We start from the raw sequence: 121896 nt of genomic DNA, 5'->3' as shown, positions 1-121896 counted from the left end.
AAAACTTCTATTTTGGTCTCATCTGTCCACAAAACATTTTTCCAATAGCCTTCTGGCTTGTCCACATGATCTTTAGCAAACTGGAGATGAGCAGCAATGTTCTTTTTGGAGAACAGTGGCTTTCTCCTTGCAACCCTGCCATGCACACCATTGTTGTTCAGTGTTCTCCTGATGGTGGACTCATGAACATTAACATTAGCCAATGTGAGAGAGGCCTTCAGTTGCTTAGACGTTAACCTGGGGTCCTTTGTGACCTCGCCGACTATTACATGCCTTGCTCTTGGAGTGATCTTTGTTGGTCGACCACTCCTGGGGAGGGTAACAATGGTCTTGAATTTCGTTCATTTGTACACAATCTGTCTGACTGTGGATTGGTGGAGTCCAAACTCTTTAGAGATGGTTTTGTAACCTTTTCCAGCCTGATGAGCATCAGCAACACTTTTTTCTTAAGTCCTCAGAAATCTCCTTTGTTTGTGCCATGATACACTTCCACAAACGTGTGCTGTGAAAATCAGACTTTGATAGATCCCTGTTCTTTAAATAAAACAGGGTGCCCACTCACACCTGATTGTCATCCCATTGATTGAAAACACCTGACTCTAATTTCACCTTCAAATTAACTGCTAATCCTCGAGGTTCACATACTTTTGCCACTCACAGATATGTAATATTGGATCATTTTCCTCAATAAATAAATGACCAAGTATAATATTTTTGTCTCATTTGTTTAACTTGGTTCTCTTTATCTACTTTTAGGACTTGTGTGAAAATCTAATGATGTTTTAGGTCATATTTATGCAGAAATATAGAAAATTCTAAAAGGTTCACAAACATTCAAGCACCACTGTATTTATTTTGTCCCATTCTTCCTGCAAACACGTCTTAAGGTGTACAACAGTATGGGGCCATTGTTGTCATATTTTTCATTTCAAAATTCTCCACACATTCTCTATTGGGGACAGAGGGGACAGGCACCCTCTTCTTCCATAGCCATGCCTTTGTAACGTGTGCAGAATGTGGTTTCATATTGTCTTGTTGAAATATCCATGGAAAAGATGTCGTCTTGAAGGTTGCTCCAAAATCTCAATCTACTTTTCCTGACAATATACACCTGATTGTCATCCCATTGATTGAAAACACCTGACTCTAATTTCACCTTCAAATGAACTGCTAATCCTAGAGGTTCACATACTTTTGCCACTCAAAGATATGCAATAATGGAGGGCTGTGAGGGCTGGTTCAGCACTGATGATGTTTGTTCAACACTGCAGATTACCCTGTAGGTGTTAATACAGTACTGTGGGTGTTAATTTAATGCTGTTGGTGCTGTGTGTAGAGTTATTAATTCTGTGTGTCCTGTTTAGAATAAAAGTAGTAGTTTAGAAAAATAGTAGTGCTAAGATCAATAGTTCCCTGTAAGAGCTGGATACATACGACATCAACAGACTGCATTAGTGGAAAAATGTTAAACCTATTAGCCTTAGAGGTTTTCAGGGGGGTCACAGCAAGAAGGTCCTGGGTTCGAGCCCCGGGGCCGGCGAGGGCCTTTCTGTGCGGAGTTTGCATGTTCTCCCCGTGTCCGCGTGGGTTTCCTCCGGGTGCTCTGGTTTCCCCCACAGTCCAAAGACATGCAGGTTAGGTTAACTGGTGACCCTAAATTGACCGTAGGTGTGATAGTGAGTGTGAATGGTTGTCTGTGTCTATGTGCCAGCCCTGCGATAACCCGGCGACTTGTCCAGGGTGTACCCCGCCTTTCGCCTGTAGTCAGCTGGGATAGGCTCCAGCTTGCCTGCGACCCTGCACAGGATAAGCAGTTACAGATAATGGACAGATGGTTTTCAGGGGGACATTTAAATTTGCTCATATACCTCATACTTTTAGTAATTAAAAAGAACCCTTATAACTAGGTTTAAAGGTCTTGTTTCAAGACCTGTCTATGGTAGCACTGGGATTTGAACTCATAATCTTCTACTTGTAGCCCATCACTTAACCACTGATCCACTATGCTTAAGTAGAACACTGGGAGAGAGGTTTTCCTTTTTAACAATGGTTCCACTGAGCCTCCCTTTAGGATGTTTGTCCTCAAACAGTGAAAAAAATCTTTGGAAAGGTAAGGCAAGGACAAAACGCATATAGCACCGTCTATCAGTTCAAAAATAGCCCGAAAGCAAGTCCTTCCTTTTCTTACTGATGTACTTCTATAGACATGCCACTAGGTGGCGAAGTACGCACACAAGATTTTATGGTGACTGACTGCTTCACTTAACCCTGGTTTAAAATCAGCCTGTTTGACAATAAGGACTTGCCCTTATGAGTTCTTTACTGGTTTGTCCTGAAGGGGAAACTCTTAAACATGATGTACAGTGTCTTGCAAATGTATTCATCCCCCTTGGTGTTTGTCCTGTTTTGTCACATTACAAGCTGGAATTAAAATGAATTTTTGGAGGGTTAGCACCATTTGATTTACACAACATGCCTACCACTTTAAAGGTGCAAACTTGTTTTATTGTGACACGAACAATAATTAAGATGAAAAAAACAGAAATCTGGAGTGTGCATAGGCATTCAACCCCCAAAGTCAATACTTTGTAGAGCCACCTTTTGCTGCAATTCCAGCTGAAAGTCTCTTGGGTATGTCTCTTGGGGTATAGCTTAGCACATCTAGCCACTGGGATTTTTGCCCATTCCTCAAGGCAAAACTGCTCCAACTCCTTCAAGTTAGATGGGTTGTGTTGGTGTCCAGCAATCTTCAAGTTATGCCACAGATTCTCAAGTGGATTGAGGTCTGGGCTTTGACTAGGCCATTCCAAGACATTTAAATGTTTCCCTTTAAACCATTCTAGTGTAGCTTTAGCAGTATGTTTAGGGTCATTGTCCTGCTGGAATGTGAACCTTTGTCCCAGTCTTAAACCTCTGGCTGACTCAAATAGGTTTTCCTCCAGAATTGCCCTGTATTTCATGCCATCCATCTTTCCTTCAGTCCTGACCAGCTTTTCTGTCCCTGCAGATGAAAAATATCCCCACAGCATGATGCTGCCACCACCATGCTTCACTGTAGGAATGGTGTTCTCAGGGTGTTGGGTTTGTACCACATGTGGCATTTCCCATGATGGTCAAAAAGTTCAATTTTAGTCTCATTTGACCAGAGAATCTTCTTCCATGTGTTTGGGGAGTCTGCCACATGCTGTTGGGCAAACTCCAAACATGTTTTCTTAAGCAATGACTTTTTTTCTGGCCACTCTTCCATAAAGCCCTACTCTGTGGAGTGTACGGCTTAAAATGGTCCTATGGACAGATAGTACTCCCATCTCTGCTGTGGATCTTTGCAGCTCCTTCAATGTTATCTTTGGTGTCTTTGTTGCATCTCTGATTAATGCCCTCCTTGCCCGGTCTGTGAGTTTTGGTGGGCGGCCTTCTCTTGTCAGGTTTGTAGTCATGCCATATTCTTTCCATTTTGCTATAATGGATTTAATGGTGCTCCATGGGATATTCAAAGTTTGGGATATTTTTTATAAACCAACCCTGATCTATAGTTCTCCACAACTTTGTCTCTGACCTGTTTGGAGGTTCCTTGGTTTTCATGTTGCTTGCTTAGTAGTGTTGCAGAGTCAGGGTCCTTCCAGAACAGGTTGATTTATACAGACATAATGTGACAGATCTTGTGACACTTTGATTGCACATAGTTGGATCCTAATCAACTAATTACGTGAGTTATGAAGTGAATTGGTTGGACCAGCTCTGATTTAGGGGTTTCATATGAAAAGGGGTGAATACCTATGCACACTCCAGATTTCTGTTTTTTTCATCTTAATTATTGTTTGTGTCACAATAAAATAACAATGTGCACCTTTAAAGTGGTAGGCATGTTGTGTAAAGCAAATGGTGCTGACCCTCCAAAAATTAATTTTAATCCCAGCTTCTAATGCGACAAAACAGGACAAACACCAAGGGGTATGAATACTTTTGCAAGACACTGTACAGGTTGACCATATAGCGGGGTTAGGTATAGCAGGGTTAGGTATACAGTAGATGGAGTTTATTCATTTATTTAGAACTAAGTTATGTATAGCCTGATTATGTATAGCTGACTTAAGTATAGATGGGTCATATATATATAAAATCTTCTTCATGTAGCCCTGTGATGACCTGGCGACTTGTCCAGGGTGTACCCCGCCTTTCGGCCGTCGTCAGCTTGGATAGGCTTCAGCTTGCCTGCGACCCTGTAGAAGGATGAAGCGGCTAGAGATAATGAGATGAGATGAATCTTCTTCATGTATGGCTGGGTTATGAATGGTGTGATCATGTATGGCTGAGTTATGTGTAGGTGCGTTATTTGTAGCTGGGTTGTATATGGCTGGGTTATGTATAGCTGGGTTATGTGTGGCTGGGTTATATATGGCTGGGTTATGTATAGTTGGGTTATATATGGCTGGGTTATGTATACCTGGGTTATGTATAGCTGGGTTATGTATGGCTGGGTTATGTATAGTTGGGTTATGTCTGGCTGGGTTATGTCTGTATAGTTGGGTTATATATGGCTGGGTTATGTATAGTTGGGTTATATACGGCTGGGTTATGTACGGCTGGGTTATGTATAGTTGGGTTATGTATAGTTGGGTTATGTATGGCTGGGTTATGTATGGCTGGGTTATGTATAGTTGGGTTATGTATGGCTGGGTTATGTATAGTTGGGTTATGTATAGTTGGGTTATGTACGGCTGGGTTATGTATAGTTGGGTTATGTATGGCTGGGTTATGTATGGCTGGGTTATGTATAGTTGGGTTATGTACGGCTGGGTTATGTATAGTTGGGTTATGTATGGCTGGGTTGCGTATGGCTGGGTTATGTATGGCTGGGTTATGTATAGTTGGGTTATGTACGGCTGGGTTATGTATAGTTGGGTTATGTATGGCTGGGTTATGTATGGCTGGGTTATGTATAGTTGGGTTATGTATAGTTGGGTTATGTACGGCTGGGTTATGTATAGTTGGGTTATGTATGGCTGGGTTATGTATAGTTGGGTTATGTATGGCTGGGTTATGTATGGCTGGGTTATGTATAGTTGGGTTATGTATGGCTGGGTTATGTATGGCTGGGTTATGTATAGTTGGGTTATGTATAGTTGGGTTATGTACGGCTGGGTTATGTATAGTTGGGTTATGTATGGCTGGGTTATGTATGGCTGGGTTATGTATAGTTGGGTTATGTACGGCTGGGTTATGTATAGTTGGGTTATGTATGGCTGGGTTGCGTATGGCTGGGTTATGTATGGCTGGGTTATGTATAGTTGGGTTATGTACGGCTGGGTTATGTATAGTTGAGTTATGTATGGCTGGGTTGCGTATGGCTGGGTTATGTACGGCTGGGTTATGTATAGTTGGGTTATGTATGGCTGGGTTATGTATAGTTGGGTTATGTACGGCTGGGTTATGTATAGTTGGGTTATGTATGGCTGGGTTATGTATAGTTGGGTTATGTATAGTTGGGTTATGTATGGCTGGGTTATGTATAGTTGGGTTATGTATAGTTGGGTTATGTATGGCTGGGTTATGTACGGCTGGGTTATGTATAGTTGGGTTATGTATAGTTGGGTTATATGTGGCTGGGTTATGTACGGCTGGGTTATGTATAGTTGAGTTATGTATGGCTGGGTTATGTATGGCTGGGTTATGTATAGTTGGGTTATGTATAGCTGGGTTATGTATGGCTGGGTTATGTCTGGCTGGGTTATGTATAGTTGGGTTATGTATGGCTGGGTTATGTACAGCTGGGTTATGTATAGTTGGGTTATGTACGTCTGGGTTATGTATAGTTGGGTTATGTATAGCTGGGTTATGTATGGCTGGGTTATGTATAGTTGGGTTATGTATAGTTGGGTTATGTATGGCTGGATTATGTACGGCTGGGTAATGTATAGTTGGGTTATGTATGGCTGGGTTATGTATGGCTGGGTTATGTATAGTTGGGTTATGTACGGCTGGGTTATGTATAGTTGGGTTATGTATGGCTGGGTTATGTATAGTTGGGTTATGTACGGCTGGGTTATGCATAGTTGGGTTATGTATGGCTGGGTTATGTATGGCTGGGTTATGTCTGGCTGGGTTATGTATAGTTGGGTTATGTATGGCTGGGTTATGTACGGCTGGGTTATGTATAGTTGGGTTATGTACGTCTGGGTTATGTATGGCTGGGTTATGTATAGTTGGGTTATGTATAGTTGGGTTATGTATGGCTGGATTATGTACGGCTGGGTTATGTATGGCTGGGTTATGTATGGCTGGGTTATGTATGGCTGGGTTATGTATGGCTGGGTTATGTATAGTTGGGTTATGTATAGTTGGGTTATGTATACCTGGGTTATGTATGGCTGGGTTATGTATAGTTGGGTTATGTATAGTTGGGTTATGTATGGCTGGGTTATGTATAGTTGGGTTATGTATAGTTGGGTTATGTATGGCTGGGTTATGTACGGCTGGGTTATGTATAGTTGGGTTATGTATAGTTGGGTTATATGTGGCTGGGTTATGTACGGCTGGGTTATGTATAGTTGAGTTATGTATGGCTGGGTTATGTATGGCTGGGTTATGTATAGTTGGGTTATGTATGGCTGGGTTATGTACGGCTGGGTTATGTATAGTTGGGTTATGTATGGCTGGGTTATGTATAGTTGGGTTATGTATAGTTGGGTTATGTATGGCTGGGTTATGTACGGCTGGGTTATGTATAGTTGGGTTATGTATAGTTGGGTTATATGTGGCTGGGTTATGTACGGCTGGGTTATGTATAGTTGAGTTATGTACGGCTGGGTTATGTATAGTTGGGTTATGTATAGTTGGGTTATGTATGGCTGGGTTATGTACGGCTGGGTTATGTATAGTTGGGTTATGTATAGTTGGGTTATGTATGGCTGGGTTATGTATAGTTGGGTTATGTATAGTTGGGTTATGTATGGCTGGGTTATGTATGGCTGGGTTATGTACGGCTGGGTTATGTATAGTTGGGTTATGTATAGTTGGGTTATGTATGGCTGGGTTATGTACGGCTGGGTTATGTATAGTTGGGTTATGTATAGTTGGGTTATGTATGGCTGGGTTATGTATGGCTGGGTTATGTATGGCTGGGTTATGTATGGCTGGGTTATGTATAGCTGGGTTATGTATAGTTGGGTTATGTATAGCTGGGTTATGTATGGCTGGGTTATGTATAGTTGGGTTATGTATAGTTGGGTTATGTATGGCTGGGTTATGTATAGTTGGGTTATGTATAGTTGGGTTATGTATGGCTGGGTTATGTACGGCTGGGTTATGTACAGTTGGGTTATGTATAGTTGGGTTATATGTGGCTGGGTTATGTACGGCTGGGTTATGTATAGTTGAGTTATGTATGGCTGGGTTATGTATGGCTGGGTTATGTATAGTTGGGTTATGTATGGCTGGGTTATGTACGGCTGGGTTATGTATAGTTGGGTTATGTATAGTTGGGTTATGTATGGCTGGGTTATGTATAGTTGGGTTATGTATAGTTGGGTTATGTATGGCTGGGTTATGTACGGCTGGGTTATGTATAGTTGGGTTATGTATAGTTGGTTTATATGTGGCTGGGTTATGTACGGCTGGGTTATGTATAGTTGAGTTATGTATGGCTGGGTTATGTACGGCTGGGTTATGTATAGTTGGGTTATGTATAGTTGGGTTATGTATGGCTGGGTTATGTATAGTTGGGTTATGTATAGTTGGGTTATGTATGGCTGGGTTATGTACGGCTGGGTTATGTATAGTTGGGTTATGTATAGTTGGGTTATATGTGGCTGGGTTATGTACGGCTGGGTTATGTATAGTTGAGTTATGTATGGCTGGGTTATGTACGGCTGGGTTATGTATAGTTGGGTTATGTATAGTTGGGTTATGTATGGCTGGGTTATGTACGGCTGGGTTATGTATAGTTGGGTTATGTATAGTTGGGTTATGTATGGCTGGGTTATGTACGGCTGGGTTATGTATAGTTGGGTTATGTATAGTTGGGTTATGTATGGCTGGGTTATGTACGGCTGGGTTATGTATAGTTGGGTTATGTATGGCTGGGTTATGTATAGTTGGGTTATATAAAGATGGATCAAGGATTGCTCGATCAGCTGCATCATGGTTTCTTATCCTACAGCATCCACTGTTTTGAAACAGAATGAGAATAAATGTCTCTCCTCCGAAACCCTTTCCACCTCCACGAGAGGGCGGTAAAGCTGAATCTCTCTTTTCATCACCTGGGCGGATGAAAATAGCCTGAAAATCCATCCACCCTGAAGTCCTCACACCCCGACAAAAGGGGACAGGACAAACTGGACAAGGCAATGAGGAGTGCTGGACACGGACTCATCTCATTTCGGCTGTGTTGTGTTGAGATCGTGAGGAGGATCTGATCAGGCTGCTGTGTCAGTGCAGCACAGCCTACTGAGGAGACACAGAGGAGACCGAGGAGCACATTGATGTCGTAGCGCGTTTCCATAAAGGAAACAGAAGAACCCGCATCAGTAAAGCCACAGTCACACGCGGACAGGACCTGGGCACGATTTTCTGACATTGTCGAGTAAGTCTGTTTTATTTTTTTTAATTATTATTTCCTTTGCGTGTGCACATCCTGTCTTTGGCCCTTCTAGCGAGTTTCCTTCCTGATGCCACACCTGCACACAGCGCTTTCTCCTCTCATCCCTGATGCCTTCCAGCTGTGGCAGCTCGCGCGCGTGTTAATGCAGGTTATCTGATAGTTATTAATGTGGGGGGATAAAAACCCACAACAGCTGTCTTATTTGAACGCATCAGTGGTTAGGATTGTCCAGGCTGAAAAAAGAGCGTCCAGATGCGGTCATGCAGATGCGCACACACATTACACGCAGCTACAGGGCCTCATAATAATAATAAAAAAAGAAAACAAAACAAAAAAGAAAGGTTTTTATTCTATAAAATGTGTTATATATTGGCCTTCTGGATTAAAATGCACGCATGCATGTTCTCCTAAATGTTGTGCATCCTACACAAACATGGCCTATAGGACATACTGACCAAATGCGGCATTGTTATTTTTTACCAGCATTATTTTTTGCGGTGCATTAATGTGTAGGCTGGAATAACGGTGCACGAGCCTTAATGTATGCAATCCACACATGCGCATGTCTGAACGAGTATGCTGGGGAATGAACAGGTTTCAGGATGCAAGGTGTCTCATCATGATCATCCATCCATCCATCCATCCATCCATGCATGCATCCATGAGTCTGATCTCTATACTGTGTTGTTGACTGTTAACATGCAGATTTTACTGTGTACAATTCTGCCTTGTCTGCACCAGGATTAACTTGATATTGGTGAATTTATACAACGTAATGGAGTGTTTTGTTGATGAAACTTACGGCGTGCTGCACAGACTGACAGTGTCTTATGAATAGTCCATAGACTGAACATCCATAAAGAGAAACGCAACATGCATTTCACAACCTGCACATGATCTGTGTGGTCTATTGTTGGCTGAATAACTGTGACCCTCCAGATAAGTAGCCGGGATATCAGACAGAACATTGAATGTTCCCATTGCTAATGGCGAGGCATGTGCTATCTGATATGGGCAGGGCTTTTTGCTCAGATTCCTGAAGCAACTGTTTGAGGGTGAAGGGGTTGAAGTGCTTGGCCTTTTACACAGAGAGACACTCCCTCGGTCTCTCATCGACGATATTAGTCTCGTTTTCTCTTCAGGCTTCTGCAGTCTCACCAAGGGACCATGTACATTACCAGTCAAAAGTTTGGGCATACATTCAAATTCAGTGATTTTTCTTTATTTTTATAAATTAAAAGTCACTTCATGTCTTAAAAGTAATGATGGATGTTGTTTCTTTTTACTTAATTGAGTGGTTCTTGACATAATATGGATTATTACAGTGGTGGAATAGGGCTATTTACTGTATTATTATTATTATTATTATTATTATTATTATTTACTATTTACTGTTTGATCTCAAACACATTAAGAAGGCAAGAAATCCCACTAATTAACTTTTGATGAGGCACACCTGTTAATTGAAAAGCTTTCCAGGTGACGACCTCATGAAGCTGGTTAAGATAACACCGGTAGACCTCCTCGGCTCCACTGTAGTGCTGTGGTCATGTAGTGTGAAAGGGGTGAACAAACGCCTACACGCCTCATATGTTTGTATGGATTATCTGTATTCATGAACTACAAAATCTGAGATATAACTCAATGGTACATTGTTGCGCAGCTTATGGCTGCAATAACAATTCAACTGATATTAGTCCATCATCCTGTGATGACCTGGCGACTTGTCCAGGGTGTACCCCGCCTTTCACCCGTAGTCAGCTGGGATAGGCTCCAGCTTGCCTGCGACCCTGTAGAACAGGATAAAGCGGCTAGAGATAATGAGATGAGATGAGTAGTCCATCATCCTGTGATGACCTGGCGACTTGTCCAGGGTGTACCCTGCCTTTTGCCCGTAGTCAGCTGGGATAGGCTCCAGCTTGCCTGCGACCCTGTAGAACAGGATAAAGCGGCTAGAGATAATGAGATGAGATGAGTAGTCCATCATTTCATTATTTTCTGAGAGATAAAAGACTTCAGGAGGCAGTGTTGTAGTTGAGTCACTAAACCTCGAGTCCGAGTCCAGTCTCGAGTCTCCAGTGTTCAAGTCCGAGTCAAGTCCAAGTTATTAAAAAAATTTCAAGTCGAGTCCGAGTCAAGCCCAAGAACAAGACTCCAACCGCACCATTTGACGGTGGCTGTTTTAGCATCATTAACATTAGTTTGTTCCTGAACATGATGTATGAACAGGTGAATTTCCATTCTCTTTGTCAGGGAATGTAAAGTATTCTGTCAGAGATGGTTGGGAGATGGATGTAAGTGCAGAAGGTGTGTTTATTAATACAAGTGAAGACAGGTAAACAATCCAGAATGGCAGGCAAAATCGTGAAACAGTGAAACGGGCAGTAGGTCCAGCAAACAGGTTATCGTAGACTTGGCAGAATCAAAGACGAGAAACAGGAAATCAGGGATCAGGAAACCAAACAAGGAAATAAGGCTCAGTAATGTATTGGCAACGTAACTCAATACTTCGCAAAGTAAGTGTGTTTTCACAGTTTTTATATAGTCATGCGGCGGCACGGTGGTGTAGTGGTTAGCGCTGTCACCTCACAGCAAGAAGGTCCGGGTTTGAGCCCCGTGGCCGGCGAGGGCCTTTCTGTGCGGAGTTTGCATGTTCTCCCCGTGTCCGCGTGGGTTTTCTCCGGGTGCTCCGGTTTCCCCCACAGTCCAAAGACATGCAGGTTAGGTTAACTGGTGGCTCTAAATTGACCGTAGGTGTGAATGTGAGTGTGAATGGTTGTCTGTGTCTATGTGTCAGCCCTGTGATGACCTGGTGACTTGTCCAGGGTGTACCCCGCCTTTCGCCCGTAGTCAGCTGGGATAGGCTCCAGCTTGCCTGCGACCCTGTAGAACAGGATAAAGCGGCTAGAGATAATGAGATGAGATGAGAGATATAGTCATGCTGATTGCGCCTTAATCCTGTGCAGGTGCAAGTTGTTTACGGCAAGCATGCGAGAGTTTGCTTGGCTTGCGTGCTGTCCGAAGTGCGCCCGAGAGTCTATCTGATGCATGCGCCAAGGCGCACAGGTGTAACACTCTTGCATGAAATTACTACAAAATTCATGTAGATATAAATATCTTCTGCCAAATTATTATGGCATGTTACAAAAAATAAAGAAAAAATCAGAGTCCTCGTCTCCAATTTATGAGTCCGAATGCAGTTAATGCACGAGTCCGAGCCATCAGTGCTCAAGTCCAAGTCAAGTCATGAGTCCTTAAAATTAGGGCACAAGTTGGACTCAAGTACTACAAGCCTGTCAGGAGGTAACAAATTATTAAATTTACGAATGAATTTGCATTGTTTGGTAGTTGTGTGCGCTGTAGCATTGAAACCTTCATTTACCACACTTTGAAAGATGATTTGCGATAGTAATGGTGGACAATTTTGTCATTTTATCAAGTCTTTTGTCCAAATTGTATCACTGGCAGCACTAGTAGAGCTATTAGCGCCCGCCATTTTGAATTTGTGTTTCCCCATTTCACATCATGTGATCTTGAGTCCAAGGAGGTCTATAGTGTGCAAAGTGGCATCAAGGTCAATGGTGGCTACTTTGAAGAATCTAAAATATGAAAGTTTTTAACCTTCTTTTTGTTTAACACTCAATTCCATATATGTTCCAGATGTTATTTCATAGTTTTGATGTCTTCAGTATTGTTCTACAATGTAGAAAATAGTCACAATACAGAAAAACCCTATGAAAGAGTCCAAACCTTTGACTGGTACTGCCATCTGTTTGAATAACTGAGCCCTTACCTCATACTGTCCTCTTCAAGGAATCTCCTTGAGGGAGAGAACGGTTCCTTCTGAACATGTGCGTGGTTTGAAAAACCTGACTAATACGTTGATCATAGATCATATAAGTTGATTAGCCGGCATGAGTCGTTGATTGCCTTCTGTAATTCACTAAGTGCTGTTAAATATAGCTTAGTCTGATTCTCATTGATTTTGCTTTGAAACTTCAGGACACTGTAGTCTCTTCTATAGAAAGCCTCTTCTATTCTACTCAGGAATACTTCTGACTTCTGACCGTCATATGCTTTTCACATGTGAACAAAATGATTAGACCCTTATCAAAAAGAAGTATACTTCAAGTTCATTTTATTAAGTATACTTAAGTAAAGTTAAAGTATATTTCCTTAAGTATACTTTTGTGTATCAAGTATACTGATATCAATGTACTTACAGTATACTTGTAAGTAAACTAATCTAATACTTCTTGGGACTAAATTGGCCCACTTTTAGTTTATAAAAAGTATACTTTAAGTCTAAGAGAAGTAAACTTTGAGTATACAACTAGTATTTTTTATTTTGTACTGCAAGTATACCACAAGTAAACTTATATACTAATAGTTTATTAGTTCTATACTTGTCGTCCACTCTTTAGTTTACAAAAGCATACGTCATAGTGTACTGGAAATATACTATGAGTTTACTTGTTTTATACTTCTAGTCTACTTTTTAGTTTACTGAAGTATACTTTACTTTGTAGTATACTGGAAATATACTATTGGTTTACTCGTTACACACTTCTAGTCCACTTTTTAGTTTATAAAAGTATACTTTATAGCATATTAGAAATATACTATTAGTTACTGGTTATATACATCCAATCCACTTTTTAGTTTTGAAGTATACTGCAATTACCCTTCTGGGTATACTATTAGTTTTCTAGCCCAAACCCTTACCTCATGCACACTACCAGTAGACAACTTAAGTGTTTTGTACCTTAAGTTACAATGAAGTTATAAAGGTAAGAATTCACAAAATAACAACAGATACTCAGGATTAAGAACATATTCATTTTCTTTAAAAATCTAAATTTACTACAGGGTGAGTACACTTAAACATAAGGCACAAATATTTTAACACTTTATTACACTTTTGTTAAGTATACCTTGATCAAAAGGTTGAAGTATAAGTTTAAAATACTTAGACTTTTCTATATACTTTTCAGTATAAGCCAAGTATACTTATGTATAACTTTATTAAGTATATCTCTGATAAGTAAATAAAAAGTCAACTGAAAGCATAGCATACTCTCGTATTTTTAGTTTAAAAGAAGTATACTAGAAGCACACTTGAATAAACTTCTTTTTTGTAAGGGGGTGCAAGACTGCTTGGTTAAGTATGGAGATACATTAAATGTGTATCACATTAAGTCTTTGTTTGTTGCACTTGTTCAAGAAGAGCTTCAAGAGAACATCGGACTTGCATATAACTGAACAGCCAAGACCCTGGAGCGATGTGTCTGATAGGACTAATAATGGAAGCTAATAGCTAGCAAACTGCAAACTACTAAGCAGGCTGCATGCCAAAATCATCCTTTTAAAAGACCAGAGCATCAGAAAACATTGATAAGTTTCTTTAACAACAGCTTGAAGCAAGCCTGATTGCAATATCCTAATATGCACTTATCCTACTATTACTTCTGATATGTTTGCCTTGGAGCAACACAATGTGAAGACATGTTTCCAGTCCGATTGTATTTTTTTTTCAAATAGAAATTTGTGTAATGTGTATTTTTTCTCCTCGGAGTCATTCTTTTTAATGGTATGATTTGAAGTAATGATTTTAAGTTTTAAACTATAGCCATTTTCTTTCTCATTTTGATTATGGTTGTCTTATTGTAATGCTGTGTGCCCCTGCTCGTGCTGCGGGACTCGGTTTTTGGACAGTTCGTGGGTGAGGTCTCCATAGAAACTCTCAGCATTCTTCCACTTCAGTGGGCAGTTTTGTGACAAATGCCTTTCAAAGGGCACTTAACTGAACAGCAGCACAAAAAGATGTCAAGTTCAGCATGCGCTTTACATAGGAATATTTGTGCTTAGCAAACGCTCACAACGACATGGTCACATGTGAAAAATTAAATACGAACACTCAGTAGAGTACAAAATAGCTTTCGGTGTTGCTACTGAAAAAAAAAAAGCCCCACTCTGTTGGTTAAACATGTAACTCGTATTTGAGTTTCACTTGATAGTGAAATTATTGAAGTGTAATACTTATCTTAGGAAATTGTATACATTCTTATCACTTATAACTATGTTAAACTACCACTGAAGATATCCACTTATCCACTTTTACATGTTGCGTGGTCTTTCTTCAATCTCCAACGACCTGGTTTTGAGCCGGTCCCAACTGTAACGTCAGATTCTTGTGGTCGTCTGCTGTTGTAGCCCATCCGTCTCAAGGTTCGACACGTTGTGTGTTCTGAGATACTTTTCTGCTTAACACGGTTGCAAAGAGTGATTATTTGAGATACCATAGACTTCCTGTCAGCTCAAACCAGACTGGCTTTTATCCTCAGACCTCTCTCTTCAATAATTGCACGAATAAGCAAGCAAGCGCACAGGTTTTGAAAAACGCTGCAACCTTGAAAACACATTATTGCACAAAAAAACTTGCAATTCCACTGATGGATATTTTATATTTCAATAGCTTCAGTATGTAAGCTATGGATTTTACAAAGGAATAATACTGTTTTTATTCTATCCACATTCATTGGATATGAGCAATCACACACTCTGACTGGCTACTTTACTACTAGGCTATCAGCTCGTATACTGTGAGTAGAGAAAAACAAAATGGCGGAGCGTGTTGCTGAACCAACCAAGGACGAAATAAAAACTATGTGAAAACAAAACCCCCAAAAATACCAAAAAAAGCAACAAAATATGGAGTGAAAGTTTTCGATAGGAAGAACGTATCTTTTTTATCTTTCAATAATAATAATAATAATAATAATTGCATTTTTCACAAATTGCTCCTGTCATTTCGCTGGTTTGTTTACATTCTAAGCGGAAATTATTTTGTTGGATGTTTTGTATAAAGTTTTTATTTATTGAATTTGCAAAAAATAAAAATGCTCTGTTTCTCAAAATCCAGTGAATGTTGATATAATAAAACAGTTATTCCACTCAGTCTCGTCGTACATGGCTTATAGCTGACTCAGTGCTACGCGCCTCGTCAGCTATCGGCTCATATACGATTTTATTTCGTAGAATAACTGTTCAATATAAAATATTGGTTAAAATTATGAACATTTTGGAGCTAATTGTACACAAACTTTTTGCTTCACTGCAAAACCCGATAAGGTCACTGAGCTCAAAAATTTTATTGAAACCGATTACGTAAAATTTTTTGAGGTAAGTAACTTAAATTTTTTAAGGTAAGATTTCTTAAAAATTACAATTAAGTGTAACTATAGTGTAATTTTTAAGAAATCTTACCTTAAAAAATTTAAGTTACTTACCTCAAAAAATTTTACATAATCGGTTTCAATAAAATTTTTGAGCTCAGTGACCTTATCGGGTTTTGCAGTGTTGTTATGGTTTGATATATCACACTAGCAGCCATGTTTCACCTCTCACAAATGCCCCTTTTCCACCAAATCAGTTCCAGGGCTGGTTCGGGGCCAGTGCTTAGTTTGGAACCGGGTTTTCTGTTTCCACTGACAAAGAACTGGCTCTGGGGCCAGAAAAACCGGTTCCAGGCTAGCACCAACTCTCTGCTGGGCCAGACGAAAGAACCGCTTACGTCAGCGGGGGGCGGAGTTGTTAAGACCAACAACAATAACAAGACCGCGAAAGATCGCCATTTTTAAGTGACGAGAAGCAGCAGCTGTACAAACGCGAAGTTGCCATTTATTATTATTATTGTTGTTGCTGCTGCTGCTTCTTCCGTGTTGTTTTTGCTTCGATATTCGCGCCAAGGTTTATGCAAACGTAGCGATGTAACTGACGTATACAGCGACGTAACTGACGTATACAGCGACGTAATGACGTGGCTTCCCTTAGCACTGCGAGCTATGGAAAAGCAAACTGGTTCTCAGCTGGCTCGCAAGTTGAACGAGTTGTGAACCAGCACCAGCACTGGCTCTGAACCAGCCCTGGAACTGATTTGGTGGAAAAGGGGTAAAAGACAGCATGGATTTTCATGGTCCAGTTTCTTAGTTAGAGGCCGAATATATGACTGTGTTTGGCCTTTGCTTTACTTTGTGTGCCTGGACACAGGGTCACGTTGTAATGTGGAGCCGAAGAGCATATGCAGTCTTTAACGGGGGTATAAATCAGTGGGTGGGGTGTCTGTTAGCTGATGCCCCGGGGTTAGTTTGTTATTGCCTTTGCAGTAAGAATTACTCAGAAATGCTGGATGTGATATTACCCACAAGTCTTAGAAACAGTGAAGCTTTTATGACACTGTGTGATGTTGTTAAGGTTCCGTTGTTGCACGTAAATGGAAAATTATCACTGAAACCCACTGAAGAAATAGAAAATAGTTCTTGCATAGTGCTTTTAACACATGCATGCACTGAGTCAGATGACCCATTGGCTTCTCTGGAAACTGGTAACTAATGATCCGGGATGCAGCTCATGTGATACAGCCTTTGGCTTCATCTTGCATTCAGAAGTAAACAGTTATCCAGTTGGGTAGGCAGTGGTGACACTGAGCATAGTCTTTATTCTGTTATGGCTCTTAATTTTGTAAATCATGACAATGAAGACACACTGAATTATACTGTAAGGCTAGTGACTGCAAAGACATAAACAGAAGGACCGAATACAGACTTTTTAAAATGATACTAGAATTATATCGACTCCGACTCTGACCTAACTGAACAGGTTAATTAGACACCCAATAAATGCACCAGTTTCGTCCAAATACTGCTGAAATTACAATGAAGTTATCTAATGAAACCATAAACAACCAGTGCTGCATATTGTCTGGGCTCGCCCCATTTCACATTAGCCTTATTAGTGCTATTATTAATTTTTCATGTGAGCTTAATTGTCCAATCTTGTGTCCTAGTTAACGTGATTACAGTTAATATCAGGAGCAGGTGACCAGAGATTAAAAGGGACACATGGATTTTAAAAGATGGATTTGAAAACACTAACTACAGCATCTGAAGCATAGCAACTGAACACAACAAAACATAAGTAACCATATCATAATATACACTTTATCACCAAAAGTATATGGACACCTGACCATCACAACTATATGTGGGTCTTGTTCACACTGCTGCTACAAAATTGGAAGCACAAAACTGTCTAGAATATCTTTGTACACAATAACGTTAAGATTTCCCTTAGCTGGAGCTAAGGGGCCAACCCAAACCTGTTGCAGCAAGACAATGCCCCTGTGCAAAATAAATAAATAAATAAATAAATATAAGTGGGGTTCTTAAAGGCATGGCTTGCCAAGGCTGGTGTGGCAGAACTCAAATGGCCTGCACAGAGCCTTGACCTCAATCCCACTGAACACCAAGTACATGCCAGGCCTTCTCCCATTACATCAATGCCCAATCTCACAAATGCTCTTGTCGATCTTTGGGGAACAGAGATTGCCAATGTTAGCCAGCTGTAATGACAACACTGTTCAGTAAAAAACACGACATGAGATAAAACCGTGTATGTCACTTCTTTGAGTATTGCTACCATACCAACACTTTTGTATGTAAGAATAATTTACACCACAAGAGCATATTTAAATAAATTTCACTTACATAGACAAGTGAAAAGAAAGTCAAGGGGTTTAAAGTTTAACTTGGACACCCAGACTGAAAAAAAAAAAAAGTTTGTTGAATTTGCTTAATTTATATGTGTACATTGGGTTCACGTGAATGAACTGAGCCACATTAATACAATTTGTTCACACAGAATGGTGCGAAAAACAAAAAACACTGAGTGAGTGAGCAGCAGTTCTGTGAATGGAAACAAACGCCTTGTTGATAAGAGAGGTCAGAGGAAAATGACCAGATTGGTTCGAGCTGCCAGGAAGGATATAGCAACTCATATAATCACTCTTTACAAACGTAGTGAGCAGAAAAGCATCTCAGCATGCAACAGCTGAAGAACACATTGGGTTCTGCTCCTGCAGCCAAGAACAGGAATCTTAGAATCAAGAACAAGTTCCTATTAAAGTGGCCGGTGAGTGATTCCAAAAGCCCTGGAATAAAATTATACACTGTGCACTCACCAAAACTCAGAATGAAACCAAGGTCCATGTTTTTGGGAGGCAGCACCATTCCCCACTGTGTTATCAGGCCACGTATAAGTTAATCATGCTAATTTAATACTATAGTAATTTCTTCATATTAGTGCCAACATCAATTCAATAGCAAGATTTCATAACATAAACGGATTATGTTATCCTACGTGACTTGATCACATTCATGCTGGTAGATTAGATACTTAGCACCCGACTTATGCCGACTGGCATGTAGGGCAGCAATGAAAGTCCTCCACTCCTGTCTGTTCTGGGCCAACATCTGAATGTAGGGTACCCATGTGTGCTGCCAAGTCTTCATCATCTTGCGGTGACTCTGCAAGCCCATCGCACCCAGTAGTCTCATCTCATCTCATTATCTCTCGCCGCTTTATCCTGTTCTACAGGGTCGCAGGCAAGCTGGAGTCCATCCCAGCTGACTACGGGCGAAAGGCGGGGTACACCCTGGACAAGTCGCCAGGTCATCACAGGGCTGACACATAGACACAGACAACCATTCACACTCACATTCACACCTACGGTCAATTTAGAGTCACCAGTTAACCTAACCTGCATGTCTTTGGACTGTGGGGGAAACCGGAGCACCCGGAGGAAACCCACGCGGACACGGGGAGAACATGCAAACTCCACACAGAAAGGCCCTCGCCGGCCACGGGGCTCGAACCCGGACCTTCTTGCTGTGAGGTGACAGCGCTAACCACTACACCACCGTGCCGTCCACACCCAGTAGTATTTGTTGGCATTTCTATACCTCATCTCATTATCTCTAGCCGCTTTATCCTGTTCTACAGGGTTGCAGGCAAGCTGGAGCCTATCCCAGCTGACTACGGGCGAAAGGCGGGGTACACCCTGGACAAGTCGCCAGGCCATCACAGGGCTGACACATAGACACAGACAACCATTCACACTCACATTCACACCTACGGTCAATTTAGAGTCACCAGTTAACCTAACCTGCATGTCTTTGGACTGTGGGGGAAACCGGAGCACCCGGAGGAAACCCACGCGGACACGGGGAGAACATGCAAACTCCGCACAGAAAGGCCCTTGCCGGCCATGGGGCCCGAACCCGGACCTTCTTGCTGTGAGGTGACAGCGCTAACCACTACACCACCGTGCCGCCCACACCCAGTAGTATTTGTTGGTATTTCTATTGTTGTTTCCATAACAATAGAATTTTTATGGGATGAGGTTGTTAGCCCTATGCCCAACCCCCAACCTGGAGGACCAGGGATCATCTTAGTCTGGTCTCTACCCCTTGACCTGTCCGATATGACTGAATCTATGGCATAGCTCTCAGGGTCATTGAGACATGCAAGCCCCCATACCAGAGGTGGACAGTAACAAAGTACATTTACTTGAGTACTGTACTTAAGTACACTTTTTGAGTATCTGTACTTTACTTGAGTATTATTTTTATTTGGAAACTTATGACTTTAACTTCACTACATTTGAAAGACAAATATCGTACTTTTTACTCCACTACATTTCTATCAAGGTCCTCGTTACTCGTTACTATGAAGCAGCTTTGAAAGTGGATGTTTTTTTCTCTTCTTTTCTAAAATGTGATTGTTTTTTTCTCAGGTGATACTGAGAGCCGATCAGTAATCACTAGGGTCACATCATGTCCATAGACTGTATACAATCATGTTCACTTATTTCTCAGCAGCATCACTTAACACGATCAGTTGACGGCAGAATGGAAAGAGGCGGTTCTTCTGTGGAATGCATGCACCCGTGGCTTTACCTAAAACCCATGTTTCACTTTTCTGAAAGAAATAAAGATTCATTTCATTTTAAATGTTTGCTTTGTTTGCCGAAAATGAACCACATCATGGCCTACAAAAACTCGCTATCCAACCTGCAGAAGCATATTGAGGTATATAAATGTTTTATTCCAAGAGAAAGCTTGCAACGAAGGTGTCTGTGCTTTTAGAACTCGTGATATCGTTGCAATAGCTATGCAGTCTGGTTAGTCAAATGACTTTCTATGGATTTGTCCACCAAGTTGCCATCGCCTCGTCCACGGCTAATGTTAACACATAGCTAGTTAACTTGGACGCTGTTAGTTAGCATGTAAAAACGGAGTTACGCTAACATGAATAATGTTATCTGAAGTGCTTTCAGAAGCATGTTTTAGCATAATCTTGCCAAATAAACAGAATGTAGAAATCTTTCTCTTCTAGTAGCATTAGCTACCCAATATGGTTTTGAGTTTTGAAAAGAGTTTGCTAGCATGTCAGGTGGAGCTTCACTGACTAGCTAGCTTAACGTTAAACCACCATGATGGCACAGCATGCGTTCATTTTGTGAATTCACATTTCTGTCTTTGGTAACAGCATTCTGCATTGTAAGCGTTGTGGGAATAATACAACGATGCATTGACAGAAAATATACTTTGACTACTTAAGTATTTTTAAAAGCAAGTACTTCAGTACTTATCTTAAGTAAAAATTTGACTCTACACAGCAAACTCCTCAGTGTTGAATTAACACTTTCAGAGTTAATTTGTGTCCAATTGGACATATATAAACACAGTAGGGTGTTAAATCAACACTCTGGTTGTTAATTCAACACTGGGGATTTTGCTGTATACAACTTTCACTTGTATCGGAGTAACATTTGACCAGTGGAATCTGTACTTTGACTTAAGTGATGAAGTTGGGTACTTTGTCCACCAGAGCCCTATACCACGACAAGGTGATGATCCGGTGGAGGAGATTAGATACTCCATCCATCCATCCATCCATCCATCCATCCATCCATCCATTATTTGTAGCTGCTTATCCTATGCAGGGTCACGGGCGAGCTGGAGTCTATCCCAGCTGACTATGGGCGAGAGGCGGGGTACACCCTGGACAAGTCGCCAGGTCATCGCAGGGATTAGACACTCATCTCATCTCATTATCTCTAGCCGCTTTATCCTGTTCTACAGGGTCGCAGGCAAGCTGGAGCCTATCCCAGCTGACTACGGGCGAAAGGCGGGGTACACCCTGGACAAGTCGCCAGGTCATCACAGGGATTAGACACTCTACTTGCCTAAATTAAATTTAGCATAAGCAGTGAAAGCACATTTTGATGAGAAATATATCTCTTTATGTAAAATATACATAGTATTTTCTCTTAAATCTGACTGACCACACATTCCCTTTTTTCAGTGCAGAAAATGCAGCAGTTTCACCCAAATACTGATGTTGTGGAGGCTCAACTCCCTCCCTGTTCTGCCCCTCCTCCCCCTCTGCCCCCTGCCACAGATTCTGCTCGCACCCCCCCCCCCCCCCAGCATCTGACATGTCATCCTCACAGTCCCCCCCCCCAACACACACACACACACACACACACACACACACACATCTCATCGTTCATTAACACACTGAACTCAGGGACTGCACATCTCACTTTACCGCACATCTCACTTTACCTCGCTCATTTGCACTATTCCGCACTACCTCATCTTAACAGCTGCTAGTTTGTTTTATACTGCTTATTTCATGTTTTATGTTTATCTGCTATACCTCAAGTGACCTTGACTGTTTGGTTATTTGAACCAATTTATGTGTGTATATATATATATATATATATATATCTCATCTCATCTCATTATCTCTAGCCGCTTTATCCTGTTCTACAGGGTCGCAGGCGAGCTGGAGCCTATCCCAGCTGACTACGGGCGAAAGGCGGGGTACACCCTGGACAAGTCGCCAGATCATCACAGGGCCGACACATAGACACAGACAACCATTCACACTCACATTCACACCTACGGTCAATTTAGAGTCACCAGTTAACCTAACCTGCATGTCTTTGGACTGTGGGGGAAACCGGAGCACCCGGAGGAAAACCACGCGGACACGGGGAGAACATGCAAACTCCACACAGAAAGGCCCTCGCCGGCCCCGGGGCTCGAACCCGGACCTTCTTGCTGTGAGGCGACAGCGCTAACCACTACACCACCGTGCCGCGCTATATATATATATATATATATATATATATGAGTGTTTAGTCTACGTCTAGTTCATATCTAGAGTGTTTATACTGTTTATATTGTCTGTTTGAGTGTTTAGTCTGTGTGTAGTTCTTATCTAGTGTTTACACTGTTTATATTGTCTGAGTGTTTAGTCTATGTCTTGTTCTTATCTAGTGTTTATACTGTTTATTTATACTGTTTATATTGTTTGAGTGTTTAGTCTATGTCTAGTTCCTATCTAGAGTGTTTATACTGTTTATATTGTTTGTTTTTTTCAATTATTCTATTTTTATTTATTGCATTGCCTGTTTGCACCGTGGGTCAGAGAGGACTGATATTTCATCTGTGCTGTATGTCGAGCATGTATAGCATATTTGACAATAAAGTTGACTTGACTTGTGTAAAACAAATGCTTATATTTTATGCATCACGTAGATGAATGAAGGCCTTACGGCTATAAAAATACCGCTGTCTATTTATCACCTTCTTTTGGCACTGCACAGTAAGAATGAGGAATGAAGCGAACAGCAGATATGGCTACAGAGCTTGCCAGGAAGAAGAAGAAGGTAAACTGCTTTGCCATGTTGCTGTGGAAGGACCAAAAGTGGGTAGAATAGTCCACTGAGAGAGTGCATTTACTGTTTTGGAACACAGATTATAGGAGCTGGCAGCAGGCATGAGCCAAATGAAAGAAGTGTTCACAGAATTGCAATAACACATTGAAGTACAGAGCTGAAGGGAGGATAGTATAGCTGCCTCGCATACAGAGATGGACTCTGACGTGCTTTCAGTGGCTGCATCTCATTCTCTGAACTTGAGGCCCATTTTGGCAGATAATGCTGCTGATATCAAACAGACTGAAGACTGAAGCAGCTGCACTGAATGCATGAGAGGCTGGTATTAAGGATGATTTGGCACATATTGGATCCTCCGCACAATGCTAGTTCTGGTGGTCCTCCACTCAGTTGTACAATCTCATCTCATCTCATTATCTCTAGCCGCTTTATCCTGCTCTACAGGGTCGCAGGCAAGCTGGAGCCTATCCCAGCTGACTACGGGCGAAAGGCGGGGTACACCCTGGACAAGTCGCCAGGTCATCACAGGGCTGACACATAGACACAGACAACCATTCACACTCACATTCACACCTACGGTCAATTTAGAGTCACCAGTTAACCTAACCTGCATGTCTTTGGACTGTGGGGGAAACCGGAGCACCCGGAGGAAACCCACGCGGACACGGGGAGAACATGCAAACTCCACACAGAAAGGCCCTCACCGGCCACGGCGCTCAAACCTGGACCTTCTTGCTGTGAGGCGACAGCGCTAACCACTACACCACCGTGCCGCCCCAGTTGTACAATCATAAAGCTAATTTTGGAGGAGTTATTAAAACAAACAAAAGGCTATATCGGTGACATTTTCGTCAGCCTCACAATTATTACTAGATGCAAACTTGTGTCGGCAGGCAAACACAGTTTAAGTGCCCTAGCTGGTTAGCTAACTAAGTAACATTAACTACAAAGTAAGTTACTTAGCTCTAATTTCTTAGGTAACCAGCTAAATAAAAACAAATAATATATCTTACCTATTTGGTGAAAAAAAACCCCTTCTTTTCGTTGTGGCTCTGTCAGTCTTCCTTGTTGCTGGCTCTCTAGATGTCCACTATTTTTGGCTTTACCATTGAGAAGAGAAGATTTTATTTGCCACACGTACACTCAAGGGGCTGCACGGTGGTGTAGTGATTAGCGTTGTTGCCTCACAGCAAGAAGGTCCGGGTTCGAGCCCCGTGGCCGGCGAGGGCCTTTCTGTGTGGAGTTTGCATGTTCTCCCCGTGTCCGTGTGGGTTTCCTCCGGGTACTCCGGTTTCCCCCACAGTCCAAAGACATGCAGGTTAGGTTAACTGGTGACTCTAAATTGAGCGTAGGTGTGAATGTGAGTGTGAATGGTTGTCTGTGTCTATGTGTCAGCCCTGTGATGACCTGGCGACTTGTCCAGGGTGTACCCCGCCTTTCGCCCGTAGTCAGCTGGGATAGGCTCCAGCTTGCCTGCGACCCTGTAGAAGGATAAAGCGGCTAGAGATAATGAGATGAGATGAGACGTACACTCAAGCGCAGTGAAATTCCTCCTCTGCATTTAACCCATCTGAAGCAGTGAACACACACATGCACACACAAGTGAGCAATGAGAGCACACACATATACACACATACCCAGAGCAGTGGACAGCTATGCTACAGTGCAGTGGTGAACTGCTACTATTAGAGCTGGGACTTGAGCTCAGCTAAAACTTAGCCAGATACACCAAAAAAGCAATAGGGCAAAGGATTTTGCAAGGGATTAGCGGCAGGCTGCCAGGTCACTCTGGTGTGTATAGTTGTTGATGTTGATTTTAAAAGTAACTAAGTAAATTACACAGGTAAATGAATATTTAAGTCTGAGTGAAAAATACTGTCGCGAGCGTGCAAGAAGAGTCTGGAGAGAGAAACATTAGTTTCTCAGCCGTTAGCCTGTGCTACTTGCTCTCGATAGCACTGGCTTGACTGCTTTATTAGCATTCGCTAACACTACTGATGAACGCTACACTGGCTGGAAGGTGACTTCACTGCTGTGCTGACAGTGCCGAGTTGTGGTTAAGTTCGCGTTGGGCTTCGTGAAGGTCTAGGGCGATACATTTTTGGTCCCTCTCACTATAAATCAAAATCTGATTGGGTAATTCATCTGTCACTTCCTACATAAACATACACTGCCATGGCCTTCTGTCCCGGCAATGAAGTCCTAACCAATGAGTGAGCAGCTCTAAACTCTTCTCAGCCTAGAGACAACAAACAAAAAAAATCTCATTGGATAACTTAATTTTAATGTTTTCAGGACAGTAAGTCTTTCATTTCTGAAGCAAAACTGATAGAAAATCAGGCCAAATTAGAATTCGAAGAGAATAATGATAATGAAATTATGAAAGAGTTAAAGAAATTAATTATAATATTTGAAATGCTGGGCGGCACGGTGGTGTAGTGGTTAGCGCTGTCGCCTCACAGCAAGAAGGTCCTGGGTTCGAGCCCCGTGGCCGGCGAGGGCCTTTCTGTGTGGAGTTTGCATGTTCTCCCCGTGTCCGCGTGGGTTTCCTCCGGGTGCTCCGGTTTCCCCCACAGTCCAAAGACATGCAGGTTAGGTTAACTGGTGACTCTAAATTGAGCGTAGGTGTGAATGTGAGTGTGAATGGTTGTCTGTGTCTATGCGTCAGCCCTGTGATGACCTGGCGACTTGTCCAGGGTGTACCCCACCTTTCGCCCGTAGTCAGCTGGGATAGGCTCCAGCTTGCCTGCGACTGTAGAACAGGATAAAGTGGCTAGAGATAATGAGATGAGATTTGAAATGCTGATATGTTTGGGTCATCTCTGAAGGCCTTGAAGGCCCTGATGGTTCCCCTCTGCTACAGCGCCTGGGGAGCAGTTGGGGGTTAGTTGCCTTGCTCAAGGGCACTTCAGCTATGATATAGAGGGAGGGAAAATGCTGTTTATTCACTCAACTCTCCTCACATTTTTCCTGCCAGTCTCAGGAATCAAACTGGTAACCCTTTAGGCCCAAGGCCACTTTGCTAACCTTCAGGCCATGGCTGTCCCCACTCAGTGCGTTTACATGCACATTAGAGAAAATCAAATTTCTGCCGTTGCTCGACTGAAATCGAAGTTCTAAATGGCATGTAAACACCTTAGCTCGGCTGAAATTGAACCGAACTTGATTTCTCGCAATCGAGCTACGTGACCTAGATTATGCGATTTCTGCCGAGCTACTTAGTGCATGTAAACCCTATTGAGCTACGTAGTCGATCTACGTACTTCAGCACTGCCCCTTCCGGAAGTGACGAGTGACGAGACCACAAGCGGGAAACACAACAGCCTCGGTCGGCATGACACTTCACCTTAGCCGCCCACTTTATTAGGAACACTTCTGTTCGTACATACAAACTACAAACACTCTTCTTAGAGTTTAGAGTTTATTTTATTTTTAAAAGGGACAGTGCACAAATTAAACATTATCCTTGTGGTAAGGACAGATGTCTGTACCAGGTTATAGCAGTACATGCTAATTTCCGCCTGTAGTCCCTTTGTTTATACTCTTGAATAGCTCTTCTTCATGACGACAACCGGAAGTGTACCAACACGATGGGGCGTGTAGCGCCACCTGTGGCTCGGGTGCACAATGCACCTCACTCAATAGCTCGATTTCACAGTATGCATGTAGGATTGGATTTCTCTGGCACCCCTGCTGGGACCCTTTGCTCGATTACAGACAGCAGCTCGATTTGGATGCGCATGTAAACGTACTGACTGATGACATTATGTAGGGTTTTGTTTTGGCTTCCATGTCCAACCAAATCTCTGACTCTGGTGTCACTGGTTTTAGGCTTTTTTTCTGGCTTTACAACATCATCATGGATGGCACGTGCCAAATTTTGCATGACATTTCTGACTTAAAATTAATATTTTAAGTTATCCCGCACCTGTGATGACCTGGTGACTTGTCCAGGGTGTACCCTGCCTCTCGCCCATAGTCAGCTGGGATAGGCTCCAGCTTGCCCGTGACCCTGCACAGGATAAGCAGTTAGGGATAATGGATGGATGGATGGATGGATGGATGGATGGAGGAACATCACTGTTTTTTGATCATGCAATGCAAGTGCGTTCCAGTTCTGCAGCTCTGGACTCCAGAATAGTTTGGTGATTTTCCTGCTGATCAACACCTATAATCCTGGTGAACAATATGTGACTTGAAGTAAGTTTTTTAAGCATGGCAATCAGCAAACAGTGCTTGATACTGACCCTGTAACACAGGCTGCTGTAACACCCGTGTCATTTTCCACTTCTCTCAAATCAGCTGCTGTTTGAGAGGAATCCTATTCTTACGGAAGGACCTTTTTTAAAATATAGTGGATACACTCGAGGCCATATTTTAAAGCCCGCACACAACAGGGAAATGAGATGGGTGGTGCTTCACGTCCTTGCACTATGTTGCTGTTATTGGGGCTGTTTTAAGAGCTGCAACAGTTTTTGTAAAACATAAAGGCAAAAACACTCACATTAACTGTGTGACAGTCTGTCCCATGATTTAACTCAGAAATATCGATCTTGTTCCTTGCATTCGGTGGTTAACACGGACAAGATGAGGACATATTCACACATCTGATAGTAATCATGTCAGATTATCAGTCAGTCTTGTGATTGAGATTTGACACAACTTCTTAATTAGAGATAGCACCAGGAATTGTGGAGTTTTCAAAGCCAGACATTGTTACTCAACATTTTTTGTCATCTTCCCTCAGGCGAGTCGTCTCAGTGAAATCTGCTCCAGGCTGAATAAAAAAGGCAGGGAAGAAATAAAAAGGCTGTGCTCAGATTGGCTGGCGAGCGCAAGTAATTCTCAATGCAGTGTAAAAACATCTGTTTTAACTCAGCTGCGTTTTTATTCATTTCTAAAGAGGAGAGAAATACCTTGCATTCCTGCATTTCCTGCTTTTGACAGGGACAAAACAGAGCAACAATGGAAACTTAATTGGTGTCAGATGTGAAGGAAATTACATGGAAGAACATTGGAAATAATTCTCATTGAACTATGTTGCTGTTGTTGCTGTTTGTTCGATGGATGGATAGTCCCAGGTGGATAGATGTACCTCAAAGCCTCTGTCGTCATTCTGTTGGCTAGCCCTTGAAACATGGTCAACCATCCACAAATCCACAAATAGATGAGCTAATTCCACTGCAGGAGTTCCGAATGTCTGTTAAACTTTGAGCTTGCACTATGAGCAGTATGGTATGAGACCTATACAGTACCAGTAGGCCTATAAGCCCACACATAAAAATAAACTAGTCACATTGAATTCCTCCGACAAACAGTGACTGGTTAAAAGTGTGTTATGAGAGAATACCACCAACTTTAAAAAAGCTCATAATAGTTTGTTCATTAAGCTCTAAATGAATGCAGCCTCGATCTATTGAACTGCTGACAAATTCCTAACGATGTGCCATGGGGGTAAGCCATGGCCTAAAGGTTAGATAGGCAACTTTGAGACCAAAATTTCGCTGGTTTGATTCCCTGGACCAGCAGGAATGGTTGAAGTGCCCTTGAGCAAGGCACTGAACCCCCAACTGCTCCCCAGGCTGCTCTGGGTATGTTGTACATTGCTCTGGATAAGAGCGTCTGTTAAATGTCATTCATGTAATGTAATGTAATGTAGTGTAATGCAATGTAACTAGTCATGTTTGTAGACGTGAAGCTGCTGTAACTGATAATGGTGAATTTGCTAACTTCTGTGAAACTTGGTCACCCAAAGAGTCCTGATTTCATTCCAAATATCTGCGAAGACTTTGGAAATTGGCTTGGAAAACCATGTATTGCGCCATTACAATGAGTCTGTTTTTTATTATTATTATTATTTACAAGTAGCAACTTGTGTCGAGAATTTCCTGAAGTCATGATCTGTTGGGCTTCATACCGCATTCGCTTATAATGAGTGCAGAATTGTCATGGTGGTTTATTAGTCTTATGTGCTGACTAGTGCTTTATTACCCATGAGAATCGTTTTATCGTCCTGATCATCTGAAACTCACTGACATTGTTTGTGCAACTGGAGGAGATAATGATCGAATGTTTTCTGTTTGAATTTGGAGTTATTTAGAGCTAATCTCTGCTTTTAAAAAGCAGAAGGTTCTGGCATCAGGGGGCATCTTCTGTGGAACGCACTGTCACTTGTGCTCACAACTCATATCTTGTACATGGTGTACAGATTGCAATGTGTAGAATGGAAAGAGTGAGAGGTGATCCTAACATATCAGACTTAATTGGTACCCAGTGTATGCCTGCAATCTGTAATTGTATCTGTTTAGTGCTCCAAATATCCATGTCTGTATGTGTATTCAGAGTTCAGGCCATAGTGGGTGGCTCTGACAGTTCCTCAAACTCAGCTGCATCATTACATACTCAGAACAGAAACTCAGCTACATAACCATTAGGCCATGGGATGCCATGGTCTAATGGTTAGAGAAGCAGCTTTGGGACCAAAAGGTCACTGGTTTGATTCCTTGACCAACAGGAATGGCTGAAGTGCTCTTGAGCAAGGCACCTAACCCCCAACTGCTCCTGAGGATTCTCTAGGTATGTTGTAAGTTGCATACCCAGATTCTTTCAAATTTTGTTGTTTTTATTTCCCAAAATATATACAAACTAGTCATTTCAGAGTCCTTCCTGTGCCAGCACCTAGTCTTCCCAGACAATCTCCCATCCAAGTACTAACCAGTCCCTTAAGGCACATCAGGCAGCGCCAATCTCGATTTCAGTAGCCCTTGGCCTCTTGCCTATTACATAGTTAGGGTTAGAGCGGGGGCTAGTCCTCTGGTAACTGCTAGAGTTTGGCTCCCCACTCACGTCTGTATTGCAGAATGCCTTACCAGATGACAGTAGGCACTATTTTTATGATGGGTTTTGGTATGACCCAATTGTGAGTAGAACTTGTGATCTCCCGATCGAGAGACGGACATGCTAACCACTAGGCCAACTCACAATCAGACAAACTAGTAGCCTAATTGAAACCATTGCAACCCTAACAAGGCAGATACTAAGGATCCCTTACAAAAAAGTAGTTTATTCAAGTGTGCTTCTAGTATACTTCTTTTAAACTAAAAATACAAGAGTATGCTTTCAGTTGACTTTTTATTTACTTATTAGAGATATACTTAATAAAGTTATACATAAGTATACTTGGCTTATACTGAAAAGTATATAGAAAAGTCTAAATATATTAAGCTTATACTTAAACTTTTGATCAATATATACTTAACAAAAGTGTAATAAAGTGTTAAAATATTTGTACCTTTTGTTTAAGTGTACTCACCCTGTAGTTGTGCTTCAGCATTGTTGACTCTTAGGTATGTCTGTGGTTCCATATAAGTTTTTTTTTTTTTTAAATTTCTCTCAGTGGGATAATTACTTTTTTATTTTATTTCTTTTTCTTTCGAGCTTGGATGTTAATTTCAGTTGTCATTGCCATGTTTTTATACTTTGGCATTTAATACAATGTTGCTTTAAATTTAGATTTTTAAAGACAATGAATATGTTCTTAATCCTGAGTATCTGTTGTTATTTTGTGAATTCTTACCTTTATAACTTCATTGTAACTTAAGGTACACAACACTTAAGTTGTCTACTGGTAGTGTGCATGAGGTAAGGGTTAGGGCTAGAAAACTAATAGTATACCCAGAAGGGTAATTGCAGTATACTTCAAAACTAAAAAGTGGACTAGATGTATATAACCAGTAACTAATAGTATATTTCTAATATGCTATAAAGTATACTTTTATAAACTAAAAAGTGGACTAGAAGTGTGCAACGAGTAAACCAATAGTATATTTCCAGTATACTACAAAGTAAAGTATACTTTAGTAAACTAAAAAGTAGACTAGAAGTATAAAACAAGTAAACTCATAGTATATTTCCAGTACACTATGAAGTATGCTTTTGTAAACTAAAAAGTGGACTAGAAGTGTGCAACGAGTAAACCAATAGTATATTTCCAGTATACTACAAAGTATACTTTAGTAAACTAAAAAGTAGACTAGAAGTATAAAACAAGTAAACTCATAGTATATTTCCAGTACACTATGAAGTATGCTTTTGTAAACTAAAGAATGGACGACAAGTAGAGAACTAGTAAACTATTAGTATGTAAAGTTTACTTGTGGTATACTTGCAGTACAAAATAAAAAATACTAGTTGTATACTCAGAGTTTACTTCTCTTAGACTTAAAGTATACTTTTTATAAACTAAAAGTGGGCCAATTTAGTCCCAAGAAGTATTAGATTAGTTTACTTACAAGTATACTGTAAGTACATTGATATCAGTATACTTGGTACACAAAAGTATACTTAAGGAAATATACTTTAACTTTACTTAAGTATACTTAATAAAATGAATTTGAAGTAAACTTCTTTTTGATAAGGGATGTTGTAAATACATCTCATATCACTGCACGTTCATGTTAAGGAGAATAGCCTTTCTTTGTCCAACTTTTTTTCTTTTTGCATCTTGCAGTATCCTCTAGCTCTAGACTAAAGATGTCCTCTGAACATTTCTAAATCAGAACAAACAAATAAAAAATAAATAGTGCACCTCTTATTTGTTTCTGTATCTTATTTGTATCCATTTCGATAATTCTGTAAAATATATTCATATTTGTCAGTTCATTTGTATGGTTGGTTTGTGCCGTTTGCTGAGTGTTGTTACTTGAACAGAATATTACACTAAGTGTTATTCTCATCTCATCTCATCTCATCTCATCTCATCTCATCTCATCTCATCTCATTATCTGTAGCCGCTTTATCCTGTTCTACAGGGTCGCAGGCAAGCTGGAGCCTATCCCAGCTGACTACGGGCGAAAGGCGGGGTACACCCTGGACAAGTCGCCAGGTCATCACAGGGCTACTAAGTGTTATTCTGTCACTTATTCAGTTGGCACTAGAACTTTCTTGTCTAGAAGTTCAGCACTTCGTGTACCTGACTTTTGCACTTGTACATTGCTCTGGATAAGAGCATCTGCTAAATACCATGTAATGTAATATTTAGCTGCATCCTTAATGTCTTAGAAAGTAGTTCATGTATAAATAGACACAATTAAAAAAAAACATTTCAGGAAACACGGAAAACTCTTAATCTCATTCGATTGCAATGATGGAATGACCAAAAGACCAGTCAAACCATTTTGGCGTTTCTGCTAGCTGTAGCTATTAAGCATGTTAAAAGCATGGGAATTTGCATTTGATCGCTGATAGACATATGATCTTCACGTCTCTGAATGATCCTGAAACTGCAGCTGTTTGTCTTTTACAGTGGTGCTTGAAAGTTTGTGAACCCTTTAGAATTTTCTATATTTCTGCATAAATATGACCTAAAACAACATCAGATTTTCACACAAGTCCTAAAAGTAGATAAAGAGAACCCAGATAAACAAATGAGACAAAAATATTATACTCGGTCATTTATTTATTGAGGAGAATGATCCAATATTACATATCTGTGAGTGGCAAAAGTATGTGAACCTCTAGGATTAGCAGTTAATTTGAAGGTGAAATTAGAGTCAGGTGTTTTCAATCAATGGGATGACAATCAGGTGTGAGTGGGCACCCTGTTTTATTTAAAGAACAGGGATCTATCAAAGTCTGATCTTCACAACACATGTTTGTGGAAGTGTATCATGGCACAAACAAAGGAGATTTCTGAGGACCTCAGAAAAAGCGTTGTCGATGCTCATCAGGCTGGAAAAGGTTACAAAACCATCTCTAAAGCGTTTGGACTCCACCAATCCACAGTCAGACAGATTGTGTACAAATGGAGAAAATTCAAGACCATTGTTACCCTCCCCAGGAGTGGTCGACCAACAAAGATCACTCCAAGAGCAAGGCGTGTAATAGTCGGCGAGGTCACAATGGACCCCAGGGTAACTTCTAAGCAACTGAAGGCCTCTCTCACATTGGCTAATGTTAATGTTCATGAGTCCACCATCAGGAGAACACTGAACAACAATGGTGTGCATGGCAGGGTTGCAAGGAGAAAGCCACTGCTCTCCAAAAAGAACATTGCTGCTCATCTGCAGTTTGCTAAAGATCACATGGACAAGCCAGAAGGTTATTGGAAAAATGTTTTGTGGATGGATGAGACCAAAATAGAAGTTTTTGGTTTAAATGAGAAGTGTTATGTTTAGAGAAAGGAAAACACTGCTTTCCAGCATAAGAACCTTATCCCATCTGTGAAACATGGTGATAGTAGTATCATGGTTTGGGCCTGTTTTGCTGCATATGGGCCAGGACGGCTTGCCAACATTGATGGAACAATGAATTCTGAATTATACCAGTTAATTCTAAAGGAAAATGTCAGGACATCTGTCCATGAACTGAATCTCAAGAGAAGGTGGGTCATGCAGCAAGACAACGACCCTAAGCGCACAAGTCGTCCTCCCAAAGAATGGTTAAAGAAGAATAAAGTTAATGTTTTGGAATGGCCAAGTCAAAGTCCTGACCTTAATCCAATTGAAATGTTGTGGAAGGACCTGAAGCGAGCAGTTCGTGTGAGGAAACCCACCAACATCCCAGAGTTGAAGCTGTTCTGTACGGAGGAATGGGCTAAAATTCCTCCAAGCCGGTGTGCAGGACTGATCAACAGTTACCGCAAAGGTTTAGTTGCAGTTATTGCTGCACAAGGGGGTCACACCAGATACTGAAAGCAAAGGTTCACATCCTTTTGCCACTCACAGATATGTAATATTGGATCATTTTCCTCAATAAATAAATGAGCAAGTATAATATTTTTGTCTCATTTGTTTAACTGGGTTCTCTTTATCTACTTTTAGGACTTGTGTGAAAATCTGATGACGTTTTAGGTCATATTTATGCAGAAATATAGAAAATTCTAAAGGGTTCACAAACTTTCAAGCCCCACTGTAAATCTGTCCAAGATGCTGAGTATACCCATGACGTTATGCAATACTCATACAATAACTTTGACCCACTAACCCTGAATGTATCGGTTCAGAAATTGAGACACACCACGTTTCTGGTGTGCTTCAGGTTTTGAGTGTGTTACATTATTATTATTTTTTATAAATAGGCGCATGCTTTTACTGCAGTAGCCGTGTGTATTATTTAGCTGCAGTGTTTTGTGCTGCATCCTGTCATGTCCTGCTGGCTGGAGCGGGAAGTGAAAGGTGCTGAGTATGCACAAGCTTATGCACCAGAACCTACAAACATGAGCTCAGCTTAACATAATGCTGCTAGTTAACACCTTATTAAACCTGAATCAGGGGCCATTTGATTGCTGGAAGCTGAGATTCCTGCTTTTAAATAGGAGGACATGCTCACAGCATACCGAGAATAGCATTGTGATGCCTCAATCCTATCCAAACTCAATCACTTCTTTCTCCTGTTTGTACAAGTGGTATGTGTTATATGTTAGGGGATTGAGGGAGTCTGTATGGGGGGGTTGTTCTGATGGGAAACACATGTTAGACTGCAGGGTGTCGTAGACTGGGGCATCCACACATTCTTCTATTCCCTCATGACCCTCATAAGGTCTCCATTCTCCTCTTCTTTCAAACGCTCTTTCTCCATTGGCGTGTCCAACAACAGAGTGACTCTGGAGGCATTTTAGAAAATACACGGTGCAGATTTAAAGAGGTGGTCGGGACGTATGTTGTTGCAGAATTGCAGGGTGTGAAATAAATAATGAGATCTGATGTCTGAAATTCAGCCCCTGAAGAACAACCCCTTAGTGCAATATCTCATTAGCTCCAAAAATATTCTGGACTTTGATGTTAATCTCATTGATTCGAAGTTCATTTCAGTGAGCTCCAAACCCAAACAACGCTGTCTCACAGATGTGTCTGACTCTCATCCAAGCCTTATCAGAATAACTTGAATAACGTCTTCGAAACAGTCATGTCTCATTTTAGTGTTCTTATACAAAGACACGTCCTTATATATCTGAATATGAACTCCTTGGGCTCAAAGGAGCCATTAAAGGAAACGTCTCGGAAATGTTTTAAAAAATCTATCAGTGTAGAACGAGACATTACACTGTTCTCATTTGTCCATAGAACAGCTCGGCACACTCAAGTGCACTTTTGGGGGGGGGGTCAAAACATTCTTAAGGATTCTTTGTAGGATTAATGCTTCTAGTTTTCGAAAGGGCTCTTCAGGGGACCAAAGTGAAAACCCCAATAGGGTGTTTAAAAAAAAAAAGTACTTACGTTACTCTCCCTATTTCTGTTAAGTTGTATTTAGGAGTAAGAATCTGGAAAGATGGGGTGTGCTGTGATACTAGTTACAATTACCAACCTGAAGTTGATTATTTTCCCCTAAAAGCACACCCAGAGGAAATACAGTGGTGCTTGAAAGTTTGTGAACCCTTTAGAATTTTCTATATTTCTGCATAAATATGACCTAAAACATCATCAGATTTTCACACAAGTCCTAAAAGTAGATAAAGAGAACCCGGTTAAACAAATGAGACAAAAATATTATACTTGGTCATTTATTTATTGAGGAAAATGATCCAATATTACATATCTGTGAGTGGCAAAAGTATGTGACCCTCTAGGATTAGCAGTTAATTTGAAGGTGAAATTAGAGTCAGGTGTTTTCAGTCAATGGGATGACAATCAGGTGAGAGTGGGCACCCTGTTTTATTTAAAGAACAGGGATCTATCAAAGTCTGATCTTCACAACACATGTTTGTGGAAGTGTATCATGGCACGAACAAAGGAGATTTCTGAGGACCTCAGAAAAAGCACTGTTGATGCTCATCAGGCTGGAAAAGGTTACAAAACCATCTCTAAAGAGTTTGGACTCCATCAATCCACAGTCAGACAGATTGTGTACAAATGAACGAAATTCAAGACCATTGTTACCCTCCCCAGGAGTGGTTGACCAACAAAGATCCTCCAAGAGCAAGGCATGTAATAGTCGGCGAGGTCACAAAGGACCCCAAGGGAACTTCTAAGCAACTGAAGGCCTCTCTCACATTGGCTAATGTTAATGTTCATGAGTCCACCATCAGGAGAACACTGAACAACAATGGTGTGCATGGCAGGGTTGCAAGGAGAAAGCCACTGCTCTCCAAAAAGAACATTGCTGCTCATCTGCAGTTTGCTAAAGATCACGTGGACAAGCCAGAAGGCTATTGGGAAAATGTTTTGTGGACGGATGAGACCAAAATAGAACTTTTTGGTTTAAATGAGAAACGTTATGTTTGGAGAAAGGAAAACACTGCATTCCAGCATAAGAACCTTATCCCATCTGTGAAACATGGTGGTGGTAGTATCATGGTTTGGGCCTGTTTTGCTGCATCTGGGCCAGGACGGCTTGCCATCATTGATGGAACAATGAATTCTGAATTATACCAGCAAATTCTAAAGGAAAATGTCAGGACATCTGTCCATGAACTGAATCTCAAGAGAAGGTGGGTCATGCAGCAAGACAGCGACCCTAAGCGCACAAGTCGTTCTACCAAAGAATGGTTAAAGAAGAATAAAGTTAATGTTTTGGAATGGCCAAGTCAAAGTCCTGACCTTAATCCAATGGAAATGTTGTGGAAGGACCTGAAGCGAGCAGTTCATGTGAGGAAACCCACCAACATCCCAGAGTTGAAGCTGTTCTGTACGGAGGAACGGGCTAAAATTCCTCCAAACCGGTGTGCAGGACTGATCAACAGTTACCGCAAACGTTTAGTTGCAGTTATTGCTGCACAAGGGGGTCACACCAGATACTGAAAGCAAAGGTTCACATCCTTTTGCCACTCACAGATATGTAATATTGGATCATTTTCCTCAATAAATAAATGACCAAGTATAATATCTTTGTCTCATTTGTTTAACTGGGTTCTCTTTATCTACTTTTAGGACTTGTGTGAAAATCTGATATTGTTTTAGATCACATTTATGCAGAAATATAGAAAATTCTAAAGGGTTCACAAACTTTCAAGCACCACTGTATGTTTCCTTTATTTCTCCGAGACAACTATGAGGTCTGTGTGAAACCAAAATGAGACTATGGCTTATTTCTCCTCTCTCTCTTGTTTCTCCTGAGAAAAAGATGCGCAAAATCTCAAATTAGACTCCTTTTAAGTTTCAAAGGAGATTACATCAAGGTCTAAAATAATTCAGATTTTCTCAACTTTTTGCGCCTCTTTTTTTTTTTTTTAATCTCAGGCAGAGAAATCTGAGAGCTCTCTCTATGAACTCAATCCATTCTCATTCCTATGCCTCAAATAAAGAGCTCTCTGCAAGCACTCACTGAATTCTCATTCCTTTTATACAGCAGCAGTTTGTCACCGAGTACGATTTTTAATTTATTAATGAACGAGTGCTTGTAGTTTTTAACCAATTGTAGCTGTTGTAGGCGGCACGGTGGTGTAGTGGTTAGCGCTGTCGCCTCACAGCAAGAAGGTCCTGGGTTCGAGCCCCGGGGCCGGCGAGGGCCTTTCTGTGTGGAGTTTGCATGTTCTCCCCGTGTCCGCGTGGGTTTCCTCCGGGTGCTCTGGTTTCCCCCACAGTCCAAAGACATGCAGGTTAGGTTAACTGGTGACTCTAAATTGACCGTAGGTGTGAATGTGAGTGTGAATGGTTGTCTGTGTCTATGTGTCAGCCCTGTGATGACCTGGTGACTTGTCCAGGGTGTACCCCGCCTTTCGCCCGTAGTCAGCTGGGATAGGCTCCAGCTTGCCTGCGACCCTGTAGAAGGATAAAGCGGCTTGAGATAATGAGATGAGATGTAGCTGTTGTGGAGGAGCGCAGGTGGCCAAGTGGTTAGAGCGAACGGTCTCCGGTTCAAGCCTTGGCTTGACGGGGATTTGGGGCTCACTCCCTGTCCACCCAGCAGTGAATGGGGACCTGGTGGAAAAACACTGGGGAAGTCAAAGGCAGCGAGGAAAGGAACTGGCCACCCTACCTCACCATGCCGATGGCCTAGACAGATTGTGTTCTCTAACAGGCACTCCCCCAACGTACGTACCCAAAAAACGTATATATGGGACTCTTTGACTCGCCTTTTGAGCTGTTGTGGAAAGTCTGCGCGACATGCACTTACCTTATAGCAGCTACAGTATAAACTGTCCTGTTACCAGCCTCTCTTTTTTTTTCCCTCTCACTTGCATTAAAAAAAAAAAAAAAGATGGAAAAAAAATGCAGCTGGTCATGTTCCTGAGAAACAAGTCATATCCTATTTTGGGAGATAAGGAAAGTTGAATTTAAGTGCTACTTTCCTTTCCCGTGTAATGTTTTTAAAAAAGAGACAGAGTTAGCAAAACTGTTCTCACATTATCACTTCCAAAATGCACAATGGTTCAGTAACTGTAGATTTTCTTTGGAAGAGCTGATATTTGTACGCCCATTATTGAGAAAACTTGTGTTTTGAACACGTCAATTCAGAACTAATGAAGTCTCTCAGATGAGCGTCAAAATCTTTCTTAAATACACAGTCGTTTGTCTCGACTTACTTCTCCAAAAACAGACTCCAAAAAATTTCCATATTGGATAACTAAAATACACCACAGACATTATATTTGAAATATTCCCTCCCTCATGGATCTCCAAAAACATGAAGCAAGAAATGAGACACAATGGATGCTTCTTGAGTAATACGTCTTGAGTAATAAAGTAAAGAAGCCACCGCTGTTTTGGTTAAACCTGGTTTATTATTCCTGAAATGCTGTGAGAAATATTATAGCCTCTTCTCAAGCTGAAACTTTTCGTCAACTTATTTAACCAAAGATGTGATGATAGAACTCTCACGAGGGTCCATTATATCACATTTTGTCTGGTTCTGTGTTTTTCTTCTTTCTCTGATGGAACGTGCCATCTTGGCTGAAGTTCTCCACAACTTTTGACACTCCATATTCTTTCTGCTGCTTGCGTCTCTACACTGAGATCTGATATTAACTGTTACAAAACGTAACGTAGTAGTATATGGATATTATCTGTCACAATTACAGACATATACAGTACCAGTCAAAAGTTTGCACACCCCTACTCATTCATCGGGTTTTGTGTATTGTGACTATTTTCTGTTTTTGAAGACATAAAAACTATGAAATAAGATCTGGAACATATATGGAATTATGTGGTAAACAAAAAAAAAGTTTAAAAAGTTTCATATTTTATATTCTTCAAAGTATCCACCGTTTACCTTGCTGACACTTTGCATACTGTTGGCATTTTCTTAACCAGCTTCATGAGATAATCACCTGGAATGCTTTTCAATTAACAGGTGTCTCGTCAAAAGTTAATTAGTACAATTTCTTGCCTTCTTAATGCGTCTGAGACCAAACAGTAAATAATAAAAATACAATAAATAGCCTGACTGCACAAGTGTAACCATATTATGTCAAGAACCATTCAACTAAGTAAAGAGAAACAACATCCATCATTACTTTAAGACATGAAGAAGTGTCTTATAATTAATAAAAATAAAGAAAAAACATCGAATTGGAAGGTGTGTCCAAACTTTTGATGGTACTGTAATATGTACAGAATATATTTAACAGTTATTTCACGAAATCAAATCGTACATGAGCTGACAGCCGTGTACGATGAGATTGAGTGGAATAACTCTTCTATTTTATCCACATTCACTGGATTTTGAGGAACAGAGTATTTTTATTTTTATCTTTTGCAAATGTCTCATCTCATCATCTCTAGCCGCTTTATCCTGTTCTACAGGGTCGCAGGCAAGCTGGAGCCTATCCCAGCTGACTACGGGCGAAAGGCGGGGTACACCCTGGACAAGTCGCCAGGTCATCACAGGGCTGACACATAGACACAGACAACCATTCACACTCACATTCACACCTACGGTCAATTTAGAGTCACCAGTTAACCTAACCTGCATGTCTTTGGACTGTGGGGGAAACCGGAGCACCCGGAGGAAACCCACGCGGACACGGGGAGAACATGTAAACTCCGCACAGAAAGGCCCTCGCCGGCCACAGGGCTCGAATCCGGACCTTCTTGCTATGAGGCGACAGCGCTAACCACTACACCACCGTGCCGCCTAATAATCATTCTTGAAAAATAAAAAAGAATTGATGGTATTTCTTACCATCAAATACTTTTATTCCATATTTTGTTGCTTTTTTGTATTTTTGGGGGTTTTGTTTTCGAGTGGAGTTTTTATTTCGTCCTCTGGTGGTTCAGCAAGACGCTCCGCCATTTTGTTTTTCTCTACTCATGGTATATGAGCTGATATCCTAGTAGTAGAGTAGCCAATCAGAGTGCGCAATTGCTCATATCCAGTGAATGTGGATAGAATATATATATATATATATATATATATATATATATATATATATATATATATATATATTAGTGCTGTCAAAAATGTCGCGTTATTAACGCGTTAACTTGACTCAATTTTAACGGCGATAATTTTTTTATCGCGAGATTAACGCTCTGTGACATGATGTAGGTTTTTCATAAGCTTTTGAAACTGCCAGGAACTTGGAACAGAAAACCGATAGCAGCTAGACTGTAATGCCCCGCACAGCCAGAGTCCTCTGCCCTCCTCCCCCCAAAGAACCAGCGCGGGCAGGGCGCGCTAGTAGAGATGGGATTTCTGGCTCTTTGATGGGATCCGAATCTTTGTGATCCGTTCTTTGAAAAGAGCCGTTCAAAAGACTGGCTCATTTGGCTCTTTTTAAATATTTATTCAGTTTTAAGAAGACAGTGTCTAAAGAAGCCAGATCCCTCTGAACTGTAAACTCAATGCTATCCCAGAAATCCTTCCTGTAATATGCAAATTTGGCCGCCTCTGATTGGACAGCGCAACGCATCAACAGGCAGAAAGTGTAAAAGTACAAAATGTGTTAAGTGAGCTGAAACAGTAAAGATCAGATTCAATGCAATATTTATCAACGAACAACTTAAAGTTAATATAATAGTGTACTTTATATTATAATCAAGCTTGTCAAGCCTACCGTCACTGTGAGTTGTAGACTAACTCAAGCAGTAGATCACTTCACTCATGGTTCTTTTGCTAGCACCGGTGCTCGGCTTAGGTTTCACTTTGCAGTGGCTGTGTCAAGACGTGTTATGCTTAAGCCCATTCACTTTATGCTGATAAGAGAATTACAATGGTTTTTCATGTGACAAAAATGTGCGATTAAATTGCGATTAATCGCGAGTTAACTATGACAGTCGCGACATTAATCGCGATTAAATATTTTAATCGCTTGACAGCACTAATATATATATATATATATATATATATATATATATATATATATATATATATAGTGTTGATTATGATGATAGCACATTTTTAATTACAACCAACAGCAATCACATCCCTCTATATTAATATAAAGGGAGTAGTATGCTGATTCTGAATCTGAATGTATTCTGTATTGTTGAATTTTTGAGGCACCATCAATTCTTCAACCAGAAACTCTGAGGAAGAGTGATAATGTATGTTTGTGGGTGTGCATGTTATTGTGCAAACTGAAGAAACTGGATTACAAAGGAAGGAACTGAATGCATAGCCATTCAGAAAACATACAGAAGCTCCGGACACGGCAGAGAAAACACAGCAGATCGTCTTAGAGAGAGAGAAAAACAGAGCTTACTGCATTGTTCTCTTTAAAGATGTTTCTCATCTCTCTCTCTCTCTCTCTCTCTCTCTCTCTCAGGATGTCTGAGGCGTTGTCACAGCAGGAGAGGCTCCAGGCTATAGCAGTAAGTAAGATGCTTATTCTACACGTTCTCTTGCCTGCTGCAGATCTCATGACTTAAACATTCTGGCAAAAACAAAACCTCAAAATAACCTCAAAACACTCCATTAACTAAACCCCCCTTTTTAAAAAACCTCCAGTAACATTCATTTAGAAATTAAAGTCCTGTTTGAAGTCCTGTTAGTCCTGTTTTAAGGCCAACTCTGGCGTCCATTTATGTTGTTAGTGTCAAAGATTTGACTAATCCTGACAGGAACGTGTGTACAGTCACGTTTCAGTCTCTGAGGTGGAGTTTTCCTCCTTTATGTGATGTTTTGCTTCGGCACACCCATCAACATGCATACATATACACACAGCCCCCATCACCATCTTCACTCCCCTTCCTCAGATTCCACTCTTTACAGGAAACCAAAAACACCAAAATATACCCGAACTCTATTAATACGTTAAAGCACATACAGGTGCAATTAATGCAGCAATAAGACTATCAAAGTATCTATTCTGTGATTTGGGGTGAAAGAAAATATTAATTTGCTACCCATGTACTATATGTCGTGACAGTGGTTTGCGCAAGTATTCACCCCTTTGAGCTTTTCCATATTTTTGTCATGTTAAAACCTGGAACTGAAATCAACTTAATTGGGATTAAATGTCATGAATCTACACAAAGTACAAAGCATCCTTTATATTGAAGTGTGTGGGAACATATAACTTACAACATTATTTACAGATTAAAAAAACATGCAGTTGTGATTGCACAAGTATTTGCCCCCAGTTGAATAGATTCAATCTGTGCACAATTAATGTGTCACGTGATCTCAGAATCAATACACCTGTTCCTGAGATGATCCAGAGTTTGTTAGAGAACATACTCAAATGAAGAGCATCATGAAGACCAAGGAGCTATCAAAACAAGTCCAGGACAGAGTTCTGGAAAAATAACGATCAGGGTTTGGGTCTAAAAACACCTCCTGTGAAGCACAATTAAATCCATCCATCCATCCTCTGTAGCCATTCATCCTGTCCTACAGGGTCAGATGCAAGCTGGAGCCTATCCCAGCTGACTACGGGCGAGAGGCAGGGTACACCCTGGACAAGTCGCCAGGTTATTGCAGGGCTGACACATACAGTAGAGACAAACAACCATTCACACTCACGGTCAATTTAGAGTCACCAATTAGCCTAACCTGCATGTCTTTGGGGGAAACCCACACAGACAACATGCAAACTCCACACAGAAAGGCTCTTGTCGGCCGCTGGGCTCGAACCCAGGACCTTCTTGCTGTGAGGTGACTGTGCTAACCACTACACCACCGTGCCACCCACAGTTAAATCTATTTTCTAAAATTTGGAAGGTACATCAAGGCACAACCATGACTCTGTGTAGAGAAGGCCGTTCACTGAACATCACCGACTAGGTCAAGGGTAAAGATGGCATTACTTAGAGACCCAGCCTAGAGGTAGGATCAGACTAAACAATATTTTTGTCTTTCACAATGGTCACCATGTCAGATTAGGCAATCATAGAACCATAAATTCTTGCCGTGTCTTGGTCAGGAGACTAGCAACAGTACAAGTTTGACCCCCACCAATCATCATTCACGTCCTTGGATGTATTCAGGGAGGAGGGTCAAGAAATTTTCAATCCTGGCTATCAAGGAACACATCATAGGTGTTGTCAAACTAGGTGAGAAATGACAAAAAATTCTGATGTTAGACTTTTCTTTGGGAGGCAGCACGGTGGTGTAGTGGTTAGCGCTGTCGCCTCATAGCAAGAAGGTCCGCGTTCGAGCCCCGTGGCCGGCGAGGGCCTTTCTGTACGGAGTTTGCATGTTCTCCCCGTGTCCGCGTGGGTTTCCTCCGGGTGCTCCGGTTTCCCCCACAGTCCAAAGACATGCAGGTTAGGTTAACTGGTGACTCTAAATTGACCGTAGGTGTGAATGTGAGTGTGAATGGTTGTCTGTGTCTATGTGTCAGCCCTGTGATGACCTGGCGACTTGTCCAGGGTGTACCCCGCCTTTCGCCCGTAGTCAGCTGGGATAGGCTCCAGCTTGCCTGCGACCCTGTAGAACAGGATAAAGCGGCTAGAGATAATGAGATGAGATGAGACTTTTCTTTGGGGTGTCGTGTGGTGTCCCAGACACCACATCTCTGTTCTGTCACACTACAAGGCTGAGTCATCATTCCTGACGTTCATATCCGGGCCTGACGCTGGGAATTTGTATGCCACAACAAAATCGTATCAAAATCGGTCTGAACTCGCATAGTCTGTCCTGGCATAAATGTGTATCCAGGGTCAGGTGTGTGTATGCAGAGTATTCAGGTTTTGTTAGTTGTGATGTGAATACAACAGCCATTCACTTTTTGAACCACGAGAAACATAAGCAACTTTTGGAGTGTAGCTCAAATCTGATACAGAGCTACACTGAACCTGTTTTCTTTTCCTCTCAGGAGAAGAGAAAGAGACAAACGGAGATCGAAAACAAAAAAAGGCAACTGGAGGATGACCGTAGACAGCTGCAGCACCTCAAGGTAAGACTTTTGGCATTGAATATGACCTAAAGCAAATGGAAACATTTTTTTTCACAGGTTTGCCTTGACAGGCTGGTGCAGGGGCATTGAAGCATGTCTTGCAGAACTTCTTCCAACATCAAGATCAGGTCACGTTTCAGATGCTACGCCCAATTGTTGTAGTATTATCACTGAAGAGCACTCACTTTACTTTGTGTTGTTTATTTATGAGTGCTGTGTACTGGACCTGCCGTCCATATGCCGGGAAACCACCTGCTTTCTTGGCAATAAAGCTTCACACTAGGGCAAGTCTGAAAGTTTTTAGAGGGTATCTCTGTGTGGAAGTGTCCTTAAGGTTTCAACCCAGGCCAAGGACACTCATCTGTCAGAGACAGGAAGAAGAAAAATCTGTTTTGGGTGTTTTGGGGGCTGGGGGTGGAGGGGGTTGATAGGACATCCTGTGTTGGCTGAGTGGGGGGACAATGTTTCCTTTGGTTCAATAGGTCTTAGTTGGAGTGCACACAGTTTTGTAACTTGACTCGGAGTGTTTTACGTTCCTAATTTTATTGAGAGAATTTATGACACACCAGCACCAACAATTCTGAACGCTTATTACATGTTGCAAGGAAACAAAAAAGCAAATATTCAGTCAAAGAAGGCGAAGCTAGTTTTAATCTGCAGACATGTGTTCTAGTGTTAGTGATCAAACTTTAAAGAGCAACTTCAGCAAAGGAGGACTTTTGCAGCGCTGGCCAGAGATAAGATCCAAAAGCCTCTCCATTAGCAGTTTCCATGGAGCTCACATTCGCAGTCAGCAAAATGCAGTGGGAGAGCCAGAGAGAGAGAGAGAGAGAAACGGTCACTGAATAGTGGGTAGTGGGCTTTTTGAAAGAGGTCCTGCTGTGATGTTTTAACTGAATAAAATTTATCTCTGACAGTGGCACTTTACTTTAAAACATTCCACTTACAACTATACAGTATTCGTATACTAAGTGCAGTATATCGTGATGTGTATCCTATCACACACATTGCCCGATCAATGAGCAAATGGACAAAATATGACTGAATCACAAGTTGGTTTGAGTGAAACACCAAAGCAAGGGTGGAAACAACACATGAAGACAGTAGAGCATTACCGACTTGAAAGCATGTGGACCATCACACCTGTCTGTGGTTCTTCCCCAAGCTGTTGCCACTAAGTTGGAAGTACACAATTGTCTAGAATGTCTTCCAGTGCTGTAGAATTACTGTTCACTGGAACTAATAGGCCTAAACCTGTTTCAACATGACAGTGCACCTGTGCACAAAGCGAGCTCCATGAAGACATGGTTTACCAAAGTTGTAATGGAAGAACTTGAGTATACTGCACAGACCTCAAACTCAACCCCACTGAACACCTTCGGGATGAACTGGAACGGCCTCAACGTCTAACAGATCTCACTAATACTCTTGTGGCTGAATGAATACGAATCCCCGCAGCCACACTCCAAAATCTAGTGGAAAGTCTTCCCAGAAGAGTAGAGGTTATTATAACAACAAAAGGGAACTATATCTGGAAAGGGATGTACAGGTACGGGTATGATGCTCCACAAACTTTTGCCCATATAGCGTACTTAAAAAATTAGAAATCATAAATGAATCTGCCTATGTGTCTTCATCTGCCCATCATTCTTGTTATTCCATCAATGAGTCCTTGTGATTATAATGCATTCCTCAACCCTAATAGTTTCATTGTCAAGCTACTGATAGTATGTTTAACAGTTATTCCATGAAATCGAGTCGTACATGAGCCGATAGCTGACGAGCCACGTAGCACCGAGTCGGCTATATAGCCGTGTATGACGAGATTGAGTGGAATAACTGTTTTATTATATTCACATTCACTGGATTTTGAGAAATGGAGCATTTTTATTTTTATTTTTTGCAAATTCGATAAATAAAAACTTTATACAAAACGTCCAACAAAATAATTTCCGCTAAGAACGTAAACAAACTGGCGAAATGACAGGAGCAATTTGTGAAAAATGCGATGATAACAATCATAATTCTTGAAAAATAAAAAATGATACGTTCTCACCATCAAATACTTTCGTTCCATATTTTGTTGCTTTTGGGGGGGGTTCTTCTTCTTCTTTACTGGGCTGGAGTGTGGAACAGGCGATATTTGGGGGGGACAAAACAAAACAAACTATATTCTTTTAGCTATTTCTGTTTCTTTTAGGGGCGGCACGGTGGTGTAGTGGTTAGCGCTGTCGCCTCACAGCAAGCAGGTCCGGGTTCGAGCCCCGTGGCCGGCGAGGGCCTTTCTGTGTGGAGTTTGCATGTTCTCCCCGTGTCCGCGTGGGTTTCCTCCGGGTGCTCCGGTTTCCCCCACAGTCCAAAGACATGCAGGTTAGGTTAACTGGTGACTCTAAATTGAGCGTAGGTGTGAATGTGAGTGTGAATGGTTGTCTGTGTCTATGTGTCAGCCCTGTGATGACCTGGCGACTTGTCCAGGGTGTACCCCGCCTTTCGCCCGTAGTCAGCTGGGATAGGCTCCAGCTTGCCTGCGACCCTGTAGGACAGGATAAAGTGGCTAGAGATAATGAGATGAGATCTGTTTCTTTTAAAAACTTGATAGCAATTTTTGGGGTTTTGTTTTCAAGTAGAGCTTTTATTTCGTCCTCGGTTGGTTCAGCAACATGCGCCGCCATTTTGTTTTTCTCTACTCATGGTATATAAACTGATATCCTAGTAGTAGAGTAGCCAATCAGAGCATGTGATATCCAGTGAATGTGGCTAGAATAATAAATTCTAGCCCTCGCATCTACTATCATGATTAACCCTGTATTGTTGTGGCTTCTGGGAAAAGACTACATCCTGTACATCACTGAACAGTGGCATAGCGTGTGCACCTGCATTCAGAATGTTGTACTGTACATTATGAGCACTTTGTGATGTGATTCTCACCATCACCCGAATGCCTACACTGTCCGGACACTAATTTGCTTGGCTTTTGTTTTACTTTCAGTTTTATATCTGTAGAAACGATATGACTTTATCTCTTTTTGAACAATAGCTCCAGACTAGATGCATGCTAGGAGAGCACTAAGGCCTTTGTCTTCTATTTTGGATCTCATTGTATCAGTGTGGAGGAGGATGTGCGTGTGTATGTGTGCGTGTGTGTGTGTGTGTGTGTGTGTGTGTGTGTCCACGTACACGTACATGCTGCACGCTGTTATAGGAGTATTGAATGAACACTTTGGAATATTCAGCAAAGTGTGGCTTACAAAGCAATATTCCTGCAGAATCATTAAATCAAAATAGTTTATGTCAATGTTAAACATTTTACGGGCCCTGTGCAAGGAAGGAGACTGACGTCTACACAATCTTGATCAGGAACAGCTGGGAGAAGCAAGAATGTCCGTGGTCTGTGATGCATTGTATGTTATGCCAAGAAAGCTCCAGGGGCTGAAGTATAGCCAAAAAATACAACTCGGCTTGATTGGGCAAAGCATTCTGTTCTACGTGCCTTGCTTTCCTTTGTCTTTATGTGACAGTTTTAGTATTTGCTCGGACATTTTTTCGGCCACAAATGTTGCGGAAAATTACCGTTGCAAAAAATCTGGCCCCTTGTTTCTAAACTTATGAGTTGACCTTTAATACTACTGTGCTCATTATAAACGATTTTCTGTTGTGCCAGTAGCATGTGGAATGTTATTGATTTGCAGTTTGAATTACAAAACGAGGTCCCTTGGTTTCAAATCGGGTAGTAGTTGTGAATTTTTCAGTTGTGCCAATCTCGAGATTACTGGAACTGAGATGGAAGCAAGCCCAGCAGTGAATGTCAGATCAGGCCTGTCTGTTGCATTATTCTCAAATGAATGGCCATTTCCTGTCTGTTTTTTTTTCCCTCGTCAGCTGATTCTGAACCAACAGTGGCTCAAATGTCTGCTAATTAACTGAGAAACAGCCCCACAGTGCCTCCTTTAGCTGCTGCACAGTGTCCACTTTATCCATTCGAACCATGATAGATGAAATCAGCACAAGTTTGGCTGACCTCAGATCAGGTGTTTGGATCATTTACCGCCAACAGGCGTAGCTAAGAGCAGACTGAGTGCCACACCCTGGGTCCAGTATGGCCCTCTCAGAGGATCAGTTGTGGGTTCAGAAAAGCAGGGCTCAGCTGGCATCAGCATCTCTTAATGGCTCTTCCTCGTGACAGAAGGATGCATTAGCTTCCCTCCGTGCATTGCAGGCTGATTGACTGCTAGCTTTTGTTCTTTCTAGTGAATCCTTGCGAATTAACAGAGCCAAAAGACGCAGGCAAGCACGGGGCGTAACCTTGTTTTGGAAAGTGCTCAGGATGAGGATGGGGGCAGGGTGAAAAATGAATCTGTGAGAAAGAAACAGATTCACAGTTGGGGACCTTTGTGGTCAATTGTAATATAGCATGCACATTTTCTAAACACAGCGCCTGCAAGACAATAGCCACCTTTTCAAATGATTACTCGTCACATTGGATGAGATGATCCAAAAAAATGCCTTGGTCTTGGCCAAATTCGACAGCGAACGGTGTGATAATGGGAGTTCTCTATGGTTACTTCGATGATGAGCATTGCTTAAAGAAAATGACTATATTCTGCTTACGTCATCAATCCGTGCAATCAGGGCTCATGCAGGAAATGGTGTCGCATAAACAGAATTATTATACATGCAGGACACTTTTTTGATGGAATAAAAACATGTGTTCTATTCCCTTTTAGCGGGTTTCATTCTTTTGGTTTGATAGCATGCAATATTGTTAGCATATCGCTTATCCTACGTGTATTACCCAATGAAGCATGAGCGTTGAATATGGTTTACAATATTGCACGGTTGTCAAGACAACATGATGTCACACGTCGGAGATGTAAAACTTCCACGCTAGCGAGAAACTGAGACAATTTGTAAACAAACATGGCCGCCAGGTTTGTGTCATTAAATACGGAAGATTTTGAGAGAATTTTGAAAAAGAAAGATGCATTGAACACCTGAAAGGAATGTGTATGTATAATAATAATAATAATAATAATAATAATAATAATAATATTGGTTGGCTTTTTTTTTCATGGTATATCAGATATATTCCATTCAGCTAGCATGATATTGAACTCATCTTCGACTGGTTCAGTATCATGCTAGCTGAATGGAATATATCTGATATACCACTCAACGCCAGCCAGTGTTATTTAAATATTGTTCAAAGTGAAACTGAGCTAATAATTAGGAATTTTTTTGCATGTTTTGTTTACATGTGACTGTTTCTACTATCTGGTGTCCTATGAGTTTTGCATAATCTATGCCATCCTGTTATCTTATTGCTAACATTTATAACATATGACTACGGTAGCAGTGGTCACACTGAGGGTGTTTTCACACTTGGTCCCTTTCAGCCATCTAACCGAACTCAGATCGATGACTCAGCATTTTTTGCGCATATGTGAACACTCCAACCGTACCCAGACTCCTTTAAAGCGAACCGAACTGAGACCACCTCAGGAGGTGGTCTCAGTACGGTTCGCTAAAAATCAATGGTACAGTTCGCCTAATCTGCGCATTGTGAACAAAAAGCGCACCGGGTTCACTTCGCCTTTTTCACTGTAGTTTAACCTTCTTCGTTTGCCGTAGTTGGTCACGTGACTGTAGCAGGGAAACTCAACTTCCTTTTGGAACTTACCACAGCCGCTGGAATAAATTTATTTTCCTTAATCCGCACTATTTTGACCAAAGAATACAGCAGGGCAAGCATGGCAGCAGACATTTTGATTCAAGAGAAAATTACCCAGAATTCCGTGCACTGGGGGTCTGAGGGCTCTAGAGGACCTGGTGTGAACAGAAAGAGGACTGAGGCCCCATCAAAGCTTAACTGGACCAGAAAGAGAACCCAGTCCTCTTTGTAATAAATTCACAGTGTGAACACAAAAAGAACTGAGTTCTTTTTCTGTTGGTCCACTTTTTGGTCCACTTAAAGAGGACTGAGTCTGGTTCCTTTAATGGGGACCAGGTGTGAAAACACCCTGAGAGTTTGATTTAAAAGAAATTCTGAAACTGCCAGAATTGCTAGTGTTGCGTGCACTCTAAGGACCACTAAGCTCATCTCACAACACTGTCCAGTTTTTGTTTGCAACAGCAAAACCAGGCTAAAAATCATAGTATAAACACTTTTATACAACAAGCCAACATTACTGTTGTCTATCAAGTTACTTAGCATCGACTACTTGACCTCTATCACCAGTAGGCTAACCTACACAGCTTGATACAGCACCTCATAAATCCATCAAAACAGCGGCGACTACGTAAAAAACATCATTAAACAGCAGTATTAACTTAGTTTCTACAGTACAAATTATCTCCGCTCCTTCCGACTGAACACACTAAAGACAGCCTGCGTATCACGTTATTTTCAAAACAAAACCACAAATGTGAGTAGAAAGTTTATGATTCTATCCACATTCACTGGGTATGAGCAATCTCATGCTCTGATTGGCGACTCTACTACTCAGCTATCAGCTCATATACCATGAGTAGAGAAAAACAAAATGGCGGCACGTGTTACTGAACCAAAGGAGGATGAAATAAAAACTCTACTCGAAAACAAAACCCCCCAAAAATGCAAAAAAGCAACAAAATATGGAATAAAAGTATTTCATGGGAAGAACGTCTACTTTTTTTTCAAGAATTATTATTATTATTATTATTATTATTATTGCATTTTTCACAAATTGCTCCTGTCATTTCGCCGGTTTGTTTACATTCTAAGTGGAAATGATTTTGTTGGACATTTTGCATAAAGTTTTTATTTATCAAATGTGCAAAAAATAACAATAAAAATGCTCTGTTTCTCAAAATCTAGTGAATGTGGATAGAATTAAACAGTTATTCCACTCAGTCTCGTCGTACATGGCTTATAGCCAACTCGATTTCATAGAATAACTGTTAAATATTAATGAGTTAATAACACCATGATCTAGCAGCGATCTGTGGGGTCCAAGCACTGTTCTCATATTAAATATTATCTCAATTATTAGTTAACATATAAAAAGAAAGACTATATCATGCTATCCTATGGGGCGGCACGGTGGTGTAGTGGTTAGTACTGTTGCCTCACAGCAAGAAGGTTCTGGGTTTGAGCCCCGTGGCCAGCGAGGGCCTTTCTGTGTGGAGTTTGCATGTTTTCCCCGTGTCTGCATGGGTTTCCTCTGGGTGCTCTGGTTTCATCCAAAGGCATGCAGGTTAGGCTAATTGGTGGCTCTAAAGTGAGTGTGAATGGTTGTTTGTCTCTGTGTGTCAGCCCTGTGATGACCTGGCGACTTGTCCAGGGTGTACCCCACCTTTCGCCCGTAGTCAGCTGGGATAGGCTCCAGCTTGCCTGCGACCCTGTAGGACAGGCTAAGTGGCTACAGATAATAGATGGATGGAGTCATTAATTCATTTTCATATATCATATAAACGCAATGTTTAATCAATTTATGTCCGTTTCTTTCCCCAGTCAAAGGCATTGAGGGAGAGATGGCTGCTCGATGGAGCGCCCTCTGCTGGCTTGGAGGAAGATGAAGCAAAGAAACAGCTTCAAGAAGATGAGGCTAAAACTAAAGGACTTGAGGAGGCTATTCTGAGGTAATATCAGTATATCTTTAACTTGTGTGTAACTAACAGTTTATTTACTACATACAAGCCCCTCTAGAACAGGTTGGCTTGAGAAGCCATGCTCCTGCTTAGCCAATTTGTCTCAGTTTGCTCTTGATTGTGAATGAGTGGCACCAGTCTTCTCACTGGCAGGCAGATCAGTGTAATTCTCTTTAGTCCAAATTAAATTCACCCTCTTATGCTCTGCCAGCCAGGATCTCAGAGTAGGGCTTTGGCTCCAGTCTGGCACACCACTAAATGTAATGCTAGAGAGCTGACACACATTATGGCATAGTGTGAACATGGAGCTTTAAAGGAATCATATTAGTATTGCTTTCAAATCAAATTATGGTAAGTCTAAAGAATTCAATTACTTTTAAGTATGAACCTTTTTAAAATTACATTCTTCCAATTGGTTGATGAGCGCCACAATTTTCATGAACTTGCACTAAGCTCAAACAACATGGTGTCTTAAAGGTAAATTCCAACCAGACGGACTTGCATATTAGTATTTATAATAAACATGTGATCTTCAGTGCTGTAAAAGATTTGTTTTATGATTAAATTCTGCGTTGACTTTTATGGAAGGGTTTAAACTTCTTTTATTGACAAGTTGGTCTGTTTTTCCACTGCATTATACATTATACATTATCCTACATTATCTACAATGCAGTTCAACTACATGCTGATAGTGGCACCAGTGGGAAATGTGTCCTTGCTTCAATCCTTACATAAAGAGACTGATGCAGCAGCACTTTAACCTTCAGTCTGTCCAGCTCTCTTACCTACTCATCTGTACACTCTGCTCAAGTAGATAAAGTTTAAAAGCTTATAAATGCAATCATGCTCATCATCTCATAGGTCTCTAACTAGCCGAGCCGAGCCTCTGTGCGACTCCATCACAAGTTGTACCGCATCCGTGAACTTCAAGTCCACCCTTTGCTTCTATGTTGAATTTCTCATTAATATGGCATTGAATGTTACATGAAACCCTTATCGTCATACAGTATGTTTGAGGTCATAGAAGAAAAATTCTTCTATTAAATCTCATTGTAACTGAGTTAGTAATCGCTTCCTATGACATCAGCGCATCAGACCACTACTAATTTCTCAGAGGAATAACAGAAATACAGCATCAACCAACAAAGCACCAGTATCACTAAACAAATCACGAATACTTCAATATTTCAAGCATATTTTAAATGTGTTTCAGGGTGGATTTTTCCTGTAAATTCTTGTCCATATTGAATAGCAAGACATACTATACAGGTGCATCTCAGAAATTAGAATATTGTGAAAAAGGGTTTTTTTTTGTAATTTAATTCAAAAAGGTAAACTTTCATGTATTCTATATTCATTACACGAAAAATTGAAATATTTCAAGCCTTTTTTTGTTTTAATTTTGATGATTATGGCAGATAGCTCATGACAATCAGAAATCCAGTATCTCAAATTATTAGCATATTTCCTAAGATCAATCAAAAAAGGATTTACAATACAGAAATGTCCAATTTCTGAAAAGTATGTTCATTTATACACTCAGTACTTGCTTGAGGCTCCTTTACCATGAATTTCTGCTTCAATCTAGTGTGGCGTGGAGGTGATCAGCCTGTGGCACCACTGAGGTGTTACTGAAGCCCAGGTTGCTTTGATAGCAGCCTTCAGCTCATCTGTATTTTTGGGTCGGGTGTTTCTCATCTTCCTTTTGACAATACCCCATAGATTCTCTCTGGGGCTCAGGTCAGGCGAGTTGGCTGGCCAGTCAAGCACAGTAATATCATGGTCAGCAAACCATTTGGTAGTAGTTTTGGCACTGTGGGCAGGTGCTAAGTCCTGCTGGAAAAGGAAATCGGCATCTCCATAAAGCTTGTCAGCAGATAGAAGCATGAAGTGCTCTGAAATCTCCTGGTTGATGGCTGCGTTGACTTTGGACTTGATAAAACACAGTGGACCAACACCAGCAGATGACATGGCACCCCAAATCATCACAGACTGTGGAAACGTCACACTGGACTTCAAACACCTTGGATTCTGTACCTCTCCATGCTTCCTCCAGACTCTCAGACCTTGATTTTCAAATGAAATGCAAAATTTACTTTCATCTGAAAAGAGGACTTTGGACCACTGAGCAACAGTCCAGTTCTTTCTCTCCTTAGCCCAGGTAAGACGCTTCTGACGTTGTCTCTGGTTCAGGAGTGGTTTGATATTAGGAATGACACAGTTGTAGCCCCTTTCCTGAAGACGTCTGTGCATGGTGGCTCTTGATGCACTGACACCAGCCTCAGTCCACTCCTTGTGAAGTTCTCTCACGTTCTTGAATCAACTATTTTTGACAATCCTCTCAAGGTTGCAGTCATCCCTGTTGCTTGTGCACCTTTTCCAGCCAGCCTTTTCAGCAATGACCTTCTGTGGCTTACCCTCCTTGTGGACGGTGTCAATGATCGTCTTGTGGACAACTGTCAAGTCTGCAGTGTTCCCCATGATTATGGTTACGTGTACTGAACTAGACTGAGAGAGACACAGTATTTATACTGTTATACTGAAACTCAAAATGAAATATTTGCATGTTTTAAGATGTTTTTTTTTTCTGTAGGCCTTAATTATCAAACTTAAAACAGAAAAATGCTTGAAACATTTTAGCTTACATGTAATAAGTCTAGACTATATTACATTTTCACCTTAACTAACTGATGGAAAACATTGAACTTTTTCACAATATTCTAATTTTTTTCGATGCACGTGTGAAAGCAGGTATCAGATTCATTAAACTCTCATACCATATACTCTGTGCTCCTGCTCTAGACTGGAACAGGAATTGGAGGAGTTGGAGACGGGTGTGTCCGCAACATCCACCAAAGAAAGCCTATCAGATGCAGTGCAGCAAGAGGAAATCAAGACTGTAGACAACATGGTGAGTCTTTTGTCTTCATAGTGAAAGTAGAACACACAAGAAGACCATCACTGGCAGTTGCAGATTGCATAGAAGGATATAGGGGTAGTTTTGGAGATTGACCATCTCTGTTTACAGTAGCCATAATGAGTCTGATATGTCTAAATGTCCACTACCTCCAGATCATATCCTCTAATGCACTTGTGTTTATGCACACTCAGCATAAATACACTTCTGTCGAGTATACACTACTGTTCAAAAGTTTGGGGTCACCCAGACAATTTTGTGTTTTCCATGAAAAGTCACACTTTTATTTACCACCATAAGTTGTAAAATGAATAGAAAATATAGTCAAGACATTTTTCTGGCCATTTTGAGCATTTAATCGACCCCACAAATGTGATGCTCCAGAAACTCAATCTGCTCAAAGGAAGGTCAGTTTTATAGCTTCTCTAAAGAGCTCAACTGTTTTCAGCTGTGCTAACATGATTGTACAAGGGTTTTCTAATCATCCATTAGCCTTCTGAGGCAATGAGCAAACACATTGTACCATTAGAACACTGGAGTGAGAGTTGCTGGAAATGGGCCTCTATACACCTATGGAGATATTGCACCAAAAACCAGACATTTGCAGCTAGAATAGTCATTTACCACATTAGCAATGTATAGAGTGGATTTCTGATTAGTTTAAAGTGATCGTCATTGAAAAGAACAGTGCTTTTCTTTCAAAAATAAGGACATTTCAAAGTGACCCCAAACTTTTGAACGGTATTGTACACTGTAAAAGATTTTCACGTATCACTGAAGAAAACAACTGTGCAATGGACGAGGTAGCAATGGTTAGTAGGAAATTAACAGAACTTGATCTTCTAGAAAGCCTCCAGTTAAATATTAACAGTTAAGCATTTTATGAGGGACTTGTAAAACAGCAGTAAAGAGAAATGTTTGTTGTAATTATGGCCTCTGATTGTGCTTTCCTGTGTTGATCAATATACACTTCCCCTTCAATCAGTAGAAACGACATCAGTATATCAGATGTTTTTGTCACTGGACGTCTTTTGAGCAGATTCTCTGTGCAGATCTTTTAATCATCTTTAATTAAGAGACCAAAAGCAGACGTGTAATCAGATATGCCATTGAGGTGTGGACTAGCTTTTTTTTTTCTTTTACATGCGCTCACGTGACCAAACATCCAATCTAAAAAAAGTTTTCAAACTGCACATTTATTCAAATGGAATCATTTTAAACATTGCATTCATCACGCTGATCTCATCTCATCTCATTACTTCTAGCCGCTTTATCCTGTTCTACAGGGTCGCAGGCAAGCTGGAGCCTATCCCAGCTGACTACGGGCGAAAGGCGGGGTACACCCTGGACAAGTCGCCAGGTCATCGCTGAGCTGACACATAGACACAGACAACCATTCACACTCACATTTAGAGTCAATTTAGAGTCACCAGTTAACCTAACCTGCATGTTATGCTGAATTATATATTATATATTACAATTCTAATCCTCCTGTACTGCTAATAAAAAGGAGTCCTTGTAAGCATATAGCTAATCTAAGCAGGGATGGATCCAGGAGAATGGGAAGGGTGGGGTGTGTCAATCCAGTAAGGTTGGGGGTCCGGGGTCCACCAGAGGCCCCCGGAAGTACTGCAGTTTTTAAATGCCCGGAGATGCATTTTGAGCTGTCAGAGACATGTTGTAAATGAAATCTCTTTAAGAAAATTACCGCATCAAAAATATGTTTTAAAAGTATGAACTTTCAAAACCATTTTATTAGTCACTGAAAATGATATTGTCAGAGTTGCAGGTATATGCATAGAACATAATATATGGTAATATTTATGAAAGTTGCATTGTAATATAATGCAGGGGTTTTCAAAGTGTGGGAGAATCAGCCCCCCCCCCCCCCCCCCCCCCCCAGAGAGCAAATAAACAACAGCGCCCCCTTACAATTTTTGTTGTTGCTATACTTAATGTTCCATTCGTATTTTAAAAAATGGTTGTTGTACACATTATTTTTTTGTTTTAGACATTTTAAACATCTGTGCTTTTTTAAAACCTCATTTTTACACATTTTAAACATCTGTGCTTTTTTTACACATTTTAAACATTTGTGCTTTTTAAAACATCTGTTTTACACATTTTAAACATCTGTGCTTTTTTAAAACCTCTTTTTTACACATTTTAAACATTTGTGCTTTTTAAAACATCTTTTTTTACACATTTTAAACATGTGTGCTTTTTAAAACATCTGTTTTACACATTTTAAACATCTGTGCTTTTTTAAAACCTCTTTTTTACACATTTTAAACATCTGTGCTTTTTAAAACATCTTTTTTACACATTTTAAACATGTGTGCTTTTTAAAACATCTGTTTTACACATTTTAAACATCTGTGCTTTTTTAAAACCTCTTTTTTACACATTTTAAGCATCTGTGCTTTTTAAAACATCTGTTTTACACATTTTAAACGTGTGCTTTTAAAAACATCTGTTTTACACATTTTAAACATCTGTGCTTTTTTAAAACCTCTTTTTTACACATTTTAAGCATCTGTGCTTTTTAAAACATCTGTTTTACACATTTTAAACGTGTGCTTTTAAAAACATCTGTTTTACACATTTTAAACATCTGTGCTTTTTTAAAACCTCTTTTTTACACATTTTAAACATTTGTGCTTTTTAAAACATCTGTTTTACACATTTTAAACATGTGTGCTTTTTAAAACATCTGTTTTACACATTTTAAACATCTGTGCTTTTTAAAACCTCTTTTTTTACACATTTTAAACATTTGTGCTTTTTAAAACATCTTTTTTACACATTTTAAACATTTGTGCTTTTTAAAACATCTGTTTTACACATTTTAAACATGTGTGCTTTTTAAAACATCTGTTTTACACATTTTAAACATCTGTGCTTTTTTAAAACCTCTTTTTTACACATTTTAAACATTTGTGCTTTTTAAAACATCTGTTTTACACATTTTAAACGTGTGCTTTTTAAAACATCTGTTTTACACATTTTAAACATCTGTGCTTTTTAAAACCTCTTTTTTACACATTTTAAACATTTGTGCTTTTTAAAACATCTTTTTACACATTTTAAACGTGTGCTTTTTAAAACATCTGTTTTACACATTTTAAACGTGTGCTTTTTTAAAACATCTTTTTTACACATTTTAAACATCTGTGCTTTTCAAAACATCTTTTTTACACATTTTAAACATCTGTGCTTTTTAAAACATCTTTTTTACACATTTTAAACATCTGTGCTTTTTTAAAACCTCTTTTTTACACATTTTAAACATTTGTGCTTTTTAAAACATCTGTTTTACACATTTTAAACATGTGTGCTTTTTAAAACATCTGTTTTACACATTTTAAACATCTGTGCTTTTTTAAAACATCTTTTTTTTACACATTTTAAACATCTCATAGCATCGTTAGCTAGCACCTCTTGGCAGACAACACACTGTGGCAGTGGAGCATCTTCAGATCCAGTCCATGAAAATCCAAACTTTTAAATAATCGTGGTCAGACTTCCTTCTTTTTTTGCTTGGCCCAGACTCTGTCTCCTCACTCACTGTAGCTTTAGGTACTAAAAATCGATCCATTTTGTCTCTGGCAAAGGCTAGCTGAAGTTCGCTAAATGTCCTCAATAGTAACTTATTCTGGTTTATTTTTCTTCACGTTGTGCCCCCCTTGAAGAACTCTGGCGCCCCCTAGGGGAGGCGCGCCCCACACTTTGAAAAGCCCTGATATAATGCATTACCACATGACACACTACAGTGTAGTACACTGAACACAAAACACCTTATATCAATAAATTATTACTATTTTAGCAACTGCAGTCCGAGCTCCTGCTCAGGACATTCAATGTCCATATAAGACAGTGAATATACCCAGGTAAACTGAGGGAATGTAAGTAGCCACTTAAGACAGAGCTTAATACCGAGATAACTACAAACAAAGACTGCAAGAGTTTTATGTCTATAATACAAAGTCAGTAACTGCAGTCTGAGCTCCTGAGTCTAATAGACTGAGATAATGATACAATGATTGTGTGAGTTGTATGTGAACAAGTCCTATAATAAGTCTTAGTTCCCAAGACTCAGGGGATTTCAAGCAGATTTTCTTCAGAGCCACTGCAAAAATCAACATCTCTCACAGACCTATCCAGCCACTGTCGTAAAAATCTAAGTGAGGCTCACCCCCAAACCGGCACATGTCCCATGTACATACACAGGGTATACAGTGCCTTGCAAAAGTATTCATACCCCTTGAACTTTTTCACATTTTTCCACCTTACAACCACAAACTTAAAAGTTTTTTATTGAGGTTTTATGTGATAGACCAACACAGAGTAGCACATAATTGTGAAGTGAAACGAAAATGATAAATGGTCTTCAAAATTTTAAACAAATAAAAATCTGAAAAATGTGGTGTGCATTAGTATTCAGCCCCCTGTCCTCTGATACCTCTAATACAATCCAGTGCAATCAATTGCCTTCAGAAGTCATCTAATTAGTTAATAGAGTCCTACTGTGTGTAATTTACTCTCAGCATAAATACACTTGTTCTGTGAAGGCCTCAGTGGTTTGTTAGAGACCACTGAAGAACAAACAGCATCATGAAGACCAAAGAACTCACCAGACAGGTCAGGGATAAAGTTCTGGAGAAGTTTAAAGCAGGGTTAGGTTATAAAAAAATATCCCAAGCTCTGAACATCTCAAGAAGCACTGTTCAATCCATCATTCAAAAATGGAAAAAGTATGGCACAACTGCAAACCTACCAAGACATGGCCGTCCACCTAAACTGACAGAGCGAGCGAGGAGAGCACTGGTCAGAGAAGCAGCCAAGAGGCCCATGATCACTCTGGAGGAGCTGCAGAAATCCACAGCTCAGGTGGGAGAATCTGTGCACGGGACAACTAGAAGTCATACACTCCACAAATCTGGCCTTTTTAGAAGAGTGGCAAGAAGAAAGCCATTGTTGAAAGACAGGCATAAGAAGCCATGTAGGGGACACAGCAAACATGTGGAAGAAGGTGCTTTGGTCAGATGAGACCAAAGTTGAACTTTTAAATGCAAAGCGCTATGTGTGGCGGAAAACTAACACTGCTCATCACCCTGCACACACCATCCCCACTGTGAAACATGGTGGTGGCAGCATCATGCTATGGGGATGCTTTTCTTCAGCAGGGACAGGGAAGCTGGTCAGAGTTGATGGGAAGATGGATGGAGCTAAATACAGGGCAATCCTGGAAGAAAACCTGTTGGAGGCTGCAAAAGACTTGAGACTGGGAAGGAGATTCACCTTCCAGCAAGACAATGACCCTAAACATACAGCCAGAGCTACAATGGAATGGTTTCGATCAAAGAATATTCATGTGTTAGAATGGCCCAGTCAAAGTCCAGACCTAAATCCCATTGAGCATCTGTGGCAAGACTTGAAAATTGCTGTTCACAGACGCTCTCCATCCAATCTGGCTGAGCTTGAGCTATTTTGCAAAGAAGAATGGGCAAAAATTTCAGTGTCTAGATGTGCAAAGCTGGTAGAGACATACCACAAAAGACTTGCAGCTGTAACTGCAACAAAAGGTGGCTCTACAAAGTATTGACGCAGGGGGGCTGAATACTAATGCACATCACATTTTTCAGATTTTTATTTGTTTAAAATTTTGAAGACCATTTATCATTTTCGTTTCACTTCACAGTTATGTGCTACTCTGTGTTGGTCTATGACATAAAATCTCAATAACATACTTTTAAGTTCGTGGTTGTAAAGTGGAAAAATGTGAATGTGAAAAAGTTCAAGGGGTATGAATACTTTTGCAAGGCACTGTAGTGAGTACAAGGATACCCTATTATGTGTGTGTGTGTGTGTGTGTGTGTGTGTATACAGTAAGCCTGCTGCATCATCTTATCATTTTGGCTTGTGAACATGCGTGTTAACGATACCATAAACATAAAACGATGGCGCAGTCCGGGAATACAGTATGTTATTATGTCAATGCACGAAGTTCCCGCGCCCTGTTAAAATCCAACAGGACTCGCCCAGTTTGCTTTTCACTGCATTTGTGTCACGAGCAAAAAAATCTAAGCTAAGACCTACTATTAAATATAAATTTATACCATAAACTCTTCAGCTCAATCCCACATAATGATTTATTTTGTTTTGTTTTTTAAACCTTATTAATTAAATAAAAAACGGTGGGTAAATCTCCGTATCTGCAATACTAAAACTGTTTTATTGGTGGCGCGCTGGGTGCGTCACCCCTTAAATCCGTGCCAGATAAGAAATGTGCAGGTGCAGATAGCAAAAATGGGCTAGCAGGGCTGCCTTACAAAGATAAAACAACTTTGATATGTTTTATTTTTGGCATGGGCGCCAGATTTGCTGTTAACAAAAGTCTTAAAATGGATTATTTTGGACTTTTGTTTAACCAAGCACAACAGCACTACAAATGATCATGAGAAAAATACACAGAATGGTAAGAAGATGCAATGCTGGGGCTGATTCTTTTCTAGCACAGACTGTAGACTCATGGAGCCCCACCTGTAAAACACCATCGAGATTTGATTTTCATGTGGGCTGATTTGCTCAATCCTAAGAGTTTAATTTTTGAGCTAATACATTTTAGCCCGGGCGGCACGGTGGTGTAGTGGTTAGCGCTGTTGCCTCACAGCAAGAAGGTCCGGGTTCGAGCCCCGTGGCCGGCGAGGGCCTTTCTGTGCGGAGTTTGCATGTTCTCCCCGTGTCCGCGTGGGTTTCCTCCGGGTGCTCCGGTTTCCCCCACAGTCCAAAGACATGCAGGTTAGGTTAACTGGTGACTCTAAATTGACCGTAGGTGTGAATGTGAGTGTGAATGGTTGTCTGTGTCTATGTGTCAGCCCTGTGATGACCTGGCGACTTGTCCAGGGTGTACCCCGCCTTTCGCCCGTAGTCAGCTGGGATAGGCTCCAGCTTGCCTGCGACCCTGTAGAACAGGATAAAGCGGCTAGAGATGATGAGATGAGACATTTTAACCCTCCTATCTCATATCATGATCAGCCATTACTGGAAATACTGTATGTATGTATGTATGTATGTTTTTTAATAAGCCTTTATCAGTAGATTAGAACTAGATTAGATTAACCCAATTCCCAATTGTCCTGCAGCCTTTCAGTTTGAAATCAACTGTTCTTGTGATTCCTTGGGGATGTTACATAACTGAGACGTTCAGCTTTGAAGCAGAGATTTGCTTGATTGTTACAGCTGTATCCTAAAGAAATACCTAGCTTTTTTTTTTTTCAGACATCAAGCAAATCTCTGCTAATTAGTTCAAGGGAGTTTAACTGTGTCACTGTGTGAATAAAGATTCCTGACTGAAATTCCTTTAGTACAGTACCAGTCAAATGTTTGGACATGCCTACTCATTCATACAACCTCAAGTAAGAAAGATTTGGGACGGTATGGAAAATGCAAATTAAAAAAAAAGAAAGTAGTGATTTCTAAATTTACTTTGACTTGTATTTCATTGCAGACAGTATGAACCCAAGATATTTCATGTTTGGTCTGGATGACTTCATTCCATTTGTTAATATACATCCATTCCTGCATTTCAGGCCTGTACCACGTTCCAAAAAAAGTTGGTATGGGAGCAATTTAGGCCTAGTAATTTGATAAAACAATTAAATAATGATGTGATTTGAAACAGGTGATGTCCACAGGTGATTGTAATCATGATTTGGTACAAGATCGGTATCCAGGAAAGGCTGAGACTTTGAGGCGCAAAGATGGACCGAGGATCTCCAGTTTGTCAACAAATGCACGAGAAAATTATTGAAATGTTTAAAAACAATGTTCCTCAAAGAAAGATATGAAGGGATTTGGATATTTCACCCTCTATTGTGCATAATATCATTCCTCCAGATCAAGGAATCTGGGGGAATTTTGGTGCGTAAAGGGCAAGGGCTCAAGCCTAAGCTGAACGCCCATGATCTCTGATCCCTCAGATGGCACTGCATCAAGAACCATCATTCGTCTCTAGCTGATATAACCACATTGGCTTGGGATGACTTTGGCAAACCTTTGTCAAGCTACAATACGGAGTTACATCCATAAATGGCAGTTAAAACTTTACTGTGCAAAAAGGAAGCCTTATGTTAACTGTGTCCCGAAGTGCCGTCAACTTCTCTGGGCTCAGAGGCATCTGGGATGGACCATCACACAGTGGAAACGTGTATTGTGGTCAGATGAATCAAAGACGAAAGGACCACCCAGACTGTTACCAGGAACAAATCCTAAAGCCAGGTTCTGTCATGGTACGGGGTTGTGTTGGTGCCCTTGGCAAAGGTAACTTATACTTCTGTGAAGGCAGCATTAATGCAGAAAAGTATATTGAGATTTTGGAGCAACCTTCAAGACGACATCTTTTCCATGGATATTTCAACAAGACAATATAAAACCACATTCTGCACACATTACAAAGGCATGGCTGTGGAAGAAGAGGGTGCCTGTCCCCTCTGTCCCCAATAGAGAATGTGTGGAGAATTCTGAAATGAAAAATATGACAACGATGGCCCCATACTGTTGCACACCTTAAGACGTGTTTGCAGGAAGAATGGGACAAAATACCGTAAATACACCGAAATGCTTCATCACTTGGTGTCTTCAGCCCCTACACATCTTTTAAGTGTTGTGAGAAGGAATGGCAACATTATAAAGTGGTAAATGCTTTACGGTCCCAACTTTTTTGAAATACGTTACAAAAATCAAAATTGTAATGTGTTTATTTAAAAAACAAACAAACAGTACAATTAATGAGGTAAAACATCAAATAATGTGCTGTTGTATTGTTTTGTGTGCAATACAGGACAAAGATTCTTTACAAATCACTATTTTCAGTTTTAAATTCAATTTCAACATAACGTCACAACTTTTTCTGATTTGGGGGTGTAGGTTTTTCTGTATTTTGATTGTTTTCTACATTGTAGAACAATACTGAAGACATCAAAACTATGAAATAACATATGGAACCTACATTAAATTATGTGGTCAACAATAAAAGTGTTAAAAAACCCAAACAAAATATGTTTCATATTTTAGATTCTTCAAAGTAGCCAGTGTTTACCTTGATGACGCTTTACACACTATTGGCATTATCTTAACCAGCTTCATGAGGTAGTCACCTGGAATGCTTTTCAATTAACAGGTGCCTCATCAAAAGTTAATTCATGCAATTTCTTGCCTTATTAATGTGTTTGAGATCAAATAGTAAACAGTAAATAATAAAAATACAGTAAATAGCCCTAGTTCGTGCTTCTGCAGCAGTTTTAAGTTTTTGCGGTGAGGGGGTGCTGACCCTTTGCCCAACCGTATCTATTTTGTATCACGCGCTGATAAGGAAGAACGGTGAGTTGGAAAGGTGCAGGTGCTATTTGCCAGCAGCGGCTCCCCTGGGAACCGTCCCACCATGGTTGAACCTGCCAGGACCAGGGGGGGACCTTTCAGGACGAGCCTGCCGGTTTCCCACCATGCTCCCGGTGGTATCGCAACCCAAGGTCATTGCTGTAGCCGTTGCACGGGGAATACTACTAGGAGGTTAGCGCTCCGATTTAAACCCCAAAGGGCCCAGGACCGCATAAGATGGAGGGATCTAGTCCGTGGCCTATGCCCAAGGATGGGCAGTAGACCTAAGTAAGTAAGTAAATAGCCCTATTCAACAACTGTAGTGATTCATATTATGTCAAGAACCGCTCAACTAAGTAAAGAAAAACGAGATCCATCATTACTTTAAGACATGAAGTGACTTTTAATGAATAAAAATAAATAAAAAACATTTAATTAGAAGGTGTGCCCAAACGTTTGACTGGTACTGTTTATAAATGTATGTTTAATCAGAGTAAAATATACCAGCACTGAATAATTGATTAATTGTAGTAAAATTGGAATAACCCTCAACTCTCTCTCTCTCTCTCTCTGTCTCTCTCTCTCTTTCTCTCTGTCTGTCTCTCTCAGGTCACAGGAGACTCCATTAAAGGTAATTACTTTTGTGTATGTGTGTATATAGTGACACTGAGTGCCAAAAAAGCACTAAATATATGGCAGTAAATATAACACTTTATAATTATTGCAATTAATTTGATCCCAACCACAACTATGTTTATTAAAATGTTTTGTCAAAAAAAAAGTGGTGTCTAAGAGAAAGTGTATTCGATTTACTGAACGTTTACTCAGGATGGAGATATAACAGCTAATGAATGAGTTGGAGGACAGTTATTTGGTTTTCGTCCAGTCAAGTCAAAGATTAAATCTAGGTCCTTGAACAAATCTCTGAGGTCCTTCTTCAGAAGGAGTGCCTTCTTCAGTCATCACACTCCTTCAGCATCTGTTTGTCTGTCTTCCTACGTCTACCTGTTATTACCCTGTCCTCCTTTGCTCCTCATATCCTTGTTTCATGACCTTCGTTAGAGGTCAGAGAGATCAAAGTTCACGTCAGCCCTCGTCTGGAGAAATCCAGGGGTGACTCTGACATGATGAGAGCAGGTGAGTGCCCGACCAGCGAAGCTCATTTAGACATTCAACCCTAACCCTCAGTCATAACTCCTGCCGTAGCTTTCTGTTTATTGTAGCTATTTGCTAAAAATTGTGAGAATCAGCATTATGATTGGACATGTGAAAATGTGTGGTCTGTTCGAACTATAACAGAGTGAAACTTTTGTCAGGATGGACTCAGTTGTACTCAGTCTCATATCCTGAGGCCTTGTCTTACTCATTAATCAAACATTTATATTGTCTGTGACACTTTTGCCTGGAGAGGAGGGGTGAAATGTGGTGGAAGGCCTTTAAGGGCTCTAGAAATACCCTGAGAAAGTGAGGGACTGATTAATCCTTATAGCACTCACAGCAGAGCCTGTCTGTCTATAAATGGTGGTGACTTTTCTTCCAGACTTCTTTCTTGAGGGTAAAAGGCAGGTGATGCTCAGCTTGGAAAAGAAATAAAACTTTGAAAAAGTAGGCTGCTTATTATAGACTAGCAGGTTACCCGGCGTTGCCTGGGTTTTGCAAAATTCTGGGTTGCCCCCAGACTTCCATGTCAAATTTGGTGAAGATCCGTCGAGAAATGGTGATGTTAACCCAAGACAAACAAAAATCCAAACATCCACCACCCAGGGGCCCACAGGCAGCCCCTGAGGCCCAAATATGGAATTTCTGAGTTCTGCCAAATTGTGGCTATCTCCTGTACCTACATGCCAAGTTTAGTGAAGATCTGTTGAAAGTTTGTGTTGATAAATGTAACATGAAAGGCATTGAGGGAGGGGGTGGGTGGATGTTGTGCCCCCCAGGGAGGTCCCATACATGAATTTTGTTTATATCTGCAAAATTCCGGGTCATCCCCGGACCTACTTGCCAAATTTGGTGAAAATCCGTCGAGAAATGGTGACATTAGCTCAAGACAAACAAACAAACAAGCAAACTTTGCCACTTATTATATAGATGTCCACACTAGAGGTAGTTAAATTTATGCACAATATATATTTGTCTTTATTGATAGTTTTTTTTTAACTTCTGCCAACTTTGTTGGAGGAGGTTATGTTTACTTGCATTTGTTTGTTTGTTTGTCTGTCTCTTCCCGATGTAGTTAACAGATTTTGAAGAAATTTTGAGGAAAGGTGGGCCATGGGCCAAGGAACAATTGATTACATTTTGATGCAAATCCAGATATCTATGTGGATCCAGGATTCTTTTTTTTTTTTTTGTCTGTTCCCAACGTAACCCAAAAAGTAATGAACGGATTTTGATGAAATTTGGTGTTATATTACATTACAGGCGTTTAGCAGATGCTGTTATCCAGAGCGGCATACAACAAGCAGTTGGGGGTTACATGCCTTGCTCAAGGGCACTTCAGCCATTCCTGCTGGCACAGGGAATGGACCCGGTGACCTTTGGGTCCTAGATCTGCTTCTCTAATCTTTAAGCCATGGCTTGAATGAATGAATGAACCCTTTATTATCACTGTTACCAGTGAAATTGACCATCCAAGCTCTATGGAGTACAGCTGTAGTATTACCCTAGGTTCAAGTGATTTGATTTTGATGTTGATGATATATGGCTTGGCAGAGGTATACACTCTACCAAGTGCCCTTCTAGATTTTTCTGGATAATTGTGTTCTTAGAGTGCTCATCTTTGACTTTATATACAGTGGGGAAAACAAGTATTTGATCCCTTGCTGATTTTGTTGGTTTGGCCACTAATAAAGACTCGATCAGTCTGTAATATTAATGGTAGGTGTAGTCTAACATGCTGAGACAGAATATCACAAAGAAAATCAAGAAATCGACTTTAAAGAATTTGTATTAACTTATTTGCATTTTATTGAGGAAAATAAGTATTTGAACCCTCTTGCCAAAAGGACTTAGTACTTTGTGGCAAACCCCTTATTAGCAAGCACAGAGGTCAGACGTTTTTTGTAGTTGATGACCAGGTTTCTGCACATATTAGGAGGAATTTTGGTCCACTCTTCTTTGCAAATAACCTCTAAATCATCAAGATTCCGTGGCTGTCGCTTGGCAACTCTGAGCTTCAGCTCTCTCCATAGATTTTCTATAGGATTCAGGTCCGGAGACTGGCTGGGCCACTCCATGACCTTGATATGTTTCTTCTTCAGCCATTCCTTGGTTGCCTTGGCTGTATGCTTTGGGTCATTATCCTGCTGGAAGACCCATCCACGACCCATTTTAAGCTTCCTGGCAGAGGGAAGGAGGTTTACACTTAGGATTTTACGGTACATGGCTCCGTCCATCCTCCCATTGATACAGTGAAGTAGCCCTGTGCCCTGTGCAGAAAAATACCCCCAAAGCATAATGTTACCACCTCCATGCTTGACAGTGGGGATGGTGTTCTTGGGGTCATAAGCAGCATGTCTCTCCTTCCAGACACGACGGGTTGAATTGATGCCAAAGAGCTCAATTTTGGTCTCATCTGACCATAACACCTTCTCCCAGTCACTCTCCAAGTCATTCATATGTTCATTGGCAAAGTTCAGGCGGGCCTGCACATGTGCTTTCTTAAGCAGGGGTACTTTGCGAGCATTGCAAGATGTTAGACCATTGCGGTGTAAAGTGTTACCAACTGTTTGCTTGGTGACTGTGATCCCAGCTGCTTTAAGATCATCCACTAACTCTGCCCATGTTGTATTAGGTCTATTTCTCACCGTTCTCATGATCCTGGAAACCCCACGAGGTGAGATCTTGTTTGGAGCCCCAGACCTAGGTCGATTGATGATCATGTTGTGAGTCTTGTACTTGTGCACAATTGCACCAACAGTTGTCACCTTAACGCCCAGCTCCTTGGTAATGGTTTTGTAGCCCATACCGGTCTTGTGCAGGTCTACAATCTTCTCCCTTAAATCCACAGAAAGCTCTTTAGTCTTTCCCATGTTGGAGAGTTTGGAGTCTGACAAACTGATTGATTCTGTGGCCAGGTGGCTTTTATACAAGTCATTAGTGATATCAGGTGTCTTCAATTTAGGTGACAAGGTAATTTGGAGAGTCTAACTTGTCTGTATTAACAAGAACTCTTGATGGTTACTAGGGGATCAAATACTTCTTTTTCTCAATAAAATACAAATAAATTAATATAGATATTTAAAAGTTATTTTCTGGATTTTCTTTTTGATATTCTGTCTCCACATGTTAGAATACACCTACCATTAAAATTACAGACTGATCAAGTCTTTCTTAGTGGGTAAACCAACAAAATCAGCAAGGGATCAAATACTTGTTTTCCCCACTGTATATATATATATATATATATATATATATATATATATATATATATATATATATATGAGTGATTCCACGCTTATGGGTACTGAAATGGGGACATGAACTTATTTTTAAAAATTCACCTAAAACCATTTCTTTTTTTACCATCAGGTCACAAAACATGTAATCTTTAATGAATGATATGTTAAAAGATAACTTTAATTTTCTGAGATGTAATAAAAACATATTTATATGCCAAAGTCAGAACGTAACAGAACTGTTGTGGACATATATATTCTCAATTTTAACAATGTAGAATTACTTTTTGAAACATAGGAAGGTGATGTTTTAGCAAATATAATTAATAAACATGTGTAGTAGAATAAACATACACATTCTTTCAATAAGATTAACATGGTATATAGCTAGATTGTAATTAATTTGTAACAGACGCGAGATGGACAATCGTAACAGAAGTAATGTAACAGACATCATTTTGGAACTCATAGGCTTGACTTTGGCATATAAATATGTTTTTATTACATCTCAGAAAATTAAAGTTATCTTTTAACATATCATTCATTAAAGATTACATGTTTTGTGACCTGATGGTAAAAAAAGAAATGGTTTTAGGTGAATTTTTAAAAATAAGTTCATGTCCCCATTTCAGTACCCATAAGCGTGGAATCACTCATATATATATATATATATATATATATATATATATATATATATATATATATATATATATATAGAGAGAGAGAGAGTACATACTGTATACATTCAGGTACATGTTTCTACGCATTGCATATAGAATATACAATGATTTGTATTTATTTTTGCGAGTGTCATTGTTTTGTGATGTTTCAGGCCCTCGATTTAGAGCTTCTCTTCACCTTCATTTCATCTAATGTGGTGTCTTCTAACTCTTCCTGCCTTTTCTCAGTGTTTGCCTGCATGCCTGTGTGTTTCGGTATATTCCTTAAAAATGTAAAGCTGAGAAAAACTGCAAGTGTGTGTTATTAGAAACGTTATTTTTAGCTACATTCTTTCACAAATTTGAGGTTGCCATGGCAGCCGAACTCCTATGAAAAGGTTACCTTGGTGCTGCTGTTGTCATGGCAGCCTGCAGTGGCTGAACACACTACTTATCAGAATAACATTGGAAACAAATGGGCCATCAAGAGTTCTAAAGACCGTAATTGAAATCGTAATTGCAGGCTACAACATATTTATCTTTCCGTGACCCACCAAGTGCACAATATTCCACTACCAAGAACTGTTTTTATTAGTTCCTCAGTAATCAACAACTAATGAGGTTGCAACAGATTTTGTTTCCCGAACACAATTATTTTGTTCCGAAGTTTCTTGGAACATCTGACTGCATAAATATATACTACTGAAGGAATTTTAAACAGTAGACAACTCTTTTGAGCCCTGCTGTATGAATGTTATAAATACAACCTGATCCATATCCCACATCAATACAGTAGAACGTTTCCCTTTTAGACTCCAGCCTGTTGCAGCAGCTGAACGTAAATTCTGTTGTGGTCGCTCTGTCAATGATCACTGTATTGAAGTTTGCAATCTACTAAAAATGAGCTGTTGACCTACACTATATGGCCAAAAGTATGTGGACACCTTACCATCAGACCCATGTGTGGTTCTTACCCAAACTTTTGCCACAAATTTGGAAGAACACAATTGTCTTTGAACATCTTCCTAAGCTGTAGCATTACAATTTCCCTTTACTGGAACTAATACCCCTTTTCCACCAAATCAGTTCCAGGGCTGGTTTGGGGCTGGTGCTGGTTCACAACTCATTCAACTTGCGAGCCAGCTGAGAACCAGTTTGCTTTTCCATAGCTCGCGGTGCTAAGGGAAGCCACGTCATTACGTCATTGTATACATCAGTTACGTCGTTGTATACGTCAGTTACGTCGCTGTATGCGTCAGTTATGTAGCTACGTTTGCATAAACCTTGGCGCGAATATCGAAGCAAAAACAACACGGAAGAAGCAGCAGCAGCAACAACAACAATAATAATAATAATGGATGACTTCGCGCTTGTACAGCTGCTGCTTCTCATCGCTTAAAAATGGCGATCTTTCGCGGTCTTGTTATTGTTGTTGGTCTGAACAACTCCGCCCCCCGCTGACGTAAGCGGTTCTTTCCTCTGGCCCAGCAGAGAGTTGGTGCTAGCCTGGAACCGGTTTTTCTGGCCCCAGAGCCAGTTCTTTGTCAGTGGAAACAGAAAACCCGGTTCCAAACTAAGCACTGGCCCGAACCAGCCCTGGAACTGCTTTGGTGGAAAAGGGGCATAAGAGGCCCACACTTGTTCCTGCATGACCCCTGTGTCCAAAACGAGCTCCATTGAAGACATGGTTTGCCAAGGCTGGAGTATGGTAGAAGAACTTGAGTGTCCTGCACAAAGCCCTGACCTCAACCCCACTGAACACCTTTGGGATGAACTGGAACATTGACTGCACCCCAGACCTCCTCACCCAACACTAGTGCCTCGCTCATGCTCTTGTAGCTGAATGAGCACAAATCCCCACAGCCACAGCCAAAATCTAGTGGAAAGCCTTCCCAGAAGAGTGGAGGTTGTTATGGCAAAGTCAGGACTGAATCTGAAATAGGATGTTCAACAAACTGATATGGGTGTGATGGTCAGGTGTCCACAGACTTTTGGCTATATACCGTACATAGCCTTAAGTTATAATTTAAAACTTATTTAAGCCTATGCTCTAGTAGGTATAACATTCACTGTAAATAAAACTACTGTCTAATTTAAAATGAAGTTCAAAATAAACAATTCTGCCATGCACAGAGTCAAAGAACAGAAATACAGTTTTTTTTTCTCAACAGAACACATACACAGGAAAGATTATAAGACTGCAAATAGACTACTTTTATATCAACTATTGTTTAAGTTTGCAGGCATTAGCGATTTTTCATTGCTGTGGTTCATTACTAAATGCTCTTCACTTTGTTGCATACCACCATAAAATACAAGAGATCGATAAATTGAGTCACAACTGTAATGTAAAGCAGGATACTACTGATTTTGTAAATTTGCCTAGGATTAAAATATAAATACCTTGACGTAAATATATTACATTGAAAACAGATAGACATTAAGTGCTTCCCTATGTCTTGACATGTCTCGTTGATGAAGATATCATACGCTCACCGGCCACTTTAATAGGAACTTGTTCTTGGTTCTAAGACTCCTGTTCTTGGCTGCAGGAGCGGAACCCAATGTGTTCTTCTGCTGTTGCGTGCTGAGATGCTTTTCTGCTCATCACGGTTGTAAAGAGTGATTATATGAGTTACTATATCCTTCCTGGCAGCTCAAACCACCTCATATCTGGCCGTTTTTCCTCTGACCTCTCTTATCAACAAGGCGTTTGTTTCCACTCACAGAACTGTCACTCATTCAGTGTTTTTAGTTTTTTTTTTTGCACCACTGTTGTGTGTGAAACCCCCAGGAGATCAGCAGTTTCTGAAATACTCAAACCAGTCCATCTGGCTCAATCCAACACCCATGCCACAGTGAAAGAAAGTTACACTCTGAGATCACAATTTTTCCCATTCTGATGTTTGAACATTGTGAACATTAACTGAAGCGCTTGATTTGTATCTGCATGATTTGATGCATTGTGCTGCTGTCAAGGGATCGGCTGATTAGAGAACTGCATCAAACAGCAGGTGGACGGGTGGGTGTTCCTAATAAAGTGGCCAGTTTGTTATAGCATGTATCTGATTGGCTGGTGATAGTGAAACGTCACACTGTGCAACAAATTTTTGATTAACAATCGCTTTACACATTGTATGTAAAGTGTCTGTGGTGTAATTAAAATTCTACACTGTGCTAGTTTTAACCTAACTGCTCTCAAAGTAGGGTTTAGGATTGACTTATACCCCGAGTTAAATTTGAACTTGTGTTTATCTGGTGCAACAGGTGGCTGACTATTTGCTCATAATGCTCCTTTTAACGCTGATTATTTTTTATTTTTGTGGAGCCAAGTGCAACACAATGGTTATTAGAAAAATATACAGTGGTGCTTGAAAGTTTGTGAACCCTTTAGAATTTTCTATATTGCTGCATAAATATGACCTAAAACATCATCAGATTTTCACACAAGTCCTAAAAGTAGATAAAGAGAACCCAGTTAAACAAATGAGACAAAAATATTAGACTTGGTCATTTATTTATTGAGGAAAATGATCCAATATTACATATCTGTGAGTGGCAAAAGTATGTGAACCTCTAGGATTAGCAGTTAATTTGAAGGTGAAATTAGAGTCAGGTGTTTTCAATCAATGGGATGACAATCAGGTGTGAGTGGGCTCCCTGTTTTATTTAAAGAACAGGGATCTATCAAAGTCTGATCTTCACAACACATGTTTGTGGAAGTGTACCATGGCACGAACAAAGGAGATTTCTGAGGACCTCAGAAAAAGCGTTGTTGATGCTCATCAGGCTGGAAAAGGTTACAAAACCATCTCTAAAGAGTTTGGACTCCACCAATCCACAGTCAGGCAGATTGTGTACAAATGGAGGAAATTCAAGACCATTGTTACCCTCCCCAGGAGTGGTCGACCAACAAAGATCACTCCAAGAGTAATGTGTGTAATAGTCGGCGAGGTCACAAAGGACCCCAGGGTAACTTCTAAGCAACTGAAGTCCTCTCTCACATTGGCTAATGTTAATGTTCATGAGTCCACCATCAGGAGAACACTGAACAACAATGGTGTGCATGGCAGGGTTGCAAGGAGAAAGCCACTGCTCTCCAAAAAGAACATTGCTGCTCATCTGCACTTTGTTAAAGATCACATGAACAAGCCAGAAGGCTACTGGAAAAATGTTTTGTGGACAGATGAGACCAAAATAGAAGTTTTTGGTTTAAATGAGAAGCATTATGTTTGGAGAAAGGAAAACACTGCATTCCAGCATAAGAACCTTATCCCATCTGTGAAACATGGTGGTGGTAGTATCATGGTTTGGGCCTGTTTTGCTGCATCTGGGCCAGGACGGCTTGCCAACATTGATGGAACAATGAATTCTGAATTATACCAGCGAATTCTAAAGGAAAATGTCAGGACATCTGTCCATGAACTGAATCTCAAGAGAAGGTGGGTCATGCAGCAAGACAACGACCCTAAGCACACAAGTCATTCTACCAAAGAATGGTTAAAGAAGAATAAAGTTAATGTTTTGGAATGGCCTAGTCAAAGTCCTGACCTTAAGCCAATCGAAATGTTGTGAAAGGACCTGAAGTGAGCAGTTCATGTGAGGAAACCCACCAACATCCCAGAGTTGAAGCTGTTCTGTACGGAGGAATGGGCTAAAAGGGGGTCACACCAGATACTGAAAGCAAAGGTTCACATCCTTTTGCCACTCACAGATATGTAATACTGGATAATTTTCCTCAATAAATAAATGACCAAGTATAATATTTTTGTCTCATTTGTTTAACTGGGTTCTCTTTATCTACTTTTAGGACTTGTGTGAAAATCTGATGAGGTTTTAGGTCATATTTATGCAGAAATATAGAAAATTCTAAAGGGTTCACAAACTTCTAAGCACCACTGTATACTGTATTACGCCATGAAGTAGTGGCTGGGGCTGATTTCTTTCAGGCCGAGAGTGTACATTCACCACATTAGTCTTATTATGCTATAAATCAGACCTTGGGATATGACTGCTCAGTGCTGATAATTAAGCTATTGATAGATAATCGATTATAGCCTTCACATCATCTAATTTCATGACCAGCCATCACTGATAGGAATGGTTATTGATTAATATATAAAATAAAGACAGTAATCAGGACTGCTGCTGCTATGCACCGATTGTTGTGCCAAGGCTAACAGGGTATTTTGCTCTGATGGTTATATACAATTAACATAACGTGAGATTCTGTTCTATAAATAAATAAGAAATATAAAGATCAGTGAGTGAGTTTTTACGGGAGAACGAGAGCACACCATTGCAGGATGTTAATCTCTCCTCTTGTTGACCGCCCAGCGATGTACTCCGTAGAGATCACAGTTGAGAAGGACCTGGTCACGGGCGAGACCAAAGTCTTGTCCACCAACACACTACTGCCCAAAGATCTATCTCATCAGGGGGTCAAAGTGTATGAGGATGAACAGAAAGGTGACTGGCTTAGCAATACATAGATGGATATCCTGTAAAGCTGTTGTAGATACAAGCCTGCTTTACGAGAAGTTCACATTCAGCTTCTTATATCTAAGAACCATTAAAAAAAAATGTAAGCAGGATGTAATGGAATGGAACGTAATGTCAATGGAATCAAGCCTTTAGGACAAAGTTAAAATGAGACTGATTTATCATGAGAATCATTAGAAATCTTGCTTTTTTAAGTAAACACAGTCAAAGTGACCTGTACAGCAGCTTCTCGTAAAGGTTTGTCAGCTTAGCATGGCTTAACTGTTGGGATTTTCAGTTATTTTGATCACAAGTTACCTTAAACATATAATTTGCTGCTTGTACTGAACTCAGTCACTAGTTTGTAGGCATGACTTTCACCTTCACTCTGCTTATTATTATTATTATTATTATTATTATTGGTTTTAGATTATTATTTTTTTAATTTTAGTAGTCTGTGCTTGTAGCTACCTCCCTTAGCATTTGTCAGCGATTTGTTTCCGACGGATAAAAACAATTAGCTTGAGTGTTATATGCGTTTTTCTTTTTTTTTAATTGATAGTGACTTGAAAATGTTTCAGATACTAATCTGTTTGTTTTCAAGCTCCCCACCACTGTAAAAATTGAGAATCCTTCTAACAGCTAATGCTAATAGCTTGCTCGTTTTAACCTATCATTTGTCCTGCTTAGCCGCTTTGCTCATGGTACACTAAGCTTGCCAAACATCCTGGGCAACAAGTGAAGTGAACTTTTCTTTCACCCCACAGTTACTTCACAATCTTCCTTTGGTGGCCATCAATCACTTTGGTACATCTCTGTACAATAAAGCTGTCATAAATATTTTCCACCCTTTTTGGACTCTGTCAATGGTCCCTATTAAAGGAGCAGTTTGTAATATTCAGAGCCCTCTGCTGGCTGCAAATACAAGTGCAGTGACAAGCATTTCCTCTTCCATACTGTTCCATTCTGCTGAAACAGTGATCTCCTTGTGAGTTGCTTGGTAAGAAATTACAGCAGAATTTAGCAGAACTGAGCTCTTTTCCAGCTGGGGCGGAGCTAATTTCTGGGCCAGAAAAAAAGTAACGTGTTGCTTAAAAAGAGCTTAACCAAACCCAATGCATGATTATTACAAATCAAAGTTTTTATAAGGTATGTTTTTTAAATTATATGATTATTGTAGGACTTTTAAAAATTACAAACTGCATCTTTAAAATATGTTAATGATTGCTTGCATAGTAGTTGATTTGGAGGGAAAGCAGCGATGTCTGCAATAAATTTTGATAAATAACAAGATCTTGGCAGCATTGCAAAGCTAGTACTTGATACTGAAGTATAGTGAATCGAAATTATGATTGACAGCTTTGCAGTAAGTGGTTTGAATAAGGTCCATATAAGTCTGCTCATGAGATTTTACTCTTTGTTTTTTAGTGGTGCATGAGGTGCGTGGGACAGACGGCCCACTGACCAACGGCGTGCACCAGCTCAGCTCGTCCGAAGTGGAGGAGCTCATCCACAAGGCTGACGAGGCCTCCATGAGCGACGGCAGCAAAGCCACACCTCAACGGGTGGTGGAGACAAGCGAGAAGTTTGAGGCAGGAACAGAGCAGATTGGGGTTACTCCAGTCAAAGAGATCACCGGCGTAGAAGCCAAAGCATCGCCGGCTGTGCCCCAGACAGAGGTAAATGATGCCAGCGCGGAGAAGCCGGTCACAATGGTGTTCATGGGCTACCAGGATGTGGAGGACGAGGATGAGACGAAGAAGGTACTGGGGCTCGAAAGCACCACAGTCAAGGCTGAGCTGGTAGTCATTGAGGATGGAGAAAACAAGAACGAAGCCCAGGAGGAGCAGCCACCACCCAATGGAGGCCCGGCTGAGCCAGAAAAAGCCCAGGAAGAGAAAGTCGAAGAGGGTGAACCTGAGGCTGGCACCGCTGAAGTTAAAAGCAAAGAAAAGCAGCCTTGCAAATGCTGCTCCATCATGTGAAAAAGTCCCTCATAGGGGAACTTGGAACTTTTATTTCTCAGATTGGTGCATCGCATCACCTCACAGACAAAATAACACCAACAAAAAAAAAAAAAGAGAGGAGAGAAAACATCTTGTATCTTTTGATAGAAAGCTCTTGTTTTCTTACTTCATTTGTACCAGTTTTATATTTTCCTTTATCTTTCCATTTTCTGTCGTTCCTGTCATATTCTTTAGCCTCCTCTGGTTTTGGTTTAGTTTCATCTAAGAGAAAAGCTGTTACACGAGTGGCGCCTGATACCTTCAGCAAAGAGTTCTGCCGATGAAGCATCATTATCGTTGCTATAAGTTCCCAAACGTTGATCAGCCATCCTTTTTTTTTTCACTTTTCATTTTTGCATAAGAAGGACTCCGATATCTCTGTAACTATATGATATACAGTATATGAATCATTTATTTTTAATATATATATATATTTATTTTATGTTGCTTTATCAAGCGCCCTAACATTTTTTTTCTTTTTTTTTTTTTGCAGAAGCATGGTGTGTGTGAACTGCTCTCTGATTCTGTTCTTGCATTGCATTTTATCTTCCTCCAAAAATGCGGTGTGGCTGGGGATGGGAGGGAGAGGGACTGCTGGGGTAGTGCGGAGGCTGATCATCTCAAAATAGTGCATAATTCTACAGTTATGACTGATTAAGCTGTGAGGGAAAAGTAAGTCTTGGTATAGTAAGTGTAATGGGATTTCAGTGGTCGAGATGCTTAGTGGTCTGTTGACTTCAAACTTAACATTGTGTGTGTGTGTATATCTGTTATTAGAACACTCAACCACTTCTGTTTTGTGTCAGGCATTGCCATAAAAAAAATCACGCTTCAGTGGCACTGCAGCTCCTCACATTTATTAGTTCAAGATGTTTAATTGCGTCTCCCAGCTGCATCCACTAGCCACACACACACACACATACACACACGTATACAGTCATGTCTGATATTTTCCCGCAGTCAGATAAATTCGACATACTTTTCCCCACATTATCAGAGATTTAAGCAAGGTTTTACAAATATAATATTTTTTAAAAATCAAAAACTGCATTTCCCACCATATACAGTATTTTTCTTCCTCAGTTAAAGTGCCATTCCACCATTGGATGTATTCTTTGGCATAAAATACAATATATTTTATGACAACATGACTAGACAGAGAAATCTTTTAGCTTCAAAATGATATATCAAACATAATTTTTTGACAACGACAAGTATATTAATTTTGCGACCAAAGTCACCTACCCTTTTAATTTCCGCGCGGTAGTGAAACGTGATGTCATCGGCAGGTTCCCCTTCTTGTGTACCACGTGTCGGTCTATTTTTAGACCAGGAAACCCCCAAAGTGAGAGAGTCATTTCTCCTCGTATATGGGGGCCAAAAAAATTGCGAAAAATTTTGAGTTAATCTTTCAGTTAGCTAGATTTATTGGTATTAGCTAGATTTATTGGTATTATTTTTATCGCGTTCTATCCGCCATTGCTGATAATATGTGCCACGTCACGTGGTACACAAGAAGGGGAACCTGCCGATGACATCACGCGCGGAAATTAAAAGGGTAGGTGACTTTGGTCGCAAAATTAATATACTTGTCGTTGTCAAAAAATTATGTTTGATATATCATTTTGAAGCTAAAAGGTTTCTCTATCTAGTGATACCATTTATATATGTTGTCAAAATATATTGTATTTTATGCCAAAGAATACATCCAATGGTGGAATGGCACTTTAACCTCCACTGTACCTGTTTCAACAAAGCTGAAATCTACTTAGCCTTTTTGGTTTGGATAACTAATAAAGGCACTGCTTTTATTATTATTATTAGTAGTAGTAGTAGTAGTATTTAAACTACGTCAACAGCTGCCTATAAGCAAACTGGCTTTGCTGCCAGTCCAAAGTGGCATCCTGGCCATGCCAATATACACTGCCTTTAGTCTCCTCTCAGGCAGAATCATCCACTTTTTAAAACAAACGACTAACTTACTGGAGCCGAACCTATGCAAGAACACTCGTGTACGCAAGTCAGCATCGGCAAAGTCAGTATGTTCAGCGCTCCACTCAGATATGTGACTCCACCGATGCTGAATAAACTATCTCATTATCCTGGGTCAGAAAATCCAATTCTGTCCACTTTAGAAACAAGAAGTAGGTGAATATTTTTTTTTTTTTAAAGTCCTGCCGTGACTTTTACATAGACTAGCAACGATGTCAAATTCTTCATTGAATGGCGTGCAAAGAGAGAAATAGGTGTCTGGTTTGTTCTTTGAGAACTGATCAAAAATACTTGTGGTGCTAATCGATCCAAACTGTCCTGCAGCGACATGGCGTGTTTTCTGAAACAGCGAGGCTACCCCCCATCACATTAGCTCCAAGTGCCATCAGTATTGCAGTGCATCCGCTTTCACGAGAACACCTTATTTTTTAAATCTTGTGCGTTAACAAATCATTTTTATTGCTAATACTTTGTGTAATTTTATTCATTTATTATCTGTAACATAATAGTGGATTACATTATCAGATAACCTAGTTGTATGTAGGTTGTATGAATATGAAGCTGCGTTGCGCATTTTCAGTGCCTCTACTACAGTAGTCGGGAGGTGATTGGTGGCTTGGTTGTGCTCAAGTGCATTGGTGTGTGTGTGTGTGTGTTCTCCTTTCAATATAATAGCATTGTCAGTACTTCTGGGAAGATTTTCATTGGGTGCCTTGTGGCTCATTGAGTTTGGTAGTTACTTCGGGATGCTATGTGTTATTCATTTGATTTTACGATTAATGAAATTGATATTTCATGACCATATTTACGCCATTTCCTTTTGGAATGAGTTCGATTGTTAGTCAATGTCTCTGAATCCAGCTTACCCCTGTGTGGTTATACAAAACCATAAGACTTCTATCCTTCACAAACATGGCTGAGTGCTGAGCTTGATCTTAACCCTAACCCCAACCCTAACCCTAACCCTAACTCTAACCTACAGTTAATCTGAGCTTCCTTTCGCATCACCCTGACTCACACACAACACTCAGCACCATCACTTACCTCAGACTTGCTCAGCAGCACCCCCTACTGTCTGTCAGTTCTAACATTCCAGTTCAGAAGTTTTCCACGGCCCCAATGCCTTGTTGCCTGGCCCCTTGCCGGGGTATTTTCTCTTTGTACACATGCATGCTTTTTATAGATATATTGATCATTATATCGTCATATCCATATCCATCAGTCGGTAATGTCTCCCTTTCCTTGTAGTTGAAGCCTTGCCCTATATCATCCATAATCATCCATGAGATTGATGTATTGATCATAGTGTCTAGGAGCATGAGGAGTGAAAGCGTGATAGTGTAGATGAGGTCACTTCCTGTGTTGGAGCAAAGCTCTCATCTACTTTAATGCTCCATTTTGTTCTTCGAAGGACAGACCCATCTTCGTTTGTTGTCGTTTTTTTTTTTCCACCTGGGAATTGGTGTGTGTGCTCCCACTGCCACGGCTCTGTGCGCTTTCTCAGCTGTGAAGGTCTGCTTTCTTACCGACTTGAAAGTGCTGTAGAATGAATTTTAAACGAGATATTAAAATGTGACGTGCTTTAAGGATACTGCTGTCCTGTCTGATTTTTAATTTTTTTTAATCCTCTTTTCAGGGACGCATGAGTCTCATCAGCAAACTTCTAAGGAAGTTTCAGGTCCACAGGCGATGAAATATTTGGAAAATATTCATAGGTAAATGGTACTTCACACTGAATATAAAAGGTCCAAACATCATCATTGAAAAAAGGCTGAGTTAAGATCAACATTTTATAAGGCGTAAGTGGAAATCCCAGGGTTCCACATGATACGATATGATTTCGAACCTTATGACAATGATTCCATTGACTATACCATACAGTATAACACAATACAAACTGATATGATTTGATTTCACAGCCTGCAACTGATACATGACCAACTTTGTTCAGAATCTGTGGTAGGCCTACCGTAAATTTGGGAATCATGATGATGTAGAGATTCAGCGCTACTTCCGAATCACCTTACTATCCGATTTGCACATCAGTTTAAAATGATGAAATATTATTTACACAGGGGCGGCACGGTGGTGTAGTGGTTAGCGCTGTCGCCTCACAGCAAGAAGGTCCGGGTTCGAGCCTCGTGGCCGGCGAGGGCCTTTCTGTGCGGAGTTTGCATGCTCTCCGCGTGGGTTTCCTCCGGGTGCTCCGGTTTCCCCCACAGTCCAAAGACATGCAGGTTAGGTTAACTGGTGGCTCTAAATTGACCGTAGGTGTGAATGGTTGTCTGTGTCTATGTGTCAGCCCTGTGATGACCTGGCGACTTGTCCAGGGTGTACCCGGCCTTTCACCCGTAGTCAGCTGGGATAGGCTCCAGCTTGCCTGTGACCCTGTAGAACAGGATAAAGCGGCTACAGATAATGAGATGAGATTATTTACACAACAGTGGTCTGTCCTTTTTTCGATAATAATTTATTCATAATCAATTGTCATCTATAATAATCAGTTCATCAGCATTACTGATTCATTTCAATCACTGAAAATCATGACATTCCTGCTTTCTATACTAAAGGTCAGCGTTCTCATAATTTGGCACCACTTTAGCTGTAAAATAAATCTCATCTCATTATCTCTAGCCACTTTATCCTGTTCTACAGGGTCGCAGGCAAGCTGGAGCCTATCCCAGCTGACTACGGGCGAAAGGCGGGGTACACCCTGGACAAGTCGCCAGGTCATCACAGGGCTGACACATAGACACAGACAACCATTCACACTCACATTCACACCTACGGTCAATTTAGAGTCACCAGTTAACCTAACCTGCATGTCTTTGGACTGTGGGGGAAACCGGAGCACCCGGAGGAAACCCACGCGGACACGGGGAGAACATGCAAACTCCACACAGAAAGGCCCTCGCCGGCCACGGGGCTCGAACCCGGACCTTCTTGCTGTGAGGCGACAGCGCTAACCACTACACCGCCGTGCTGCCCCGTTTTAGACTCATTGTTCAAAAATGTATAGTTATCTATTTTATAAGTACCTCTTTGTTTTTCTAGAAGCAGCTACTTGTTTTTCAGTTATTATGCTTTTCAGTCATGCTTGTCACATAAGCAAATAACATTCTCGGAAAATAAAGTACATTATTGTACCTTTAGGGGTACAGTGACTTGTTACTGGGGCAGGACCCTCTAAAGTACTGATTTGTACCATTTATATACTGATTGGGAACATGTACATTTTTGACCCTAGAAAGGTACACATAGTTACCTTGAGGTCCAGTAATGAGCCCTAAGGGGTACATTAGTGTAGCTTGTACCTTGGGGTATAGAAATGGATTCATTCTGTACCCCTATTTCTATCAGTGTATAAGAACCCAGTAATAAGGACTAATTTGCCAGTGGTGGGTGTGTCTATGCTTCACGGACCCTACTTTGAGAATCGCTGCTATAGGAAAACCATGCTTCGGCAGGGAAAGGTCAGTTCATGTCTCTTTCATCCCTGCTAGATCTCAGAATTATACATTCCCCAGTCCAACAATCGAAAACATTCTTTCTGGGATAGTCACTGACTAACAGGACTGGACTTTATGACCCTTACTGGGTGCCACGGGCCTGTATTATGTGGCTATTCTTTGCTTTTGTCTAGGGCTTGCTGATGGTCAGCAGCATTCCAGACTGATGTCCCTACTCTCAGGACACACACACACACACACACACACACACACACACACACACACACACACACACACACACACACACACACACAGATGGGGCCAGATTTAAACAACAACAACAACAAGGTCTCATCACACCCACACTGGGTTTTGGCTCTTTGACTAATACCTCCTGGAACACACACACACACACACACACACACACACACACACACACACACACACACACACACACACACCACACATGCATACATGCCAGAATGAAAGGGAGGTGAACAATACCAGTGGGCGAGGATTTAGCGCCAGGTCTTACTCCCATTGACTACTGTGATGGATCTGACTGTAATGCTTTGAGTAAAGTTTTTCTCGATCCCATTGTGACACCATTAAGGATGTGGTGAGTATATTTATTATATTATCAATGCTATATGTTATGTGGAAATGGTTCTGAAAATACATCAGGAACGCTTCAGGTCTTAATTGCTGTCACATCTCTCTCTCTCTCTCTCTCTCTCTCTCTTATTCCAGTGGCTCAAACATTAAGTCCTTGTCTTAACTGTTACAAAAGGCAATAATGATCAACTATAGGACAACACACACACACACACACACACACAGAGTTCCTTCTTCTTCCAGTGTGACCACAACACAATTTAGTTGAGCTTGATTGCCCACCGCTGTTTTACCTTGGACACCGTTGTGATAAACACAGACAGGTGCTGCGTACCTCAGCACACACTCTCTGAAGAACAACACAGCACAGGCAGAGCAGAGACATGTTTAAATACACACCTCCATGGCAAGTGCTGTGCAACAGTTTGGAGCATAACAATAAGGTAAGAGAAATGTTAGACATGCACACACACACACACACACACACACACAAAACATGTCTTCAGAGCCGTCTGCGGATCAGAAGATAGAAGTCTCTAGTGGATTATCTTGTGCAAATCAATAAAAGATGGTCGACTCCTGAACTCAAGTGAGCGGAATTTGTATTTTTGGCAAAAATTTCCCACAGGAACAAAATAAAAATATAAATGCAAGTTCATGAACAAAGGTTGTGTGGTTACACTATTATTAAACAAAATCCAGTTTAAATGACAAAACCTGTGAAATTGAAGCAATGAACATTTTCAATGCTTACACACCAAACTATGAGAACTCTTTCTCATATTTTATATTCCAGTGATCTTCCACCAGATGTCAGGCTCTGTCCCATTGGCTGGATTTGTCATAAGAAATTCCAGCTGTCATACAGAATCATGCAGCAATATTTAAATGAATGCTGAAGCCAAGTGTTTGTCCACTTTTAGCATTTATTTCACTCTATTGTCTCTTGTTAACTGTTTAGTCTCATTCCAATACAAGTCAAATGCATAACCGTATTAATATCAACAGCATATATTCCTCAAGTGAATTTTAACACAAAGGAAAAATATGGAGAATTCTATAACAACAGCAATATAAATGTACTTATGCACACAGACAGACAATCTGCAGTAGTACTTTGTATTTTTTTTCCTTTTTGCACATTATGTTAAATCTTGGGTGGCACGGTGGTGTAGTGGTTAGTGCTGTCGCCTCACAGCAAGAAGGTCCGGGTTCGAGCCCCGTGGCCGGCGAGGGCCTTTCTGTGCGGAGTTTGCATGTTGTCCGCGTGGGTTTCCTCCGGGTGCTCCGGTTTCCCCCACAGTCCAAAGACATGCAGGTTAGGTTAACTGGTGGCTCTAAATTGACTGTGGGTGTGTCTGTGTCTATGTGTCAGCCTGTGATGACCTGGCGACTTGTCCAGGGTGTACCCGGCCTTTCGCCCGTAGTCAGCTGGGATAGGCTCCAGCTTGCCTGCGACCCTGTAGAACAGGATAAAGCAGCTAGAGATAATGAGATGAGATGTTAAATCTTCTTCTTACATCTTTTTCTCCACCTCCATGTGGGGTCAATGTGGAAAGGTTGAGCTGAAAGAGCTGAGGGCCCTTGTCCAAGGGCCCAACTGTGGCAGCTTGGCAGTGTTTGTGCTCAAACCTCCAACAATCTGATCAATAACCACAGCTGAATAACCACTGAGACCGCGAGTTGGCCTAGTGGTTACCGTGTCTGCCTCTTGATCGGGAAATCGAGAGTTCTACTCGCGGTCAGGTCATACAAAAGACCATCATAAAAATGGTACCTACTGCCATCTGGCAAGGCATGCTGCAATACAGATGCGAGTGGGGAGTCAAACTCTCACGGTTACCAGAGGACCCCCCCCACACACACACACACACCCTGTAACCCTAGCTATGTAATAGGCGAGAGGCCGAGGGCTACCGAAACGGAGATCAGCACCGCCCAATGTGCCATGTGGTGCAGGAAAGGACTTTTGACTAGACTAGAGCAACCACTGACCCCACACATTATTCTACTAACGCCATGTCCAGAAAAGTTGGAATATTTTCCAAAATGCGATAAAGCCAAAAATCTGTGATTTGTTAATTCATGTGAACATTTATTTAACTAGGGCGGCACGGTGGTGTAGTGGTTAGCGCTGTTGCCTCACAGCAAGAAGGTCCGGGTTCGAGCCCCGTGGCCGGCGAGGGCCTTTCTGTGTGGAGTTTGCATGTTCTCCCCATGTCCGTGTGGGTTTCCTCCGGGTGCTCCGGTTTCCCCCACAGTCCAAAGACATGCAGGTTAGGTTAACTGGTGACCAGTGGCGGCTCCTGAATTTTTTTTCAGGGGGGGCAATTTTCCCCCGTTATGTCTACACGGACCATAAATGTCCACAGGACTGAAGTAAATTGACCTACAGTAGGTAGCAAATCAATTGGCCGAACTTGTTTTTGCCTGGTAAATTCAGATATCAATATAGACAATATCTCTTCTCTCCACTAGGTGGCAATACTGAACAAGTTAAAGGTGGAAAACTAAGGTTGCCTAGTAAACTAGACCCACCCGCCTAGCGGCCAAAAATATTTTTGCCTACGAGTGGCAAATATTCACATTTAGTCTGGCTTGCCAGGCTAAAACCAAGGAAGATTCATTGTGAAGCCTTCAAAGCAAAACATTTGGCATCACAATCAATTAATATTACATTACTCATTTATTTTCTCATATTTTTCCAGTATTCTATAATAAGTAGACACAAATTCTTAATTATAAACATATTCTAATTTCTTCATTCTTAAAAATGCAATTAAAGTGGCAGGATATAAATCTAAAACAAGTGTTTATTTAAGTTTTGAAAAAGATGAAGAAAAGCATAACCATCAAACAAACATGTGCAGCTTAATTATGTGGGTTTTTTTTATATGGAATTGCACCATTTTAACAACAAATAATAATTCTAAATAAATTCTGCAGTTTTTTTTTTCCCAAGAATTCCTACAGAAAGCCATGCCTTAAAAGGAAATTTAAAGTATTACAAGCATGTCAGGGGCGGCACGGTGGTGTAGTGGTTAGCGCTGTCGCCTCACAGCAAGAAGGTCTGGGTTCGAGCCCCGTGGCCGGTGAGGGCCTTTCTGTGTGAAGTTTGCATGTTCTCCCCGTGTCCGCGTGGGTTTCCTCCGGGTGCTCCGGTTTCCCCCACAGTCCAAAGACATGCAGGTTAGGTTAACTGGTGACTCTAAATTGACCGTAGGTGTGAGTGTGAATGGTTGTCTGTGTCTATGTGTCAGCCCTGTGATGACCTGGCGACTTGTCCAGGGTGTACCCCGCCTTTCGCCCGCAGTCAGCTGGGATAGGCTCCATCTTACCCACGACCCTGCACAGGACAAGCAGTTACGGATAATGGATGGATATTGGGTATATGGAGTAATGGAAAGCTCTTACCTAATTACCACCTAATTCCTAATTTCCTAGAAAATAAAACAGACCCCTTTTTAACCCTTAAATATGTACTTACAGTTAGGTCCATAAATATTTGGACAGAGACAACATTTTTCTAATTTTGGTTCTGTACATTACCACAATGAATTTTGAACAAAACAATTCAGATGCAGTTGAAGTTCAGACTTTCAACTTTAATTCAGTGGGTTGAACAAAATGATTGCATAAAAATGTGAGGAACTAAAGCATTTTTTAAACACAACCCCTTCATTTCAGGGGCTCAAAAGTAATTGGACAAATTAAATAATTGTAAATAAAATGTTCATATCTAATACTTGGTTGAAAACCCTTTGTTGGCAATGACTGCCTGAAGTCTTGAACTCATGGACGTCACCAGACGCTGTGTTTCCTCCTTTTTAATGCTCTGCCAGGCCTTTACTGCAGCGGTTTTCAGTTGCTGTTTGTTTGTGGGCCTTTCTGTCTGAAGTTTAGTCTTTAACAAGTGAAATGCATGCTCAATTGGGTTGAGATCAGGTGACTGACTTGGCCATTCAAGAATATTCCACTTCTTTGCTTTAATAAACTCCTGGGTTGCTTTGGCTTTATGTTCTGGGTCATTGTCCATCTGTATTATGAAACGCCGACCAATCAGTTTGGCTGCATTTGGCTGGATTTGAGCACACAGTATGTCTCTGAATACCTCAGAATTCATCTGGCTGCTTCTGTCCTGTGTCACATCATCAATAAACACTAGTGACCCAGTGCCACTGGCAGCCATGCATGCCCAAGCCATCACACTGCCTCCTCCGTGTTTTACAGATGATGTGGTATGCTTTGGATCATGAGCTATACCACGCCTTTGCCATACTTTTTTCTTTCCATCATTCTCATAGAGGTTGATCTTGGTTTCATCTGTCCAAAGAATGTTCTTCCAGAACTGTGCTGGCTTTTTTAGATGTTTTTTAGCAAAGTCCAATCTTGCCTTTTTATTCTTGAGGCTTATGAGTGGCTTGCAACGTGCAGTGAACCCTCTGTATTTACTTTCATGCAGTCTTCTCTTTATGGTAGATTTGGATATTGATACGCCTACCTCCTGGTGAGTGTTGTTCACTTGGTTGGCTGTTGTGAAGGGGTTTCTCTTCACCATGGAAATTATTCTGCGATCATCCACCACTGTTGTCTTCTGTGAGCGTCCAGGTCTTTTTGCATTGATGAGTTCACCAGTGCTTTCTTTCTTTCTCAGGATGTACCAAACTGTAGATTTTGCCACTCCTAATATTGTAGCAATTTCTCAGATGGATTTTTTCTGTTTTCGCAGCTTAAGGATGGCTTGTTTCACCTGCATGGAGAGCTCCTTTGACCGCATGTTTTCTTCACAGCAAAATCTTCCAAATGCAAGCACCACACCTCAAATCAACTCCAGGCCTTTTATCTGCTTAATTGAGAATGACATAACAAAGGAATTGCCCACACCTGCCCATGAAATAGCCTTTGAGTCAATTGTCCAATTACTTTTGGTCCCTTTAAAAACAGGGTGGCACATGTTAAGGAGCTGAAACTCCTAAACCCTTCATCCAATTTTAATGTGGATACCCTCAAATGAAAGCTGAAAGTCTGTACTTTATGTCCATGTCCATTATATAACTACAACTTGAATATGTTTCAATAAACAGGTAAAAAAACAAAATTTGTGTCAGTGTCCAAATATATATGGACCTAACTGTATGTCACAGTCCAGTCCAGTCCATCCATGCTTTAGATTGTGGGACTTCCATGTTGGCTCCAGGCCGGATCCAGGACAGGAATTCAGTTCTGCCTTGCTGAAGGCCATTTCCTGAAGCGGCACTCCCATACCTGCTACCACTCCTCTCCCATCAGCCAGGGCTTTTTAAGAACTGTTTGGAGCTACTCTATTTGCTAGACTGTCTCTTGTAGACTTTCCTCACCTCGCTACAGCTCATTGGTATTGTGTTTTCTTGATTCCCCCTGCCTGAATTTCTCCTTGGTTTTTTATCAAGTTTTTCTGTCCTTTTTTTGTCCCTGTTTTTGCCTGCCTGTTCTTTTGAATCGTGTCTTTTGCTACCTCTGCCTGGATTTCCCTTGTCCCTGTGTTCATCAGTTTTTGTGAAGATTTTTCTGTCCTGTTTTTTTTGTCCCTGATCGTGTTTACCTGCTCCTCTGTGTTTTTGACCTCCTGGCCTGTTTTTTTGACTACCGATTTTTGCCTGAGCCCTACTGTACCTTTGCCTTTCTGCCATCTACTTCATTAAAGAAGTTTTCTCTTTACACTGCCTGTTTTGAGTCTGCTCTTGGGTCCTCACTTCACCTCAGCTTGCCACTCCTGACAGCACAGCCTGGCCAACATGGACCCAACAAACTTCACCCAGCTAAGAGCAGCAGTGCATAAACAGGGAGCTCTCCTTGGGACCCACCAACAGGACATCCAACAGGTGAATCAAAACCTTGTTGCCATCTCTGACACTCTCAATCTTCTTGCCACTCAGCTACCAGTCCTCCAGCTCCTGCTCCAGCCCTCTTCAGAGAGCCAAGACTTCCCGTCCCACAGCCATACAACGGAGAACCAGGTACCTGCAGAGCATTTTTATCTCAATGCTCGCTAATCCTTGAGCTTCTACCATTGGCCTTCCCTACAGAGAGCGTTCCCGAGTGGCCTACACCATCACTCTCCTCACTGGCAAAGCTAGGGAGTGGGGAACAGCTATGTGGGACACCAATGCACCATGCTGCGCCAGCTTCAAGGATTTCATGGAGGAGATGAGGTGAACCTTTGATCGCTCTCTGTCTGGCAGAGAGGCAGCAAGAGAAATCATGGGGCTGCGGCAGGGTACCCGGTCCGCTTTTGACTATGCGATTGAGTTTCGCACTTTGATGGCATCTTGTGGCTGGAATGAGTGCCTTATTTGATGCATTTTTGAACGGGCTGTCAGACTCCATCAAGGATGAGCTGGTCTCATGAAAACTGCCACCTGATCTCCCCGGTCTCATGGACCTCGCCAGTCGTATTGACTCCCGGATCAGACAGCGGGTGAAAGAGAGAACTCGGACTAGTCTTGCTCCCCTTCAGCCTCCCATTCCTTCCACTGAGCCAATGCAGGTAGACAGAGTCCACATCTCACCTGAGGAACGACAGCGCTGTTGGGATATGAGGGCATGTTTTTATTGTGGACAGCTGGGGCATTTCTGCCAATCTTGCCCTTTAAAAGGAAGAGCCCACCAGTGAGTTTAGGGGCCCTGGTGGGCAATGTCCAGAATCAGCCCCCTACCAATCGACCGCTACTCCCAGTGGTCATTATCCATGGCAATCAGCCCCACGACCTCCAGGCACTCATTGATTCAGGGGCTGACAGAAACCTGATCTGCTCGATCACTACCAAGCACCTGGGGATTCCACTACTGGCTCTGAACCTGTCCCTCACTGTTCTGACCCTTAACGGTACTGATCTGACCACCATCACCCATAGAACAGCCCTGGTCACCTTAAGAATTTCTGGCTACCACTCTGAATCCATCCAGTTTTTTGTCATGAGTAATCCCCATGTGCCCATAGTTCTTGGTCTGCCCTGGCTAACTCTACATAACCCCCATGTTGACTGGAGTAACAACACCATTTTAGGATGGAGTCAATTCTGTTTATCGTCATGTCTGAGATCTGCCCTCCCTCATGCCGAGCTGCTCCAGCCCACCATTGGTGAATATCCTGACCTCTCTAACATGCCTCCTGAGTATAATGACTTAAAACCTGTGTTCAGCAAGTCTCAAGCTGCTTCTCTTCCTCCCCATAGGCCCTATGACTGTGGAGTTGACCTTCTCCCTGGGACTGCACCACCTAAGGGGCAACTTTACTCTCTCCCTCCTTCTGAAAGGCAAGCCATGGATAAATATATCACCGAGTCCTTAGCAGCTGGAATTATTCATCCCTCCTCTTCTCCTGCAGGGGCAGGTTTCTTTTTTTATGGAGAAGGACAAATTCTTGCGCCCTTGCATTGATTACTGTGGGCTAAATGACATCACCATCAAGAACCGTTACCCCCTACCTCTCATGTCTATTGCATTTGAGTTACTCCAGGGATCCCAGATTTTCACCAAGCTAGACCTGTGTAATGCTTACCACCTTGTGAGGATCAGGGAAGGGGACGAATGGAAGACGGCTTTTAATGCCCCCATGGGCCACTATGAATATCTCGTGGTTCCGTTCGGCCTGACTAACGCTCCCGCGGTTTTCCAGGCCCTCGTTAATGATGTCCTGAGGGACTACCTTAACGTTTTTATTTATCTGGATGATATATTGATTTTTTTTCCCGCTCCCTTGATGAATACCCCATCCACGTCAGGCAGGTCCTTCAGCGACTCCTGGAAAATAAACTCTTTGTTAAGGCTGAGAAATGTGAGTTCCATAGAAGTTCTGTCTCCTTTCTGGGTTTCATTATCTCCCCTGCACAGATTCAGATGGACCCCCTGAAACTCAAGGCAATTGCTGACTGGCCCACCCCGTCCTCTCAGCAAGAACTCTAGTGGTTTCTTGGGTTTGCAAATTTCTACAGGTTTCTTTAGAAACCTGCAAATCTTATCAGGAACTTTAGTACAGTGGCTGGGCCCCTCACAGCTCTAACTTCCACCAAGGTCCCTTTCAGCTGGGAGGAAGGGGCCAAGAAGGCATTCTCCGAGCTCAAATGAAGGTTCACGTCAGCACCTATCCTCACCATTCCAGATCCGTCCCGGCAGTTTGTGGTTGAGGTCGATGCTTCGGAGTCAGGGGTGGGGACCATATTGTCCCAAAGATTGGCTAGTGACAACAAGCTCCTTGCTCCTTCTTCTCTCGTCGGCTTTCCCCCTCTGAGAGAATCTATGATGTTGGTGTGGCAGCGGGGGCGTGGTCAAGTGTCGGTCTGTGACAGGAGGGCGGAGTCAGGGAAGGTGAGTGGCAGAATCACTACACCTGACGGCAATTAACCTGTGTTTGTGTGTCTTCCCAGTAACCGCGCCCTATTTAAGGAGGCAGAGGGAAAGCAGAGGAGAGTTTCCCGAGACAAGACGACTGTGTGTGTGTCTCGAATGTTCGTAGTGAAATTGTCAAACTGAAAAGTATGGCAATAAAGCCTTCTGAATACCTTGATCTCTGTCCTGCCATCCTCTGTGCTCCACCCACACCTAGGGAACTTACTACAGTTGGCAATAGGGAACTGTTGGCCATTAAACTGGCCTTGGAAGAATGGAGACATTGGTTGGAGGGGTCAGACCTTCCCTTCATCATATGGACAGATCACAAGAACCTTGAATACCTCAGGACTGCCAAGCACCTCAATTCTCATCAGGCCCGATGGTCTCTCTTCTTTTCTTGCTTCAAGTTCACACTTTCCTTCCACCCAGGCTCTAAGAATGGTAAGCCTGATGCCTTGTCCAGACTGTTTTCTCCCCTCCAGGAGGAATCGACCTCCCCTGAGACCATCCTTCCTCCACAGTGCCTGGTGGGGGCCGCTCTGTTAGAGGTGGAAACCCTGGTCCAGAAGGCCCATGAGCAGGACCCAGGGCCCAGTAATGCACCTCCTAACCATCTTTTTGTTCCTGTTTCTGTGCAGGCACAGGTGTTGCAGTGGGGTCATGGCTCCAGAATGGCGTGCCACCCAGGAGCAGCCCGGACTCTGGCATGGCACTCATCCAACAAGTTTTTTGGTGGTCATCCATCAAGGAGGACGTTCAGAGGTTTGTGGCAGCTTGCAACATCTGCGCCAGGAACAAGACTGGCAACAGACCCCCTGCTGGCCTGCTGAGACCCCTTCCTGTTCCCCACTGGACCTGGTCACACATAGCCCTGGATTTCATCACAGGACTCCCCAATTCAGGTGGCAATATTTGTATCCTCACTGTTGTCGACCGTTTTTCTAAAGCTGTTAATTTTATCCCTCTGCCCAAGCTTCCCACCGCCAAGGAGACTGCCGAATTGATGATACTCCATGTTTTCCATCTACAAGGACTCCCCTCAGACATCATTTCAGACCATGGACCCCAGTTCTCTGCCCAAGTCTGGAAGGCTTTCTGTAAACTCATTGGTGCTTCTCACAGTCTGTCTTCAGGTTTTCACCCTCAGACCAATGGACAGATGGAATGGGCCAACCAAGAGCTGGAAGTGGTTCTCAGGTGCATGGTGTCCAAGGATGCTGCCTCCTGGAGCAAGACCCTTCCTTGGCTAGAGTACGCTCACAACTCCTTACCCACCTCTGCTACAGGTCTTTCCCCCTTCCAGTGCTCTCTGGGTCACCAGCCACCACTCTTCCCCATCCAAGAAGTCGCCGTGTGCTCTGCCCAGATGTTTGTGCACCGCTGCAGGAGAATGTGGGCATTGACCAGGAAAAAGTTCCTATGTTCTGTCAAGATGTTTAAAGAGCAAGCTGACAAACACTGCTCGGCAGCTCCAATCTATCGGGTGGGGCAGCGGGTAATGCTCTCCACTCACCAATTGCCCCTCAAGATGGTCTCTCACAAATTGGCTCCCAGGTTCATAGGACCTTTCCCCATCTCCAAGGTAATTAATCCCTGCTCTGTAAGATTCTCTGCCCATAACCATGTGCCGTACTCACCCAACTTTCCATGTCTCCCAAGTCAAACCCCTTGTCTCCAGTTCCCTGTCCCCACCCTCCAAACCCCATCCTCCTCCCAGATTCATAGATGGTGGTGAGGTCTTCACTGTCAGGAGGTTGCTGAAGGTATGATGCCGAGGCAGAGGACTCCAGTACTTGTTTGATTGGGAGAGGTATGGTCCTGAGGAGAGGAGCTGGGTTCCTGCCAGATTCATCATGGGTCCCACTCTCATCACGGATTTCCACCAACAACACCCTGAGGCACTTTCTAAGGCACCTGGAGGTGCCCGTTGAAAGGGAGGTACTGTCACAGTCCGGTCCAGTCCATCCATACCTTAGACTGTGGGACTTCCATGCTGGCTCCAGACCGGATCCAGGACAGGAATTCAGTCCTGCCTTGCTGAAGGCCATTTCCTGAAGCAGCACTCCCACACCTGCTACCACTCCTCTCCCATCAGCCAGGGCTTTTTAAGAACTGTTTGGAGCTACTCCATTTACCAGACTGTCTTTTATAGATTTTCCTCACCTCACTACAGCTCATTGGTATTGTAGTTTCTTGATTCCCCCTGCCTGAATTTCTCCTTGGTTTATTGTTAATTTTTTCTGTCCAGTTTTTTGTCCCTGTTTTTGTCTGCCTGTTCTTTTGAATTGTGTCTTTTGCTACCTCTGCCTGGATTTCCCTTGTCCCTGTGTTCATCAGTTTTTGTGAAGATTTTTCTGTCCTGTTTTTTTTTGTCCCTGATCATGTCTACCTGCTCCTCTGTGTTTTTGACCTCCTGGCCTGTTTTTTGACTAACGATTTTTGCCTGAGCCCTACTGTACCTTTGCCTTTCTGCCATCTACTTCATTAAAGAAGTTTTCTCTTTACACTGCCTGTTTTGAGTCTGCTCTTGGGTCCTCACTTCACCTCAGCTCGACACTCCTGACAACTTAGGGGTGTAGTGGTTTAGTCTGGCTAACGCAACTTCAAAGCTCTGTGAGCATTTGGTCTGGCAAAGATATTAAGCCCAACCGTTTCCCAAAGTGCGTGGTTGACCCGCCTCCCTGAAATGCCTCAGTTTGCTACTGGTCGAAGCCAGAAAAGGCTGTGACGAAGCTTAAACCAATCACATCACTCTTTCCTCTGACGTATGTGATGCGACGGGGCTAACTGGTAGATTAAACTCTTACCAAAGCCGGTCGGGAGCAAGGCGAAAACGTCCTTCCTTTCAATAAATACCTCCAGGGCTGCTCTTTGCTCCATGTTCGTAATGTTTCTAGTGAATGAAGTGCTTCCGGCATAGATTCTGTAAACAATCTATGGCTTCCGGTCGCAGTTCTACTACGTCACTGCCTTGAACACGCCTCTACCCAGGGCCATTGGAGATGCTCAAAGTTGATTGGCTCCCGATTTTTCGGGAGCTTGGAAGAGCTGTAGATAGCTTGCCTGGCCAGACTAAGCTCGCAACAGGCCCTCGTGTTGCGTCACGCTTAGGATGGGCGGGCCCAGGCTAGTAGTGGTTAGCACGGTTGCCTCACAGCAAGAAGGTTTTGGGTTCAAACCTTGCAACTGACAGGGGCCTTTCTGTGTGGAGTTTGCATGTTCTACTCATGCCTGCTGGGTTTCTATGGAATCAATTTTGTGCTTTCGTCAACCGTTCATACTCACATACATTGCCCATATGTGAGTATGAATGGTTGATCATCTGTGTTGTTTGACACAACACAGATGACTCCACGTATAAGTGGCATAGAAAATTCAAAGGTCACTTCTCTTATCCAGTCATTGACTGAAGACTTTACATCAATATAATGGGCTCCCATGAGTTTTATCTGGAATTTTATTTACACTTCAGTTTAAAGCATCCAATCAAATTCATCAATGTAGAGAGAAACATTTTTTTTTAAACTTGTTGACCTTTTGTTGGCTGGATACTTTCAAATGAATACAGTGGTGCTTGAAAGTTTGTGAACCCTTTAAAATTTTTTATATTTCTGCATAAATTTGACCTAAAACATCATCAGATTTTCACACAAGTCCTGAAAGTAGATAAAGAGAACCCAGTTAAACAAATGAGATGAAAATATTATACTTGGTCATTTATTTATTGAGGAAAATGATCCAATATTACATATCTGTGAGTGGCAAAAGTATGTGAACGTCTAGGATTAGCAGTTAATTTGAAGGTGAAATTAGAGTCAGGTGTTTTCAATCAATGGGATGACAATCAGGTGTGAGGGGGCACCCTGGTTTACTTAAAGAACAGGGATCTATCAAAGTCTGATCTTCACAACACATGTTTGTGGAAGTATATCATAGCACGAACAAAGGAGATTTCTGAGAACCTCAGAAAAAGCGTTTCTGAGTGGTTGTCCAGTGCTTTGTGCTTTAATGCTTGGTGTGATGTTCCGAGCGATGTTGTGCAGTGGTGTAGCAGTGGCTGTGCAGGTGGTTTGGGACATACCAGTGCTCTGTATGGCGGTGTTTCTGTGTTCGCTTTGTGGATCCATGGTGTGGTGTTTGAGCGATGTTGCTGGAGGCATCACGGCGGCTGTGCTGGAGATATGGGACTTGTTTTCGTGCCCCTTTTGGTGGGACTGTGGCTGCTACACCACTGGAATGATATCCTGACCTCTATTTGGTGGACTTTTTTTTTCTTCTTTCTGCCTATAATTGTAAAGTGACCTTGGGTTTTGAGAAAAGCACTATATAAATTGAACTTATTATTATTGTTATTATTATTGTTGATGCTCATCAGGTTGGAAAAGGTTACAAAACCATCTCTAAAGAGTTTGGACTCCACCAATCCACAGTCAGACAGATTGTGTACAAATGGAGGAAATTCAAGACCATTGTTACCTAGCCTGGCTAACGTGACTTCAAAGCTCTCCGAGCTATTGGTCTGGCCAAGATATTAAGCCCAACCGTTTCCCAGAGCCCGTGGTTGACCCGCCTCCCTGAAATGCCTCAGTTTGCTACTGGTCGAAGCCAGAAAAGGCTGTGACAAAGCTTAAACCAATCACATCACTCTTTCCTCTGACGTATGTGACGTGACGGGGCTAACTGGTAGATTAAACTCTTACCAAAGCCAGTCGGGAGCAAGGTGAAAACGTCCTTCCTTTCAATAAATACCTCCATGGCTGCTCTTTGCTCCGTTTTCAATGAGAACTTCCCGTTGAATGCTTTCAATACAGCATCTATGCGTAATAGATGCGGAAGCGTGAATGAAGCACTTCCGGCATAGATTCTGTAAACAATCTATGGCTTCCGGTCGCAGTTCTACTACATCAGTGCCTTGAACATGCCTCTACCCAGGGCCGTTGGAGATGCTCAAAGTTGATTGGTTCCCGATTTTTCGGGAGCTTGGAAGAGCTGTAGATAGCTTGCCTGGCCAGACTAAGCTCGCAACAGGCCCTCATGTTGCGTCACGCTTAGGATGGGCGGGCCCAGGCTAATTGTTACCCTCCCCAGGAGTGGTCGACCAACAAAGATCACTCCAAGAGCAAGGCGTGTAATAGTCGGCGAGGTCACAAAGAACCTCAGGGTAACTTCTAAGCAACTGAAGGCCTCTCTCACATTGGCTAATGTTCATGAGTCCACCATCAGGAGAACACTGAACAACAATGGTGTGCATGGCAGGGTTGCAAGGAGAAAGCCACTGCTCTCCAAAAAGAACATTGCTGCTCATTTGCAGTTTGCTAAAAATCACGTGGACAAGCCAGAAGGCTATTGGAAAAATATTTTGTGGATGGATGAGACCAAAATAGTACTTTTTGGTTTAAATGAGAAGCATTATGTTTGGAGAAAGGAAAAGACTGCATTCCAGCATAAGAACCTTATCCCATCTGTGAAACATGGTGGTGGTAGTATCATGGTTTGGGCCTGTTTTGCTGCATCTGGGCCAGGATGGCTTGCCAACATTGATGGAACAATGAATTCTGAATTATACCAGTGAATTCTAAAAGAAAATGTCAGGACATCTGTCCATGAACTGAGTCTCAAGAGAAGGTGGGTCATGCAGCAAGACAACGACCCTAAGCACACAAGTCATTCTACCAAAGAATGGTTAAAGAAGAATAAAGTTAATGTTTTGGAATGGCCAAGTCAAAGTCCTGACCTTAGTCCAGTCAAAATGTTGTGGAAGGACCTGAATCGAGCAGTTCATGTGAGGAAACCCACCAACATCCCAGAGTTGAAGCTGTTCTGTACGGAGGAATGGGCTAAAATTCCTCCAAGCCGGTGTGCAGGACTGATCAGCAGTTACTGGAAATGTTTAGTTGCAGTTATTGCTGCACAAGGGGGTCACACCAGATACTGAAAGCAAAGGTTCACATACTTTTGCCACTCACAGATATGTAATATTGGATCATTTTCCTCAATAAATAAATGACCAAGTATAATATTTTTGTCTCATTTGTTTAACTGGGTTCTCTTTATCTACTTTTAGGACTTGTGTGAAAATCTAATGATGTTTTAGGTCATATTTATGCAGAAATATAGAAAATTCTAAAGGGTTCACAAACTTTCAAGCACCACTGTAAGTCTAATTTCTCAGTATTCTTTTTTACGTTGGACAGAAAGATTTCTCTACTGTTGTAAGTTGTTTCTGTTGCACCTTCTATCCCACTTTTCCTTCTTATTAAACATTTACATAGTATTTAGTTGTTTAGTTCTTATACAGTGTATGGTGTCTTTTACATGTAGTACTATATCTACTGTGTGTGTGTGTGTGTGTGTGTGTTCCGTGTATGTATCTGCATGCACAAAGTTTCTTTTCTGTGGTCAAAGCAGCTGCCCTTAATCTTAACTTTAACCCCTTAATCTATTAGTCTCATACACTTACTGTAAGTGTACTGTGTGTGGTGGGCGTGGCCGTTTATACTGGTTGAACTTTGTATGTAAATTTGGAACAATAAAGCCTGAAGGCAGCTGGAAAGTGTGTGAGTGCATAACTTGAGTTACTGACAGAAGGTGAGTTTTGTGAGCTTTTGATTTTCAGAATCAATCAAATTATTACTTTAGAATATTGATCTTCATTGAAAATATTTTGTAAGTACACTATTCTGAAACACAGAGGGCTTGATAAGGTAAAAAGAATTAATCCAAATAACTAATTAAAGCAATAATGATATCTGATATAAAGCATAATGCTAGATTCTTGTCTGTGGCATTCAAATGTTTCTGCTTAGTCTCACTTTAAAGGTTACATGACGTGAATAAACTTTAATTGTTTTATGTGACACGCAGGGAACTTGGTATAAATGATTCATTCATGGTACAACGATGTTGCAAAGTTGACTAAATTCATGTTCGGAAAGTTCAGAACTTTTAAGGTAGGATCATGCTGAATGGTAAGGTGGTTAGGGAATAAACCTAGCAACAAAAACCTGGCAAGATTCAAATGATGCCGCATTAACTTTCTTCTAAATCCCAGCAGTGTTAAAGTTTAACATGAAGTATTTATCAGTGACGCTCACATTGAGCTGGCTTAGCTAAGTCTCTGTTTTCAAATGAAGAAGTCTTACAGTGTGTGTGTTCATCAATGACGTGATTCATACGTATACTGATAATTATAAGTAATTTTGGTAAAATAATGAAAGTGATTCTTTAACCATGACACACCAAGGCAATACAGCTTCACTATATTGAAGGTAATGGCAATAAGACATTTCTTTGAAATGGTTCCTCACTGATATCGAGCTCTGCAGTAAAGTTTGAGAAATTTAGGACAACCCTTTTAAACGGTCTCGTCCAATCAGCTGTGTGGAGATGGAACGTTCCAAGAATAGGCAGTGTAGAAGGTTTATCAGGGGTGAACAGTCCACTGTGTCACACATGGCCACCCTCTGACAGTCAGCAAAACTCCTGAGAAACTACGTAATCCAGGTCATATGAACAGACTGTGTTATCTAAAGACTTTTGCTACATTCAGCTGGGTCAAGTGTCTCGTCTTTTTCACTGGAAGTATTTTTAGTATAAAAGCAAGTCTTCATTGCATTCACCTTGGTGTTGCGTGTAATCTCTTCATTGCTATGAGGTATGTAAGAGGCATGTACAACTTTGTATCATTAAATATCGTTAAAGTTACTTTTATTGTTTACTAAAATATTGCAACTAAATTCCATTTGATTGACTGGAAGAGTGTTATGTTCCAGTGTGTGTGTGTGTTAGGCACCCTATTTTTTTTTCATACAAACCTTGTTCTCGATTTCTATTTTATGACTTCTACCGTACAATACCAAGTCAGTACAAAAACATTTTAGAGTCCAAACGTTTGTTTTCCAGCATGAAATTAAATGTTACAGAAAAAATTTTTTGTATCTGAGCAGTATATTACATAAGAGAGCACTTTTCAGATTAAAAAAGAAAACATAATGAAGGCGACTGGGTTTCGGTGCAAAATGAAGAAGCGAGTGTGACAAAGTGTCCAGAAGAACTGGTTCTGTAAGATGCTCAGTAAAACCTACAGCTCATTTCCTTATAAAACTGCACTCACTGTACCTGAGACTACTATTTTTTTTTTAAAGCAAAGGGTTGTCTCACACCAAATATTAACTTTGTTTCATTTATTATGGCTTACTGATTACTGTTTATAGTATTTTTTCAATTAATGTTGAAACATTTCATTTCATTATTTTCAAGCCATTTTTGGTCTACAGCATTTCTTTACATGTGCCTAAGACTTTTACACCGTACTGTATATATTACAGTGGATATAAAAAGTGTACACACCCTGCTAAAATGATCGGTTTTTCTGATGTAAAAAAAAAATGAGACCATGATAAATAATTTCAAAACATTTCCCACCTTTAATGTGACCTATAACCTGTACAATTCAATTGAAAACAAACAAATCTGTTAGGGGGAAAATAGAAAGAATAAAAAACGTACAATAAGCTGGTTGTATAAGTGTGCACACCCTTAAACTAATACTTTGTTGAAGCACCTTTTGATTTAATTACAGCATTCAGTCTTTTTGGGGTCACACCTGCCATCAATTAAAATGACTCTGATTAACCCCAAATAAAGTTCAGACATTTACTCAGTCGCATCCTCCAGCAAAAGCCAGGGTTCACAGAGAGCTTACAAAGCAGCAAAGGGATCTCATTGTTGAAAGGTATCAGTCAGGAGAAGGGGACAAAAACATTTCCACGGCATTAGACATACCATGGAGCACAGTGAAGACAGTCATCAAGAAGTGGAGAAAATATGGGACAACAGTGACATTACCGAGAACTGGACGTCGCTCCAAAATCAATGAAAAGACGAGACGAAAACTGGTCAGGGAGGTTGCCGAGAGGCCTACAGCAACACTGAAGGAGCTGCAGGGATTTCTGGCAAGTACTGGTTGTGTACTACATGTGACAACAATCTCCCGTATTCTCCATATGTCTGGGCTATGGGGTAAGGCCAAAGAAAAACATCCAGGCTCGGCTAAATTTTGCAAAAAAAAAAAAACATCAATTCTCCCAAAAGCATGTGGGAAAATGTGTTATGGTCTGATGAAACCAAGGTTGAACTTTTTGGCCACAATTCCAAAAGGTATGTTTGGTGCAAAAACAACACTGTGCATCACCAAAAAAACACCATACCCACGGTGAAGCATGGTGGTGGCAGCGTCATGTTTTGGGGGTGTTTTTCTTCAGCTGGAACAGGGGCTTTAGTCAAGGTGGAGGGAATTATGAACAGTTCTAAATACCAGTCAATTTTGGCCCAAAACCTTCAGGTGTCTGCTAGAAAGATGAAGATGAAGAGGAATTTCATCTTTCAGCATGACCATGACCCCAAGCATACATCAAAATCAGAAAAAAAAATGGCATCACCAGAAGAAAATTAAAGTTTTGGAACGTCCCAGCCAGAGCCCAGACCTAAATCCAATTGAAAATCTGTAGGGTGACCTGAAGAGGGCTGTGCACAAGAGACGCCCTCGCACTCTGACAGATTTGGAGCGCTTTTGCAAGGAAGAGTGGGCAAATATTGCCAAGTCTAGATGTGGCAGGCTGCTGGACTCCAACCCAAAAAGACTGAATGCTGTAATTAAATCAAAAGGTGCTTCAACAAAGTATTAGTTTAAGGGTGTGCACACTTATGCAACCAGCTTATTGCATGTTTTTTATTTTTTATGTCCCCCCTCAACAGATTTGTTTGGTGTAAGTTGAATTGTACAGGTTATAGGTCACGTTAAAGGTGGGAAAAGTTTTGAAATTATTTATCTTGATCTCATTTTTTAACATCAGAAAAAAATTATCATTTTAACAGGATGTGTACACTTTTTATCTATCTATCTATCTATCTATCTATCTATCTATCTATCTATCTATCTATCTATCTATCTATCTATCTATCGTGTATATATATATATATATATATATATATATATATATATATATATATATATATATAGAGAGAGAGAGAGAGAGAGAGAGAGAGCACCCTGGATGACTTTATTTCTTTGGCATCCAGTATTATATTCTGATTTCAATGCAAACCCATTTATGTGAAATCTTTTGAACACTAAAGCTTACATTCTTTAAGGATAAGGAAGGCTTAAATTGTAAATGATTAAATGAGGGAGTGCTTATCCTCCTGCATTTCTCATACCACCTTTATTTGGTATCATGTGCTTGTCATGACTACCTGTTATAAAGTAAAAGTATTTCAAGACGTGTTTCAGATTTTTATTTAAAAAAAAGTTTGTTGTTCGCAAGGTATAATCAAATACCCTATTAAAACACATTTCAAATAAAATATAAATTAAATCATAATCGTGGTTAGTACTGGGATGCAAAAATTGTAACTTGTTACAGCATTGAGTCATGAATGAATGCAGCTAAAATTAAAACAGATGTCCTGAATTTACAGACACAGTCAAGGAGTCCTCAAGATGTACAAAGCCGAAGGAAAGGGAGGATTCTGAGCCATTTGTATCAAACTTCATCACAAGACCCTGTGTCTGCTCAGGACCAGCGATTATCCCAAGTCACCATGGCTAGCATTCCTAAACAGTGGGTGATGAAACCTTTGTCACCTAAATTAGAGAAGTCTGACTTAAGGACCTTGTCAAGCCCTGGCAGTGAACCATATTCCTTAGAGAAGAGCTGGAGTCTCAACCAGAATGGTGATTCCTATTTATTCAGCTTTGATAACATCTCAGTGACCCAGTCCTCTGTGAGAGTCGTGAATGGAAAGGGTTTCGAGGATGCTGTCAGCACCAAGCAAGTGACTGTGTCTGAAGACAGCAGTACCAGTGGGGAATGGCAGCCTAGTACGCCCAACAGCCTCAGTTCTGCAAGCAGTACAGACTCCCACATGGGTTTCTACTCCTTTGTGGATGACCCAACAAGCCCAGAAGCTGAGAAGAATGAAGTTTACATGATCTCACCTCAGAGACAGGCCAAACTATCAACTCTAAAAGAGAAGAGTAGCTTTAAGCTGCAGACTTATATGCAGGAGAGAAAACCTCAGAAGCTGTTCCAAGAGAATAATGGTGATTACCAGTACCATGTTGGTGACACATCAGGAATGGACAATGATGAAGAGAAACCAGATCGAATGGAGATCATCCGGAGTCAGGCACCCAAAAAGAGTGGTGTCTTCAAAGAGAGTGCCTTGGACAAGCTGGATCTTACTCACTCCACCCAGCAGCTGGTTGAGGGATTTAGTCTTTGCTATAGTCCTGTGAGCACAAAGTCTCTGCAGTCTGAAGCAGAGCCTGGCACCATTGACAACCAGCAGATTGACTTCAATGCAGCACGCAAACAGTTCCAAATGATGGAGTGCACAAAGCAAAACCCCTTCTGGAAGAGTTCTCAACAAACGTCACTGTCACCAAAACTAAAGGAACGATCATTGTCTGTAGGAGGTAAACCTTTAACAAAGCACATTCGCAAAACTGAGATCCTAAAAGATGACTCTTGGAAGAGACAAGAGGATGAGACAAGGTCCATCAAAGTAGATCTCGAAGATAGGATTCAAACTAGCTTGATAGATAATGTAGACTTGGGACTTGACAATCAAGGTGTGGGCTCCACAAGTTTTGGAAGTGTATCCACTGAGCCATCCATGTTAGAGATCACAACTGTGACTAGCATGAGTGAAACACCCATTGAGCGAGAGATCCGAATAGCTCAGGAACGAGAGCAAGACCTCAGGCGTTCACGAGGTATATTTCTCCCAGACACATCAGAGATGGTTGAGATCAAGACCAAACCTATTCTGTCCCTACCAACACCACAAATAAAGCCTATCAAAGTCAAAGATTCCAATAGAATGAGTTTACTAATACAACGTGAGATGGAAAGGGTTAATCAGAACCCAGGCCTTTATGACAGAGGAAGTATACATAATCTAGATGAGAGGAAGAGACCTTTTTTGTCACTATCAGACCAACTAGACATTATATCTTCGAGTACAAGCCCAAGCATAAATCCCACTGACAGATCTATTATTACAGAGGATGCATCAATTACAGAGAACCCTGTGGAAGTAGATCATGTATTTATCTCTGAGGAGCCTCTCTCAAGCTGTTGCCCTCATCGACATGCAGATGACACAATGATTTGGAAGGAAAGTACTGCAAAAATTCCAGACAGAACATCTGGAATGAGTTCATACACCAAGGATTGGGATGACAAAGAAAACAATAAAGCCAAAACTGCAAACCAACCATTTTGGATGGCAGATTATAAGCCAAAAGTGTCACGGAGAACCTTTACTGCGACGTCTCCTATTTCCTTTCAACCTGAACCTGTAAGAAGCAGTAGATCTACAGAAGCTTGGAGATCTTTTTCTGAGAGCTCAAGTGAGTGGCCCCGCATGTTAAATGCCCCAGATATAATCCGCAGAGAGATCGAGGAGAACCTCAGACGAGAGCAGGAGCTTCAAGAACTAAGAGAAACAAGCAATCTATCAGGTGCCTCAGAACCCACATTGTCATCTTTCATCACCTCAGATAAGGTGTCTGGGCAAAGTAATAGTGATCAAACTCCAATAAACAGTTCTTATGACAATTTAGTGGAGGTAGAAGCGCCACAAAAATCTACACAGAGGACCAGTTCCAGTTCCTCCTATTCCTGGAATGTGGATCCCACCCCTGGGACCTGGACGTCAGTGCCAGGTATAACAATTGATTGTTCAACTTTTATTTTTGAGTCAGGCCAGTAATTTTGGTTTTACAATAGAATTACCTGTGCAAGAAGTTCACATTTTTATTAAATTACAAGAGGTCATTTGCAGTTCAAGAACAAGAATCCTTATATGACCCAGTGATACCAGCAATATACCCACAGATTACCCAATGTGGAATTTAAACAGGGAAATAACAAGGAGTAATAAGTCAGTCAATAAAAGTCTGTTCAAACACATATTGAGTGTTTACATTTTTCACACTAGGTACCAAATTTCCCAAAAACCTAGAACATGGCATCTTTTGTTTGAACCTACCCATTTTTCAATTGATCAAAAAATATTGGAACATGTGACTGACTGGTGTTTCTTGTTGCCCAGGTGTGCCCTGTTAGATTGATTGTTTTAATAATTAATAGCTCTGAATGTCTAATTTTGGTCTGAGCTCTGGGTTTCACTTGTGAAGAACACTTTTGTTGTTAAGAAGGATAAACCAACAGGTCATATCAGAGCCATTGCACAAGCATTGGCATAGCCAATAAAACAATTGGGAATGTCTTGAAATAAAAAGAAACCACTGGTGTACTAACAACCAGACATCAAATAAGTTGGCCAAGGAAAACAACAGGAGTTGATAACAGAAACATATTTTAAGAGCTGTGAAAAATAAAACACCCAAAAACAACAGTCAGTGACATCATCAACAACCTCTATGGGGCAAGGGTGAAGGTATCACAATCCACCAGATAGATAGATAGATAAACTTTATTGTCATTCACCTGTACATTCAGAATGCACATTTGAACGAAATTTAATTCCACTGGCTTATGTCATAATACTGCTGCATATAGCTATTGCACATAGTCCGGTAAACACAATATCAAATTTAATGATTAGATACTTTTAAAAAAAAACTTGAATAAAATATACTAACTATACTTAAAAAAGAGAAGACTTTGAGAGCAGAAATATAGCGGCCATTACACAAAATGCAAATCAGGCATCAGCAGTCAGAATCAGAAACACAAATTGGAAATTGCAAAGAAATCCAGAGATGAACCATAAAAGTCCTGGAACCAAAATTAACCTCTACCAAAGTGATGGAAAGACCAAAGTGTGGAGAAAGAAAGGATCTGCTCTTGATCCAAAATAGACAAGTTCATTGGTCAAGCATGATGGAGGACGTGTCATGACTTGGGCGTGCATGGCTGGAACAGTCTCACTAATCTTTATTGATGATGTAGCTCATGATTGTAGCAGCAGAATGGATTCAGAAGTCTACAGAAACATTCTATCTGCCAGTTTACAGAGAAATGGATCCAATCTAATTAGGGGGAACTTCATCATGCAGCAAGACAGCGACACAAAACACACTGCCAACACAACAAAGGACTTCATCAGGGGAAAAAGTGGAAGGTTTTCGACGGGACAAGTCCTTCACCTCTTAAAGGGAGGAAACCCCCCCAAAACAAACAACAGCTGAAAGAAGCTGCACTACAAACTTGGAAAACAACCAAAAAAGAAGAATGCAATAGTTGGGTGATGTCAGTGGGTAATGCAAGCAAGGGGTGTGCAACCAAGGATTAAGTCTTATTTACTTAAATTATCTGTATATCAACTTATTTGTTCCTATACTTTTTTCACATAAAAATTGGGTGGTCTGCCACCAAAGATGCCATGGTCTAAGTTGTTTAACACATCTAGATATAAATATCAGGAAATTAATGAAAGCTTAAATTCTGAGCTACAGTATCATGTTATATTCGCCTTTTGATCTAAAACCCAAATGTCTTCAGTGTATAACAAAAAAAAAAGTCCTTGTTGTTTCAGTACTTCCAGAGGGGACTGTATATCTGTATATGTGAATATACTTTCTGTTTCACACAGATTTACTGCAGGTAACTGATTAACTTTTGTGTTCCTTGTTTATGGATATCATTGTACGATTAGACAAAATATTTTACCCAAGTAGCCTCTGACCTTTGATCACATGCAAGGTGAACGAGCCACAGTGCAGCGTCAAAATGTTAATTATTGATCTCACGGACATGAACATGCAACTTAAAGATGGTTCTATATTTTGAAATCTTAATGGGCTGTTCCGTTATTATATCTAATTAATATTTCTGGTGACTTTGATACTAAATCTGACAGGTTATTTTTGGTATTTGTTTGTTTGATTAATTATATTACATCAGGCCCCACTTCTCTTCCACAGCCCCCCGTTCAAGACTTTCCTCCATCATGACAGCCCAACCTTGGAGCGCCCCAAAGCACACAACCTCTACAGTTCATAAGGCAGTTTCTTCTCTTCCTTCTAGTCCATTACCTGAAACCTCCTCCCAAAAGGGTCTGACAAAGACATTGCTGGATGACTTTGAGGAAAGACGAGTCAGACTGAAGCTTGAGGAGAGTTCTGTAAGTGAGCCAGCTACTTTTCCCAAGTATTCACTTTTCATGCACTTTCACAAAGAGTAATAGCTAGAAATCCTTCGCATTGTGAATTGCCATTGACTGCATAAACAATACACATAGAACTAGGTTGAGCTAGGACAATCAAATTAGTAATTATCATTATATAATCAAATTTTTTTTAAATGCACGATATATTCTCAACCCTGAGTGTTTAACTGTGACTGGTTCTGTCGTCCTTTCTAGTATGCTGGGATTCTGCCTGTTGATAACATTAACAATGAGGTAAGAAGTCTGGTCCATGTCTAACATGTAACGTATTTGGAGACCTTCACTTCTTTACAGGTGATTGTTTCTTTCCTACAGGTTGTAGAAGTGACTCGTGTAATACGGCACAAAAACACAAGAGCTCTACGTTGGGAAGCGGGTGTGTATGCCAATGAAGAAGACAACTGAGTCTGGGCATGCTGTGCAAGTGGAAAACATGCAAGCTTTATACTAATGTTCGTAGCAATGATCTCCAGACTTGATTAACTGGATAGGCTGGATTTAACTGACACCTTGTACTTACATTGGCACCACCCTTTGGTGGCGCTTAGCTATAGACGCAACATGAATTATGAAGGCCATCAGGAGATACAGAAAACTACGTCATGGGATGGATCATGATTAAAGAACAATGGTCATTATTTCATGATTTAAGTGTTCTTGGATGGAAACATGGTTTCTCAAAACTTCAGAACTTTTTTTTTTACTGAATATCTAACAATCATTGCCTGATGTTAGTCAGAGTTGTATAAAATTCCATAGTTTGAGAAACTTGCCAATAAATGTCAACTAATTATTCAGTATTACCAGCAAAAATAAGGAAAAAAAGACGTTGAAAACCTGTACCAAATTTTAAAAACAACAACTTGTAATCATAAGTGAAAACATGAAAATCTCTAACAGTTGTCTGGATCTTAAAATAGTCATGTTATATTTTTAAATGATAAGGAACTTGCACTTATTATTTTCTTCTTCTTCTTAAGTAAATTTACTTTGTGATCTTAAGTATGTTTCTTACTTGCAAATAGAAATCCCAGTTTTAGCCACAATGACTGATTCATGCAATATTAATAATATCAATCCCCAAAATGAATCAAATAGAAAGCACATAGAGTTTTCAACTAACACTGAACAGAACAAGCTCTTCAGCAGGACACGGGTGGAATAATTGACCATCCAGCAGTTCTTGACTTGGCTGTCGAAAGACTGACCTCAGGTCATGTTCTGCGAGGCTGAAGCAAGCCCTTTCAGCACTTTATCCTGTGTTTAGTACCAGTAGATTCATTTATAACCTACAACAAAGGATGCAAAGGGCACATGCACTGGTATAACTGAACAGTAGAGGGAGGCAGTACTGAATTCAGTAAGGTTCAAATCCTTTTGTGTTTTCACCCATTCAATGATCTTCAGTGAGGATAATAATGGCGAACATGAAACAGTGTAAATAACAAGTGGAGACAGAATTAGTCATTTGAAAAATGGTTGCAATTTTAAACAAGTTGCTAGAGGATTTATTTATATCCTTAATCATAACAGATGTCTCTTTCTAACCAAAATGGATATGTGAACCATTTCAGAATCTACATGAATATGCTAATTTGTACATTAATGTGATATTTGTATTTGATGAGTTGGAATAAAATAAAATGAAATGGCAAACCTAAAGTCTTTGTTCTTATTGCTCTTTATATGAACTAGGCATCATAAAGGATCATCTTAAAGTGCCATTCCACCATTGGACGTATTCTTTGGCATAAAATACAATATATTTTATGACAACATGACTAGACAGAGAAATCTTTTAGCTTCAAAATGATATATCAAACATAATTTTTTGACAACGACAAGTATATTAATTTTGCGACCAAAGTCACCTACCCTTTTAATTTCCGCGCAGTAGTGAAACGTGATGTCATCGGCAGGTTCCCCTTCTTGTGTACCACGTGTCGGTCTATTTTTAGACCAGGAAACCCCCAAAGTGAGAGAGTCATTTCTCCTCGTATATGGGGGCCAAAAAAATTGCAAAAAATTTTGAGTTAATCTTTCAGTTAGCTAGATTTATTGGTATTAGCTAGATTTATTGGTATTATTTTTATCGCGTTCTATCCGCCATTGCTGATAATATGTGCCACGTCACACGTCACGTGGTACACAAGAAGGGGAACCTGCCGATGACATCACGCGCGGAAATTAAAAGGGTAGGTGACTTTGGTCACAAAATGAATATACTTGTCGTTGTCAAAAAATTATGTTTGATATATAATTTTGAAGCTAAAAGATTTCTCTATCTAGTGATACCATTTATATATGTTGTCAAAATATATTGTATTTTATGCCAAAGAATACATCCAATGGTGGAATGGCACTTTAAGGCAGGGGGAAACAACAATTTTAGCAATTTGTCAGATTTTTGGATAAATTGTAATTACCTCACCTGGGACGGAGTCCACCAGGGGGCGAGGTATTGTTTTCGGTTGGGTTTCTTTGTTTTTTTGTTAACGATATTACAGGAAAACGGCTGGACCAATCTTCATGAAACTTTCAGGATAGATGGGCGTTGGTCTCAAATAGAGCCTCCGACATTTCGAGCGTCATCCGGTCAAGGTCACCAAAAAGGTCAAAATGGTTTTGTTGTGTCTACTGCCTCATAGAGAGGCGCTAGCCACTACGTCATCGTGCTGTAAGAATGTAAAAGTGTAACAATCGTGCACTGAGCATGCGCATACATGTGTTCCGATTAAAATGGCCAGTGAGTGTATACAATTCAGTTCACCATTTGAAATAAATGGACTAGATTAAAGAAATTCCTTTCAGACATGTTTATGCTTATTACAGAGGGAAAGTGCGTTCCACTGAGCTCTAGCGCCGGGCCATTTCCGGGAAATAAGAGTTTGGGTCATGGCGACAGCGTATGTATGTCAGCTTCAGTTCGAAGGTTTCAGTTTCGAAAACTGTAAGAGGTAAAAGTAGAATAATATTAAGTACAGACACTTGGTATATTTGACTTCTGTGATTTTTAAATTGTTCATTTTTGGATTACGCTTCATTTTTGTGGCTACTGCCTCATAGGGTAAATATGCAGTGGGGCAAAAAAGTATTTAGTCAGTCACCAATTGTGCAAGTTCTCCCACTTAAAAAGATGAGAGAGGCCTGTAATTTTCATCATAGGTATACCTCAACTATGAGAGACAAAATGAGAAAAAAAATCCAGAAAATCACATTGTCTGACTTTTAAAGAATTTATTTGCAAATTATGGTGGAAAATAAGTATTTGGTCAATAACAAAAGTTCATCTCAGTACTTTGTTATATACCCTTTGTTGGCAATGACAGAGGTCAAACGTTTTCTGTAAGTCTTCACAAGGTTTTCACACACTGTTGCTGGTATTTTGGCCCATTCCTCCATGCAGATCTCCTCTAGAGCAGTGATGTTTTGGGGCTGTCGCTGGGCAACACGGACTTTCAACTCCCTCCAAAGATTTTCTATGGGGTTGAGATCTGGAGACTGGCTAGGCCACTCCAGGACCTTGAAATGCTTCTTACAAAGCCACTCCTTCGTTGCCCGGGCGGTGTGTTTGGGATCATTGTCATGCTGAAAGACCCAGCCACATTTCATCTTCAATGCCCTTGCTGATGGAAGGAGGTTTTCACTCAAAATCTCACGATACATGGCCCCATTCATTCTTTCCTTTACACGGATCAGTCGTCCTGGTCCCTTTGCAGAAAAACAGCCCCAAAGCATGATGTTTCCACCCCCATGCTTCACAGTAGATATGGTGTTCTTTGGATGCAACTCAGCATTCTTTCTCCTCCAAACACGACAAGTTGAGTTTTTACCAAAAAGTTCTATTTTGGTTTCATCTGACCATATGACATTCTCCCAATCCTCTTCTGGATCATCCAAATGCTCTCTAGCAAACTTCAGACGGGCCTGGACATGTACTGGCTTAAGCAGGGGGACACGTCTGGCACTGCAGGATTTGAGTCCCTGGCGGCGTAGTGTGTTACTGATGGTAGCCTTTGTTACTTTGGTCCCAGCTCTCTGCAGGTCATTCACTAGGTCCCCCCGTGTGGTTCTGGGATTTTTGCTCACCGTTCTTGTGATCATTTTGACCCCACGGGGTGAGATCTTGCGTGGAGCCCCAGATCGAGGGAGATTATCAGTGGTCTTGTATGTCTTCCATTTTCTAATAATTGCTCCCACAGGTGATTTCTTCACACCAAGCTGCTTACCTATTGCAGATTCAGTCTTCCCAGCCTGGTGCAGGTCTACAATTTTGTTTCTGGTGTCCTTTGACAGCTCTTTGGTCTTGGCCATAGTGGAGTTTGGAGTATGACTGTTTGAGGTTGTGGACAGGTGTCTTTTATACTGATAACGAGTTCAAACAGGTGCCATTAATACAGGTAACGAGTGGAGGACAGAGGAGCCTCTTAAAGAAGAAGTTACAGGTCTGTGAGAGCCAGAAATCTTGCTTGTTTGTAGGTGACCAAATACTTATTTCACTGAGGAATTTACCAATTAATTCATTAAAAATCCTACAATGTGATTTCCTGGATTCTTTCCCCCATTCTGTCTCTCATAGTTGAGGTATACCTATGATGAAAATTACAGGCTTCTCTCATCTTTTTAAGTGGGAGAACTTTCACAATTGGTGGCTGACTAAATACTTTTTTGCCCCACTGTATATATGCTATATTTACTGTATGGACATGGGATCAGAAAACTATTTTATTTATAAGCAGGAGCCACATGGACCCATAGGGTACCTATTTTTTTCACGATTTCTTCCTTCATATTCATCATAAGTGCTACCAGGCGAGGTTTGTCTTGCCAGGCAACACTTGTTTATAATGTCTTCTTTGAAGCTAAAATTATTCTTTTAATAAAAATTTCAACTCAACAGAAGAATGTTTGTTTGTTTGTTTGTTTGTTTGCATTTATATCATGTCATATATCCTTGAAAAGCTTGTTTCCTGGTATATCTATGGTCATTATATACAGGTTAATTTCCTTTATATACTTTATAACATGGTAGGAAACATGAAATGACATTGTACAGTATTTTAATACCATTTTAAATAATTTTCCTCAAAATCTAAATAAATAAATAAATAAATAAATAAATCTATATTCAGAACCAAATTCATTAAATTTCATTCAATAAAAAAGTTCATTCCTATTGTTATTTAAAATAATATTAAGCATTTAGGAAATTCCCAAATGCTTATAAATATTGTATTTAAATTAGATGTTATACTGAAAAATGGCACAAAAAATCACAACAAAACAAACTTTTTTTTATAACAGCCTATGGTGTTTTCTTGTGTAAACAATAACCTATTTTATTTATTTATTTTTTATTGTATGTATGTTGTGTGTGTTGTATGTTTTGGGTACTATTCTAGTTTATGTGGTCTTGTGTGTGTGTGTGTGTGTGTGTGTGTGTGTGTGTGTGTGTGTGTGGTGTGTGTTTTGTCTGTTCTATTCCTATGTGGTCTTGTTCTATTTTTATGTGATCTTGCACTTTAAGGTTAGCTTTAATTTAATTGTACTTGGTACATGGACAATAAATTGATTCTGATTCTGATTTTTCAACAAACTGCTCTAAGACTTTCTCTGGAGTGTATCTTAACAGTGAAATTTTATTTTTTATTTTATTGAGCTTCACCTTAATAACATAATTAAAAATGACATGTACAAGAAAGCAAAATAATAAGTACGATTACATGTAGGCAGGGTCACCACAACAGTTTACACCAATTACCGTGGGCCCGGTAAATGAAACAAAGAAGATGGATAGATACGCTAATATATTAAAATGCAATGCAATAATAGAAAAAAATTTGAGTGTTAATCTAAAAACAACAGGTAATGGGGCTGGTAAGGATGTGTGACTTGTTACATTTCACACAGACAGTTTTCCATGAACGCTGGTCTTCTACATTATACACAGAGATAAGTGCATCATGATAGTAAGCTTGTAACAAGAATTTAAACTAATAACTAAACATTTGTTCAGTTTTATATTCTAAAATTCAAAGAACTGATTTTTGGTTTTATTATGTATGGCATTTATGCTTATTCGATGAGAACTAATTTGTATAACTAAATGTAATTTTTAAAAAAAATTCAATACAAAAAAAAAAGAATCAACTGGCAAAGCATTGATTATGATATCTACTGGGTTTTTTTTAAAAAACACTATCCACTCTATTTGTTCATCCTGATATTTAAAGGACATATTTTGGACCAATTTTGTTTTTTTTTTCTATGAAAGTATGTCCCTTTACACACTCATCCAGAAGGGTAATTTTGCACATGGCCATCTGTCAACAGCAGAAAAAAATAAAATAACAAAACGCGTCTGGAAAAATCCCAAGGGAGTCTGGAGCCAGATTCGTGACGTCACCTGCGGAAGCGCCAGCAGGCTGCGCGAGCTTTGCACGGTTTCAGTGCACAGCCTGTGTACACCAAGCGCTCCCATTTCTCTCTCATTGTCCGGTCTTTTGGAAAACGATGAGTACTAATCCCATCAAGATTGGTGTTGCTACACCCTCCTACGATACATCTGTTAACCATTTTAATAATTACGTGATAACGTTGAAGAAATTTGCAGAAAACCACCAGGTCGTTTTCTCATAAACAAACCAGCACTGACGTAGGATTCAGAGGCAGGCGTCCCGCAGATGATGTCACGAAAATCAATGTTTCCCGGGAAATCCAAATGCCAAGTTTTTTCAGAGGCGGACCAATTTGCCCCAAATGGCTTGATTTCAACTGAATTTTTCTGGTATTGCACAAGGTAAAAAAATTGCACAAAATGCAAAATGTGACAGATATTTGACCAAAGTTTAATATAAAATAGGAGAATTACATTGATCTTGCTCCTGAATTTACCCGTGATATGCACTTTCGTGATGATCCCTGTACTGTGAATCTTCTGGGAAACTCGGCCCTGTTCAGTTTGTACAGTGTATGTTAGATGTTTGGGATAAGATTTCTAGGCAATAATGAGTCCTAATGCTGGCAGCTCCCCAATGCAGCTCAGATTTTGCATGTTCTGCAGATATCGAGGGCATCCCATATTTTCCCTCTCTTGCAATTTCACTTCACTATCACAACTTCCTTCTTCTCTACTGATATTTGTAAAATCATTGTCTGTCTATTACACCTTGAGACATTCAGCCTGTAAACTGGCTCCTTTACTTGTATCATTCCAGTCCATTTAAAGAAGGAGATCAGGAAAGGGAAAGAGACTACCGCAGGTATGTACTGTTTTCTCAAATAAATAATTATTTATTATTTTCCCCCCACATTTCTGATTAAAGAAGAACAAGAGTATCTTTAATGACTGAATGTGTGTACTGTATATTTTATGTGGTGTGGAATATGCAAAGCCTAAAGTATCACTTATTCTTATTCTTGTTTCCAAGGTGAATCAAAAGCCTGATAAAATTGTCGCATACATTCGACAGGTTGGACAGTATATCTGATTTGAACACACTTCTTTGTAAATATCTTCAAGGTTAATCATCCATAAGACACTGCAAGATCTTCCAGACGCGTATAATGGCGAGGTTTTTTACTTTAGTGGAACCTGTGGTGGTTATGCACAAACTGGGCAGTTCCTTTTTTGATATGGCTCTCACCTTGACAGTGTATAAACGCTCACTGGAAATAGCAGATGGACATCCTGACCAAGCCCAAGCAGCTTCCTCAAGCTTCTTCCTCATCCACTCCATTATCTCGGCAGTGGCGGCCATGTTTTCCAGCTTCCCACTAGGACGCATCGCAGACCGCCAGGGACCTAAAGTGTTTCTTATCATCCCTCAGCTGGGTTCTCTCTTGGGAATGAGCTTCCTGCTTGTCTTTCTGTTCTACAATCTACCTGTGGAGTTCCTCTTTCTTGGATCCATGGTGTATGGCCTCAGCGGAGGTCCTCCTGCTTTCTGGGCTGGTGTGGTTTCTTTGGCTTCACTCAGCTCTAAGGAGAAGCACCGCACTTTAAAACTCAACGTTGTGGACCTCTGTGTTGGTATCGCAGGGGTGCTGGGTGGTCTGCTATCTGGGTATGTGTACCAGTTAGGACATCAAGGATTGGTCTTGCTAACGACTGCCATGCTCTTCACTGCGGCATCGCTTTTTCATGCCGTCTTTCTTCTCTCCAGTTCAAGACAAAACGATGATGAGAAGGAGCGGCTGCTTTCAAGTGGTGAGAGGACCGACAAAGTCGCAGTAGGGCTGTTGATATCAGCCATAGTGCTGTTTGATCTGGGCATGATTGGAGCAGAGGATGTTCTCACATTCTATGTGCTTAAGCCTCCACTGAGCTGGGATTCAGTGTGGGCTGGTTATGGCAGCGCAGCCACAAACGCCATGTATTTGAGCAGCTTCCTCGGGGTGCTGGTGCTATCTGGTGTGCTAGGAGATGTGGCCCTGTCTCTGCTTGGCATCGTGTCCAACTGTACAGGAATGGCTATCATGGCATTCACAGTGGAAAGCTGGGTCTACTTCATGGGTAAGTGAGGTGAACAGGATAAACTAAGCTTATCCTTTTCCAAAATGACTGAAACACTGCTGTTTGGCAAATAATAATACTATAGTTTCATTATCATTCATGTAATTCATTATCGCACATATTTACAGTACCAGTCAAAAGTTTGGACACCTTCTAATTCAGTGGTTCTCTTTATTTTTATTAACTAAAAGACACGTCATGTCTTACACTGGCATGCAAAAGTTTGGACACCCTTACTGAAAATGTCTGTTACTGTGAATAGTTAAGTGAGCAGAAGATGAACTGATCACCAAAAGGCATAAAGGTAAAGACGACACATTTCTTTTCAGCGTTTTCTGCAAGACTTGTATTATTTTTGCTTTGTACAATTGGAGAGTGAAAAAAGAAAAGGAACACCATGTGAAAGTTTGGGCACCCCAATACATTTGAGTTCTCAGGTAACTTTTACCAAGGTTCCAGACCTTAATTAGCTTACTGAGCTGTGGCTTGTTCAAATTCTTCGTTAGGAAAGGTCAGATGATGCAGATTTCAAAGCTGTATAAATTCTCTGACCCCTCAAACTTGTCCCTAAAATCAACAGCCATGGGCTCCTCTAAGCAACTCCCTCGCATTCTGAATAATAAAATAATTGATGCTCACAAAGCAGGAGAAGGCTACAAGAACGTAGCAAAGTGTTTTCAGGTAGCTGTTTCCTCAGATTGTAATGTTATTAAGAAATGGCAGTTAACAGAAACAGTGGAGATCAAGGTGAGGTCTGGAAGATGAAGAAAACTTTCTGAAAGAACTGCTCGTTGGATTGCTAGAAAGGCAAATAAAAACCTGTTTGACTGCAAAAGACCTTGAGAAAGATTTAGCAGACTCTGGAGTGGTGGTGCACTGTTCTACTATGCAGAGACACCTGAACAAATATGACCTTCATGGGAGAGTCATCAGAAGAAAACCGTTTCTGCGTCCTAGCCACAAAATTCAGCGCCTGAAGTTTGCAAATGAACATCTAAATAAGCCTGATGCATTTTGGAAACAAGTCCTGTGGACTGATGAAATCAAAATAGAACTTTTTGGCCACAATGTGCAAAGGTATGTTTGGAGAAAAAAGGGTGCCAAATTCCAGGAAAAGAACACGTCTCCAACTCTGAAGCATGGGTGTGGCTCGATCATGCTTTGGGGTTGTGTTGCAGCCAGTGGCACAGGGCACATTTCATTGGTCGAGGGAAGCATGGATTCAAATAAATACCAGCAAATTCTGCAAGCAAACATCACACCATCTGTAAAAAAGTTGAAGTTAAAAAGAGGATGGGTCCTACAATAAGACGACGATCCAAAACACACCTCAAAATCTACAATGGAATACCTCAAGAGGCCCAAGCTGAAGGTTTTGCCCTGGCCCTCACAGTCCCCCGACCTAAACATCATTGAAAATCTGTGGATAGATCTCAAAAGAGCAGCGCATGCAAGACAGCCCAGGAAACTTGTAGAACCGGAAGCCTTTTGCAAGAACGAATGTGTGAAAATCCCCCAGGTAAGAAATGAAAGATTATTATCTGGCTACAAAAAGTGCTTACAAGCTGTGATACTTGCCAAAGGGGGTGTTACTAGGTACTAACCATGCAGGGTGCTCAAACTATTGCTTCGGGCCCTTTTCCTTTTTTGTAATTTTGAAAATGTAAAAGATGAAAATAAAAAAATTGCTTTTGCTTAAAATATAAAGGGAATGAGTCGTCTTTAACTTTATGCCTTTTGGAGATCATTTCATCTTCAACTTGCTTAACTGTTCACAGTAACAGCAATTTTGACCAGGGGTGCCCAAACTTTTGCATACCACTGTAAATTAATGATGGATCTCATTTCTCTTTACTTAGTTGAGCGGTTCTTCACAATAGAGCTATTTACTGTATTTTTATTATTTATTATTTACTGTTTGATCTCAAATGTATTAAGAAGGCAAGAAATTTCACTAATTAACTTTTGACAAGGCATACCTGTTAATTGAAAAGCATTCCAGGTAACTACCTCATGAAGCTGGGTAAGATAATGCCAGTAGTGTACAAAGCATTATCAAGGAAACAATGGCTACTTTAAGAGAATCTAAGATATGACACTTATTTTAAACACTTTTTTATTTACCACATACAGTAATTCCATACATGTTCCAGATGTTATTTCATAGTTTTGATTTCTTCAGTGTTGTTCTACAATGTAGAAAATACAAAATTCAGACAAACCTATGAATGAGTAGGGGTGCACAAACTTTGGACTGGTACTGTACTATGAGTATTTGCTCAGTTGATGAGAACAATATTGTATTCAGGGTTATTTATCCCAGTCAAACCACTGATGCTTACCTAATATTTTTCCATGAACCTGTTTCCTGCCTAACAGCACGAGGGATAATGATGTTTGCCTGTGTTCCCATGCCAACGCTGCGAGCGATGCTTTCCAAAGTTCTGGATGCACAGCAATATGGTAACTGAGGCATGAAACAAGAAGCAGATTAGTTGTGACAAATGGAAAAATCCCCACGTATAAACTATATTTGAAAGAAATAAGTCCAGGGTGATGACATTCTACAGCAAGTTATTACGTAAAAGCAGACAGCAATATTTCACATGACTGGTATATTGCACCACATGTGACTCAAAAGGGTTCAGTGAGAAAATGAAAGTGGAAATGAAAGTATAGCATATGTTTAAACGTTTAAGGTAGATAAAATTAATTAAGAAGTCATAAAAAAGTCCATACAATACTGATAAAATATGCAATATGACATTAACTGTAAAAGAAGCAACCATGAATATAGCTGAAATACTATATGTAATAGGAATTATTATTATTATTATTATTATTATTATTATTATTATTGCAAATGAGATTTCTGTTGGAACAACTTCAATTGAAGTACTTTAGTTTTGTTTTTCATATGTTATAGTCTGACATGAAAACAAGAAATATACTTAGACATATTGATACATGTTATAGTTTATTAAGTATCCTCTAATATACAGTACAGATGATGAATTAATAGAAAAACACAGTGTCTCTGATGTGCTCTGGGTGCATATTGGACTTTGGTTCAGGCCCACTTGTCCTCACAGAGGAAAGGGTCGCTGCAAGTCGCAGCATTTCTCTCCTGATGGCTGTGGTCTCTTCCAGGATAAGTCCATCCCCATCCACAAGACATGAGGGCTCACTGATTGTTTTCATGAGCCATGAGAACCCGACTGAACACCAGTGGTGCCCCTTTTCCACCAAAGCAGTTCCAGGGCTGGTTCGGGGCCAGTGCTTAGTTTGGAACCGGGTTTTCTGTTTCCACTGACAAAGAACTGGCTCTGGGGCCAGAAAAATCGGTTCCAGGCTAGCACCAACTCTCTGCTGGGCCAGAGGAAAGAACCACTTACATCAGCGGGGGGGTGGAGTTGTTAAGACCAACAACAATAACAAGACCGCGAAAGATCGCCATTTTTAAGCGACGAGAAGCAGCAGCTGTACAAATGCGAAGTAATTTATTATTACTGTTGTTGCCGCTGCTGCTTCTTCCGTGTTGATTTTGCTTTGATATTCGCGCCAAGGTTTATGCAAACGTAGCGCCGTAACTTCCGTATACAGCGACGTAACTGACGTATACAGCGACGTAATGACGTATGCAGCGACGTAATGACATGGCTCTGCTTAGCCCCGCGAGCTATGGAAAAGCAAACTGGTTCTCAGCTGGCTCGCAAGTTGAACGAGTTGTGAACCAGCACCAGCACTGGCCCCGAACCAGCCCTGGAACTGATTTGGTGGAAAAGGGGTATGGGACATTTTGACCACCAGCCATCATCAAAACACCAATCTTTTCAAAGAATGGTGTTTTTCCCTTCAGTACAGGGGTGGGTTTCCCAAAAGACTCTTAAGGCTAAGAGGATCTTTAACTGCCTCTTAAGAGCCATTGTTAAGCTATCGTGGTTTTCCCGAACAACATCATAGCCAAAGTAGTACTTTAGTTCGCTCTTAACTTACGATGGACCTGGATCACTCTTTCACAGCCGAGTACACATACTGCACATGCGCCTCCGAGGGACTCTCACAATCAACGGGCGGAGACTGGTGTTGAATCTGCTGCTGTTCTGCTGGTGTTCAGTTATTTTTCATGTACATTGCAAGTACATCGAGTGAATTATGAAATAAATATATGCAAAACATTATGAATATATTTCAGTATGTTATGGAATTATGTATGGATATTGGAATGTCACGTTAACGCCACCATATTTTAATCAAATTTAACTCCGAATGATTAACTAATTTAGTGTCATAAATAAGACACATTTCTGCACCTCTAACATTGTGTGTGTGTGTGTGTGTGTGTGTATATATATATATATATATATATATATATATATATATATATATATATATATATATATAAAGGAAGAACATTGCCAACTTACCATTGTGGATAACATGGTTTTTTGGTTAAAAACGAACGCCATGTGACCTCATCGACTGGATTTAGTAACTAATTATACCTTCAACAACTACAGTACGAACGCCTTTAGCAGCTACTAATGCCTATATTGAGGACAAGCATTGCAAAAAAGCTCTCAGCAAAGTTGCTCTTACAACTCCTTCTTACAAGTGAGTTCAGGAAAACCACATACAGAGACAGTGTTCATTGCTTATCAAAAATCAAAGTCCTTCCCACGCCATGTGGCTCATAGGGCGGCGCCAATCTCCATAGCCCTCGGCCTCTTGCCTATTACATAGCTAGGGTTCCAGTGGGGGGGCTAGTCCTCTGGTAACCACGAGAGTTTGACTCCCCACTCGCATCTGTATTGCAGCGTGCCTTGCCAGATGGCAGTAGGTACCATTTATGATGGTCTTTGGTATGACCAGACTGTGAGTAGAACTCACGATCTCCCAATCGAGAAGTGGACACGCTAACCACTAGGCCAACTCGCGGTGTTCATTGCTTAAGAGCATCTTTAAACTCGCTCTTTAGCCTTAAAGTGCAACGTTATCAGGAAACCTACCCCAGTTCAAGAAGTTTCGAATCTATGCCAGTGTGCACTGAAAATGTCCTGGACGCTTGTGGTGGCTGGACACTTTATGCTGACTTTTCCTTTAATTTGTCACCTGTCTGTAAATATATTCTGTTAACAGGTGAGGAACATAAAGCATAAAAAAATACTCTGCTCTATCCCTATTTTAGGATGTGTTTTTGGACGTCTACAGTTGGCTCTGGCTGTGACTGAACTCCTGTCTACGGTGCTCTTCACCTCGATTTACCCTCTCACTCTGAACTGGTACAGCGGCCTCTGTTTCCTTCTCTCTTGTGCAATCAGCTATCTCAGCGTCATACCGATTCTGTGAGTTCCCCATTACACAAGCAAATGTTTTGCACATTTCAATATCGGACCACTTGCTTTTTTCTCTGAAATTCTGCTAGATGGTACCAGGAGAACATTTGGTCAACTGAAGGAAAGAGTTTAACTTAAACCAAAGGAGTTGAAAAATAGTAGGGCTTCTCTGATTATCTGACACTTTTAATCATGTAAACAAGAACCTATAACATGTTTGTTGCACGTTTCACAACTTCAGACATGATTGCAACAAATTGTATTGCAAACAATTCTTTTCAACATAATCAGCTTTGATATACTGTTAAAAAAAAAGCCAAAATCCTATCATAACAAATGCTATATACTTTTGTTTTCAGATACCTGAAGTTCAGGCAGAGGAGAACTGGGTAGGCTGTACAACTGTATACAGGGAAAATACAAACAATCTGTACTCAAAGAACTGAACTAGCTATGAAACTACAAATACTATAGATGACTTGCAACCACGTGATCAAAATGTGCTACGTCATGAGCGTCCGCCATGATGGTGGATATACAAAGCAATTAGGATGGCAACCGCTGAAAGCGTGCCTGTAAACAATGCTGAATGTTCTCAGTATTACCACGATTTGAATGGTCGAGTGAAGATTAAATACAAAAAGAAGATAGATATATGTGGTTTTGACCCATATTATTAATAAAAGTCAGACTTTTCTGAAGATAAGACGCTACTACTGACCATCAAGTACCCAGATATTGCGTTCTATCTTGTTCGGCTACCGAAGAATCAAGTCCCACCTTGGACGAAACATGGCCCATTCTCTGAGTGGGTGCCCAGTCTGGATTGTTTCTATCATATAATTTTGCGGGGTGGCATGGTGGTGTAGTGGTTAGCGCTGTCGCCTCACAGCAAGAAGGTCCTGGGTTCGAGCCCCGTGGCCAGCGAGGGCCTTTCTGTGCGGAGTTTGCATGTTCTCCCCATGTCCGCGTGGGTTTCCTCTGGGTGCTCCGGTTTCCCCCACAGTCCAAAGACATGCAGGTTAGATTAACTGGTGACTCTAAATTGACCGTAGGTGTGAATGTGAGTGTGAATGGTTGTCTGTGTCTATGTGTCAGCCCTGTGATGACCTGGCGACTTGTCCAGGGTGTACCCCGCCTTTCGCCCGTAGTCAGCTGGGATAGGCTCCAGCTTGCCTGCGTCCCTGTAGAACAGGATAAAGCGGCTAGAAATAATGAGATGAGATATAATTTTGCTGGTGCTCCTAGAAGAGAAAGGATAATACACATGTTAAAATTATAACAATGACTGAGTGAACCACGACAAGAGAACGCTCATTTTACAGCAAAATTCTAGCAATATGAAATAAAATTCTTCCATGATATTATCGAGAAAGCTTTGGACTCTCACCTGAGATAGAATGATCACTGCAAACACGTTTGGTTTTAGTCTCTGTTAGATCAGCCCTGCCGATGCTGTTCAGCCGTGCTCGTCTCCTCTCCGTACTAAGCCTCAGAGTTTCCTCGCCCTCTTTCTGAATCACGGACGGAATTCTAAAAAAA

At 40.9% G+C, this 121896-nt stretch overlaps 3 protein-coding genes across 5 annotated transcripts; all 3 read left to right on the top strand.

Annotated features, from left to right (window-relative positions):
* The first annotated feature begins 8298 nt into the window (after positions 1-8298).
* On the top strand, positions 8299-78045 carry palm1a (paralemmin 1a). Of its 2 annotated transcripts, XM_060941670.1 has the most exons (9): positions 8299-8581; positions 41836-41881; positions 44329-44409; positions 51899-52026; positions 54838-54946; positions 64940-64961; positions 65393-65467; positions 74724-74855; positions 76296-78045. In XM_060941670.1, the coding sequence occupies exons 2-9, from the start codon at positions 41837-41839 to the stop codon at positions 76850-76852; spliced, it is 1149 nt and encodes a 382-aa protein (XP_060797653.1). In that variant the 5' UTR covers positions 8299-8581; position 41836; the 3' UTR covers positions 76853-78045. The 2 variants fall into 2 exon arrangements, with proteins under 2 accessions (XP_060797653.1, XP_060797652.1); XM_060941669.1 differs by lacking the exons at positions 65393-65467; positions 74724-74855 and having other exon boundaries at positions 76296-78042.
* Positions 78046-97843: 19798 nt separating this feature from the next.
* Positions 97844-108150, top strand: misp (mitotic spindle positioning). Of its 2 annotated transcripts, none has more exons than XM_060941668.1 (5): positions 97844-97887; positions 101779-104032; positions 106259-106458; positions 106699-106737; positions 106819-108150. In XM_060941668.1, exons 2-5 carry the CDS (start codon positions 101902-101904, stop codon positions 106906-106908), a joined length of 2460 nt encoding a protein of 819 aa, XP_060797651.1. In that variant the 5' UTR covers positions 97844-97887; positions 101779-101901; the 3' UTR covers positions 106909-108150. The 2 variants fall into 2 exon arrangements, with proteins under 2 accessions (XP_060797651.1, XP_060797650.1); XM_060941667.1 differs by lacking the exon at positions 97844-97887 and adding an exon at positions 98732-98953.
* A 5879-nt stretch (positions 108151-114029) lies between these two features.
* On the top strand, positions 114030-120966 carry si:ch211-262i1.4 (solute carrier family 46 member 2). The gene is made up of 4 exons (XM_060940587.1): positions 114030-115018; positions 117398-117481; positions 120207-120363; positions 120714-120966. Exons 1-4 carry the CDS (start codon positions 114070-114072, stop codon positions 120745-120747), a joined length of 1224 nt encoding a protein of 407 aa, XP_060796570.1. The 5' UTR covers positions 114030-114069; the 3' UTR covers positions 120748-120966.
* The last annotated feature ends 930 nt before the right edge of the window (positions 120967-121896 follow it).

The sequence above is a fragment of the Neoarius graeffei genome, chromosome 15, assembly GCF_027579695.1.
Source record: "Neoarius graeffei isolate fNeoGra1 chromosome 15, fNeoGra1.pri, whole genome shotgun sequence".
NCBI classification, from domain to species: domain Eukaryota; kingdom Metazoa; phylum Chordata; class Actinopteri; order Siluriformes; family Ariidae; genus Neoarius; species Neoarius graeffei.
This window is presented reverse-complemented; position numbering and strand designations above follow the sequence as displayed.

Bases quoted from the DNA above. Each gene is read 5' to 3' on its own strand.
- palm1a (XM_060941670.1), top strand. From the start codon at position 41,837: ATGTCTGAGGCGTTGTCACAGCAGGAGAGGCTCCAGGCTATAGCA. The intron at 41,882-44,328 runs GTAAGTAAGATG...TTTTCCTCTCAG, and splicing joins AGAGGCTCCAGGCTATAGCA to GAGAAGAGAAAGAGACAAAC. The intron at 64,962-65,392 runs GTAATTACTTTT...GACCTTCGTTAG, and splicing joins CACAGGAGACTCCATTAAAG to AGGTCAGAGAGATCAAAGTT.
- misp (XM_060941668.1), top strand. From the start codon at position 101,902: ATGGCTAGCATTCCTAAACAGTGGGTGATGAAACCTTTGTCACCTAAA. The intron at 104,033-106,258 runs GTATAACAATTG...TCTCTTCCACAG, and splicing joins GACCTGGACGTCAGTGCCAG to CCCCCCGTTCAAGACTTTCC. The intron at 106,738-106,818 runs GTAAGAAGTCTG...TCTTTCCTACAG, and splicing joins TTGATAACATTAACAATGAG to GTTGTAGAAGTGACTCGTGT.
- si:ch211-262i1.4 (XM_060940587.1), top strand. From the start codon at position 114,070: ATGGCGAGGTTTTTTACTTTAGTGGAACCTGTGGTGGTTATGCACAAA. The intron at 117,482-120,206 runs GTAACTGAGGCA...TCCCTATTTTAG, and splicing joins TCTGGATGCACAGCAATATG to GATGTGTTTTTGGACGTCTA. The intron at 120,364-120,713 runs GTGAGTTCCCCA...TTTTGTTTTCAG, and splicing joins CTCAGCGTCATACCGATTCT to ATACCTGAAGTTCAGGCAGA.